The sequence below is a fragment of the Euprymna scolopes genome, chromosome 11 (genome assembly GCF_053919585.1).
Source record: "Euprymna scolopes isolate OS-2025 chromosome 11, ASM5391958v1, whole genome shotgun sequence".
NCBI lineage: Eukaryota > Metazoa > Mollusca > Cephalopoda > Sepiida > Sepiolidae > Euprymna > Euprymna scolopes.
This window is the reverse complement of record NC_136492.1, coordinates 77,575,951-77,720,129: the sequence shown is the minus strand read 5'-3', so window position 1 is coordinate 77,720,129 and position 144,179 is coordinate 77,575,951. Positions and strand designations below refer to the sequence as shown.

At 34.1% G+C, this 144,179-nt stretch overlaps 3 protein-coding genes and 1 non-coding gene across 5 annotated transcripts in view; 3 read left to right on the top strand and 1 right to left on the bottom strand.

The window, feature by feature from the left end:
- Positions 1-46,401: 46,401 nt before the first annotated feature.
- Positions 46,402-77,379, top strand: LOC145287921 (solute carrier family 66 member 3-like). The gene is made up of 6 exons (XM_080135870.1): positions 46,402-47,759; positions 53,781-53,863; positions 61,572-61,644; positions 66,713-66,779; positions 67,524-67,644; positions 72,263-77,379. The coding sequence occupies exons 1-6, from the start codon at positions 47,605-47,607 to the stop codon at positions 72,394-72,396; spliced, it is 633 nt and encodes a 210-aa protein (XP_079991996.1). The 5' UTR covers positions 46,402-47,604; the 3' UTR covers positions 72,397-77,379.
- Positions 77,380-78,515: 1,136 nt separating this feature from the next.
- Positions 78,516-124,804, bottom strand: LOC145287922 (transmembrane protein 216-like). Of its 2 annotated transcripts, XM_080135871.1 has the most exons (6): positions 124,661-124,804; positions 89,098-89,114; positions 85,790-85,883; positions 84,834-84,926; positions 83,657-83,858; positions 78,516-78,760 (listed from the first exon to the last, which is right to left on the bottom strand). In XM_080135871.1, exons 1-6 carry the CDS (start codon positions 124,707-124,709, stop codon positions 78,745-78,747), a joined length of 471 nt encoding a protein of 156 aa, XP_079991997.1. In that variant the 5' UTR covers positions 124,710-124,804; the 3' UTR covers positions 78,516-78,744. The 2 variants fall into 2 exon arrangements, with proteins under 2 accessions (XP_079991997.1, XP_079991998.1); XM_080135872.1 differs by lacking the exons at positions 85,790-85,883; positions 89,098-89,114.
- On the top strand, positions 111,171-111,243 carry Trnah-aug (transfer RNA histidin (anticodon AUG)). Its single transcript has one exon. It is a non-coding gene; the product is annotated as a tRNA-His (tRNA).
- A 17,400-nt stretch (positions 124,805-142,204) lies between the features above and the next one.
- Positions 142,205-144,179, top strand: part of LOC145287919 (staphylococcal nuclease domain-containing protein 1-like) — an 86,254-nt gene continuing 84,279 nt past the window's right edge. Inside the window, exon 1 of the mRNA XM_080135869.1 lies at positions 142,205-142,428. Coding sequence (XP_079991995.1) covers positions 142,381-142,428 — 48 coding nt within the window. The 5' untranslated portion in view covers positions 142,205-142,380. The remainder of the gene's footprint in view (positions 142,429-144,179) is intronic.

Here is a 144,179-nt window from a genome sequence, read left to right as displayed (position 1 = left end):
CTTCGACATAAAGGGATACTATTTGGGACGATGTCTACTGCGGACTATGTGAGGAGATGAGTGAGACGTCTATTCACATTACATTTAAACCTGTAGGTTAGTACAGCCAGAGAAGAAGGAGCAGGAAGGAAATGCCAAAGTCTAGCAGTTTGAGGGAGGGGGGGGCTGTTAGAATAGAAGGCTTTCCAGCATCTAAGTGTAACGTTAAAAGGGTCATCGTCTACTGATAACAGGAAGTATCCATGGAGTTATCTCTCCTGAGACAGGAAAAAAACAGGTAGTGATCTCCCCTGATAGCTATATATAGAGAACAGATGGGGGCAGCTATTTGCTTTTTATGTAGATCTTAGCAACGAGCTAGAGGATGCATTTTCCCACTTTACATGGTGGTACAAACAGGATAAACATTGTAAAGCATGGAAATTTGTAAACACTAAAGTGGACATTGAACGTACTCACCACCAAACACCATGGAGCAAGAAAGAAATAGAGCTTCAGAAAGAAAACATTGAGCTAAGAAAAGAGATGCTTCGCAATCGTCCCAACATGTCATAAGTTCAAAAACCAAAAGATCAACTCTCCATTTTGATGAACCAACACATCCACTTGACAGGTTGAACCAAGAACAGCACAACAAGGAGACCAAGGACCCTTTAGCCCCAACCGTTGCAATGGATGCAGAAAGACATACCCTAGAGGGTCGATGATTCAAAAGGATTGTCCAGCAGTTGGACTTAAATGCCACATTTGCAGAGTGGTGGAGCACCTAAAAAAAAGTATGCTATAAATTTGAGGGGTTCAGAATAGAAGCCACAAGCAAAGTATCAAGAAGTGGGGAGTCATTCATATTTACCCCAGATAATTTTCCTAATTGCAAGCAAAACAAACTACAGCCGACGCACATGCCTGGAATGGAGAACAATTTAAGATGTGCACGCCAGCGCTATCCTCCACAGTGACAGTGGAGATAACCATGATGCCTGAAACTAATGCAAGATTTGACAGGTACTGAAAAAACAGTGAGCTAGTGTAGTCATCGCATCCCTACTTTTGCAGACATAGGAATATAGATGTGGTTGAGTGGGCCCAAAATTCAGAAACTTCTTAGATACCCAGAGGGGTACCTTGTATTAACTACCCATTGGATATGAGGCATAATAGACTGCCATTTACACATCAGAAGCGTCTTGTTTCTACGCATGAAAGTGGGAACAAAAGATCCACGATGGGCCGAATATGAGTTAGAAAACACCTCTGAATTTTATTCGTCACAAACAGCTTTGAAGGAGCTGCACACTTCCTCCAAATTATTGAACTAGCACTGGGGATAATATAGATGGTAGACACACATACTACTTAGTGTTCAAGAATCCTTCCTTGAGTTTCCATTCACCATAATACCACAAACATACTGGGGGTTGTGGAGATGGTCACCGGAAGCTCATTCTGTCTGGATCCCATTTTACAAATGACATAGAATCACGATACACACCAGTGAAAGGAGAAACCACGGCTTCCACACTCTCTTCAGCATCTCTTGGTATTTCGTTTACTTTTTGTTAAATGTCGGATTTTTCTTGCAACACCCCATATAATATTAGAATTAAAAGAAAAAAATTATTAATCAAGTCCAATTGACTGCTATGAAACATTATTGAATAATCAAGTAAAAATAAAATCAATAAGGGGATAATTCATTTTAAATTGAAGTACGTAATAGGAGTTGGCTACTGTAAGTTTTAAAATGTCCAAACAAATATAACGACCATTATTTGATCCCTTTTCAATAATTCAAAACAAAAGACTATTTTTAAATCATTTCCAATTTGTGTTTCTGAATTTTTGAGATGAGGATTGATAATTAGTATTATTTGGATTATTTTTAAATCATTTCCAATTTGTGTTTCTGAATTTTTGAGATGAGGATTGATAATTAGTATTATTTGGATTATTTGGTCTACTGTTCTCATCTTGAGTGTTATTTTCACAACATTTTGGTCGAATGTAACCTCCAGCCTTCTTCAGGTATATCTTGTTGAATTATGGAATCTTTCTGTTGAACTTGAGAGTCTGCATGGAATTTTGAACGAGACACTTTATTTAATCCACGCTCTTATTCCTTCAGCCATGATCGAGTAGAAGTCCTAAGTAATTTGCAATTGTATTCTAACTATCACTTGTACTGAGGATTGAACCCTCAGCCTCCAGAAGAGTGTAATTTTAAAACTGAATTTCACCAAGTATTTTATCCATTACACCACCGGTTCTTGCACACGGATTAAATAAAGAGGTCCATTCGAAATTCTGTGCAGATTCTCGCCTTCAACAGAAAGATTCCCGAATTCAACAAAATACAGATGAAAAAGGTTAGAGGTTACATCGGCCAAAACGTTTGGAAAAATAGCACTCAATTTAACAACAATAGTCTGAATAATTCAAATAACATCCATTCCTAATTTGACGAATAAAAAGTATAAACTATAAAATTCAAAAACAATTAAAATTCCTGCAGCCATCGCCCGTGGATCATGAATATTGCTTTACTTTGTGCTCATAATTTTTAGATTTCAATAGAAATGTGAAGCATTCTGTAAGCAAACTTTGTGCAAATTTATGCAGTCATTAAAAATAGGTTAAATATTTGTTTCTGGAGATGTATCTGTTTTGTTGCCAACAAAATTAGTTTTCAATGATTGCGTTGCTTTTGTCTACTCGTTTCGTGTTTGAGTTATCCTCATTGCACCCTTCCCCAAACCAACTTCACTGGTTTCGTATATCGTAAAAATATAAAAATTATCAAAAAGTGCCTCGGTTTTTGTTTTGATGTGTCAACACTACAGATAAAAATGAACTCTTCCACATATGGAGACTGAGAGAATAAGTCTCTTAGCCTTGGTACACAAGTTTTTTGGGGGACCTAGATCATTTATTGACTGATATATATATATATATATATATATATATATATATATATATATATATATATATATATATATATATATATATATATATTGATATGTCATGTATAACGCTAAGCAAGCGTTCAACAACCACCTGTTTTAGTTGGTGTCGATTTATAAATATGAGCTATCTGCTCATATGTAAATTATACTTAACTTGCATATCACTACATCTCCCTACAATGGAGGGGCTTTATGCCGCGAATACTTCTTGTACTCCTTCTCGTGCCCTCCTGAACATCTTCCTTTATCTCTCTCCTTTTCCTTGGAGATCTAGATATATCATGTCTTTCCCCATAATCGCAGTGTTCCTCCTGCATATTCTGATCTACCTCTTCTGCCTTGTCCCATTCTACTTCTTCCTCTTCTAACTCGTCCCTCTCTACTTCTTCGCCCGCAGTCTCATTCTGCAGTAACTCTTCTGTTACGTCAATAATGGCCAGCTCTGAAGGTATTTCCTCATCCGATTGTTCTCCTTGGGATCTTATTTGGTCAGCATGAGCTAGAACACTGTTCCCATTTTCTTCATTTAATATTGCAGTATTATGTCCTTTCTGCATAATAAATTCTGCTGTCTCGGTTTCTGTATTCCTATTTCTTTTGTACCACATCTTTTGATTTGTGGCTTATGACATAGTCAAAGGGGACCTTAATTGTCTGCCCATTAAGGCAGATGGACTCTCTGGCCTGCCTGCATGCGGAATTGTTCTGTAATTTACTTATAATCTTGGTAGGAAAGCATCAATTTTTTCCTTCTTGTTGCACGCATGCTTTTATGCCCTTCTTTACCGTCTGGACCATCCTTTCCACTATCCTGTTACTTTGAGGGTGGTAGGGAGGGGTCTTGTAAGGTCTGCATCCTATTTTTCTTAACCATTCATGCAAATCATAATCTGCAAATTCTGGTGCGTTATCCATCACCAATATTCTCGGTATCCCATTTCTCAAAAATATTACTCTTAATATTTGTTTTACGGTGGTACTTTTTTATCAGGTATTTTCACCACTTCAGGCCAACCTGAATATGCGTCTACTAATATTAATAATAGTCCTATCTCATTGACATAGGCATGATCCATGTGTACTCTGTTCCACGGTTCTGCCTCCCGGGGCCACACATGTATTTTCTTTTGCTTGAAATTCCTGAGTTCTGTGCATCTTTTTACGTAGTCCTCTACATCTCTTGAGTATGCCAGACACCATACTTCCAATTTTAATCTTCTTTGTGTAGCTGCTACTCCACAATGTACGTCATCATGTACACTTTTTATGAACTGTTTCTGGGGGAACTACCAAGTCTCCATTACATATTACCCCGTTTTCTATATTCAGTCTTTGAATAGTCTTTCAGCCATTGAACAATTTCCCCAGCGATTCTCTTTTATCTTCAACACTATTCTGTTTAACACTGGGTTATTTGTAGTTTCAGTAGCCATTTTATCTACAGATATTAAATCAGTTTCTACAAGGTGCAGGAATGTGTCTTCAAATTCCTTGTCATTTTTGTCCTTATCCTCGCTATAAAACCTCAATCTAGATAAAGCATCAACATGCGGTATCGTATTCCCTTTAACATACTCAATGTCAAAGTCGAATGCCATCAGTCTGATCGCCCAACATAATATTCTGGACGTTGTAACTTTCGGTAGTTATTTTATTGGGTTGGAAATAAATTCCAGTTGTCTGTGATCACTTTTCAACAAGAATTTTTCCCCCATAAAGAACTGTCTTGCTCTGTCCGTTGTCCACACTATTGCTAGTGCCTCTCTTTCTATATTAGAATAATTGTGTTTGGTTGTTGTTAATCTCCTCGATGAGTACATTACAAGATGACCATCTTGTGACAAAATACTGGATACGGAATGCTCACTAGCGTCAGTAGTTAGAGTTATGTCCTTCTTAGGGTCAAAAATTTGTACTATTGGCTTTTTCACCAGAATCTGTTTTAAGTTTTCAAAGGCTTTCTGTTTGTGTTCTAACCAAATGAATTCCGCATTTTTTTTTTTCCTTAACTTCGCAAATGGTTCTGTCAACTCATTATATTTTGGTATATATTTTCTAAAAAAATTTACCAAACCCCAAAAAACTTCAACTCTTTTTTTATTTTTTGGTGTAGGCACTTTTAGAACTGTCTCTTTTAGCGCTTCATCTGGAGAGATCCGTTCCTTTGATATTGAGTAACCCAAAAATGATATTTCATTACTGTTGGTTACACACTTTTTTGTATTTACTGTCATGCCAGCGTCTCTTAGCCGGTTCAGTATATTTTCAGTTTTTTTCTTGAAATCATCTTCATTTTAATCTCCAACACATATATCGTCTTGATAACAGATAGTATTTTCAACATTTCCTATTACTTTTTCAATAGCTTTTTGAAAAATTGCTATTGCCATTTTTATGCCATACGGCATCCTTTTTCACCTTAACAAGCCTATAGGTGTGTTTATCGTCGTCACTTCTTTAAAATTTTCATCTATGGGAGTTTGGTGCTAAGCTGATTTTAGGTCTATTTTCAAAAATACTTTCATTGCGGCAAGTTTATGTAAAGCTACTTCCACATTCGGAATAGGGTACGAGTCGGCACAAACTTTATGGCTTATCCCATATTTTATAATCTCCACAAATTCTCAAGTCACCATATTTTTTTTTTAATACCACAATGGGTGATGCCCATTTACTTCCTCCTGAAGGGGCAGGTTCTAATAAATCTTCCTTTATTAACTTTCACAACTTAGCTATTACTAATGGTAATAAATACACTGGTACTTTTCTCGCTTCATAGTAAGAGGGGGGAACATTTTCTTTTAATTTCAGGCTAGCTTCATAATTTTTTAATTTTACTGTTTTTTCCATTTCTATCTCAGTAATCAACTATGTTAAATTTATTTTTAATACATTATTCCCCAATAGTCCATGCATTTTTCTGCAATTTGTAACTATAATGGGTACTACTTCATATTTTTCTTTTAGTTCTATTGAACCTTCAAAGTAATCCATAATTGCTATAACTGAGCCATCAAGCTGACGTAATTGTACGTTGCTTTTGTTAAAAACGGTTTTCCCATTTTTTCCCACATATTTCTGTGTATTATAGTTACTTCACTGCCAGTATCTATTTGCATTTCAACAACACAATTGTTGATTTTCATTTTTGCTGGTTGATCCGACATTTTTGCTGGTTGATCCGACATCCGACGATTAACCGAAGATAATTATGAGACATTGGATATAAAATAAAATAAATTTTTGTGTCTCGATCTGATTGCCAATCAATTCGGTCATCCATTAACCGGGTCGTGACACACGTGAGAAGCCAAAATAGCAATAATTTTGTAAAAGTCACTGTAAATAAATCTAGATGCGACCTGCGTTCCCAAATCCTAGATATTATTATCTAGGGGGTATATGAACACTTCTAAACGATACTACCGGCCCTGGGACCGTCGACGAAAAAAGCCTTTTCAAGACATACAAAAATGCGTGTGCCGCATTTGTCTTTTATATTTATAGAAGGTATGAACTACATAAAATAGATTGTGAAAAACTAAAAAATGTTTGCCTATTACTCTGAAAATTAAGGATCACTGATGCTAACAAGTTTGTGGACTATATTTTACCCCGAAAAACAATCAACTTGACTTCTGCTAAATCTGCTAAGCTTCTAATAGAACCATTTAGCCATAAAACTTTCCTATTCCACTACAATTTCTCTTATGCCACCATACTTTTAACTGTTATCAACACCTATTATGAATCCAAAACATTGGAGAATGCTTGATAAAGAAGATCATTTTTGCATTCATTCTTTTTGTGGGCTGTTATCCTCATCTTCATGTTTTTGTTTCACCACGTTTCAGTTAACTCATAACAAAATACCAAGGTCTTATGTACGACATGAAAAGAAAGTGAAATCTTAGAAAGATTTCTCTCATTCCAGTAATTATCGAAGCAACAGGATTCATGAAAAAGAATTTCAAAAACTACCTGGAAAATATACCCATGAACCAAGTGTAAAAGAGACTCAAACAATTGCACTTAAAGGGATGGTTAGAATATCAAAAAGATCTCCTGGTTAGAATATATGAGATAGTGGGTGAATGTCTAACATCTGATAGAATGCTCCATCTCCAGCTTGAACAAAATGATAAGAAAGTAAAAAAAAAAAAAAAATGTACTCAAAATCAATGAAAGAAAAGCAAACGTAGTTTAACCGAGTCAAAATCCACTTGATAAAATAATTTAGATGACTGAAATAGGAATTAACTTGTAATGTTTAAGTTGTAAAAATGAATAATAAAATTCCCCATGTATGAAAAGATTAAATATTTGGAAAGTTATTTACGCTGCAAAATTGTATAAACATTATGTTATCAACAATAAGTTAAGTATTTAAAGCAAGATGATGTCATAGTTGGTAAACACGTTAGTTTATAAGATCATGTGACGATGACAAAGATTTATTTTATCACTGGAAACAGTTTTAATAAATATTCTGCAATCTATCTATCTATCTATCTATCTATCTATCTATCTATCTATCTATCTATAAAAGTGAACGTGTCTGTGTGTTTGTCTGTGTACATTTCCCTACGCAATAACTCTGTCAATTTTAAGTCTACAGGCTCGAAATATGATATACAAGGTACTGAGATTTGGGGAAATCTATGTGATCGGTTTTCGGCAAGAAATTTGGCTGTTAAGCGGTCAAAGTTCAACGATTTGACCTTTGAGAACTCTACCAAACTCCTCCGACAATTTTGGGTGTAAACACTTGAAATTTTAGATATAGGTTCCTTGGACATTGATCTAACTTAATAACTTGATTTGAGGCCAAAACAATAAATGTTAAGGGGTCATAATAGGGGTCAAAGTTAAAAAAAAATTTGACCTCCGCAGTTTCTACCAAATTACTCACAAAATTTCTAGTCTAAACATTTGAAATTTTACATAAATGGTATTCAGAGATAGGGCAAGCTTTTTCATCAGTTTGGGTCGAAGATTTAAGTTACCAATATATAAATGTATGTATGTATGTATGTATGTATGTATGTATGTATGTATGTATGTATGTATGTCTAAAACTTTCGACAGAGGCGACGGATTTTCACAAGATCAGTATCATTTTGAAGTTCAACCTTTCAGACGAAAAAATATTGAAAAATTGCTAAAAACATTAATTTCTTCACCTTTAACTGGGCACTTTTCTACAGGGGTAGGGGGCACTTTTTTCGCCGATATTTTCGAAAGTCATTCTCTCCTTTCGATTGTCTAGCCTTAATTAAAACGTACATCACTTCCGGTTTGGCAATGGTCGTAACAGCAAAGACGTCAGGTTTTTTTCCCGTTCTTTTCCTCCTTTGCGGTGCGGGTTCAAGCTTGCCTTCTTATTACCACTTTTTTTTTCTTTTTCTTTGCTTAACATACACCTCCAAACACCCGGGCAACACCGGGCACCCATGCTAGTTTGGAATAATAACTCATTTTCTAAGGGGGTTAACTCTATTTTCATACAAATTGTGAGAAAAAAAATGATTTTGTTTTTTTTTTCAGTTTCTTCATTTAATGTAACAAAGTTTTATAAAATTAATAAAAACAAAAAAAAATGTAAAATTCAACGGTATTGTAATTTTTTTAAAACATAACATTTCAGTAATTATAAGAAATTTTGTTTTAGTAAAATACACTTATCTCTCTTAGAACAACGAGTTGTTATTCCGAACTGCCAAATATTCGTCTATATTAAAAGAAAACTAAAAAAAAAAAAAAGGCGAATGAAATAAACGCCTATTTTATAAAAGTATGCTAAACAAACGTAAAAAAACTTTAAAAGGAAAATTTCATTGTCTGTTGATCAGTTAGTAAACATAAATATAAGGAATCATCTAAAGTTGTCACAGCCATTTTCTATAAAGAATGAGCGAAATTTATTTTTTAATTTAAGAAAAAAGCTAACTATTTTCCATGAGAAAGCTATAAAAATTGCCACCCCTTCTTTATGTCTGTGTGATGTTTGAGTGTTTCCTTATGAAAGAAAGGATAGCAAATCTACATAAAATTTAAGTGCGTATCCTTGTGTAATAGGGAAGACAATAAAAGTGTTCTAAAATCTCTAAATGCACCCCTAACAGAGCTGTGAGGATAACCTCCTAAAAACTTTAAATATATCCTAATTTTATGAAATTCAAATCATATGTATAAAACTTTATGGGAAAGGTAATGGAAATCTCTGCATAACACTCTCATATGCTGAATGTCTATGTACTCCATCTCTAAGTGACCCGTGAGGACAGAATCCTCATAAAACTTCAAATATTTTGTGTACAGAAAGTTGTTAGTTGAGACAAATCATTGGTACCGTCGGTTTCAAGCCCGATAATAAGGCCCGTTTAAGGTATCCTTATCAAGCTCTCTTCAGCCAACATTGGCTGAAGAGAGCTTGATAAGGATACCTTAAACAGGCCTTATTATCGGGCTTGAAACCGACGGTACCAATGATTTGTCTCAACTAACAACTTTCTGTACACAAAATATAAATACGCTCTTACAATTTGGATTTTCCTTTTAATTGAGCACTCTGCTGGAATTCTTTTTCCAAAAAAACTAATCATATATATATATATATATATATATATATATATATATATATATATACTAGCAAAAGTACCCGTCGTTGACTGGGTTCAAAAACAGCCTACAGAAAATGGACTCTGATTTATGAAAGTATGATAGGTTATGAAAAGAAGGGTTGTAATAATCCTTGTTCAAGGAACCTATATCTAAAATTTCAAGTGTTTAGGCCCAAAATTGTTGAACAAATTTCTGGCCAAAAACCGATCACATCGATTTTCCCAAATCTCAGTACCCTGTATATCAAATTTTGAGTCTGCAGACTAAAAATTGACAGAGTTATTGCGTAGGGAAATGTACACACACAGACAGACAGACACTTTCACTTATATATATATATATATATATATATATATATATATATATATATATATATATATATATATATATCCAATTTTAATGAAATTTAAACGATATGCATTAGACACTTCGATTTTGGGGGGTATGAGAACCAAAGCAAAATATGATGAAAGTAAAAATAAAATAGATAAACCCCATAATTTATTATACCATACCTGTTCACACTGAAACACATATCACAATATTCTGTTGATCTATATTAAAAAACCTTGTTAAACTCTGTGACATATTTCCATTCTATGGAGGTCAGGCGTGAACGAACACCCCATAATTTTATTATACCATATTTCTTCAAACTGAAACATAATTATCAAAGTATACTTACGCAGATAGATATGAAAAGTCTTTATTAAAGTTTGTGCCTATTTCCATTCTATGGAGGCCAGTCGCAAACGCAGGCCTCACAATTTTATTATACCATCCCTATTTAAGTTAAAACATACTTATCAAAGTATTATTATGTACATCTATATCAAAAACACTTGTAAACTTTTTTTTTATTTTTAAATTTTTTGTTTCCATACTTTGTGGACCAGGTGCGTACGCAGACCCCACATTTTTTTTTTTTTTTTCAAAGTGGTCACCACTTATCAAGGCCCGGAAGCCACTCAGGGATAAAGATTATTGTAAGTACAGTACGTTAGTGTGGATATTTAGAGTGTCTACTTAAGGGGGCGGTTCATCAGGAATTTGTTTACGTTGGACTTGAAGACATCCAAGTTGTAGTCAGGAGGGAAGCAGGCATAACGGAACAGAGTTCCACAGGCGTGCAGTTCTAAGAAAGAAGCTTTGTTCATGGAATCTACGTTTTGATTTAGGCATAGATAAAGAGTGGGGAAAGGATTCAGCGAGACAGGTTTTTTTTGTAAAAGATTGGTGAGGGGGGACCAGAGATTGGAGTTCAGACGAGCACCTGCCATGGAAATAACGATAAAACAAGGATAGGCTTGCAACGTCTCTTCTGTGGGAGAGAGGTTGCAGGGAAGAGAAAAGGGAATCCCCCACTAAGCCACGAAGCCTATTTTGTACTTTGTCAAGGCAGGATAGGCTGTTTTTAGCAGCTCCTGCCCAGATATGACAGTAGTATTCCATCCTTGGATGTACTTGGCTTTTATATAGATAGAACATTGCATCAGTAGTGAGATATCTTCTTTTCCAGCGACCTTGGCAACAGACTTGATGTACGTGTTCCATTTCAGGTCAGGAGTGAAGGTCAAGCCCAGAAGCTTGTCAAAACATGGGGCTTCTCCGAGACGAGAGCCATCCATTTCAATTGATGCCAGATGGGGATCAGAGCGTTGATGATGATTTTAATGAATCATCATTATGCTAGATCAAACATACCCATTCCTGTGTCTCGATACATCGTCTATCATTGTATGTAATTAGTTTTCTATAATAGTCAACCATATAGGAGCCTATTCATGACCAGAAGTTCAGCTTTATATTATATATATATATATATATACTAGCATGGGTGCCCGGCATTTCCCGGGTATTTGGAGGTGTATGCTGAGCAAAAAAAAAAAAAGAAGTGGTCAATTTTTTTAACTTTGACCCTTATTATGACCCCTTAAAATTTATTGTTTTTGGCTCAAATCCAGTTATTAAGTTAGATCCATGTCCAAAGAACCTATATCTAAAATTTCAAGTGTTTAGGCCCAAAATTGTTGAACAAATTTCTGGCCAAAAACCGATCACATCGATTTTCCCAAATCTCAGTACCCTGTATATCATATTTTGAGTCTGCTGACTAAAAATTGACAGAGTTATTGCGTAGGGAAATGTAAACACAGACACACACACAGACAGACACTTTCACACACATATATATATATATATATATATATATATATATATATATATATATATATATATATATATATATCCAATTTTAATGAAATTTGAACGATATGCATTAGACACTAATTCAGAGAATTTTCCAACATTTCATTTTTTTCCAACTATATTAGGAAGCGAAACAAGAGAAGAGAGTTGGGTGGGGGTAGTAAAAACATAGCAAAAGGTAAATTGTAGTAATCCTCATTCAGTTTCGAGCAACGCCAATTCTTTCTGCTATTATATAACTTCATAAAACATTCCAATGTTACAGAGCTATTCACTTAATTCACATTCATATTGTTTTATTATTGTATCTTACACATGTTTCATTGGATGGCATGAATATACCAAACAAATCATCAGAGACTTGTATTAGTTCCTCGAGAAAGAATATACAGTTTTTTTGTCTTTTTTCTTGGAAAGTTATATATGTTAATCCGAGTTAAAACTGTTGAGTTATCTCCCCTTGTCTATCGATAAAAGAAAGTATGTTTGGAGTAATATTCTCATGGCTGTTGTTGTTGTTGCTGTTGTTGTTGTTGTTGTAATTTCTTTTGACCAGATGGCGATTAAGTTGAGACTGACTGTTTGAGGAAGAAGTATATTAACAATATATGTTCTGAAAGTGTAAATCTATTTTGGCAGACGTCTACGAAATTCCCCCCTCCACGTCTAAATTCCACGATTTACACTTTTTTTATATTCACTGGTGACGTCAGAAAGTCGCCATTTTTTCTCGATAATAGCCAGAAAGTGGGTATTCAATTTAGTAGAATTTTATGATTGAAAACTGATCCCCAATGATTGAAATCATAAAAAAAAATTTTCCCATATTTTTTTAATTTTAAAGTTAAGTCTCTAATCGATGAGATTAACTGGAAAAAAAAAATTAAAAAAGAAAATGTCAATTGTGGAATTTAAAGGTGGAGGGGGGCAATTTCGTAGACGCCCACCTCCATTTATTTTGAGCTTAATTCATTGTGGCAATTTTGAATAACTTCATTAAATATATATATTATAAGCATATATTTGGTAATATATATATATATATATATATTGTTTTTGTGTATTTTTGTACTAATGAGTTGCCTCAGGCCACTTGAGGATAAGGTTTGGTTTGTCAAATGGACAGTGTGATATCACCGTGAAAATCAATAACCATGGTTGTAAATGGGCAGAATTTGATTATTCAATAGGATGGCTCAACCAGAATTTGTAAACATTGAACTTGAAAACGACCATGTTGTAATAATCTGAGAAACAACTAGGAAAAAAAGTTTTGCTCATGGAAGTTCTGTCTACTTTTAAGTACACAGAGGGTGAAAGAGAAATTATTGACAGTGGTTGTAGTTAGAGGAGTTTTGTTGCGAATGTTTTGCAATGGAGGGGGAGTAAGCCATATAGATTGGAGCTCTGTCGAGTATTTATCATGAAAATAATGATAGAGTAGAGAAAGACTAGAAATATTTATTCAGTGAAAAAGAGGCTGCAAGGAAAGAGAAGAAGATATCTCCCACTAGATTTTGAAGTCGGTTCTATATCCTGCCAAGGCAGAAAAGGGTGCTTTAAGCAGCATCTCTCCAGATGTAGCAAAAGTACTCCATCTTAGGATGTACTCATGCAAGTAGAGGATTGTGTCAGGAGTGAGTTACCTTCTGGAGCAGTAGAATGATCCAATCATTTTTCTAGCAATCTTGGCAATGGATTTGATGTATGCATTGTGAGTATCGGCTTTTGGGGACTGGCTTAAAGTTTCTGGTTTACACTTATATGCAGTGCTCAATGCTTTCTTTGAGATTAAAAAAGATGAACCAAGACCCTTGCTCTAAGGAGGTCAGGGGACTGGTTTGAGCTTCTGGCTGCAATCAGTGAGCAAGCATTATTGCACACAAACTTCATAAATATTTCACCGCCAATGATTCAAGACAACACAAGAAGAAATATTGGTTAGGGCATATATTTAAAATATTTTTATTCTGCTTTCTTATTAATATGTATTCTAGACCAATTGAAGTTCAGAATATATTTTTTTATCTCTTTCCATTTGATTACTTTCCTTCTTTGGTGGAATTTCTTTTACTTCTAGTTTTGAAAATGAATATAGTCAGAGAACCCATTCCATCAAAAGTGTGTGTGTGTGTGTGTGTGTGTGTGTGTTTTACACATGCATCAAGGCCTTGAGGCCACTCGAGAATAAGGTTAAAGAGTGTACAGTAGAAATTGGATAATATAGTAATCGTTAGTAATGAAAATTTGGTAAATTTGTTAACTTGTGTGTGTGTGTGTGAGAGAGAGAGAGAGAGAGAGAGAGAGAGAGAGAGAGAGAGAGAGAGAGAGAGAGAGAGAGAGAGAAATGCTGTATATTTTTGGAGTTACAGTTATGGAAGAAATAGACAAAATTTTTATATTGCAATTTCTTTTTTCCATTCAAGTAAATAGGTCATTGCTTGAATATAACTAACTTTTATTTTTAATGCAAAATGCTATATATATTTTAACGCTTTACTGATTTCTACAAAAATAGAAAATTCCACTTTATCATCATAGTCATAAAAATTTGATTCATCACAATGACTTATTGTTGCTATTTTACATTAAATGAACATAAAACATTTTGACACATTTAAAACACATGCTGTGATATATGGCCCTCTTGGTTGGTTATTGTGGAATTATGTGTGTGTATATATATATATATATATATATATATATATATATATATATATATATATATATATATATATAAATTTGTTGTATATATGTATATATATATATATATATATATATATATATATATATATATATATATATTTATATAAAATGGGCTAAGAAATTCCAACGAAAGAAAGAAGTATATTTAAATAAGGGAGTAGTCACCAACAATGTGTATTTTTTAACATTAGTTTATTATTCCGTGTCTTAGTTTTTCATTGGGAATTATGTTTGGATCATTGTAATAATGTTTTTAAGTCATTGAAATAGTTTTTACGCGCGTTTCAGACGTTCTGTGATGCGTCCTCGTCAGAAATTATTTTCAAATGTGTTGGAGATGTAAAAATGGCGATTTTCGTAGTTAATTTGAAGTTTTTCCAAGGGGTGGAGGCTTATAAGTGTTTATTATTCATTGGCATGCTCAATTTTTATTACTCTTTTATTGCTCTTTTATTAGGCTTGTCAAGGGAGACCACTGACCTGGCTATCTCTTTCTGCTAATGTTTTTTCTTTTCCTTTAGGGTGGGGTAGGGTAGGGTGTGTGTGTGTGTGTGTGTGTGTGTGTGTGTGTGTGTGTGTGTGTGTGTGCTTTTGTTGGTTTGGGAATGTGTATATTGTTTTATAGTATTTGGGGGTTATTTGCTTCCTTAGGAAGGCGACTGTGGTCCGAGGTGAGGTCGTTACTAATGTGTATGTGTGAGGAGGGGGAACTAGCTCTTCTGAAATAAGGGTAGGGGTGCTTTCATTCTATTTTGATATTTATTTTTTGGATTCTTGGATTTTAGTATTGTGATTTTTCGTTTTAGTCTTTTGGGTATTCCTTATATTATGTTTGTTTAGAAAGAGGGGTGTATTTAAAATATGTATAGGGGATTTTTTAATGTTTCTATTTATTTGTCTCCCCATGTGGGTATGGCCAGACCCAGGATCGGTTCCTAGTGTGGGGGACATTTTGTTCCCCAGAGGGGGGGGCATTGGAGGGGGTATAGGTATGGGAGGGGGATGATAGAAGGGATGATAGTTGTTTCAGTCATGAGGGGGTTCTCCTCCACTGACTGAGGAGGGAGCGAGGTGTTGGAACAGATATTATACTATGGTTCTAGGTGTTTCCTAGTGTTGTTGGTTTCGAGGTTAAGTAGGGTTGGTATTGTTCAGTGTGTTGTATTAGAGATAGGGGTGTTATGTCTGTGTGTGGTTGTATGCGCACACGTGTGTGTGTTTTAATGTGTCGGTTCTGATTTATGTGTGGGTGTGTATATGTGTATGTGTATGGATGTGCATGCGAGTGTACCTTGCATTTCATGTTTTTGTGTGATGATATTAGGCTCTGTTCAGTTCAGGAGTGAATCTGGTGATGAATGTTTTTTCCTGTGTAAGTAAATAAAAATAATTGTCTGTTTGGAAGATTGGCATTATTTTGAAGCTGTTTTCACTGCATGTGTGTACGTGTTTTGAAACATAGAAGTGTCTGTTATCTGCAATTTTGATGTTGCTCTTATGTAAGGCCACTCTATTGCTGAAAGTTTTGGTGGCGCCTATGTAGGATTTGTTGCATATTGTGCATCTTAGTGCATATACTACATTTCTGGAGGTGCAATTTAGATCCTTTTTTATTTTGAATGTTTGTGCTTGGTTTTTGAATGTGTATGTGTTACCTTCTATTATTATGTCACATACTCCACATCGCGGTTTGTTGCATTTTGTAACTCCTTTTGTAGTATGTGGGACGAGTTTTGAGGAAGTTAGGATGTGTTTTAAGTTTTTGGGTTGGCGTTGGCTTTTTATTATTTTTGTTGTTTTAAGTGTGTTGTTTAGTTTGTCGTTCTGATTGAGGAGGATAAGGTTTTTTGTTATCTGTGTGAATAGTTCTGGGTTGTTTGTGTTGTGTGTAGAGACGTATGCTAGAATTTGTTTTTTGTTGTGTTCTTTTGGGGTTCTTAGTTGGTCTATTGGAATTTTTTCAGCCAGTTCAATACCTTTCTGTATTAGTGGTAGTGAGTATCCTCTTTTCCGCGGTGTTATTTGTAGTTCGTTCAGTCTAGTTGAACGGAGGTGTCTGTCTGTTACTATGGTGCAGACTCTACGTGCTAGGGAGTAGGGTATTGATTTTAGACAGTTTTTAGGATGGTGGCTTTTGAAGTGGAGGTATTGTTGAGTGTCTGTGGGTTTGTGGTAGATGTCTGTGATTATGTTGTTGTTTTTTATTGTTACTAGGATGTCTAGGAAAGGTAGTTCTGTGGGGCTTTGTTCTAGTGTGAAGTTTATTTTTGGGTGTAGATTTTGTAGTAAAGTGTGGAGTTCTTTGATATCCCCCCATGAGGTTCTCCAGAGGATAAAGCAGTCGTCTAGGTATTTTTTCCAAGATTTTATGAAGAGTGTTTTTATATTGTGCCCTTACTTTTTCTCTATCCTTTCATAAAGGGTCTCTTCTAGGAAGGCGAATGTAAGGGTGGCATATGTCGGTGCCATTTTGGTACCCATTGCTGTGTCTAGTATTTGGATGTAGTTGTCTTTATTGAATTGGAAGGAGTTGTTATTGAGGATTTTGTCGATGCTATCAATCACAAATTGTTTATTGAATCTGGGGTGTAAAGTCTGTGTATGTTTGTCAATCCAATATGCGATAGCTTCTTTTCCTAGATTGTGTGGGATATTGCTATATAGGCTGCTAACATCGAATGTAGCTAGTATATTCCCATCGTCTACTGTTTGTGGTAGGGAGCTAAGGGAGAACCCCCAAATACTATAAAACAATATACACATTCCCAAACCAACAAAAGCAAACACACACACGCACACACACGCGTGCACACACACACACACACACACACACACACACACACACACACACACACACACACCCTACCCTACCCCACCCTAAAGGAAAAGAAAAAACATTAGCAGAAAGAGATAGCCAGGTCAGTGGTCTCCCTTGACAAGCCTAATAAAAGAGCAATAAAAGAGTAATAAAAATTGAACATGCCAATGAATAATAAACACTTACAAGCCTCCACCCCTTGGAAAAACTTCAAATTAACTACGAAAATCGCCATTTTTACATCTCCAACACATTTGAAAATAATTTCTGACGAGGACGCATCACAGAACGTCTGAAACGCGCGTAAAAACTATTTCAATGACTTAAAAACATTATTACAATGATCCAAACATAATTCCCAATGAAAAACCAATACACAGAATAATAAAATAATGTTAAAAAATACACATTGTTGGTGACTACTCCCTTATTTAAATATATATATATATATATATATATATATATATATATGTATGTATATATATAAATTATATGATGTATCTCTTTGGTGTAACAATTGTTTCATAACCATTCAGACAAGCTTCAACTGTATCTCATTAAAAGATATTCCAAAATGGCTAATCTTCAGACACAAAATACAAATGTAATACATATATAAAAGCGTACCATGTGTTAATATACATGCTCGATTATCATTTCTGATAATCGTTGAGCTTAATTAACTGTGTCAATTAATATTGACTCTGGTTTAATTTGTATATGAACAATACCGGAATTTATTAAGTAAATTCTTTGTATATATATATATATATATATATATATATATATATATATATATATATATATATATATATATATATATATATATATATACTAGCAGGGAGATCCGACATTGTCCGGGATTGAATCAACAAATGTTCCACCATTTCATACTTTTATTCTCATTGAAATTGATGAAATTGCCCATTTTTCAACCCTATCGATTGATTGCCTGCTATAGTTGGGGACCCCCCCCGTTCTGCAGTTTACCAAGAGGAAACTTGACATGCCTCCACCACAGTGACTTATCCACAATACATTGTAGTCTACATTGCACTGTATAGCACCGTCTGTTGATTTTATAAAATTGTCTTTAAATAATGGCTTGATTTAAAGTTTAAAATGCAAACATAAATGGTTCAACTGTGTTCTAAACAGAAGCATTCATTTTGTACGTGCCCATGTCATATTAAAGAACCTACTGTTGATTTTATATGCCGGGTCTTTCTGCTTGTGGGGTAATAAAATTTCTCACATGCACTTGTGATGTTAGGCTGTATGAGATCTTATTTTGGTCAAAATCAGACTTTCTTTCTTGAATCGGATTGTTTCAATTATTTTTTATACTAATTGGAAGCATTCCAATAGAAAACCTATATAAAAACACTCTCAGATACATCAAGTATAGTTGTGTGAAATTTCGAGTTCATAGGGAATCAACTCATGCACGCACATACACATGCATGAAGTTTCTTTTCCGATGGATTACCGATACATTTTTATCAAATGCACCTTGGATTTTTCCTGTTCTGGAATTTACCGTCTTCCCAATTGGACTTTTACCATATCCCTTTTCTCCCTTTTTCCTGTTTCTTGCTGTACCATTCAAACTTCATATTAATTGCTTCTTTTAATGCATTAACCTACAAAATTTATTGTATATTTTGCGAATCTCTTCCCTCTGATAAGAAGATATGCATTCTTTGAAACTCCATGGAATAAGGGTTTTTGTTGTTTTATAATTGTCGAATAATTAAAATTTTGTATACCTTCCTTACAGGTTTAAAAGGTTTTTTGAAAATTTGCAAAAAACTTTTTTAACATCGAGATTTTTATTTTATATATATATATATATATATATATATATATATATATATATATATATATATATATATATATATAGTTCAGAGTTTACATAAAAATATGTTTATATCACCTATCTCATTATTATATAATAAAATGACTGCAGAAATTCCCCTCATGAACCAAAGTATCATAGGTTTGCAACATCAGATGCCAAATTTATTATTTATTTATTTTTTCTTAAGTATACATTACTTCTAGCTAAAGTTAATACAAAACCCTAAAGGTGTTACTTCCTAACCAGCGTTTTAAACGAGTTAAAAATAACCAGACTTTTTCAATTTGATAAAAGTTCCATTATAGCATATTTATTATGGGGTGGTCGAACATTCTGGCATTAGATAGATAATTCAATGTTGAATCTAAAAGAAATAAACAAAAATACAAAACTCACCAAGACCCCCCCTCCCCCTCTCACCGCCACCCAACATACCCTTTAAATATCGGCATAAAAGCAGACTGACCGATCGGCAGGCACTCGTCCTCTTTAAGCTATCGCCTCCAAGCCAAGTCGAATGCTATGGTTCCCAAAAGCTAAGAAACTTTTCTGTTCGTAACTTTTGCAGCCTATTAATCTAAAAACACATGTCTAGTTTTTTTTTTATTTTTCCTTATTACAGGTTTGACTCTAATCCGGAATATTTGTCTTGTTTTCTTATCTTCCTCCTAAATTTTTTTGTCAAAAATACCATTATTAACCAATATTTTTTTCTTATATTTAAAACGAAAAAAAAAAAGGTCTCCTATGGAACTGAACATTTCCCAAATTATATTTGCATATTATCTGAACTCAAAAACACGCGGCTTTCTTGTATTTTCTTTTATTTATTTATTTTTTCTTAAGTATACATTACTTCTAGCTAAAGTTAATACAAAACCCTAAAGGTATTACTTCCTAGCCAGCATTTTAAACGAGTTAAAAATAACCAGACTTTTTCAATTTGATAAAAGTTCCATTATAGCATATTTATTATGGGGTGGTCGAACATTCTGGCATCAGATAGATAATTCAATGTTGAATTTAAACGAAATAAATAAAAATACAAAACTCACCAAGACCCCCCCCTCTCCCCCTCTCACCGCCACCCAACATACCCTTTATAAAAGCAGACTGACCGATCGGCAGGCACTCGTCCTCTTTAAGCCACATACAAAGTCAATATGTCTAGGCTATTAGCCACTATCTTATGTAACGTACGAACATCATTTTAGACACATTAATTCGTTATAATAAAATGCTACATTGCATCCTGGGAGCAACACTATCACAATCCCAACGTCTTTAGAGGAAGGAGTTCCTATTTTTCCCTGTAAATATTTAATCTTCCCACCACCACCAGAAGGAAATCTACACTTTCCACTTATTCAAGGCTTACACCACCCTTAACTGACTCATACAAACACAGATATAGCTTTAACTTTCCCGTATTAGAATCGAAAAATAATAAAGTCTCCCTCAGGAAAACCCAATTCCTCTAATTGGTTGCCTGCTAATTCTCTTATTCCGGAATTACCCCATTCTAAACAAATATATCAAAACAATACATTATGGCTGTATTTATTTGCTTCCCCACGAGAGCAAATTGGCACAAGGCCGTTTTTTTTTTTTTTTTGCCAACTCTTTTTCTTTTTTTTTTAAATATTTTTTCTTTGCTTTAGCAAAGACATATTTTTGGTTTTGTTTGTGTATGAAAAGTTAGTTTGCTATTTTTTTAAAGCTGTATCACGGTGTTGTTTAACCACTAACAACAAATGATAATCTGCTTTTTTTTCCTTTTTTCTTTTTTTGGGGTGGGGGTGCTTATTACGTTTAAAGTATAACCCAGCATAGTATAAACACCCTCACCTCTCTATGTTAAGAATGGCTTCTGAGATTGGGTCGTTTATTCCGACAACCGTTTTTCTACATTAGTCTTTCTTTATTTCAGTTCATCAAAACTTCTTTCCTTCTTTTTTTTCTTCTTCCAATTTTTGCCCGTCTGCTCATTAGCGTCTCTTTGCTCACTGTACAAAACATATATGCTGCAGTGTGATGAATAATGTTCACTTATTTTTTTATTTACAGATTCATACTTTTCCTCTTTGGACATTCATTATATTCTTTTTTGACTTATGCATTTACTGAAGTGCAATGAATTAATCATTTGATTATTTAGAAACCCATTACAAACGTGAAGAGGGGATATTGTTTTGCAACTATATCATACTTTCACATAACAAATTAATAACAAATACTGCAAAAAAAAAAAATAAATAAACACTTCTCTACATGATACAATAGTGCTAAAAACATATAAAAATATATTAATCATTCAAAAACAAAAATTTAACGGTTAAAACTTTCAAAAATAGAAATTTAACACCTAAAACTTTAAAATTATCCTAATGTTTCATAAATACTGGCAACTTAGTTTGAACAATTCAGCATATTAACATACATGCATAAGTAAAACAAATTATACATAATGTTTTTAAAGTTTTGATAATCGCTCAAAATACTGGAACCCTAACAATTTTGCTATGGTGAGCTCTAACAAAAGGTTTAGGAATTATTGGCATTTTAACATTGCTCTTGTGCACACAGAACTAACATAAAATGTAATCAAACACCTATGGCTCTTTCCTTGCGTACATGGAACACTCTCAAAATGTAAACAGAGCATTGGTTTGAGAATGTAAATATGCACAAAATACCGACATGCCACTACTCCCACCCCAAAACGGCCATAAAAAATTTTCTTTTACAGGTATCAATATTTGATTTTCAATTATGGAGCAAATATCAAAACTTTACTGATGCTATATTTTTTTTTTTTGCATGTTTTTTCTCCTGTTGATGATTAAATTTCATTTTATATTCTTGACCGATTACCTAGGTTATAAACTGTGATTTATCATGTCGACACTTTCTTTTTAGAACTGATTAAGCACTGCAAATAAGTCAGAACAGATAGTTTGCAATGTATATTTTATTGGCTACGGAAGTACTTATTTATTATATATTTGTTTTCTTACCGCTGTTACTTTCTGTGGAGTATTTTATTAATTAGAAAATGTGCTAGAGCTACTTTTAGAAAAAAAATTGCAGTATACTGAGAAGAAAAACGCTGGCCGACTTAAAAGAGTCTGTCATCAGTAGAAGGCAGTTATCTATCTCTGTTTTTGCTCAATCTAAAGAGTTATTAAATGCTTTCTTCATAATCAGCCAGTTCTTGCAGGTTATCACCTCAAACTAACACTAATCGCCAGTATGCCCGACAGTGGAAGCCAAATTATTTCTTTGGGGCCATGGCTGCCAATGTCTGCTAATTTCCAGGGACGGCAGTGGCCACCTACAACAACTGTAGTTTAATTTGTTTTCGAGGAGGGGGAGTCCTTTAACGATTCCGTTCTAGATCTGTCATGTTTCCACTGGGCAATGCCGGTTAACGGGTCCTGCTAGTTATATATATTTCAGAGTTTATATAAGTTTATATAAAAATGTATATTTTAATCTTATAATATTGTCCAAATTGTTTAAAAATAAGCTCAATGAAGTTATATTCCCAGTTTAAGAGAGTATATACTAGCTAGTTACATCTGTCGCAGTTTCAAAATCACCACGTCCATTTTTTCTTTCTTTCTTCGCTTTTGCTGTTCTCTTCACCTTTCCTTACCTTAAATAAAGGACGCGATTGGCTAACATGAGCAAACATATGAACAATATCTGGGTTCAGTGAATTCATTCACCTTCCTTTTCTCTTTTCATCATCGATTTCGCTGCGCACATCGGAATTCAAATGTAAAAACAGCAACAAAACAGGCGATTGACTTTTTACCTTTTAGATGAAATTAATTCAAATGGAAGCAACAAACTCCCAAGCTACTTTTGATAGCATGAATTTCGTTCTAGAATTAATTAGAGTCGTTAGTTTGTCTTATTAGGAGCGACACCACTAACATCACGCTGGCCAAATTAATACAGACCATATGTGGGGGAAACCCCCACATATAAGACCTTGGTCAATGTAGGGGCAACCCTTCATACCAATCGTCACTATCCAGCTCCCATTTTCCCACCCATCGGGAGCTGGTCCCCTTTTCCCTCCCCACTCCCTCTCTCTCCACATTAAAAAACGGCCTTGTGCCTAATTTGCTCAGTGGGGAAGCAAATAAATACCAACCCCACATATAAGACTTTGGTCAATGTAGGGGCCGCCCTTCATACCAATTGTCACTATCCAGTTTCCCTACTCCCCGGGGAGTTGGTCCCTATTTCCCCTTCACTTCTCACATTAAAAATCGGCTTTGTGCCTAATTTGCTCGGTGGGGGAGCAAATAAATACCAACTCGCCCGGCCCCCCTGTGGGGCTGGACACCAAAGTTCAAGCAAAGACCATATGTGGGGAAAACCCCACATATAAGACCTTGGTCAATGTAGGGGAAACCCTTCATACCAATTGTAACTATCCAGCTCCCCTACTCCCTGGGGAGTTTGTCCCCATTTCCCCAATCTTACCACATTACAAAAACGGCCTTGTGCCTAATTTGCTTAGTGGGGAAGCAAATAAATCCAGCAACTCGGGTGGCTTGAGCCCTATGGGGCCTGGGCAACAAAGTACAAGCAGACAATATGTGGGGCCAACCCCACATATAAGACCATTGCTTTTGTAGCAATCCAATCAGTTATTGGTCAATGTAGGAGAAACCCTTCATACCAATTGTCACTATCCAGCTCCTCTACTCCCCAGTGAGCTGGTCCCCATTTCCCCAATCTCTCCACATTAAAAAACGGCCTTTTGCCTAATTTGTTCAGTGGGGGAGCAAATAAATTTGGCAACTTGGCCAGGGAGTAGAAGGAGGCTCCCGAAGTGACGACTGACGATAACCAGTCACAGTGACCAAATCCACCAGCGCCAAAGTATAGCAGCAGCAACAGCAGCCGTCTCAGCAGTAGTTCAAATAGCATTTACCAGGCTAAACAACTAGCCCTTATCAGGGCTAATAAGTTTTTTCACTAATGCAATTCACTACTACTTGCCTCCTGAGACCCACCAGCAGCGAACTTCACTCCGAATCTCCAGCGCTTCCAGTTCACTCCAGTGGCTTCCTGCTCATTCCCGCAGCCTTCCAGCCCTTGGTGCCTCCAGCTTACTCCACCACCTTCAGCTTCCTCCTGCAGCTTTCCTGCAACCTCGCCTGCACCTCGCCTGCACCTCGCTCCTCTGTGTCGTCCGTTCCTTAACACTGACCCCTACTGACTCAGTGTCCACTATCCGTTCCAGATTGCCCTGACGTCCAGCTGATTGTTCCAGACCCAGCAAGCAACCCTGAACCACGCTACATCTAGAGTACTTGTTCCAGACCTTAGCCACTGGTGACATGCGACCTTCCGGACAACCAGCTTCTAAATCATATGATTTTTCGCTTCCTTTAACCAAACAACCTGTGTCTGTCATTCTTCTTTGCCTTTTTTGCTGTTTACTCTTTGCCCGTGTCTACCTTGTTAGTTGTTGGGTTGATTGTCCCTGGACGACCGGCCCTGCAACACATCTTAATGCCCAAAGAAAGAATCATACAACAATCATAATATTTTATTTATGTTTAAAATTTTTATTTTGGCAAATGCCTATATTTTTTCCTTTCCACTGTATGCATGTTTTGCAATCCTTAATGAAAATATTATCTTTGGCTTTATGGATTGCTTTTCAATGACGATCATTTAATCATGAAAAAAATAAACAGGCACTCTATTTTAAAATAAAACAAAAGGGAAGAAAGGAGGCAGGAAAGATGAGAATAGTGGCATCTCAAAAACATGAAAAACTCTCTTTAAATATGGCAATCAGAGAAAAATAACAAACATCTGACATAATATTAAAAGATTTTCGAGCTGCCATCTATCGCCATTTATTTATCTTTTAGAACCCTCAATAAATACGACAAACTCCTTTTAACATTAAACATTTGCAAGTATTTATTCAACGGGATAATAGTGGTGGAGCTCGAAGTTATTGAGTCAGGTCCAAGTCGGACTGTCGGTGCTGGGTGAGGAGAAAAGGAAGGTGTGTCTTCGCTCGCGGCTCTGTGCTGGCTGTTGGATGTCCCCTGCACTCTTTTTGGGGACAGTAGGATCAATGCGCCCTGCCTGTCGATTGGCCAGTTTATGGCCGAAGAACTTACAGGGAAGCATTGATCCGCCAGTGAGTATAGTTCATTAGGGGGGGGGTTGCTATAAGGGAATATGGTGAAGAAAAAGGTGATTACACATGAATGGATAGTCTGGTGGAAGATAAATAATCCAGTGACGGTAAAATCCAAATATATAACTTCAAGAAAATTAATTGAATCCACATAGTCCCTCTGCTTCACTTTTTTTGTTTTCAAGTAAGATCTTTGACTTGCTTGTTGTTTCATCAAATACTTTTGCATGCAAAATCCGATCCCGCATTTTGCTAATTCCTACCCTCTGATGAGAAGGAAAGTATTTCTTCGAAACTCTACGGATTAAGGACTATCCACTTATCTAGTGTTTCCTTTTCAGATTAAATATGTTTTTCACTCATTTCAAAGTGTTTTTTAACATGCTTTATTAACTGTTTGCTCGTATTATAAGCTCTATCTCCTATTTGGTTTTATCGAGCTTTTACATCTGGCTGAGATAACTTTATAAATATTAATTCTGTAATATTTATAATATACTTTTATTTTACCATCTTGGATCATTTTGGTAAATTTAATTGTAATTTTTATTTCATTTTATATATATATATATATATATATATATATATATATATATATGTATTAGGTACGGGCAAAATGTATGCCGACGCTCAAAATAAATAAACATTTTGACCCCTCCCTTTACTTAAAAATTCACCAAAAATCATGAAATAAACCAATTTTAATAAAATTTTCAGTATTTATCCAATAATGATCGCGAAATATAATGAACTAATTATTTTTATTTAAATCTTAGTGGAAATGTATTATTTTGTTTAAACAAAAAATACCTTTACTAAAGTTATGGTTTTCAGTAGTAAATAAAAAACGCAAGAATTTATTTTTGTTTTTTTATATAAATAAAGCATCGTAATTTGTAACAATAAAAATAGAATAAAATAATTTTTACAGAAACATTACGAAAAAAAAGCCCCTAAAGTCCGTATTAATGAATTCGATATGACTTGAAGAAAAATGAATTTCTTCAACTACCGATATTACCATTGAATTAAGCATTCGTTATTTAATATTTTCACACAAAAAAATTATAATAGCAAAAATATTTCTACATTTTTTTAAATTAGAGATTTCGCATAATTTTTATATGCAAGATTTTAATAATTTCCTTGCTCGCAAGAATGTGAAGCTTTTGGCGTAACATAATTTTTATATAATATTGGCCAATAATTAAAAAAAAATTAATGTAAAAGCAGAGATATAGAAAAATAATTAAATTAAAAAATGATAAAATTTATACAAATATTTACAATAGAAATGTACGGATGCCCATCTGGGAAAAAAAAAAAAAAAAAAGAAATCCAGCACCCCTCCTTCCTTTAAATTATATGACGTCATTCTCAGACAGCTTTTCGACTGTCTCAGATTTTGGGCCTCGGTATATTCCGTATTTCCAAAAGTATTGTTTGTTGTGGCTTTGTGAGCGGCAAAAACACTCGGTTTTGTGTCAATTCAGCTATATTTTGTGCAAACAAGATGTCTTTTTTAAAAAAATTTTTTTTTAATTCAGTATCTGTTATATTCCTAAATACTTAGGAAATAAAGACTAACGTGAGTTACACCGAGTGGTATGTGTAATGGGGTTTATTTATAATACAGAAACGTAAGGCTGCTCGCCTAAGGTAAATAGAAGTACATAGTAACAAGTATGGGGAAGAAAGTCTGATAATCAACACGTAAGACTATCCGTCTTACTGCGACTGCTTGTCTGCCGCTGTCTGCCGCTGTCTGCCAAACAGTCCAATATATATATACAGTTTGTAACCGGTGTATAGCCAGTTATGTTCCTTCACAACACCTCCCCCTGAAGCTGAAATCTTCCTGATTTTAGCTTAAATACCTCTTCCTTTTAGAGTCAGGGCTTAATCTCCTGGTAACTTTTCTCTTTCTTGCGCTTTTCCTTCTGGTCAGCGTTACCCGGGGTAAAGGTTTCTGTCCAGCCCGTATGGTCGGTTCAGGCGAAATATTCATTGTTTGCGGTACACACGCTGGTTTTGGTATATCAAAAATATCGCACAATGTTTCCATTGGTGTCTCTTCCACATTTGGAGACAGTCTGGGACGTATTTGATTTCTGTGTCTTTTGCAGACAAAACTTAATCGTTGGATGGTATAGACCATGCTCCCAATCCTTTTTTTGATAATACCTTCAACCCACTGATTTCGTCCATTTTGAAAATTTTTGAAATATACATTTTCACCTGGGGAGAAGCACTTGGTATTAAGGTTTTCTTTTTTGAAAACTTTCTTTTTCTCTGGTAGCAGCCTATCGAAGACAGATCTTATCTTTCTTGCAAACATTAGCTCAGCCGGGGAAGAATTGACATTATTATTAGGATTTGGTGTCACCCTGTAAATTGCTAAAAATGTTTGAATACATTGTTCGTCTGTGTCCGTAGTAAGATTTTTCTTAAGTGCCCTTTTAAACGTATCTACAAATTTTTCGGCCAACCCATTCGATCGTGGATGGTACACAGGTGTTGTCATATGTAGAATATTTAGTGAGTCACAGAATTCTTTGAATTCATGAGCAGTAAATGCTGTTCCATTATCGCTCACTAAGGTTTTTGGCACTCCAAAACGGCTAAAAATTTCATTAAGCGCACTCACAGTGTTTTTTGCTGTTGGATGTCTAAACTTAAATATTTCTGGCCATTTTGAAAAAGAATCTACAATAATCAAGTAAAAATAACCATTTATAGGTCCCGCATAATCAATATGCAGACGTGACCAGGGTAGGTCCGTCTTTGGCCATGGCGTCGTTTTTACTGGAGGATCTCGAGCTGCTAATTGACATCCTCTGCATGTCTTGACACATTTTTCAACTTCCTTGTCCATACCAGGCCAGTACACATATCCTCTCATAAGGGATTTCATTCTCGAAATGCCCGGATGACCTGTATGAAATTCCTTCAGAATTTTCCTCTGTAACGTTAGTGGAATTACGATCCTCTCACCATACATGAGCACATCTTCACAGATGGAAAAAGGCGTTGTTTGATCTACCTTTTTATTTTTTTTTATCCATCCCAATTGATTTTTCATTTTCTTAATGAAAATGTCATTTACTGCCTCTTTTTTTATTTTTTCGAAAGTTACCGGAAGTTCACGTATCATATTACACATTGAACTTGTACATTCGCTTTCGTCTTTAAGCGCAGCAATTACCGTTTCTTCGAAACTTTCGCTTCTTTTAGGGATCAACCGTGATAATGCATCTGCGTGTCCTAACTTTTTTGAGGATACATGTTCCATCTTAAACTGATAGTTTAAGAGGGTTACAGCCCATCGCTGTAATCGATTCGCAGTATGTGTGGGAATGCCTTTCTTTGATCCAAATATGGTAAGTAGGGGTTTATGGTCGGTTTGCAAAATAAAAGATCGTCCATGGAGAAATCGATTGTACTTTGTAATTCCAAATATTATCGACAGCGCCTCTTTTTCAATTTGGCTGTAATTTTTCTCCGCTGCAACCAACGTTCTTGAAGCATGGGCGATAGCTTTTGTCCTACCATCCTCATACTTGTGAAGTAATACAGCGCCAACACCGTAATCACTGGCGTCCGTTGCTAGTATTAGTTCCTTTTCTGGATTGAAATGTGCCAATGCTAAGTCTGACAGTAGACATCTTTTGATATTTTGGAAAGCAGATTCACATTCCTTATTCCAGTTCCATTTAACACCCTTTTTCAGTAACTCGTTAAGAGGAGCTCTTAAATTATGTATGTTAGGGATGTAAATTGCATAGTATTGAACTAATCCCAAAAACGATTTTAATTTTGTCACTGAATCTGGAGCAGGCATCTTTTCAATTGCTTCAGTCCTTTGTGGATCCGGTCTTCGACCCTCTTTGTCGATTATTTGACCTAGATATTTAATTTTTTTCATAAAAAAATCGCATTTTTCTGGGCTCAATTTAAAACCAAATTCCTGTATTCTTTTGAATACTTCTTTTACATGCTTCTTATGATCTTGCAAATTTTCACTTTTAATTAGGATATCGTCAAGGTAGGCCATTGAAAATTCCAACCCTGCCAGCATCGTGTCCATAATTTGCTGGAAAATAGCAGGAGCAACCTTTAATCCAAAAGGAAGCCTCTTTAGCTTAAAAATGCCCTTATGAGTATTTATGCCTAAGTATTTGGAGCATTCATCGCTGATCTTAATTTGCAAGTAAGCATCTGAGAGGTCTATCTTAGAAAAAATTTTTCCTCCGTTAAGCTTAGAGAACAGATCTTCTGCGGACGGAAGGGGATAATTATGGTCCAATAGACAGTCATTTAAACCCGTTGAAAAATCTCCACAGACTCTTATTCTGTTATTTTTTTTCTTTACATACACGGTTGGACTTGCCCAATCTGTGTGGTTAACTTTTTCAATGACTTCCAGTTGTTGAAGTCTATCCAACTCTTTTTCGATTGCGTCCATCGCTGAAAAAGGCACATTCCTTTTAGGTTTGAATACTGGAGTGGCATTTTTCTTTAATTCAAATTTTGCCTCTGTCTTAATACAGAGTCCTAGTCCTTCGGCAAAAACATTGGGAAATTCAGTTTTCAAATCCTTCAGGAAGTCTTCCCTTTGGTTTGCTTTTTCTGCAGTTAAAACGTTACAAAACGAATTTATGGGTTTCTCCCATAAATTAAACAGGACAATCCAATCTACCCCAAACAGGCATGTATTCTTTCCTGGTACGACGTACACTTTGGATTTATGAGTCTGGTTAGCGAATGTCACTTTGCATTTTAATTCTCCCTTGAACTCTAATCTTTTGCCGCACACACTTCTCGCCGTCTTTCTGGTTTTCGTTAATTCAGGTCGACCTATCCTTTTCCATATATCTTCATTTATAATACTAATATCTGCACCGCTATCCAGAAGCAATGTAACCAGATGTCCATTTATCCGAACATCAACATATTTCCGTCTTTCGCAGCTTTTTTCTTTATTCATGCGAAGCGTATTTACATTATCGGTCCCTTGTCTTTTCTTCTGGGCACAGTATGTTCCCTTGTGACCTCTGAGACCACATTCATAACATATTTTGTTCCTAAACCAGCAGGTCTTATTGTTGTGTCTTAAACTACCACAACATTTACACTTTAGCTTTGGGTCTTTGTATCCTTTAAGGATCCTGTGTTCTTGGAACCTGGACTTTCTTGTGGTCCCTTGCCTTTTTACTTGCTGCACCTTAAAAATATTTTTCTCTTCAATGCGAGTGTTGTCTTTCTTTATGTTAATCAGACGTTGACACTCTTCAGTGACTTTTTGCAATGTTATGTTAGGATCCGCCTCCATAATTGTTAGGATCCGTGAACGTATATCTTTGTCCCTTGGTGCTGTGAGACCTTGTACAAAGATTAAACATTTAAATTGGTCTGCGGAAATTTCATTCAATTTAAATGATTCGCATAAACAGTTCACAGTGCAAGCATATTCTAGATAGTCTTCAGCTTCTGCCTTCTGAATGTTCAAACATTTGTATCTAGAGTGAAATAGGCTATCCCTTTTATCAAATATTTTCGACAAGGTACTAATTGTTTCCTCGAACGAAACCTCCTCCGGTTTTTTTGGTAGAATTAGATTTGCATACTTGGTGTTTTCATCAGTATCCAGTTTTTGTAGTAGCAGGGTAACTTTTTCCTCATCGGTCCAGTCTAAACATCTTTTCGTAAAAATTGTTTCGTATCTTCTGTAGTATGCAGGGAAAGTAACACCAGTATCCGGGGAGTAACGAAATTCCGTTAGTGAATTTGAAATACCCTCGGCAGAAAAATTAGTCTTCTTCCCGGTCGACGTTAGAATTAGCTTTTCTAAATTCTTTTGCTGTGTCGACATTTGTCGTTGTAGTATGTTTGTTTGTTCTTGTTGTGCCTCTAAAGTTTTTTGTGTTCTTTCTTGTTGTTGTTGCAGCTGTTGCTGTAGCTGTTGTTGTTGAATTTGTTGTTGTTGTTGTTGTTGCGCTAAAAATTGTTGAGTCATTTTTGTCTGTTCCTGGATGCTAAGGGCTAGAGCCTTAGTTAACTCTGCTAATTGTTCCATGTTAGCTTCTAGTACAAAAATGTCTTTTCGAATTCTACACAATAATTCCAAAGAAAAATCGTAAATTTACGTATATCGTAAATTAGTAGCAATATGCAGACACAACACGTTTCAACAAAGTTCATCCATAGTAATTCAACAGGCTTTGTAAAATAATTCTTTTTTTTTTTTTTTTTTTTTTTTTTTCAACAACGTAAGTTCATACACAAAATATTTCTTACTTCCCACGACAAATAGTTCCAATTATTTATATAAAGGCAATAACAAACAATTAATTTTCCAAAAAAAAAATATATGGCTGCCGTTCCCACGTGGCATAAAATGGTACAATAGTCGTTGTATTTATATTTTTTCTTTCGAAACTCGTAATCCTTTAGTGTAGTTTCGAATTCAACTTGCGACCATTTTTTTTTTTTTTTTTACTTGTCAAAATAAATATAAATTCCACTTTACCTTGAACATGTTTCTATAATTTCTTGTGAGTTCTTTACAAAGAAAAATCCGTACTTTTCGCTACTTTAGGTAGGAAAATTTTTTAAATTCATTGACGCACGTGGTCAAAAATCCTTGTGTAGTTTGTTTTTTTCGTAAAACAAAAAATCCTTGCATTGTACACAGTCCTTGGTACGGTAATTTATCTCTGTTAAGAGAAAGAACATCCTTTCGTCGCCATTGTTATATTCCTAAATACTTAGGAAATAAAGACAAACGTGAGTTACACCGAGTGGTATGTGTAATGGGGTTTATTTATAATACAGAAACGTAAGGCTGCTCGCCTAAGGTAAATAGAAGTACATAGTAACAAGTATGGGGAAGAAAGTCTGATAATCAACACGTAAGACTATCCGTCTTACTGCGACTGCTTGTCTGCCGCTGTCTGCCGCTGTCTGCCAAACAGTCCAATATATATATACAGTTTGTAACCGGTGTATAGCCAGTTATGTTCCTTCACAACAGTATCCTAGGATTTTACTTTACTAATTATCTTTGAAATAGACCCAGAAAACTAATATTTATCTCTAAAAGGATTTTACAATGAATTTATTTAACTTCAAAATTCAGCTGAATTGGTTAGCTCGCCGTGAAAACATTTTTCATAACTATTTTTTTTTTTGCTTGTACAAATATTTTATTTTGGGGGGGGGGACATTAAGTTTAGTCCTTAATCTTTCAAATACAATAAAAAAGTATTCGGAAACCTCCAAAAAAATTATGATAAATCGGCTTTCAAAATTAGGTCCCCCTATCCTTATTCGTTTATTTTTGCCCATACCTAATATATATATATATATATATATATATATATATATATATATATATATATATATATATATATATATATATATAAAAGTAATAGACATCACGATATTGTAGTATTAAATTAACAATATTTTATTCAAAACAAGGAATATAAGAAAAAGTGAGAAAAATTCAATATTCCATGGAATTTCACAGATAGACTCTTCTCCTCAGAAGAAAAAACGTTAGCAAAAGGAATATATAGATAAAAATCTACTTTTTCTGGTGAGCACAATTTTTGAAAACTGTAGTTATAAAAGTTTTTGAAGGAAAGTAAAAGTTTATAGGAAAATAAACAATTAAAAAAATACTCAGTTAGAGTAGAAATCCAAGATATTCAATAAGGTGTTCTTTGGAGTCTCTTTAAAAATATCAGGGGATGAAGAAAAAAAATGACATATTCATTTAATTAATACACACACATTATATATATATATATATATATATATATATATATATATATATATATATATATATATATATATATATATATATATATATATATATATATTCTTCAGAATAAAGTTATTTAACAATCAGCTGGTATGGAAACCTGTGATTATAAGATTTACAAAATATTACTGGAAGTAATAATCTATAAGTATTATCCCATTTATATATATATATATATATATATATATATATATATATATATATATATATATATATATATATATATAAAATAAAAAATTACAGTTAAATTTACCAAAATGATCCAAGATGGTAAAACTAAAATATATTAAAGAATTAAATATTTATAAAGTAATCTCAACCAGATGTAAAAGCTCGATAAATCCAAATAGGAGATAGAGCTTATATGTCCTTGGATTTTACTTGTGCGAATGGAAAATTAAATTAACTTTTTTGGACTTACATTTTTTGATTTTACCGTCATTGGATGCTTTTCCTTTCACCTGGCTGTCCATTCATGTGAAATCACCTTTTTCTTCACCATGTTCCCTCCGTTTCACATTTTGTTATTAAGTAAGATCTTTGACTTACTTGCAGTTTCATCAGATACTTTTGTATGTAAAATCCGATCCCGCATTTTGCTAATTCCTACCCTCTGATGAGAAGGAAAGTATTTCTTCGAAACTCCGCGGATTAAGGACTATCCACTTATTTAATGTTTCCTTTTCAAATTAAATATGTTTTTAACTTTTTCAAAGTGTTTTTTAACATGTTTTATTTACTATTTGCTCTTTTATATATATATATATATATATATATATATATATATATATATATATATATATATATATATATATACTAGCAAAATACCCGTCGTTGACTGGGTTCAAAAACAGCCTACAGAAAATGGACTCTGATTTATGAAAGTATGATAGGTTATGAAAAGGAAGGGTTGTAAATTTGGGGGTAATTTGGGGGTATCAAAACCAAAGCAAAATATGATGAAAGTAAAAATAAAATAGATAAACCCCATAATTTATTATACCATACCTGTTCACACTGAAACATTTATCACAGTATTATGTGTATCTATATTAAAAAAACCTTGTTAAACTTTGTGACATATTTCCATTCTATGGAGGTCAGGTGAAAACGAACACCCCATAATTTTATTATACCATATTTCTTCAAACTGAAACATAATTATCAAAGTATGCTTACGCAGATAGATATGAAAAGTCTTTATTAAAGTTTGTGCCTATTTCCATTCTACGGAGGCCAGGCGCGAACGCAGACCCCACAATTTTATTATACCATCCCTATTTAAGTTAAAACATACTTATCAAAGTATTCTTATGTACATCTATATCAAAAACACTTGTAAACGTTTTTCTTTAAATTTTTAAATTTTTTATTTCCATACTTTGTGGACCAGGCGCGAACACAGACCCCACAATTTTAATGAACCACCATTCTGCCAGATCAAACATACCCATTCCTGTGTCTCGATACATCTTCTATCTATATATGTAATCAGCTTTTTAAAATATTCAACCATATAGGAGCCTATTCGTGACCACACACACACACACACACACACACACACACACACACACACACACACATTCAGCTTTATATTATATGTGAGATAGGGCAATAATATAAATGAATTAAATTATGGAGAATTATAACAAAATTTATTTTTGACAAAAGAGTAAAATAATGATGAACATTTAATAATTACTTGTACTCCTTTGTGTTATTTATTTATTTTTTTTATTACATTTTCACCCCAAACAAGGCACATTGCCACTTTGATGTAGGGTCTACTATCAGGGACATAATCTACAGGGGTACTATGTGGGAAAAGTTGGGCAGCAAGATGTCAGTTCATGTTACACTTGAACTTCTGCATGTCAGTACAGTTAAAGAAGCAGGAACCCGGAAGGAAATTCCAAAGTCTAGCGGTTCTGGGGAAGAAACTATTGGGGTAGAAGGATTCCTTACACCTAGGGATCTCTACTGTGTAGGGGTGGATTTGGCTGCTTGTCGGGTTTGTCGGGGGTATTTACATCAAGGAGGTACAAGTGCTTGCAGTTCATCAGATCATTTACCGTTAAAGTACTTGTAGAACAGGCAGAGGGATGCAACATTTCATCAATGGGACAGAGGCTGAAGCTTAGATGACAGTTCAGGACCTATCAGATTGGTGACTCTCTTTTGGATCTTGTCTATGAGTGAGAGACTAGTAGCAGATGCACCAGCCCAAATATGACAACAATACTCCATACATGGGCGAATGGTGGCCTTATAGAGGTACAGGATACTTTCGGGCGTTAGTAGCTTTCTAGGTAGAGAGAACCTACCTTTTTCGCAGTGGTCCTGGCAATGCTCCCAATGTAATTGTTCCAACACATGTTTCCTGTGAACGTTAGGTCGAGGAGTTTAAAAGATGCACTTTCAGATAAAGAGTCTTTGGCCATTGCTATTGGTGGTAAAGAAGGTTTCTTGTAGTTATTGAAGGAAACAAGTTTAGTCTTGGCAGCATTGAATGTGACCATCCATTTTTCCCCCATTCCACTGCAGATTGGAGGTCATCCTCTAGTGTTTCTGCTATTGCTTTAGATATGTGTTCATTTGTTTTCCTGTCGTGTCTGTTATAGAGCATGGTGTCATCAGCATATATACTCATCTCACAGACAATTTTGTCAGGGAGGTCATTTATGAATATTTGGAACAATAGACGCCCAAGGATAGACCCTGAGGCACTCCCGCATTTATATCATATTGTTTAGATGTACGACCATCGAGGACAACCTGGATTTTTCTCTTATCTAAGAAGCGTTTAATTATGTTAAGTATTCTTCCAGTGATACCGTATGATCTGATTTTCCTGAGAAGACCCTCATGCCATACCCTGTCAAAAGCTTTAGATATATCTAGCTACCGCTCTACCCTCCCCTGCTTTGTCCAGTGAATGATATATATGCTTAGAGATTACAGTTAGGATGTCTGCTGTGGAACGGGCTTACCTAAATCCATATTGTTGGTCGGTCAGAAGTTTACCATCTGTAAGGTGATGGACTAGAGCTTGATTAATTATGGACTCAAATATTTTGGCGAAAAGTAAGAGGCTAATGGGGCGGTAATTTACTGGGTCAGTTCTTTTGTCAGAATTCTTGAAAATTGATACGACAGAAGCAGTTTTCCAGCAGGCAGGAAAGCTCGATTCATTAAGGCATTTGTTGTAAAGTTTGGAGAGAACTGGAGCTACTTCGGTGGAGCATGTTTTTAATAGCACAGCCAGGATGAGATCAGGTTCACATGCTTTTGCAGTATCAAGATTTTTTTATGATAGCATGCACCTGAGAAGGGGTGATTTTCAGATCTTCTAGTGTGGCGTCTGTCCGCAAAAGAAAGTCAGGGAGGGGGTGGTTAGCAGGGTCCAGTGTGGAGTTGGAGGCAAACTGACTGGCAAGCGTGTTAGCCTTCTCGGTTGCTGAGCAAACAACCTCATGATTGTTGGATAGTGGGGGAATTGTCGATGGCCCATTATTTACTACACTGTTGTGAATTTTTCAGAAGTCACGGGTTCCTAATTTCTGTGCTTCTTCATCAAACAATAAATGTTGTAATTCTACATAATTTTATTCAGAATTTATATATTTCAAAAACAAGGAATACAACATACAAAAAATTATGGAACAAGGAAATAATATTTTGTATGTTGCATTCCAATAATCTCAGAAGGCAGACGGTAGTGGAGAATGAAGTGAGTATTGCATTAAGGTAGTGTGTTGAAAGTTAGCCCTGAAAAGGGCTGTTTGAATCACAATTATAGTTTGTGTAGTTAGCCCTGAAAAGGACTGTTTGAACTACTGCTGCTGAATCTTGTCAACTGCCGGATTCAGCAGCAGTAGTTCAGAAATTATATTACTTAACTGAATTCATTCATTTGTTTATAGGTTTTATGCTGATAACTCAACTCTTGTTACATAAGAGTATTGCGTTATGCTAAGTAGAAACTGCCATTTCTTTCACCAGAGTGCTCAACTCATAGAGGAGCGTATTTATATATCTATGAAATATAGTCACTCATGGACAATCGTAAACTGAAAGTTTGGCAATGAGATTTCTTTAAAAAAAAAACAGTTTCGGCCAACCTTCCTTTTTCAATCCTTCTTAACGACCACATTTAAATTTTACAGAATAGAGTTTGAGTAGAGATGAGGATGGTCAATTACTTTTCAGTTCACTTTCACTTTGAAACAACCTCGTGCAGCTCACCAGTTCCAGGCTTTAGTTGTTTTGTGTCTGTTGTCATAGTAACACTTGCTGCATTCCATACTATCCTCCTTCTCCTTCATCTCCTTCTCCTCATCCAACGCTTTCTCTGATTCATCATTCCACTGTGTATGCACGATTGTTGAACAGTGTGTGTGTGTGTGTGTGTGTGTGTGTGTGTGTGTGTGTGTGTGTGTGTGTGTGTGTGTGTGTATTGAGATAAAGTAGGGATGCTGCAGCAGTAATAGCAGTGGTAGCAGCAACTAACGAGGTGTCATCTAGGTAATCAGCATCACTATCTCTCTCTCTCTCTCTCTCTCTCTCTCTCTTTGTATATATATACAATAAAATAAGAATTACAGTTGTTTACCAAAATGATCCAAGATGGCAAAACTAAAGTAATACACTCTATCGCATTATTACACTCCACTATAGATGCACATTACATATGTGTGTGTTTATGTGCATGTATGCATGTGTGTGTGTGTGTGTGTGTGTGTGTGTGTGTGTGTGTGTGTGTGTGTGTGTGTGTGTATTAATCTTCATCCTTCATCTGGTTTGGTATTTCGGGTGCTGCGAGTGTCACAGACTCCAGTGGGTAACATCATACAATATCGCCATTCGATCCAATGCAGTTATATCACTTCTTATGCACCTTTCCTAGGTTTTCCTCACTCTACCATGTTCTTTAGTGCCTGGGATATGCTGATATGTTATGCAATTTATGCAAGAGGCGGCACACAATACATTGCCGAACCACCTGAGATAATGAGCGCATAAGGCATCTGTAAAATACACATTATATATATATATGGGCGTGGCTTCCTAGATATTAATCCAATGAAACTCCAGTGTTTATGAAATAGTGCTCAATAACAAGTAGATCTGTATTGTTGTTTAATTTTCTATATTTATATAAATATCATTGGCTACATATGTGCATACATGTTTCAGCTGTGATTTCTTTTGAAATCCAGCATCATCAGGCCACTAGTCTGAATTGATTTCAAATGTGAATTCTTTTTTCAAATTTTTTTTCAAGATGTAACACTATTTCTAATTCCAGGTGGCATCAAGCTACCTTGCTGGGTAGCCCGATGAGTCTGATGTGGTTGACACTTGGTAAGAATTCCCAAATTTCTGCATATCAGAAAAACATAAATCTCAATAAGGTAGAACTGACAGTTGGGGACAAAATGTGTGACTAATGTCTTGTGGGAATCACAGTAATAATTTATTTATCTTATGTTGAAAAAGAATTTAAAAACAAAGTCTAGTTTTGGTAATGGGTTAAGAAAGCAAACAAAAAGGACAATTGTCATATCTGTTTTGAGTAAAGCGAGGGGGTAGAGCATACCACTCAAATAGCTGATAAGGGGTATTTTTGTATTATTTGGAATCTTCGGGTTACTGTTCTCATCTTCAGTGCCATTTTCACAATCATACATTCAAAGAATATGTAATCCATATGGCATCAAAACAATATTCAGAATTGATTCAACTCTCCGGAAACAGCTTGTGTGGGAAAAAAATCATGGTTAAGACCTGTGTGTATGGAAAACTATACAAAGTTGAAAGATGACCACTAAAAGTATTGTTAGAAGAACACCAAAAAGCCGTAATATGTGGAGAGATTGAAAAGTCGGGTATAGATGATCATATCTGGAGGGAAAAGGGAAACTATCTACCATTATGGAACGAATTAAAAATGATTGACACAGAAGAATGGTGGAGCATAAGATGACTCAAAGAAACAGCACATATGCTGGGGAATAATCAATTACTAAGTAGACCTAGTATAGAATTTAACATGATATGAGAACCGTTAATTATAAATAATAGATAATAGATACATGATAAGTAAACAATTAAAATAATTAATACATATATATATATATATATATATATATATATATATATATATATATATATATATATATATATATATATAGTAATGTACAAGTAAACAATTAAAATAATTAATACATATATATATATATATATATATATATATATATATATATATATATATATATATATATATAGTAATGTACAGTAATAATAATTAGTAATAAATAGTGATATTTACAATTAGAAATAAAATAGATTTAAGGCTCCCAAAATTCATACTAGAACTGTTTGCAAAGACTCTTGATGCAGTGGTTTGAGTACTTGGAAAAATCAGTCGTAAAAGTGATATTCTCCTGAAAGTTGAAGGTTACATTCTCAGTTTGGGCGACTGAAAATACAATTGCAAATTACTTAGGACCTATATCCATTCATGGCTGATGGAATGAGAACATATTACCCCGTGAAGTAAATAAAGGGTTCTGTTTGAAATCCATCCAAATTCTCAAGTTTGACAGATACATTCCCAAGTTCAACAAGATACACTTGAAAAAGGTTGGAGATTACATCGACATTGTGAAAATAGCACTCAAGGTGAGAACACTAGTCCAAAAATTTCAAATAATACAAATGACTAATCCTCATCTCAAAAATTCAGAAACATAAGGGATAATTTGTTAAGAAAACAAAAAGAGCTTTTAGAAGAAGAGGAGAGAGAGATAAAGATATCGGAAGAGGACAAGAAAGAAAAAGAGAACAAAGGAAAATGGTAATCTCATGTGAGGGAGAGAAATCATGAATTCATAAAAACCATGTATTTTAGCAAATAGGAGAGGCTTCGCTTGCCGTTTCGAAACAGCACACATCAGCTTTGGGCTGTCTCCTCCTAGATATCCTTGAAAGAGCAAAGTTGAAAGGAAGATTCTTACTATGACCAGCTGAGTAGATAGACAAAAACATAAGCCTTGTCTTGAACTTGCAGTGAAATCAAATTAAGTTGGAAAGTCTGCATCCAAAAACATTAGTTTGTTGGTCCCCTGACAAAAAGAGGGTGGACCTGTAAATTCACCCTTGTCCGTTTGTCCGTTCCTCTGTCTGTACTTTTCTCAATAACTATGCCTTGGAATTTTTAAAAATTTTGCACAAACATTAAACATGATGTGGGTAAAAAAGTAACAGAAGGATTTTCTGGGAAAATTCCAGTTGCCCCAGTGGGAGTTCCTTTCGAGTTAAAATGGTTAAAATTGACACTTTGTGCTTATTAAAAAAACTGATGCCTTGGATTTTTATAAAACTTTCTGAAAAGTTGTAACTAACTGATTTCTATATCATTTTGTTTGTCTATAATTCACGATAACTCTTGGATGTACCTCATGGCTCTTTAGAGCTAATAAAAATACTTCATTTTTGGGACTATTTTACCATATTTGTCCAAAATTTTCTGTGTATGTCTATTTAGCAGTTTTGCATGGTGCTGAACTCAAATTTAAATATGTTAAGGCCTTGGGGACTTTTGGGGCTAAATGGGCGGGGGGCAAATGATGGACTTAGTCATTTCTTTTTTTGTATGGTGCAGAACTCAAATTTACATATGTTAAGGTCTAAAACTGCACCGTTTGTTCATTTTCACCAGGATTTGACGTCCCCTGGAGACTTTTGGGGCTAAATGGGGGGAGGGGGCAAATGATGGACTTAGTCATTTTTTTATGCCTCGTTCATTGTTCACTCACGGGGGACTATGCATGCTTTACTTGTTTTATTTAAAAAATTAAGTTGGAAAGCCTACATCTCAAAGCATTAGTTTGTTCTTCTTAAATCTGAGAGAAAACCTAAATCGTTTAACATTTTTTTGCACAAACTATATCTGAAATTATTTTATGCAAATAATTATTTTTGTTGATAAGAAAATGATCTCTGAGTTTTCATTAACTGCCAATTGCCTGTTGATTTGAAAATATAGGTATTTCCAGCACCAACACCAGCAACCAAAGCTTCATTGCAGTAGAGAGGGGTGGCATATTCACAAAAAAAACAAACCTGTTACAAAGGAAGAATTCAACTACAATGCCTGCCAACGAATGGACAGTCAATGTGTGAAAGGTATTGCCACACAGATTTAGAGTCGTACACATTTTGTGTGCTTTAGACACTAAAGTGGTGATTTCCAGGGACCAGGGAGTGTCTGGTTACATTACTACACCCCGGGCAATAGACAAAGTTAAAAGTGGAACCACTAGAACTTAGGGTTGGTGCATATCTCCTGTGACCTATTTATTAGAGCTTCTGACTATTGACTTTATGGTTATTGATTCAATCTCGGGTTTGGATAGGTGCTGGTCTAGCCACACTAAAGAGCTGTGATACAGCGAAACAGTCTCTCTCTCTCTCTCTCTCTCTATATATATATATATATATATATATATATATATATGTGTGTGTGCGTGTGTTATATGTGAGTCTTTCTCTCTCTATGTGTGTGTGTGTGTGTGTGTGTGTGTGTGTGTGTGTGTGTGTGTGTGTGTGTGCGTGAGGATAAATAATAATAAAATGAAATGCCATAGAAGCAGGAGGTGTGAAAAAAAGAAAAAGGAAAAACAAATTAAAACAGGAAAAATTTATCAAAAACGATAGCTTTGTCGGTTTCATTTCAGTTAACAGATGTCTTCAGGAAAAGTGAAGATTTGAAATTTATTAAAATAACGGCAAATACGCCAGAAAAAAAAACACACACACACAATGGGATGTTTTGGACACGTGTAACTATTTGAAAAATGAAAAAAAAGCTAATGTAGCACGTAATATAGAGACATTAAAATGGGAAAAAGGGGTGAAAGAAAGGAAATGAAAAAGAAAAAAAAACGAAATATGGGTGAAATCATGGCTACCGAAAAGAGTAATATTTTCACCGGGATGAGAGTATTTTTCATGCATTGTTTGAGTATAGTTTTTGTCAGATGTTTGCTTATGGAATAAGACCAAAAACTAAGGGTTAGACTAGCCTGGGTGCCAGGCGTTGCCTGGGTTTTTGGAGGTGTGTGTTGAGCAAAAAAAAAAAAACGGTTAGTAGGCAGGTAGGCTCGAACCCATACCGTGAAGGAGGAAAAGAATGTGAAAAAAAAAACGTGACGTCTTTGCTGTTGCGCTCATCACCAAACTGGAAGTGACATAGGTTTAAATTAAGGCTAGGCAATCGAAAAAAGGCGATGACTTTCGAAAATATCGGCGAAGAAACCGATCCCCTCCCTGTAGAAAAGTGCCCAGTTAAGGGTGGTGGAATAAATGTTTTTGGCTAATTTTTTGATATTTGTCACCCGAAGGTTTGAGCTTCAAAACGATACTGATCTCATGAAAATCCATCGCCTCTGTCGAAAGTTTTAGGTAGACACACTAACATACATATATACAGTTAAACAGACATATGAGATTTGTATTATAGACTAGTGGGGGTGCCTGGCATTGCCCGGGGTGTTTAGAGGTGTGTGTGTGTTAGGGGGGGGGTAGATAAAAACAAAATGGACAAAGTAAAATAAAATAAAAATGTTAAACTTTTTAAAAAATCGGAAAAAACAAACAAAAAAAAAACAATGTTAAGGTGCCTGGTGTCGCTCGTGTGGTAAAAGAAAAAAAAAACAGTTTTGGTAGGTAAGTAGGATTGAACCCGGAACCTTGAGATGAAGGTGGGAAAAAATCCTGACATGTTACCCGTTCACCCACAATGGCAGAACAACAGAAGAGTGTTTTAATTTAACAATTAAAACTTAATTGACAGGTGTGCAAATTTAATGAGGTCAAACATATCCCGCAGTTAACTTTTGCTGCGAGGCAGTTTTTTTGTTTTCTTTCCCCAACTTTGGTTGTTTGTTTCCTCAAGATATTGGGGGGGGGGCCAGATTCCTATAAAAAGGGAGTGTCCAACTGAATAGCAGTTGTCTGATATAAGAGGTTTCCCCAAATTGATCAAAAGCTGGGAACCACACCTTCGCTACAGATTAGTTTCGCTTTTATATGAAAAAGCTGAACACACATGAGGGTAGCTGAAATAGCAAGAATTTTGTAAAAGTCGATGTAAATAAATCTAGATGCAACGCGTATTCGCAAATCTTAGATATTATGATCTAGACGGTATATAAAAAGTTGCAAGAAATAGTAAGCCGGCAGAGAACCCCTCCCCCCCTAAAAAAAAAGCCTGTGCCGGACATGCAAAAAATGTGCACATACATTTTGCCATTTATATATATATAGATGATGATGTGCGAAGGATTACAGCACTTTTGATGCATTTGCGGTGTGGAAGAGAAAAATCAGTTTTGAGGAGAGTTCACTTTGTAAAGCTAAAACTGTGGATAAAGTGTTTCTGTATATGACTAGTGCATAGTGTGTGAGGTTCCGTTTATATTTGTAAGCACATAATTTTATATTTCTGGCTATTTCGTTGATATAGAACATTAAAATAAGGCACATTTTATTTTATAAATACTGGAAACAAACCTAGTTTCCACCTACCTGTAAAATGGGAAAATATGCCCTTCCAGCTCATTGCTAAGACCCAGAGAAAAAGCAAATGGTCACCTCCATGTGTTTGCTATATATATAGCTATCAGGGGAGATATTACTCCCTGATTACTTTCTGTTATCATAGCAGATAACTGCACAGGCTGTTATCAAAAGCAGATAGATCATTTACTTATACACTATCCTCTAAAGACACTTCTCTAGCAACCATTTATGAAATATAATGTACCTCATATCATAAGACAATATCAAAAGTAATGATAGAGTCTATCCATACTTAAATAGATCACCTTTATTTAAATAAAGTGTTGTTTATTCTGTATGCATGCAAACTTTTTTGTTAGTGAAATCGTCAGACTGTGTGTATAAGCAGTAGCTATATTTAACTAATTCATGACTGTATCATATGTTGTTTGCCAAAATGCTAGTAGCCCTGCCCAGATTTAGTTTGCCCACAAGGAGTTTGTGTCGTAACACCATACTGTGACTGACATAGATTCGTATGGCAAATTGGGTTTCTCACTGTTGGCTGTGTTTGAGTTATCATTTATGTAGCCAAAGCTAGTGGGTGCTTGAATCGTTAGAGGTGTTCAGGTTTGAATCAACGGAGTTGTTCAGAATCGTGTTGGGTTGCATGGACAAAATTGTTCCAGAACCATACTGCCATGTGTGATAATTTTTTTTTTTTATCTCTTCCCTAGTGAAGCAACAGGTACAGACACCAAAAAAATACTGCTACTCTATTTTGTTATGTTTTTATTGGGAAAATAAGACAAAACAAATAAGACCAAGATGGCTGACTGCTAGTCTTGTTTTATTGACGTTGAGTAAGAGTTTACATTTTTAAAAGGGAGCCAACTCCCACTGGTGCAGAATATTTGCGAACATACCCCACCCCTCGATGATATTCACCTACTGTTCTAGCTCCCAACGACGTTCTCTACACTACCAGGGATGCTTTAGACTAAGGACCAAGTCTACCAAATAGACTTTTGAATCTCTGCTATGTTTTTGGTATACGGCATGATCACATTGACACACACGTTCCCGTTAAATCACCAAAGTTAAACGATAATGAATCTGGTTAATACTAAAATGGGTGACCATTTGGTAATACCAGAAGGTGTATGTGCTTGGAACCTGGAGAGAGATGGACGCCACCAAGCTATTCTTACCCAAGACATGCTGCATGAAATAATGCAGTATTCTTCCCCCGACGACACCAGAAGGTTAAGGGACTCATCCACCGGTGTCCAAAAGGAAGAGCACTCTGGCCAGCTAAAAATGACTGGGCAGTATTGTTGGTATTCCCCAGTAAGAGTGCCTAAGGTGACCAGCCATAAACTAACCCTTGTTTCAACGAGAGATGGCAAAGCATAGGAGGGTGGACTTCCTAGAACTGCACAAGACCAAAGCCATACCTCAGTCAACAGGGTAAGTTATCTAAACAATGGCCTATACTTTCCGAAATTTTACTTTAAAGATTCTTGTCGCCATCACACAGTGCAAGTGGGGTGGGAGATGGGCTGCCTTGAGCGACTGATTCGCTGGCTTTGTGACTCCCTTCACCTTTTTGCCTGATACACGTATCTAGTAGTCAGCCGTTTAACTGACCTGTGAGTGTGTGCGCTTCTCTCTCGCCCCATCTCCCTCTTTACCTCTCTCTCTCTTTCTCTATCTCTCTCCCAATTTGAAACGACCTGTCTGTTCTTCCTCCTTTTTGCCCTTGGCTATTGGCCAATCACGATCCTTGTGGAACTTCTCGCAACGCCACAGTGCCCCGTTTTATGTGCCCTTTAAAAAAAAAATCAGTTTGGAGGTTGGCCATCTTGGAAGAAGCATCCTTTAGACTCCGTTGCTGACCGTTTTTCGGCAACGTATTTTGTATATTTTTTCTCCTTTTCTGACAGTGGAGTGCTTTTTTTAAAAGGAATGTATTGAAGTGTTTGTAGGCACCTCCCTTTCAAAGAAGAACATTCGATGTGCCGTCGATAAATTTAATTTTATTTAAATGTTGGGTAGAGAGCCCAACTATAAGAACAGTGTCGGAATTTTTGAGTAAACTGCTTACTCCGAAGAAAGGAGGAATAAGGAGAGAGAGAGAGAGAGACACTGAAAACCCTTCATGAAAAGGAGAGTGGACCATTTGTTTGGAACCCTATTTCGGGCGAGAGAGACATTTTAAAAAAACCTTTGAAGGTTGGTTTTATTTGTGAAAAAACACGTCTTAAAGGACTCCCTGTTTTGAAATGTTTATTCTCTTTTTCATTCAGACTTCAAGTAAGCCTTTGATATTAAGAACATTTTATATATTTTGAAAAGTCTCCCTTTTGAGAGACCATTTTAATGTGAATTTTTGCCCAGTTGCCTTTTTTCCCTTTTATATTGAATGCCTTTTGTCTTTGATTTTTTCTCCCTTTTTTTTTCTATTTGTTACTTAGTAAATTTTATTTTACAAGCTTTTGGGAATTCAAAGCAACCAGCCACCTTTTTCTTTAAATAAACATTTATAATTCTAACAATTTACAGGGTTTCAATTAATTACCTTTTATTTCTCTTTGTGTTGTTGCATGACATTATTTTCTCATTTTTTTACCCCAATCGTTTCCCAAAAAGACGAGTTTTGGCGACACCCCCAGAAATTTTCGTCAATACTCTACTAGCTTTGGTGGCAAGGGAAAATCCTCAGCTGGGCTGATGTGAAGCTAAGTCTTTGATTGTACGCCTCAAATACCTGTTCGAACATGTTTTTCTTCACATATACACACCCACACGTACGCATGCACATACGCACACACACACGCATATACACATCCTCATACACACACTCACATTCATGCGCATACACACACACATGCTAACGTGCACACACACACACACACACACCCGAGCTGTGACGTCACTTCCTTTAAAGTGAAAGCCAGACATGCGCAGTCAGAACACTGACCCCAGTATAAAAGTCAACAAAACCTGTGGAGTCGACGAACCGCCCGCGCGCCTTAATGTCACTTTCCCTGCTACTGTAATGTGGGATAAGCGCACGCACACTTTATACGCTTCTCTCTCCATGAACTGGATTGACTTTCTCACTCTCTCCTCTTCGGCTTTGGTCCATCAAAACAGATATGTGTGCGACGCTCTACTGAGCTTAACCCTTTCTTTCTACAGGCCGGCTTGCCACTTTGTGTTTCTCTATTGCATTCCCCTTTCCTTCCACGCGCGTAGTCGTCAACGGCTGAATGAACACGTGTACATCCAAGACTTTCATTTCTCAACAGAAATAAACGACATGTTTATTTTATTCCAGCATTTGAGTTCTTTGTTTCCTTCATTCAATTCGTTTCATTATTTTTTCTTGTAGCGAGTTTAGGGTATTTATATCCTGGTCCACAACATACCCAAGTATAAGTCCTAGTATTGAGAAATATAATGATAAGAGAAGGGAGATAGCTTAAATATGATTGGACTTATACTTGAGTCTTTGGATGCGGCCGACAGTTCCCCACTCTTCACGTTAGTTGCTGGAATGTCCTGTGACTTAATGAAATTAAAAGACGTGGCTGGCTGGTGATTATTGTACAATAAATAAATAAATAAATAAAGATAAAAAAAACAAATACTTAACATTAAAAAATATAATAATATTTATGTATCAATTGACTTTTAAAATTATGCATACATATTTTAAAGTTAGAATCTAAAAGCAAAAATAATCCAATTTGACATTCTGAAATATTCGTAAAAAAAAAAAAACAAAAAAAACCTTTGCTGCGTTTTTAATTTCTGCTAGCTTTGCTGTTTTTGATCAACATGGCGGCAACGTTCGTTCAGGTTTTATGTGATTTTCTCAGTTTGTTTGTCACAGCGATGGGCATGATCATGAAAATGCCGCAGATTTATTCGGTCTTTAAGTCAAAGAAAACTAAAAGCATAAGTCTTAAGTCGTTGATCATTGAAGGATTTGGGTAAGTGGATTTAATCCTATAATCTGTCACCCTGTCGACATCGTTTCTGATGTTGTTTACACAAAACATCAGCTGAGAAGGAAAAACAAACAGCATCATTTTATTTGCCACGATTTGTTTTTGTTCACAATGAAAATTTGTTGCAGCTATTAAAACTTTTTTTGTGTGGGTGAAAATAGGGATTTTGTAAAGATTAAAATATTTGTTTAATAATGGGATACATTGAATTTTGTTTATTTTTCAAATGTATTTATGCTAATTTATAAAATAAAATAATAATAATTAAATAATAATAATATTAAAAAAAACAACAAATTTTTGTTTAAGTTACGATTTGAATCTGAATTTTAATTTTGGTTGCTGCTACGCAGACGGCTACACGGTGTCAAGGCAGACGTTCCCTAATCCACATAAAAAAATTGGTGCGAGTAGTCGCCAGTCGGCAAAACCATTTTTTTAGTATATCGTTCTAAGCAAAAACAATATTACGTACTTAATTGTCATGTCGAAAATAGTAATATTTACAAAATTTACAAAAATAAATCAAATAGAACAACTGTTATTGTGTTTTTAGTAAAAAAAAAAAAAAAAAAAAAAAAAAAAATTAAAAAAGTCTACCATGACACAAGTAATCTAAAATATTCCTTGAATTTGTATGGTAGTGAGATGTGATCAATGACGAAACAGGAAAATGACACAGTCCTGGCTACAGTGCAAATCAGATGGAGAAAATTGCCGGTTACATTGTAAAACTCTCCATAATAAAGTATAGTATGCCACACCATAACGTTTCCACTAGAACATTTTCATCGCCTACCATTAGTCATTCGAAATGCTCTAAAATCTGTTCCACATTAATATCAATGGCCCAAAGCCATATCGTAGGCCACTTCAAATATGGAGAGGATCAGTTGATGACAACCTGATACTGGTAGGCAGCTCGAGCGAAATGGTAGCAGATGGAAAAAGTTGGAAATAAGATGAAAAATAATAATGATAATAATAATAATTGTAGGAAGACTAGCAACAGTCCCAAAGAATTAGGGGGGAAAAAAAATGCTAGAAAAAATAGAACTCAAGGGATAAACTGAGACTTCAACAAACCATAATGCTGAAAACAGCTAAAATCTTAAGGAAAACCTTTGAATGCAGAAACTAACCCACGTAAGTTGCAAATGTTAACTGGCCATATGGAAACTGCAACAGAGGTAAAGCAAAAAGGTAGAGAGGAACGCAACATGGAACCCAGAAAGCTAAAACCACAAAATTGTAAATTAATTACCCCCCCCCCCCCAAAAAAAATAGGTGATGTTGGCATAGACAGGCACCGTAGTAAATAGTTGTGAAGACTCAAGGAGGTTGGAAAGACCGAGGAGAGAAAGCACTAACCAGGTCTCCACTTGGTAAGTGCGAAGAGGACTGAAACCTTGGGGAGGCTTGTTGCCACCGAAATTCCATTGAAGGTCATTACCAGAAAGAAGTCAAAAAGCGGCTAATGTGATAATGCAAAGACATTTACAAAAGTTAGTGAAAGAGAAAAAAGTACTGGCAATATGAGAAGATTTATTGTTAGTGAGTAATCTTTGATAATGGCTTTGTGAGAACTTGCAGTGAGTACAAATAATAATTTTTAATATGGACGGATAGAATGTTAATTTACCTTAACCTCAAGTTTTGGAAAAAGTGAAAAAAATTGTTCCATTTAATGTTGATACTAATTAACTGTTTGGCAATGAATTGGCCATTTCTGTTCTATAAATTGTAATCAGAAACACTCAAGTCAAGTTGGGTTCTTACTGTACCAAAAAGTATCATGGATATATATATATATATATATATATATAAAACAGATACTGTCAAGAATTGTATGTCAACTGAATTAAAGGAATAAATTATAAGATGGTCAACATCACGAATTTTGGAATATAACTTTTTTTCATTTATTCTCTATATTGCTCTGTAATTACATTGAGCTTCTTAAAATATATTTCTACAGAATATATATATAAAAGAAATATGAAAAATAAATGATATAAATAAAATTGAATAAATTACAATATTTATTGATTCATTAAATTCAAACAAGGAATTATATCAATAAATAAAATATATAATAACGAAAAAAAAATCTTTAACCCATAGATTTCAAAGATATGTTCTTTTCATCCAAGAAAATCCATGGATTAACGATTGTTCTTTATTATTATTCCTTATTTGAATTTGATTGATCAATAAATATTGTAATTTATTCAATTTTATTTTTATCATCTATTTTCCCTATTTCTTTAATTGTGCTATCTATTATCTATGCTATTAATAAAATTCTAAATGTTTGTTTATTTATTTATGTGTGTGTGTGTGTATATATACCAATAAAACTTTTGAACGGATGCACTGAATTGAAAAATTATTTTTTTCCCTGAAATGTGTGAGTCTCTAGATTGTCCTTATCTATATATGGTTCGTAACGAACAACGCTGAGTCACACAAAAAGCCAGAAATAAGGGTTTTTGGGCCGTTTCATGCAAATGTTGAAAAAGTTACCTGCCTATGTCAACAGAATTTAGCACTGTCTGTATACAGTCGCGGTAACATCTTTCGGCATACGGACAGGACTAATGCATCTGACTACGGGTCAGACAATTCCAGGTTTGAATCTTGGCAAGTTTGTAATAACTTTAACCATCATTTTATCCAACGTTTATTCATTATCTTTACCCTTAGTTAGGGTATTTTTGTTTTTTTCAGTGATTTTGTTTTGTGCATATGGAAAGTTCCCATACTCTGAGTTAACAAAGTAAGCGTTGATGGTAAGATGATGTTGAGTGTACTCGATTTTGTGTTTGACTCGCCGTTGTGTGTGCCGATGCGGCACAGCTGCTAGTATATAATATATCTATAACACTTTTGGCTACTTTTCATTATTGAAATTAAAGCTTCATAAAAATTGAAATAATGTCCGAAGTTTTTATTTAGATCATGAAAAATTTTCCAGTTGGTGACAATTGGTTTAATGTATATGAGTCGTGATGAGGATTTGTTTTCCACGCTTGGAAACTGTTATACTGAAATATCAAATGAAATTGCTTCTTCTGACTGAATGAAACTAAAAAATGAATCATTGTTGCTTTGAAATTATCCCCAAAATGTTTTTTTTTTTTTAACTAGACAATCTGTTAATTTATCCAGGTCTCATTTAAATCGATTCAACAAAAAGAGGAGAAAAAAGTGAAACAACTGTGGTTTGTTTTAATTATTCCATTTTAAGAACCCATTTTTGCATCACTGCTAGTACTTGCAACAAGCTGCATTCTACATTAATTAGAAAATCTCTTGTCACTTTCATGGGATTCGCACGCCTCTCACTTCTGTTCCCATGGGTTTTTAACCCATCTAACCTTCTGACCTCACCAGACAATCTTTTCCCCTTAGCGTCCTTCAATGTTTTTAAAACACATTCACATGGAAATTAACCGTTATGTTATATATCTTCTTTTATTGATGTTCTTTTTTTTTTTTAATTTTTTTTTTTTTCTTCAATTTCTCAATTTTATAAATGTAAACTGCTTTTATTCAATTACATTACCGTCCATTAATTTTAATAAATTCTTTATATGGCAAGTAATTTCTAAATTTAAGTTGTTTAATTCAAAAATTATATCTTTCAGTTTTCAGTATTTTGGTAATACCTTTTTTATTTATTTTTTTATTTTATTTTAATTTAATTTTTTAAATTCTATTTTCACCCCAAACAAGACACAGTGCCACTTTGAAGTAGGGGGCTACTATCGGGGACATAAGTTGCAGGGATATTATGAAGGGAGATGAGCAGCAAGATGTCTGTTCACATTACACTTTAACTTCTGCATATCAGTACAGTTGGGAAAGAAGAATCCCGGAAGGGAGTTCCAAAGTCTAGCAGTTCTGGGAAAGAAACTATTGGAGTAGAAGGCTTCCTTACACCTAAGGATCTCTACTGTGTAGGGGTGGATTTGGCTGCTTGTCGGGTTTGTCGGGGGTATTTACGTTGAGAGGGTACAAGTGCTTGTAGTTTGTCAGAGCATTTACCATTAAGATATTTGTAGAACAGACAGAGGGATGCAACACTTCATCAATGGGACAGAGGCTGAAGCTTAGATGACAGTTCAAGACCTATCAGGTTGGCAACTCTCTTTTGAATCCTGTCCAGGAGAGACTAGTAGCAGATGCACCAGCCCAAATGTAACAACAGTACTCTATACATGGGCAAATGGTGGCCTTGTAGAGGTACAGGATACTTTCAGGTGTAAGTAGTTTTCTAGCACGATAAAGACAGCCCACCTTCTTCGCAGCAGCCTTGGCAATGCTCTCAATGTATCTGTTCCAACTCATATTCCCTTTGAACATTAGACCGAGGAGTTTAAAAGAAGTACTTTCATATAATGTGTTTTTTGCTATTGGTGGAAGAGAAGGTTTCTTGTAATTATTGAAGGAAACAAGTTTAGTCTTGGCAGCATTGAATGTGACCATCCATTTTTTTTCCCATTCCACTACAGATTATCTTCCTCTCATGTTTCTGCCATTTCCTTAGATATGTGTTTATTTGTTTTCCCCTTGTGCCTGTTATTGAGCATGGTGTCATCAGTAAATATACTCATCTCAGAGAGAATTTTATCAAGGAGGTCATTTATGAATATTAGGAATAATAAAGATTCAAGGATAGACCCCTGAGGTACTCCTGCATTTATATTATATTGTTTAGATGTATGACCATTGAGGACAACCTGCATTCTTCTTTTATTTTAGAAGGATTTACTTAAGTTATGTATACTTCCAGTGATACCATATGATCTGATTTTCCTGAGAAGATCATCGTGTCATACCCTGTCAAAAGCCTTAGATATATCTAGGGCAACCGCTCTACCCTCCCCTGCTTTGTCCAGTGAATGGTATATATGTTCAGAGATTACAGTTAGGATATCTGATGTGGAACGGGCTTGTCTAAATCCATATTGTTGGTTGGTCAGAAGTTTAGCAGTTGTAAGGTGATGGACTCGACCTTGATTAATTATGGACTCAAAAATTTTAACGAAAATCAGAAGGGAGCTAATGGGGCGATAATTTAATGGGTCAGTTCTTTCACCAGAATTCTTGAAAACTGGTACCACAGAAACAGTTTTCCAGCAGTCTTCTACAGATAAATGTTCTTTTAGTGTAAATAAAATAATAACGCCCCCTGCTTCCCCAATCATTTATCGGCAAATTACTGCTTGAAAATAAATACATGATTGACCTTTTCAGACATCATGTTTACTTACTCATGGAAAAAAATAAAGTAACAGTACAGAATAGTTAACAATGCCACTCTCTTCATGTTAAGAATGGATTTCTAAATCTTTATATAACCCCCACCCCCCTTTCTGTGGTAGAGCACTTTAAATTTTATCGCCTGCTGTTTACTTCTACTTACTTTGTGTAATGCAAAGCTCTTTGTAAATAAACAAATGGTACACTTTAAAAGTGGCGGTCAATGTTTATATAAAGACATTTCAGTATGATTTACAAAACACTGATGCCATGGCTTAAAAATAGAACTGCTGACCATCAACTAGATGGTTTTAGATCCGATTCCTGGGTTGGGGTGGGTGCTAGTCTAACTGCACTGAAGAAAAATCCTTAATCCATGGACTTCAAAGATATGCTCTTTTCATTGAAGAAAATCCATGGATTAAGGATTTTTTTTAGTTATAAATCCTTATTTGAATTTGATGGATCATTAAATATTGTAATTTATTCAATTTTATTTTTATCATTTTTTTTATATTTCTTTAATTGCTCTATCTATCACATACATATATATGCACACTATCCATAAAACATTTAGTAATTTTCATTATTGAATTTAAAGCTTCTTAAAGATTTAAATAATGTCCCAATATTTATTTCGATCATGAAAAATTGGTCATCGATTGATGTTATATGTATGACAGATGTTTTCTTCTTATTATTAAAATGTTTTTTCTTCTTTCCTTCTCCTTGAAGGCATACGATTATGTTGACCTACCATTTCTCGCTTGGCTACTCCTTCAGCAGTTATTCTGAATATGCATTCCTTGTGCCACAAGGTGACAACAGACATTTATTTTTCTTCTTCTCCTTTTTGAATATCTTCTCTCTATTCCTCAGACTGATTTTTGTTTTTGTTTTTAATTCTTCAGAATACTATTCATTAAATACCAACATTTCAAGTAGAAAAAATATATAAACAATCACTAATTTCAGGGTCTATTGAATTTTCAGTTTTTTCCCAGAATTCCTCCTGTATTTATTAAAAAGTAAAGTAAAGTATTTGAATTCTTCAGGATATTGTTCTAATCTTGAATGTTATTTTCACAATGTTTTGGTCGATATAACCTTTGACCTTCAAGTTTATCTTACTGAACTCTGAAATCTATTATGAATTTTGAATAGAATCCTTTATTTAATCCATGAGGATAACATGCATTTGTTCTATCAGGAGTAAAAGTCCTAAGTAATTCGCAATTGTATTTTTTTTAGTGTCACTCATACTGAACATTGAACCTTCAGCCTCTAGAAGAATGTAACTTACAAGTGAATTTTACCAAGTACTTTGTCCACTACACCACAGGTCCTTGTGGATTATTTTAGTAAGAATTTTGGACGCAACTCAAAAAATACAATTACGAATTGCTTAGGACTTTTACCCAGTCATGTGAATTAAATAAAGGTTTCCGTTAGAAATTCAGTGCAAATTTCCAAGTTCGACAGAAAGATTCCTGAGTCTGCCAGAAATATTCCTGAATTCAACAAGATACACTTGAAGAATGGCGAAGGTTACATTGCCTAAAATATTTTGAAAATTACACCCGAGAAGGGAACAGGAGTCCGAATAATCAATTCTTATCTAAAAAATCAGAAACATAAAAAAAAATCTGTATGGTATCTGTGACGAAATGAAAATATATTCCAAAAATTGCATAAATTGATTAATTAGTTTTATTTTTATAAAGAAAATTATTTTTAAACAATTGATGGGAATTTGTAGGCATTTCAACATAAATCTAATAAGTATGAATTATCTCCCTTTGTTTAAGCTCTTCAAAATGACGGGCAAGATAATCACTCTTTGACTACTGATAAATTTTTACTTTTTATTAAAAAATAAAACTACTTCATTAATTGATGTGATTTTTGGAGTATGATATTTTTGTTTCATCATGGGTACATTATCCATATATATTGTTTTTTAATCAAGGGGGAATTATAGACAAGAACTGAACTTTCTTGACTAAGTCAATTTAATTTCACTTATTCCATATTTTATATTGTTTTCCCTTACTGATATTAAATCAATTTTGTGTGTGATAATTCTTTCTTTGGCAACAAAACCATCAAGATCAACTTTCTATCAGATATGTGGTGATATAACTGCATTTCACCTTGCCTAATGAATTTTATTTTCAAACCATTCTTTCTCCCTAGTAAATTATCTTTCAAAATATTCCAGTAAATTATTTTTTAAAACATTCATTACAGTTCTTTAACTTAAACCTAACCTTAACTAGCAGACACACGGGCTTATTTTACAAAAATTTTTATTATTCATTATTCACCCCAAACAAGTGGACGTAAGGGGCTACTATTTGCGATCATGTCTACAGAGGTACTATGCAGGGAGTTCAGCAGCAAGATGTCTGTTTACATTACATTTAAATTTCTGCAAATTAATACAGTCAGGGAAGCAGGAGACAGGGAGGGAAACCCAAAGTTTATCAATTCAAAGGAAGAAATTATTTGAGGAAAAGGTTTTCCGACATCTAGGGACCTCTACATTGACGGTGTGAGAGTGGTAAAAAACTTTTGTTAACTGCCCTAAGACCCTAGAACACCTCGGAAATGGGGAATCATTTTATATTAAATTCATATACTGATGTCCTATTCTAAAATGATTGTTTTTTTTTTGGGGGGGGGGGGTTCAACTTCTTTCTTAATAAGTCTTTTAGGGTGTTCATATGTATTCACCTCACAAAATAGTGTACTAAAAACACTTTTCTTATTATGGTTTCATTTTTTAAGGTAAATAAAATAACATAACATAATAGTAATAGACAATACAAAAGCCCAAATTGACCGAAACGAAATTGCTCCAGTCAAGAAAGTTCCAAATACCAAACTTTGAACAGGGGGTTCAGTCGGCTATGTAAATTTAATGTACAATCACCCCCCCCCCATAGTTGATATTTCTATAGGATTTCTACACAACTCAGTAATTTTTTCTTTATTATTGGTTTCAATGAAAATCAAATCCTCAGATTATTGAAAAAAAAAAAAAAAAAAATTAATATAAAATAATCCCACACACTCTGCAAGAAATTCTGAAAAGCCATTTCCATGCTGAATTGTGTTGGTTAAACATTAGTTGAAAAATTAAATAAGAAATTATTTCAAGTTAAACACTTGTATAAAACTGAATACAATTTTCAAAAATACTCTTGAAAGAACTGACCCATAAAATTATTACCCCATCAGTCTCTTCCTGATCTTCACTAAAATCTTGGAATCATTAATCAATTTAGTGATAGCCCACCACCTCGTAAATACAGCATTCTTTTCTGACCATCAATATAAATTCAGGCAAGCCTGTTCTACTATGTATATTCTAACAGTCATCTCTGAATGCATATATCATGCACTGGATAAGGCAGGGGAAGCTAAGGCACAATGCTTGATATATCTAAAACATTTGACAGTTTGGCATAAATGTATTTTAATGAAAATTAATTTATATTGGATTATTGGATAATTATTTAATATAATCATATTCTTCATAGTCAAAAGAAAGATCCAGAAAGACATTTTTTTTTTTTTTTTTACACAGTGATCACCACTTATCAAGGCCTGGAAGCCACTCAGGGATAAGGGTTATTGCAAGTACATTACGTTAGTGTGGAGATTTGATGAAGTGTTTACTTAAGGGGGCGGTTCATTAGGAATTTGTTAACATTAGACTTGAAGACATCCAAGTTGTAGTCCGGAGGGAAGTTCCACAGGCGTGCAGTTCTAAGAAAGAAGCTTTGTTCATGGAATCCGCGTTTTGATTTAGGCACAGATATAGAGTGGGAGAAATTTTTCACAGTGGATTCAGCTAGACGGGTGTTTTTCGTGAAAGATTGGCGAGGGGGGACCAGGGATTGGAGTTCAGACGAGCACCTGCCATGAAAATAACGATAAAACAAGGATAAGCTCGCAACGGGTAGAGAAAAGGGCATCCCCCACTAAACCACGAAGTCTATTTTGTACTCTGTCAAGGCATGATAGGCTGTTTTTGGCAGCTCCTGCCCAGATATGACAACAGTATTCCATCCTTGGACGTACTTGGCTTTTATATAGATAGAGAATTGCATCAGTAGTGAGATATCTTCTGGAGCGGTAGAAGGATCCCACCATCTTTCCAGCGACCTTGGCAACAGACTTGATGTACGTGTTCCATTTCAGATCAGGAGTAAAGGTCAAACCCAGAAGCTTGTCAAAACACGGGGCCTCACCCAGACGAGGGCCATCCATCACAATTGATGCCAGCTGGGGATCAGAGCGTTGATGATGTAAGGATAGGAGTTTGGTTTTGGATGCATTAAAGGTAACTAGCCACATCTTCCCCCACTGAACCACGCGCTCGAGATCAGAGAAGAGAGAATCAGAGAGAACTTTGTCATTTACAGCCTTTGATGTGTTGCCGTAGATGGTCGTGTCATCAGCATAGATGTCAACGAATGATTTAAGTATGTGTTTAGGGAGGTCATTGATGTAGATCAGGAAGAGAGTTGGGCCCAGGATTGACCCCTGAGGGACTCCAGCATTTATATTGCAGGCCTCCGATTTTTGTCCATCTACCACTACTCTTATGAGCCTATCGGAGAGAAATGATTTAATGATTGAGAAAACATTTCCAGTTATACTGTAGCTGGAAATCTTGTGAAGTAGACCCTTATGCCATACCTTGTCGAAGGCCTTTGATATGTCAAGAGCAATTGCCCTAGAAAGAAAGCCTTTGTCAAGAGATTCACTAATCCTGTGGGATATAACCGTCAGCACATCTGCGGTAGATCTTGCAGAGCGGAAACCATATTGTGTGTCACTAAGAAGGTTATTCCTGCTGAGGTGGTTGACTATTTCTCTATTTAATATTAATTCCAGCAACTTACTCATAACACACAGGAGACTTATTGGTCTGTATTGAGAGGGAGATGACTTATCACCTGAATTCTTAAATACAGGGCAAACTGATGAGGTCTTCCAGGGAGTCAGAAAGCACTTCTCCTTAAGGCAGCGCTTAAATAGTTTCGTAAGTATGGGAGCAAGTTCTGGTTGAAGCTTTTTTAACACTATAATTGGGATGCCATCAGGGCCAGTTGCTTTACTGGAATCTAGGTTTTTTATTAGCTCGGCAACCTCATGCACGGATATTTGTATGTTACCTAGCTTGTTCTGTGTTATAGGAGGAAATATGGGGAGTTGATGGCCTTCGTCGCATAGGGTAGAATTAGCTGCAAAGTTCTTTTCAAATAGTTTGGCCTTGTCTGACGCTGACAAGATGACCTCTGGTCCATTGATAATGGTTGGGATAGAACGCACACTTCTGTTCAGGATCCTATTTGTTATTTGCCAAAACTGGTGGGAACCAAGCCGCTGATCAGCTACCTTGGATTTAACAGACTGGGCATATAGATCTCTTGCATTTTTTATTACTCTTTTACAGTGGTTGCTGGCAGTCCTGAAAGCATCTAAAAAAACATGGCTTTAATGCAGCTGTGCTCCCGGGATCAATTCTTGAACATTTATTATTTCTGCTTTTCATAAACGACTTCCCTGATGCAATTGTGTCAAAGATGGGTATATTTGCTGATAACACCATACTCTATTCTTGGCATGTGTGCCAAAACAACTGCGTACATATCTAAGGCAATGTCTGAAACCTTAAAAAATAACCCCCAGTCTGTAGTGGACAAAATGCATGGTTACATTTAATACTGAGACAAAACTCTTTTCTTTTAACAATCATCAGAAACCTTTCCAACCACTGATCGCCATGGCTAATAACACCCTGCCTGAAAGTACAACATTCAAACTCCTCTGCTTAACATTCACAGGTAACATAGATTGGATGTTGCCAAACTTGCTGCAAGGAAAGTAGGCTCCCTCTATCGGACTAGAAAACTTCTCACACCTGCCAGTATCCTATATCTCTACAAAGCCACCATTTACCCATGCATGGAGTATTTTTACAACATCTGGTTTAGTGCACCAACCACTAATATCTCTTTAGACAGCTTCCAAAAAAGAATCTCTAATCTAATAGATCCTACACCGTCTACCAAGCTTCAGCTCCTATCTCAGTACCGTAATGTTGCATACCTGTGCTTGTTTTAGAAATGCTTAAATGTACACTGGCAAATTTGCTGCACTTGTGATCTTCAATGCAAATATCCCCGACCAACACAACAAGCAGCAAACTCTCACCTCTTCACTGTAGAAGGCCCGAGATGCTAGAAATTTTTCTATGCTAACACTTTCTTCCCTTGAACTGCTTGCCTTTGGAATTTCCTCCCTGTACCTGTTTGCTTGACTGTACCAACATGTAGAAATTTAAATGTATTGTGAGCAAATATTTCGCTGCGTGAATCCCCACTTATGATGGCCTTATAAATCTAGCCTTTGATTCGCAGTAACCTCTTATGTCACACTAGCAATACCTCTTGTTAAATAGAAATATATAAAAGAAAAATCTTGAAAATTGAAGAAGTATTTTTGATTCTTATTTAGAATTTAATCTAATTCGAAAAAAAAAAAAAAAGGAAGTCAAACAAAATTACAGAAAAAGAGCCGCTTCTACACTGGGCCAAAATTTTGGAAAGCGTAATACTGAATTTTGCATGTAAACAATGGTATCTACGTATTCCTCGTATTTTTCAGATGATTGTATCTAAAAATTACAAAAATCGATAAGGTGGAAAATTATTTATTAAAGAAAATAAAAAATAGAATTTGATGAGAATGAATGTAAGGCACAGGAGAGTTCAAAAGGGAGGTAATTTTCCGTTTTGATTGAAACAAAAAAATTTTTCACTGACTAACATGATTAAAGTTGTTTTTATTTTAATAATTCAGTAATATTCAAGTAATTTTCATTGCATAATTTGGAAGCTACCATTGTAATATATTAGAATTGACAAAAAAAATCAGTTGAAACCATTGTTTTTTTATGTAAAAACTCCATTTATCAACTACAAAGTCTTGTCCCAATTCTGTAGAAGCATTGAAAAAGTTTTATGATGTATGTACCTGTCAAAGAATAGAAATATCATATTTCAAAAATCACGTAATTGGTCAAGTAGTTTTATTTTTATAAAGAAAATAATTTTTAAGCGAGTAATAGGAACTCGTCGGCTTACTAACCTAAATTATTGTTGAGTTATCTCCCTTTGTTTTTTGACATTGCTTTCAAAATGGCAGGCAAGACAGTTACTTCTCGGATACTCATAAAATTTGATTTCCTTAGTTAAAAATAAAACTACTGAATCAATATACATAAATTTTTGATTCCGTGAATTAATATTTTACTGTATTTTTTGTATTAATTAGGTTGAATTCTAAATACGAACAGTATTTAAAAAAAATGTGTTGTTCAATCCATAGTACTCCTCATTCTACTTCTACTACTACTACTAATAATTTACAGTTGGGTTAAATGTCGTGAATGATGTCTAACATCCTTTTTTTTTCTTACCATTATTGATCAAGTTAATAGTTATTCTCATGAAATCATTATTTTTCTAATGTTTGTATTAATATCACAATGTTATCACAAATTTGGGTACAGAGCAAAATGATTTCAACAAATATTATGCCCATTAAATAAAAAAATTATTGCAACAAGGGGAGCAACTCTAAAAATATCCGTATAACCTCCCTTGGTATGACGTAAAACTCTTTTCATGCAATTAAAAAATGGTTGAAAAGTGCGTAAATAGTTACCTTAACGTCTAAAACTGTATGTTGTCAATAATATTCATTGGCAACGTTAATTTTAATTTGGTAAAAGTCAATTATATCGCCACAGAACCGAACGTCAAATCTGTACAATTGCTAACCATCACTGACTCAACTACTAACTTTAAGTCTAGGGTGGTTATTGTGCTTTATTTAATGAAGGAACCAAATATTATCAAACCCGGACTTGGGATTTAATTGTACAAAACCTGGACTTAGGATCAATGGTTGGATTAAATTGGGAGTATGAATTGTACCAAACCCAGATTTAGAGTTAATGGTTGCGTTAATGAAGGGCACTAATGTTGTTGGTTCTATATCTAGTTTTTCAGTGATATAAAAAAGATTTTTATAAAGTTAATGTTTTTAGAAATAGTTACGACCCTAAAGTAAACATTTACCGAAGAATGAACATCACATTTTTTTATTAATTCCTCATTTACAGTTTTATTTTTCCCAAAATGTTTCACATCTTTTGGGTTTCCTTGTTAACTCGCCAAGAAGAAAGATTTTCGATAATCACACACACACACACACACACACACACACACACACAGCTGGTACATTAGTTTATAACATTTAAAATAATCAAAATCATTGTAATATATTTAGTGTAAAAATTCTTGGTTTTTAATGAACGATTTCATTTTTTTTTGGGGGGGGGAGATTTTGAAAGCAATATATTTCAATAATTATAAAAAATATATTTGTATGGATTATGTTTTATTTTTTTATTTTAATTTTTTGCTTTTTGTTTCTTTTCAGATTTGATTCTCATTTCTCTGCTGCTGTTTCATGATGGCTTATTTGATTTTCAAGTGTCAGCTTATTATTTACTGTATCTTTTGAATCTTGAAAAAATTTGGTGAAAACTGGTTCTTGTCCAGAATCCCCCCATATTAAGAAAAATAAAAAAAAAGTCTGTACGATATATGCATCTGTGACAAATTAATATCATCTTCCAAAAATCACCTAAATTGATCAAGTAGTTTTATTTTTAAATAAGAAAATCAAATTTTATGAGTATCTGAGAAGTGATTGTTTTGCCCGCGATTTTGAAAAGCTTTAAAAAAACAAAGGGAGATAACACAATAATCCAAACTTGCAATATATGCTATAATGCCTACAAATTCCCATTAATTACTTAAAAATGATTTTCTTTATAAGAATAAAACTACTTTATCAATTAATGTAATTTTTGGAATGTGATGTTTTTTTTTTTTTTTTTTTTTTTTTTTTTTTTTTTTTTTTACAAAGGCATCACCACATTATCAAGGCCCAGAGGCCACTCAAGGATAAGGGTTAAAGAGTGTACAGTAGAAATTGGTCAATATAGTAATCATTAGTAATGAAAATTTGGTAAATTTAATAACTTATATGGAACGGCTCATCAAGAACTTATTTACTTTAGACTTGAACACAACCATATTGTAGTCAGCCGGAAAGCAGGAAAACGGAAGACAATTCCACAGGCGTGCAGTTCTAAGAAAGAAGCTTTGTTCATGGAATCTACGTTTAGGTTTAGGCACAGATAAAGAGTGGGGGAAATTATTGATAGTGTTTACAGCTAGACGAGTGTTTCTTGTGAAAGTTTGGCGAGGGGGGACCATAGATTGAAGCTCAGTTGAACACTTTCCATGAAAATAACGATACATCAGAGACAAACTCGCAACATCTCTTCTGTGAGATAGAGGTTGCAAGGAGGAGAAAAGGACATCTCCTACGAGGCTACGAAGTCTATTTTGAACTCTATCAAGGCAGGACAAGTCCTTTCTAGCAGCTCCTGCCCAGATGTGGCAACAGTATTCCATCCTTGGACGTACCTGGCTCTTATATAGGTAGAGAATTGCATCAGCAGTGAGATATCTACTGGATCGATAGAAAGATCCCACCATTTTTCCAGCGGCCTTGGCAACAGATTTGATATACGTGTTCCATTTAAGATCAGGAGTAATGGTCAAGCCCAGAAGCTTGTCAAAACTTGAGGCCTCCTGAAGACGAGAGCCATTCATTTCAATTGATGACAAATGTGAATTAGAATGTGATGATGTAAAGAGAGAAGCTTGGTTTTAGATGCATTAAAAGTAACCAGCCACTCCTTTCCCCATTGTACTACGTGCTCAAGATCAGAGGAGAGAGAATTGGAGAGAACTTGGTCGTTTACTGTCTTAGATGTGCTACCATAAATGGTAGTGTCGTCAGCATAAATGTCTACAAATGATGTAAGGATATGATTTGGAAGATCATTAATGTAGATCAGGAAAAGAGTTGGGCCCAGGATGGATCCCTGAGGGACACCGGCATTAATACTGTGAGCTTCTGATTTTTGCCCCTCAACTACTACTCTTATGAACCTATCAGAAAGAAATGATTTAATAATTGAGAAGACTTTTCCAGCTATACCATAGCTAGCGATCTTATGAAGTAAACCTTTATGCCATACCCTATCAAAGGCTTTAGATATGTCAAGAGCAATTGCCCTAGAAAGATTGCCACCGTCGAGAGATTTGCTGATCCTATGCGATATAACTGTAAGGACATCTGCTGTAGATCTAGCAGAACGGAAACCATATTGAGTGTCACTAAGAAGGTTATTTTTGTTGAGATGTTTGATTACTTCTGTATTTAACACAGATTCTAGCAACTTACTCATGACGCACAGGAGACTTATTGGCCTGTACTGAGAGGGGGATGAGCGATCACCTGAATTCTTAAATACAGGGCATACTGATGAGATTTTCCAGGGAGATGGGAAACTATTCTCCTTAAGACAACATTTAAACAGTTTTGTAAGTATGGGCGCTAATTCAGGTTGAAGTTTTTTGAGTACTATAATTGGAATACCATCAGGGCCAGTTGCTTTACTCGAATCAAGGTTTTTGATTAGCTTCGCAACATCACGTACAGATATACGTATATCACATAGCGTGTTTTCTGATACAGGAGGAAATATTGGAGGTTGGCGGTCTTGGTCGCAAAGGGTAGAATTAGCTGCAAAGTTCTTGACAAAGAGTTTGGCTTTGTCTGATGCTGACGAGATTACCTCAGGTCCATTGATAATAGTTGGGATGGAGCACACGCTTCTATTCAGGATTCTGTTTGCTATTTGCCAAAACTGGTGGGAACCAAGCCTCTGCTCAGCTACTTTGGACTTAACAGATTGAGCATACAACACTCTTGCGTTCCTTATTACTTTCTTACAATGGTTGCTGGCAGTCCTGAAAACGGCTTTAGTTTCCATACATCTATTACGTTTGAAGCAGTGGAAAAAGTGATTTCTGTGCGCAATGGCAGCAGCACATTCTGGAGAGAACCATGGCTGGCTGTTAGGTTTTTGCTGAAACTTTTTAGAGGGTATGAAATGGTCAATACCTACAATTAACCATTCAGTAAGGTCTAATACTATAGAGGACACATCCTTTTTAAACATGGAATGCAGAGGTAGATCAGATATAAATGTACGGAAGCTATCCCAGTCAGCCTTAGTGTATCGATATACTGTACGATGAAGAGGTACGTCTGGGGACTTATTACATTTCATTTTTATCTTAATTGATACAACAGAGTGGTCGGAAGATCCAAGAGGCGACAGAACAGAAACTGAACATAGTTCAGGGCAAGTTGTGAGAAAAAGGTCTAGTAGGCTCGCATACTGGCCGTCATTATCGGGCACACGGGTAGGTTCCTGAACAATCTGAGTGAGGTCATAGGCAATGGAGAAATCATGACAGAACCTCCCCTCATCATCGGTCTTGTTTGAGTGGGTCAACCATTCGACGTTGTGAACATTGAAGTCTCCACATACGTGAATGTTAGCTGAAGGATAAGTAGAAAGGACTTGGTCAATTTTCTCAGATATGCTTTGAAAGATAGTAACTCCGCTGTTGTGGGGGCGATAGAGAGTAAATATAAATGCAGTAGTGTGAGCTAAAGCAACCCGGAAGCACATATAGGGTAAGTTAGGATCTTCCCTGGAGATGTCCCTCCCACATGGAAAGCTATCTTTAATATAGGCACATATTCCATGCCCATGGCGATCTTGGGGGTCAGATTTAGAAGTTAAGTTAGAGTATCCTGAAATTGCAAACTCATCTAGGGAAATAGCCTGTCCAATGCCAGTTTCACTTAAAAATAAAAGGTCTGGTTTAGTCTCCTGTAATTGGGTTTCAACCTCTGGAAGGTTAGAACGAAGACCCCTGATGTTGGAGAAGGAGACATGGTAGTAGGGGTCTACGTTGGAAGTTGGAGAACCGGGTTTAATCGTGTATTTTTTCTTGAAACTTGTCATGATGAAATTTTGGAATTTGTGGACTAGGTCGACAGATTTACTTAGAGCAGGACAGAGAGGGGAAATTAAGAGAGAAAAAGAAACGAAGAATTTTTTTTTTTTTTATTTGTAGCTAATGATAAGGTAAAGCCGTAACAATTACCCACTAGTATGGCATCGAGAGGCCCCACCAGAAGCTACTGCATGGTCCAGAATCCATTCACCAAATGGCAATACAGCAGCCCCAGTACTTTGCACCTGCTGATAGGACAGCCTCCTTAGTGGTTAATCCAAGGTTCGGGTCCCTGACTATCAGGCGGATAACGTCAGCCCAGACAAAACGTTTACCTCCAGCACCCTTACTAGTGACATGGCTACAAGGATAGACATAGAAACAGAAAATTTCCGCCATCTCAGCCAACTGTTCGCAAAAATACTGCCAACCTAGATGTTTTCATTTTATGACGAGTATTTACATCTTACATGTATTTTTTTTGTTTTTTAATATAAGGGAAATTCTTGACAAGAGCTAAAACTTTTACCCTAATCTGATTTTTTTTGTTTGGTATCAAATATTTTCTATTGAAGAAATGAAGAAAATAAAAGGATGAGATTAACTTGTGCCTTGTTACTGTGCGCTAAGATTAAGAAAAAAAAAATGTATCTCTCCTCCCCTCTCTCTCTTCTATTGGTGGTGAAATTTGTTGGTGCAAGGTATTAGTTTACTTCTTGTTCTAGTTATTTCCTAGCTGATATCGATCATCATCATAAACCTAAATAAAATATCTTTTTGTTTTTGTTTTGTGATTTAAATTAACAAACAAAAAACTTTTTCATTTGAACTGATGTGCAAAAGGGAAAGGTTTGAGAAACTCAACAGATATGAGTATTTCATATTTTGTAACACAGCTGCTAAGCTTAAAGGTAGGTAATGTGGGCAATATTTAGTTTAATTAAAAATGGAACTAGAAGTCTTTTATCTAGATACCTCTGATTTTGATGAAATTTTGACCAAACGTATAAATTAATAAATATTCCTCAATTTTCAGTTTCTCTAGAGCATTGTCAAAAGTTTTTAGTAAGCACGTCATAATATAGATACAACTTCTTGTAACTGGCAGAATACGCACGTTGGGATTGTGTATACTGCAAGTAACAAAATATGGCATTCATACAAAATTTGTTAGAAGTTTTTAGTGAATTAAATGTTTCTTTTAAATAGTTTTTGTATGTTGACTTTTTATAGAATAAAGCTTTGCTTTTTTTTATAAAAAGAATGAAAGATAATTAATGCAAAAATAAAAGGTGTCTATTTAACTTAGTCTTAAAAAGACCAACGCTGTGGGTAGGAGGAAAACGGTCAGCAACAAGAGAATTCCACAAGCTAGCAGTTTTTGGAAATAAGTTACTGAACCAGGAAGTTCTATTACAACAAGGTAATTGGGAAAATCCATAAACATCACAAAAGTTAGTGAAAAAACGTGATTTATTACAAATTTTAGATTTTTGTAATGTAAAAATTAGTCTTTTTGATTAAAAACTCTGAGCTTTTTCCACAAAAAAGTAAATGTGAACGTTTTTTTTTAACTCTCCCAGCCATTCATTAATTTTGGTCTGTTTTCTTTAACCAGATTTACAGTTATTTTGTTTGCTTCTCCCTTTTAGCATTCAGAATATTACCTTTTGTTATCTTGAAGATGGCAATTGTAAGTTCATACTTTTCTACTTCACTTTAAAAAAATTTTTATTGATGAAAAAAGGATAAAAACCTAACTTTTTTTTTTTTTTTAGTATATTTCCTTGAATAAATTTCATATTAAATTTTAAAATAAATTTGTGCTGATTGAATATGCTTAAGGTGTTCATCACCAGCTGCCAATTTGGACAAAGTGTGTTATCATCTCAGAAAAAAAAAAAAACGCACCTGAGGTTCAATTCATTCAAGAATGATCAAAATAAAAAAATGCTTAAAGAATCAGTTTTTGCTTTTTATGTACGACAAATTAAGGAACGATTCATCCTGCTGATTCTTTATTCATATGATATTTAGGCACATCATTCGAGCAACCTGGGACTCTTATGTCAAGAACAACAAGAAGCAACCAATTTTAATTTAGATGAACTCTCAAGCTGTTTTTTTTGTTTTTTTTGCTAAAAATTTTTATAAAATAAGTAAGTAAAAATGCAATGTACATACATCTGTTTTGTTTTTTATGTGTGAGAAGGCATTAATATATTTACATTGCAATTGAGAACATTTTTCTTATCAAATCTTTATTTTTTAAAAATAATCCTTTACAGTGTTAGAGAATACATTCTAGATATTGTTTTTTTTTATTTAAAGATTACACCAAAACTATGTTTTTATTTTGCAAGATTTTCATAACATAAATTAAACTCTAAATTTTAATAATTTTTTATAATTAAACCTTTTTTTCCTCCATTTTTAGATGTTGTCCATTCCGATTTCTATCCTAAGTAAATTTCTCCAGATCCATGAATTATACGTGACCAAAGATGCTGGCCAACTCAGCCTAACTACTTGGTGTTTGTTAGGCACATCTTCGTTAGGTGAGTAAAAAAACCAAAAAAAAAACAAAACAAAAAAACAAAGTTTTATTACCTCAACTATGGTGGTTATGTTTTCGATTAAGTTTATAACTTTTTGGTTATTGTTCAGAATTCAACTTATTTAAAAAACAAAAATACAGAAAAATACTTATGATGTACCTACCTGTCACGGAACAAAAATGTCATATTCCAAAAATCACTTAAATTGATTAAGTAGTAATTAAGAAAAAAAATTCTGAGTAAGCAAAAAGGACTGTTTCATCTTGCCATCTTTAAAAAAAACACAAGGGCAGATAACTTTAAATCTGGTAATGCTAACGATTTCACATTAATCGCTTAAAATTGTTTAAAAAAATGATTTTCTTTATATAAAAAAATATTTGATCAATTTATGTGGCTTTTTGGATATGACATATTTGTTCCGTGACAGGTGCATACATCATAAAGATTTTACTGCATTTTTAGCTTTTCAATTAGATTTTCTACAGCCTAGTGTTCACATTACTTGACCAATCATCATATTGGTTATGATCTAAGTTTACCTTAGAACTTCTTGATCTTTCTTTCTTATGAAATCTTTCTTGGGGTTTATATATAAGATTCTTTATTCTTCTGCTTCTCATAAAGTCAGTTCTCTCTATCGCTCTAAAAACTGTCTCACACCTGCAAATCACATCTACAAATCTACTCTCATACCATGTATGGAGTACTGTTATGATATTTGATATGGTACAGAAACATATCTGTAATTTGATTGGCTCCCACCTTTTCTTTTTCTCTCACCCCCCCTCTCTCTCTCATAACTCTGATGTTCTTAGTCTCAGTCTTTTTTGTAAATATTATGGCAGCATGTGTTTTTCAGAATTGTCTAATCTATTCTTTGCGGCCTTTGTTCCAACTCATTTGACTTCCCTGTTTTTATACCTCATTGTAATAAAGGTTCTTATTCCAGTAACGTCTTTCCAAGAACTACAAACTTGTGGAACTCTTTTTCTGTTGACTGGTTTTCTCCTGCTCATGCATGTCCGTGCAATGATCATCAATAAGCATCTCCTGTTTTTTTTTTGCGATAATCATCTTTTGTTCTAGTTAGCTCCTTAAATCAAGTGGCTTTACATCTTGTCTGGAGCGATTTCCATGAAAAAAAATTATTCAATTTTGGGATATCTAGTAACAATCACAGAAAAATTAAAAATCACAATTTTGGTGATAACTTCATTTCTGTCATTGTAGATACTGGCTACTTGGCCCATATTGTAGCCAATGAAGTCTGTATCTCACGAGGGGTGTGCAATAAGTAATGCCCCTGACCCACTTCCAGTTGTCTGATCTAGCTGAAATTTTTCATGTGCAATGATTTATATCTCTATGAGTTATGTGGCTCTGAACTAATTGTGGTTTCTGTTTTACAGGTGTTTGAACTGAGTCAGGTGTGAAATGGAGCCTGTTGAATGTCGAGCAGTGATCCGGTTTTTGTATTTGAAAGGACGCACACCACAGGAGACTTTTGATGAAATGAAAGAAACTTATGGTGATAATGCCTCATCATATGACCTTGTAAAACATTGGCATCGTGAATTCAAACATGGCCGGAAGTCTGTGGAAACAGCTCCCAGACTTGGTCACCCCTCTTCTGCTATTGATGAGGCATCTGTTCGTCAAGTTGAGGCTGCCATTTTGGAAGATCGGCGCATTACTATTTGCCAAATACTCAAGATGTCAAGATTAGTACAGGGTCTGTGGAAACTCATTCATGACCATTTGCATATGCATAAGGTGTCTGGCAGATGGATTCCCAGGTTGTTCACACCATTCCAGAAGCGAGAACGCATTGAGTCCTCGAGGATGAATTTGGAGATGTGCCAAGATGAGTCAAAGTTTTTCAAAAGACTGATTACACAGGATGAAACCTGGATCCATCACTATGATCCAGAGACCAAAGCCCAGTCAATGCAGTGGAAGCATTTGGACTCACCACCTCCAAAGAAGGCAAGGGTGCAGCCCTCTGCTGGCAAGGACATACTCACAGTCTTCTGGGACCTGGACGGAGTAGTGATGACAGATTTCCTGGCAAATGGTGCCACAATTACAGGAGCTTATTATGCTTCACTTTTGAGGAAATTAAGGGAAGCTATCAAAATCAAGAGGTGGGGCAAGATCAGCAAAGTTACCCTCCTCCTGCAGGACAACGCTCTGGTCCACAACTCGCATGTGGCCAGATTAGAAGCACGGGCGTGTGGTTATGAAATCCTTCCCCATCCTCCCTACTCTCCTGACCTTGCGCCCTCTGACTTTTACCTCTTCCCAGCCATGAAGTTGTTTTTGAAAGGAAAGCGTTTCCCAGATGATGCAGCCTTGATTTCTGAAGTCATGTCGTGGTTGGAGAACCAACCTGGGGTGTTCTATAAAAACGGTCTCCAGAGCTGCATCAAACGATGGGAAAAATGCATAACTCTGGGTGGTTCTTATGTAGAGAAAGACTAATAACTGTGCTAAGTTTCGTTGCTCTACTGCTATAGGAAGTGGGTCAGGGGCATTACTTATTGCATGCCCCTCGTATATGACCTTTTATCTTTGACATTGATCTTGACAAGTTTGATTAAGATTGACATTTTGACAAGAGTTCAACTTCTGATTTTTCGGATGTAAATCATAAATCTATGACATGCCAAAGCTATAATTATTTTTTCCAGGTAATGTTTCGAGAGATATTCATAAAGAAGTCTAAATAGGTCAGTTACTTGAAAATCTCAAGGTTTTGGTTTTGATTTCTGGTCATTGCATCTGCTTTATTTGTTTGTTAATTTATTTACTATTAAAGCAATATTCTCTATTTCTAAAAGTAGTTAAGATCTGATATTTTGAAATGAGACATGCAATGTATTTATATCTTATGTATTATGATTTATATATATTTAAAAAGATTGTTACTGATGGATAGACAGACACACAGAATCTCTGTTTATATAACATAATATCTGGTCGGATGCTCTTTGATAACAGTAACAACTATGCAACATTTCAGCCTGATTAGATGATAGTTTTTGAGTTATTAATTTTTCTATTGCATAACGTGAGGAATACTTCATACAATGTAAAGAAGTAAGGCCCAGATAAAGCTTTGGCCCAACTTTACGTTATTAGACGAAAGTATGCAGTCACATGATTGATTTATATTTTTGTCTTTTTAAATAATTTTCTTTTCATTCTTATTTCTTTCCCCTCTCTTTTCTTGCTTCCCTTCCAAAATTAGCACAAAATTTGCTTTTTTTTTTTATTACCAAATATGACGGTTTCCCCTAAGTTACTACATTTCTATCCAAGAAAAGCTGTCAATAAAATTGACCTCAAATTTTCAAATTAAATGATATTTATTTTAGCAGACGGGAACACAGTAAGAAAATTGCAATATCTGAACCCACAAAAAAAGGATAGGAATCCTACAGTAGATATTTACTTCCTTGCCACCACAGGAAGATGTGACACAAAATCAGAAGGTGAGGAGAATCAAGCCAGCACCCCTAAAGAAGAGGCATTCTGGCAGAGTAAAAATTGGCCAGGTAACCCTGTCAGTATTCCCCAGTCAGGGCGTCCTAGACAGTAAGCAATGAACTTACTTCTCCCAAAAGCTGTAAGGCAAGGTCTGGGAAAATGGACCTCCTAGGTACTACCCAAGATGAATATTTCAGTCCAACAGTTAAAGGGCCACTAAAATGACCCAGAACCTGTTGGGCTGATTGTCGAAAACAGATCTTTGACTGGTATTACTACCCAAGTTTCCACGCAACACAAACAGTGAGAAGACCAACCCTGATCAAATAGTGAGTATTAAGGAATTCTTCAGTAATAAATAGTAATATACATATATGGATAGGTTGAAGGTTCAAGGCGATAATGATTAACATAAATCAATGTATCTACCTGGTTATGGGAGATGAAATGAGAACAATCTTGCCCTATTAATTAAAGGACTCAATTAAAAATTCAGTACTGAGTTCAAAAAGATTCGTTTAAAGAAGGTCAGAGGTTACATTACTCAAAACTTTGTAGGTATAACAATCAAGATAAGAATAGTAATCTGAATAATCCAAATAAGTATTTTCTGTTCTTGTCCAGAATTCTCCCTATATTAAAAAAAAACAAAAAAAAACCTGTATGATGTAGGCACCCATGATGAAACAAAAATATATTCCAAAAATTACGTAAATTGATCAAGTAGTTTTATTTTTAAATAAGAAAATCAATTTTTATTAGTAACACAAGAGTGGTTGTCTTGTTTGCCATTTTGAAAACAATTTGTAAAAAAAATAACAAATGGCGATAACTCAATTATTAAAATTTGCAAGATTTATGTCATAATGCCTACGATTCCCATGAATTGCTTAAAGATGATTTTCTTTATAAAAATAAAACTACTTGATCAATTAATGTGATTTTTGGAACATATTTTCGTTTGATCACGGGCATGTTCATCATACAGATTTTTTTTTTTTTTTTTTTTAATATAAAGGAAATTCTGATTAAGAACCATATTTTCTTTAAAAACTTTTTTTTCCTCTATCAAAATAATTTTTCTAAATAAATGCAATCTTCAAAAATAATTTTTTTTATTTTTCAGCTCGTTATTTTACAACTTTATTTCTGACTGGGGATTTGGCTGTGCTTCTCAACTTTACTTGCAGTTTTCTCCTCAATTTTCTTGTTGCTGCCATGATCGTCTATTATAGAAAAACGTCCAAGAAAAAACTTTGAGAAGAAAATTCCTTTTTCTTTTCTTTCTCTGTTTTGTTCTTACAACATTGGATATAATTTTGGAAAAATATCTTGCCAAAATTGTTGTAAGCTCTGCCTGAGATAAATTTTAAAAAAAAAAAAAGAAGAAGAAAATTACAGAGCAAGAAAAATGTTGTCACTAACATTTTTTTTCAGGTGCCGAGAGTTATTTTGTGATCCTTTTGATCCAAAGTTTTTTCTTGAAAATGCTTGGTCAAATTAATGGAAATATACATCTACAATAATTCAAACCTATTTGAAAAGTAAAATAAAGTGGTATTTTGTGAATAAGAAACAAATATGAAGAAATAATTTAGATCATCAGTAAAAATTATTTATAATCTAAATACAATTAAAAAAGAATTACTTTGGACGTATTTAAGTGTTCATTGTTGGGCGAACGTTTATTGAATAGTTTCTATTCTCGGCCGATTAAATGTAAGGGCTGTAACTCTGCACAAACTTTTTTTAGGTAAGGGAGACAACTTTTGCATTTCTGTGATACGGAAACTTTTTAGAAATGTTTAATTTTTCTTTTAAATACAAAATATTTAATTATTTTCTGTTATCAACAACAAAAATTTTTCCCTTAAAAGATTAGTTAAAACTAAACTTGACGGTAAAACCTCAAATAATTATGACTGGGTGGCACTAGGAGATGACAGGTTCATATTTTCCTTTAAAAAGGGGGGGGTCATATTTAAATATACTAGTCTTATTTTTAAATGGAAAAATGAACTTAAAATAAAATGCCTTCATTTTTTGTAAAATTTGAAAGCAGTTTTTACAGTGTAAATCTACTTTATTGGAACCAAAAAACATTGACAATCCAAATTTATTCTCTATTCTAAAAATCTGGATCTTGCTTACAATTATCAAGAAAGAAAGGTGTTGTTTAGAATTCTCCCATATTAATAAAACAAAAGTAAAAAATCTGTATGATGTATGTATCCATGGTGGAACAAAAATTTCATATTCCAAAAATCACATAAATTGATCAAGTAATTTTATTTTTAACTAAGAAAATCAAATTTTAGAAGTGAGCGTGGCTGTCTTATGTTGCCATTTTATCGAAATGAAAAGATGTAGCAGTAAGCCAAACTTGGGAGATCAGACATGTAATGCCTACGATTTCCCATTAATTGCCTTAAATCTTTTAAAAATGATTTTCTTTGTAAAAATAAAATTCTTTGATCAATTTACGTAATTTTTAAGATATGATTTCTTTTTGTACTGTCACGGGTATGTACATCATAAAGATCGTTTTGTATTTTGGTTTTTAATATAAGGGGAATTCCAGACACCCACCAAAAGAAATATATTTACTTGGAATCTATATCATAAAAGATGAATGGTAGTTTTCTGTATTTAAAAAATTTTTTTTTTTATTCCATTTTCATGCTAAACAGTTCCACTTTAATGTAGGGGGCTACTATCGGGGCCATAAGTTGCAGGAATACTATGTAGGGAGTTGTGCAGCAAGATGTCTGTTCACATTACATTTGAATTTCTGCTTGTCAATACAGTTGGGAAAGCAGGAAACCGGAAGGAAATTCCAAAGTTTAACAGTTCTGGGGAAGAAACTATTAGAGTAGAAGGCTTTCTTACATCTAGGGATCTCTACTGTGTAGGGGTGGGACTTTGCTGCTTGTTGGGGGTATTTATGTCGAGGAGGTACAAGTGCGTGTACTACGTCGGAGCATCCACCATTAAAATACTTGTAGAACAGGCAGAGGGATGCAACATTTCGTCGATGGGACAGAGGCTGAAGCTTAGATGACAGTTCAGGACCTATCAGTTTGACAACTCTTTTTTGAACCCTGTCCAGAAGTGAGAGACATATAGCAGAGGCACCAGCCCAAATATGACAACAGTACTCCATACATGGGCAAATGGTGGCCTTGTAGAGGTACAGGATATTTTTAAGCGTACATAGTTTTCTAGCATGGTATAGAGAGCCTACCTTCCTCGCAGTGATCCTGGTAATGCTCTCAATGTATCTGTTCCAACTCATGTTCCTTGTGAATGTTAATCTGGGGAGTTTGAAAGAAGTACTTTTAGGTAATGTATCTTTAACCATAGCTATTAGTGGTTGAGAAGGTTTCTTGTAATTATTGAAGGAAACAAGCTTAGTCTTTTATTGGCCGACTTGTACAATGAACACCCCATATATTTTTTTTTTTGGTCTTCTTGCAGAATTTGACCTGGGATTTAACTTGGGATTTTTCGTCAATTATGGTTTAGGCTTGACTGACAGTCACCGGATTAAGTCGATCAAAATAATAGATGCAAACGAATATCAAAACAAACTGAAAAAAAATAGAAATACAATAAATAAAAAATAACAAAAACCTACTGTAAATTTATTGAATATATATATATATATATATATATATATATATATATATATTCCTTAAGAAAAGTTACATTTTGTTTATTTACTTTTATTATTTTTTTTGCAATTTTTTTTATCAACGAAAGTTGAGTTTTTTCCAAGAAAAGATGATTTTTTTATTGCAAATTGTTAGGTGAAAATACAGAAAATTATTTTTTCAAGAGAATTTACAAATTATTTTGTTGCCAACAGATGTTATAAAATAAACAGGAAAAAATACCCGCTATCATCCAAGAAATAATTAAAAATTACATTTTTGTATACAAAAACAAAAAAAAATTGTTGATCTAGTATTTCAACATTTAAACAATGCTCGGCTTTATCTAGTGATTGCCGGTCGAGCCCTAACCATAATTGATGGGAAAATCCCAAAAGGGGTGCTCAGTTTCTAATACAAAGTTCTAGTAAATTGATACCCCTTATTGAAAACACTCAAGGGAAACATGAAACCAAATTTTGCCCATATGGGAGAGGTTCTTTTCGTTTTTTGTTTTTTTTTCAATATTTTCAGTAGATTATTATTGATTTGACACTCAGTTACCAGATTCTGCAATTTTTTTTTTTAAATGCCAAAAATTTAAATTTTAAGATTTTTAGGTGTCGCTCAGTTTCTAATATATAACGTAAGTAGCTGTAGAAGTTTGTGATGGTTTCACAATGAAATTTGTTATAACTTAGTGAATTAATGTTATTTTTTAAGTAAAATAATATTTAGGTTTGGATATAAATTCTTAAACTCATTTCACTCTAAATAATTTAAATGACTGAAATAGGAATCTCATTAGTCACTGAACAAATATATGTCGAATTCCATTTAAAATCTTTTAATTTCCTTAAGAGTAAAAATGATCCACTGCTAATATCCATTTTCAATGAATAATTGACAGGAAAGCGACCACGTGGTTAATTGAAATTAAATTTTAATCGCATAATTACATTTTCAATAATCACGTGATTAAATTTTACCCATGTAAAATTTGTGAAACATTTTTAATATACCCATACTGTAAACAAATTCTGTTTACATTAAGCAAGATACCGATGTTGACCAAAAGTTTCTTCGTCGCGTGACTCGTGAATCACCGGCAGGCGGTGATATTTCTCCAAATAAAAAAAAAAAATGACAACATCATGACAAAGAAAACCACCAAAATTATTAAATAAAAATTAAGTATAATGTTATAATTAAAGAGATATATAAAAACATGAATCAGTACAATGAAAATACTATACCAAAATGTCAAAGAAATCGGACCGGTGGTTATTTAGATTATCGATTATGAACAAACCTACATTTTAGATTTTTATATATGTACTAGACTACCTGTGACCCGTTGGGTCGGTATGTTATATTAGCTATGGAATTCATCTATGAGCGTGACACTTGTGACGTAAAGAAAATAGTTTTTTTTTTACATAACAGAAACGTTTCTATGAAAGTATATTAAAATGAAAAATCACAGACGAATCACTCAAACATGAAAAAAAATCCTTCCCATTCGTGTAAAGTTACCTATTTTTCCAAATAATTGCTCAAAAATCGAAAATTAAGCATGATTTTCCTATGAATCGAACGCCGACGAAAGTCATTTAGCAGCAAAAACGCACATGAACCTACCGATGAGAAATATAAGAATGAAAAACCCATATTGGAATCCTTCAACCAAGATATAGAAACTTAAAATCTAAAAAAAAATTAATATATCTGAAGCAAAAAGATAAAACCTAAATAAATAAAATAAAATAAAACTAATATTGAAGCAGATTAGTAAATGTGTCAACAAATTCACTGTTCTCACACAACTATTTTGTATCTAGAAATGTAAACAAAAAATAAAAACAGAAGGAAGAAAGGAAAAGGGACGGATAGAGAGTAGTAGTGGTAGTAGTAGTCTTGGCTTTACTACAATTGTTCTTATGTTTTTCAACGGGTTAAAGTTGTTTAGTTGTAATAAAGAATAGTTGCAAAACACTCCCACTCTTCCCATGTTAAATAATAATTTCGAAATAACGTTAACATTTCAGTACGCAGGTCAAAATCTGCAAAAGAAGCAATTTGTGTTTATTTGTTTACATTGTTATGGGTTAATGTTTATGCATGCATGTGCAACCGGATGTCGTAAACCAGAAAGTGGGTTACATCACTCGTTACAAGGTCATTTGAATTTTATAATTATATAGATATATGAGAGTGACACATATTTATGTAAACTAACATTGTTGAAAGAAAATGACAACTCATAATGGTTACTTTTGTTTTATCAACTTTTTCAACAATCAAATGGTTTATCTCATGTTTTATATCAATTATATAAAAGACAAATTATCCATCTGTGTGTTTAGCTAAAAGTAAAAAAAAACTACATAATACATACCCATAAAACTAATATTCTATTTCACCATTGCTTTGGACAAAATATGCCCACATTTTTTTTTTTAATATTCATTCTTTTAGGAAGTTAACATTATTTAGCAGATTTTGTTTCAATTTTTTTTTTTTTTTTTTTATGTTATGTAGTAAGTTGCTAATGATTTTCCAGTCGAGAGAAAAGGTTTTAAATGAAATGCTCAATATTTTTGGCATAATATCAAAGTATGATCACAAAGAATCAGATGATTATATTTATAATCAGAGGTGATAAAAACGAATCAATCATACATCAGAATCACTGTATAAAATATATTGAATATATTTATTTATTTATTTTTTTTAAGTAACTTTTCGTTTTGTTATGAGAAGAGACTACCCTCTGCTGATCCTTGCTGAATTAATATTAACATTTTTTTATTTACTTGGAATTCTTTGCAATTCAAAGCTTCTGACTAGATTGATGCTGCTAATTTTGTTTGGGACAACTACATTTAATATTCGCAATTGAATAATTTTCTTTTCTGTTAATATGTGCCACACTGGGTGACCATGCTATTAAAAAATAAAACATTCAAATTTCACAATTTGTGTTAAGTTAAGCCAAACCAAAATCCTCATTATCACCTGTACAAATTCAAGTCACAAATAATTGTTCCAAATATTAATGTAAAATAACACAAAAATAATGTATATTTACTTGTATAACTATGTGACGATGAATTTGCGATATTTTGAGGATTTTTTTTTCAAGAATTAAAAAGTTGATAAAAAAGTTGTTAATTTCCTTCAGAAATGTTTGGTTAAATATTTTTTTGTATTTTAGAAACTGTTGGTAATGAATGTTGAACTCGAAATTTTATCAAGAATAAAAATAATTTTATCATTTTCTTTGCTCAGAAGAGAAATTTAATGCAGACCCCCTCCTCCACACACACCATTTAAAACAGAAATATCCTGATGATTCTTACAATCACATGAAAAAAAAACACCACATTGTTTTAAAAAGACCATTTTTTTCATGTCATACATGAATAGTCAGAAACAGAATATTTTCTTATTAAAAAACAATAAGACACTCATATTATTGGGATTATTATTTTCGTCATGTATGTTATTCTCACAATGTTCAAATAATACAAATTTCAATCCTCATCTAAAAAATTCCCAAACAAATAAGACACTTATGCCTGACTGTAACTCAGTTCCTTAATTTATATATTTTTTTTATGAATATGCAAATGAAATGTACAAAGTATTTCACAATTTTGTTGGCATAAAATGAATGAAAATAAATTTGTACATATTTTTTAATTAATAATAATAAAGATGTGATTTAAGAAAAAAAATGTTTTATTCTCCACAGATTTCAAGTCAATCATTGAATAAAAAGAAATATTTTTGTAATTAGCATTTTTGATTTACAATTTGTTTTTATAATTTTGAATAATAAAAGATTTTTTGTACGAAAAGAATTTTTTTTCTTTATGTAAAAATATAAAAGATTTGTGCAGCAATTAATTCCTTTCGCTTTTTCAGATGTGTTTGTTTCTCTGGAACCAGATTAATATGGTGTGGCTCTGAAAAAAAAAAAAAATTTGAAAAAGATATTTTCTTTGGAATGACAAAAAATATGTTTAATGTTTCTCTAGAAGTGGAGACCTCAGAAACCACATTACATATCTCTATTTTTACTTTACTTTTTAAAAGGGACTTTGCATGTGTGTGTGTGAGGTCATTCCCTATGATCTTAAAAACAGCTTACCCGATTTTCATTAAATTTCACATGAAGGTACTTTATGTGCCTGGCAGTGTTCTTAGATAGGTTTTGTATTGGAATGTCTTCAATAAGTCTCCATAATCAGTATAATCCGATGACAGAAGCAATAGGCGATTTTGACCAAAGTTAACGCCTTATACAGCCTAACATCACAAATGCATTTAAGAAGTTTTATTATCACACAAGTCTAAAGGCTCAATATATAAAATCAACAGTAGGTTCTCTGACATAACGGGCGTTTCAGAAATTAATATTTTTGTTTTGAGTACATGTATGCATTTTAAACTTTAATTTAAGCTATTATATATAAAAAATAATTTAATAAAATCAACAGTACATTCTCTACAGTGCAATGTAGACTACAATATATTGTGGACTCAGTCATTGCAGTGAGTCATGTGAAGTTTCCTCCTGGTGCACCGTGATGGGTCTCCAACTAGAGCTGGTAATCAATTTGATTGAAAAATGGGCGATTTCACCGATTTTGATGACAATAAAAATATGAGTGTGAAATATTCATTGAGAATCATTCAATCCCAGGCAACGTCAGGTCTCCCTGCTAGTGTTATTACAAATATAACTTTTTAAATAATTTCTTAAATAATATTAAAACGTCTGATTACATTCCTTCAGAAGAGATTTGGTAAATATATCTTTATGATCAACATTTTCATCTCTATCTATATAAATTTAGGTATGTTTATTATTTATATATTTTCATGAACTAGATTCATGATCAAACTAATAAACCAATCATTATGAATATTGGAATAAGTATAAGGCGTCCAAATGTAGGCTATATTAGTTTTATGCACAGAAAGCAGAAAACCTTCATGAAAATTCAAATATCTCTGATTTGTGAAAATTTAACACTAGGTATTAGACATCAATTAAACAACCTCCTATTTGAAAATTCAAATATTTCAGATTTGCATTGAATTTGATCCAAAGATTTTAGACACCAATTAAGCCAGATTCCCTGAATTTCAATTTCTTCTTAAGATATTTTATAGAATTAAAATCATGTAATGAATTTTAATCCAAAGTGAAATAGACATTCTAGACATAAGATTTAGTATCATTGTATTTTGATCTATATCTTTGTAAGGGTCACAAATGGTAAAAAAGTGTTCTGTTTTGGGAATTAATGGAAATAAAAATTTACTAGTTGTATTTAGTTTGCTCTTATCAAAATTTGTTCTTTACGAAATTAATGTTTATCTTCAAATAATAGAACTTAAAGAGTTGAATTCAATGAAAATGTCAACAAATTAAAAAAAAATTTTAATGGAAACTTATAGCATTAAACAAAAACAGCTCAGCTTTTAAATTTTATCCCTCCATACTTTGTTTTTGCGCACGAATACACACACGTGAGAATCCCCCCCCCAAAAAAAATTGTTCATTTTTTTTTTTTTTTTGTCAACAAGAAGTACAAAATAACCAATAAATTTGCTTGTTACATAGGTGACTAAATTCAGAATTTTCAATTTCTTTTTCAGTTGAACGAATTTTAAGTTTTTGCAATCAGATCTGCATAAATTTATTTTTATATCTTTTATTAAAAACGTTTATTATTCGGTGCTTATTTAAAATTACATTTATTTAAAAAAAAAAATACAGAAAAATCTTTTATGATGGATGTACTCATCATGAAACAAAGAGGTCATATTCCCAAAATCACATAAATTAATTAAATAGTTTTTCTTTTTTTAACTAAGAAAATAAAAGTTTATGATTTTTAGCGATTTTAAAGATAAATGTATCCATGATAAGGCTGATTTGGATCTTGATAATTCGAATTGAGTTATCTCCCTCCTATTTCTTCAACATGGTCGATCCAAATCCTATGTCTCACTTTGTCATAAAATTTGATTTTCTTTGTTAAAAAAAAATTACTTGATCAATTTATAAGATTTTCATTCCATGGCGTACATTAAAGATTTTTCTGTATTTTTGTTTTTTTAATCTGTAATTTTAAATAAGCACCACTCAATCTTATCACAGATTGCTAAAAATCAAGTACTTAAATTCTATATTAAGAATTACTATCATGGAATTCCTTTTTTAATCTAGAAAAAGTAGTGAATAATCTTGTTACAAGACTTTGTTATAAATAAAGCAAAACATTGTCTTTGCTATTTGTGGATGTCTGGCATGAATACAAAACCCACATTATTGCAAAACCCCTTAACACAAAATTAATACTATTGTTTGATCTTGGTACAGAGTTTTGTTTTCAATTGCATCTCCGGGCAGTATGATACAAGACACCACAATATTTTTGTTTCATTTTACTTCAAAGTCAAAATATTGGCCAACACTTGATCTCTATATGAGATACAAGTACATAGCGATTCGAATAGTTAATTCAAATTCTTTTTTACCTGTCAAACAATGAGTTAGTAAAGAAGTTGAGAACATAATTTCCTTCTCCCCAACTGACCATTTAAATGTTATAGTATACTTTTCTAGTGATCTCCCAATCTTACTGGATTCCAGGATGAGAATACATCTAGTCTGGTGGAATATACAGCTTTGTGTTATTTTGTAAGATAACATGACTTGGAGAAGGTGCATCATTCATTGTAAAAGCCAGTGTGGGTTAGCCATACTGAGGAGATTTTATTTGGGCCACGAATACTATTTGGAATATTTAGTCAAGGTTTATTTGTATGGAAAAGTATCCTTATGCCAGGTGGTCCTGACAAACCTCTGCACAGAGAGCAAATATATATATATATATATATATATATATATATATATATATATTATATATATATATTAAAGGTATTCACTCGGTATTGCCTGTATGGAGATATATTGCTAGCTGGGTGGTTTCTTAGGAAAAATAATTTCAAATATAGTAATGTTTACAATTTGGCTTTGAAAGAAAAGTTAAAATAACATTTCCAATATGAGGTCAAGTAATAAAAAAAATAAAAACTGTCAGCACGGTATTCTTTAAAAAAAAAGATAATAAAATAAAAGTAGTTGTTGACGCTGTATTTCTTCTTAACATTTCTGTAAAATAACCAATTGTAATAAATAATCATTTTAAATGTTAAACATTCATGACTAGGGCTTAGCAGACAGCTCAGGCATAGACAGGAGTTTGTACCAAATGTAGTAGGATTGTGGTAAAGATTGAATTTTATTAATGATTTCATGTGGAATTTTCTATTTTTTGGGGAGGAGGATATGGGGGCATCCTATATATATTCCTCTAAAATGGGTTTCCAGGGCAACTTAAACCTTGTTCCAAAACAGATTTACTTCTAATTTTAATATTCTCCAACATCTCTATTTGGACAGGATTCAAGAAAGAGTCTTGAACTTAATAGATCCTACACTGTCAGCTAAGATCTAGCTCTTGTCCCATTGCCATAATGTTGCATCTCTGTGCTTGTTTTATGAGTACTTCGATGGAATGTGCTCCAACGAATTTGCTGCACATGTGCTCACTCAATATAAATACTCCCAACCTAGTCAATAATCAGTAAAATCACACTCTTTCAATGTAGAGGTCCGAGATGCCAGAAAGGCTTTTTACTTTAAAAGCTTCTTTCCTCAAACTGCTAACTTTTGGAATTCCCTATCTGTTCCTTGTTTCTCTGACTGTACCAACACGCAGAAAAATAACTAATGCATGTAAGTGTCTCGTTACACAACTTCACATTTAGGATGCCCCTATAAATCTGACCTCTAATTCAAAGTGGTCTCTTTTATGTCTCATTGGCAACATTCCTTGTTTGGAGTGGATATAAGAAGAACAAAAAAAATGAAATCTTAAAAATAATTATTAAAATGTTGAAACCTTTTTTTAATTTATATATAAATATATATATATATATATATATATATATATATATATATATATATATATAACTATTTCATTTATTCACATAAATTTACTATACGAAAAAAAAAAAAAAAAAAAAAAAGAAGTAGAACGGCCACCTAAAACCACTAACCTAGCTCTAAAACAGATCCTTTGTTTGATAAAATGCATGCCCATTGGCTGGTAGGAAGGGGCGCGGTGGATACTAGAAAGCTGATTGGCCAACTAGTAATCCTCAACATGTATAAAAACAAGAAGCAACGACAGAATTCGTGCATAAGCCTGACGAATCCTATAGTTGGATTAAACGCAGAATATTCAGTGTAGCTTAATCGCCATATATATTTTATAAATTACTATATATATATATATATATATATATATATATATATATATATATATATATATATATATATACACTATTCACTGAGTTTTGTCCAAGGTTTATTATTTTTTTTAATGAAACAAAGATAATCTATTAAAAAAAAAATGATTTTGTATCTTTCTAATATATTTCAATTATTTTATGGATTTGTCTGATAATTTCCACTAGTGACCTGAGATGGAATCAAAGCAATATTTCGATGGTGTCTTTAGATTCTGTGTAAATTTAATCATTATTGAAACTTATTGGAATGTCCTAACAGTTAATGTATTGATTTTTATAACACACAAACATACATTGACTAAGTCATTTAGTGACTGTTTCATTTTATCACAGCTCTTTAGTATGATGAGACAAAACAAATCTTTTGCAAGAAATAAGATGGCTTTCAGTGAAGATGACTAAATCAACTTTTGTGATGAAAGCAGTCATTATATGACCCATGAATTATCAGGATGCCATTTACTTACCTTGCAAATGTGATTACTGAAAAGATGGCCAAGATAAACTCTAAACCAAGAAAGACAATTTGAACTGATGCGAGGATAAGTTCAATACGAAGAACATAAGTTTGCCAAAACGCTATGTATAAGATGCCCATTAAGGACGGGATGCTTAAAACAATACTGGCGCTCACTCCACCTATCCGCTCTGTCAGGTTACCGCTTTTGCCTAAAAGAGAAAAAAGAAATCAAATTCAATTCGTAATCAAATAAAAACTTGCATTTGTTTGTATTAAAATTACTTTTTCAAAAGTCAAGAAACCTGAAGGAAATCTAAATTTTTATTTCATATCAATTACATGACTATTTTTTAAAGTTATTTCTTAACAAAATTTTTTATGGAAATCGCTCCAGACAAGGCATGAAGCCACTTGATGTAAGGAGTTTAAAAAGTTGTTTTTTTTTTAAATAAGTAGCCAACAATAAGTATTTATTGGGTAGATCTGACCCAAAAAAGGCAATTCTTTGTCATTCACTTATGGAATGTGAGAATTGAAGGGCAAAATAAAGGAAGCAAGAATTTATATTGCAAATTTATATTTCACTTTTTTTCTGGATTTAGATGAAGTGAAAAACAAAATTTGAAAATATTGTATTCATTTTATATAAAAAAAGTGAAAGTTAACAGATGAAAGTTTTGTTGTTCACGATGTGAAAATTTTATTTTAATCAAATGAAAATTTGGTTTGTTTGTTTAACAGCCAATGAACCCTCTTTCATATTGTTTAATCTTGAAACAAAATACCTATTGCAAATTTTGGTTCATATTTGGAATCAAAATTGGAGTTGAAAGAATTAAAAATAACAAAAAAATAAAAATCCAATAAAAACTTTTCAATTTTAGATTTCAAAGTATGTGAAAATATTTTGAAAATTTTATGAACACAATATTTTTTTTTTTATTTATAGTAAATAGAGTTATTTTTTTTAATTACCTTTTGACTAGAAAAAAAAACCCAACTAATTTTGATTTTTTATTGGAAAGAAAAAATGGATTTTCAATAAAGTAGAGTTTTTCAATGAAATAGGTTAAACATTTTTTTTGTTGAGAAAAATAAGGCTAAAATTTTGGTAAAAATTAACATGAAACAAAATGATCAAATTTAGAATCTGTAGAGAAAATCATCCAAAATTTGATTCTTACCAAAAGAGATGCGAAGTAATTCGAGTAGAAGCAAGATAAAAAGTAAAACAATTTCTATCGGAAGAATTTGAGGAGCAAATGGTAACGTTTGGCCTGGTAAAAATAAAAAGAAAATTATATAAGTTGAAATTCATAATTCTTAACTTTTATCTTGAGAATTACAATCAAAATCCACCAAAATATCAGGTAAAGGGCAGACATTTAAAAATAAAATATTCCAGCAATTACAAAATGTGTTTGGTTTGGTTTGGTTTGGTTTGGTTGCTTTGTATTATGGCATATCAACCCATTTCAAGTTATTTAATGCCAAATTCAGTAATTTTTGGAAAAAGTTTTATGTTTCAAGTTCTTTATATCTTCAAATATTTATTTATAGTATTTATTTTAGTCAAAATGTGATTGAAATAACACCATTCTCATGTGATCTGGGCATAGCAATTTGATTTACTACTAATAATAATAATTTTAAAAAGAATGAAATGGTTGGAAGCAGCAGCTCAAGAGTAGTCGTTGTTATTCTCATGGAAATTCTGTTGAAAGAGAGTAAATAGTAAACTAATGTCTTTTTTTTAGGTGTGTGTGTGTGTGTGTGAGAGAGAGAGAGAGAGAGAGAGAGAGAGGATAACAAATGTTCGGAATGGAAAAAAAAAAGAAAAAAAGAGATTATCCAAAGCTTTTGTTTCCTAATCAGTTTAATTCAAAAGTACTTCAATGGTACAAGGAGATCAGAACCTCTTGGCCAGCAGCATTTATTATTTTCAACAAGAAAAACTAATGAGGTATATGTTGGGGCCAGACAGTGGACATTCTGCAAAACTTGTTGATAAGTTTCTCGTTTGAAGCAAAATCAGAGTTTTGCACTAAAGTTTTTTGTTGAAAATTTTGGAAAAAAAAAGAAAAGAAAAAAAAAAACAACATTTTAAAGTTAGAAACAAAAACATGAAATTTATTGTTACCTTTGAAAACAAAGATGAGTATTTCAGCGATAAAAAAGAATACAAAATACCACAGGTTGAGATAAAGTAGGATTTGGTATGGCAAGGATGATCGCTGATGAGAGCTTAAGGAAGAACAACAGATTGTGGTTGTGGTTTAGTGAAACACTAAATCATCTTAAGATTCACAGATAGATGAGGACAATAATGATTATTATGGCAGGTTTTTAACCTGGGCTTTTATAAAAATGAAAATGTTTAGGAAATTTTTTTTGGTAAATAATGATGTTAACTACCAGAAATGAAAGCCTTTAGTTAATAATAAGTCTTTTTTTTTTTGTATGGAAATCGCTTGAGACAAGGCATGAAGCCACTTGATGTAAGAAGCTAACAAGAACGAAAGATGATTATTGTAAAGACAGGAGATGCCTATTGACTTTAGTCTTGAAAAGACCAAGGCTGCAAGTAGAAGGAAAACAGTGAGCAGGAAGAGAGTTCCACAGCCTTGTAGTCCTTGGAAAGAAGCTACTTGAATAGCAAGCCTTATTACAATTCTCTTAGAGAATTTGATGCTTTTCTCAGAGATAAAATATTTGCAAAAGCATTTTTTATTTTAATTATTATTTTTTTTAATGGGATATCAGCTTATAGTTTATATCAAATTATTAAAATTAAAAGGTTTCTATAAAAAAATTAAGCTTAATTCAAAACAAATCGAAATGTTTCTTTATGAAAAGACATTGGCAAATTATTTTTAAACAGGGGAATATCTTTTGTGGGTTGGTAGATTGAATACTTGATGAAACTCCTGAAATTAAAAAAAAATCTGAGCCAAATTTAAAAAAAAAAATTTTCCACTAATAGTCTGTAAGGATCGTTTCAAAAGTAAAGTCTCCTTTTTTTTTGTTTTTACTCAAATGTTGAAGAGTTATGAAGACAGAAGTGATGCCATTAAAACGGGTGACCTTTTGTGCTTCAGAATTTATTTCTCTAGGCACTTTTGCCAATAAAGAATGATGGCTCTGCATGGGTGTCCAGAGCGTGCTTTGTCATACAAGGTTCATTTCAAAAGTAAAGCCTCCTATTTTTGAACTCAAAAGTTATGAAGCTATGAAGACGAGAGTGTTTCCATTGTACCCCAGAATTGGTTTTTCTACATAGTCATCAATGCACTTTTGCCAGGAATTCAAGGACGCATCTCTGCTTCTGACACATGTCCATGACAGGGGTTGCTTTCTTAAGAATTTCACAACATCAATATCTGAAATAGACAGATGAAACTTTTGAATGCATTAGTTCAGTCATCATAACAACGCAATTTACAATCCCCTCTGATTCATTTAGGGGGAATAAAAAATAGGAAGCATTACTTTTGGAATGCACCTCATATTATTATACTAAAACTGAGTTAATCAATGTTTGTTCCCCTCAAGCCTTTTTCTTATACATTTTAATCACACTATATACATGTTAAAATATTCCTTTGTTTTGGGATTGAGTTAGTCCATTATGATTGTTTTAAGTAGCTGTTAATTTACAATTTATTCACCAAGTCAATCATTTCTTACTAAGTAAGTAAGAAGAAATGCCAATCATTTCTTACTAAGTTTCTGTCTATTTCTCTAACCCTCTCTCATTGTATGTTAACTCCACCCCATTCTTATTTTATTGTTTATCATTCTCACTTCTGTAACTCTTTGTCTATTAAGTTAATAAAGCTAACTATTGAACAGGATATTGGAATAAATTAGGAAATATCACCACACCTCATTATTAATAATATTTAACCATAGCTAGAGAGAAATAGCAAATAGAAAGACATATTTTTGTCTTTATTTTTAAAAATTAACTGGCTTTGCAAACGCGCTTTCTCTTGATTCAAACAATCTAACCCAAGCTGAGTGGGTAGCTCAATAGGTCACTTTTCTTTAGTTTTCTAGTAATTTACATATATTGTATATTATTAATAGTATGTTGATTTTAAAGAAGACATCCATATTTTTAAGGCTGAGAATTATTATTTTCCCACTTTATTGAAAACGTTACAACAAACTATGGAATTTTATAAAATTTACAGGAGACAATTGTTTCTAAAAAGTATGCATGAAATCTCTACTCAGCCAATCTTTGATATACTTTTCTCTCTCAAATTTGTCCGCAGGTAGAGGTGCAGGTATACAGATTTCAAGGGAGATAATTACCACATTGCAGGAAGGTTTTATCCACTCCTTACCTCATATGTTACTTGTGAAAACAAAACAAAAAATAAATAAAACATTGTATAACGCTTTAAAAAATATTTCCCGTCATATTCATTTTAGAATATTTTTCTTTGTGAAGCGAACCTTATGATAATTTATCTTTTTATTGAATAAGATTATTGTATTCAAAATGAAAACCATGGGATTCTTTGAAAGTAAAATTATAATTGCTCAAATTCGTTTTGGAGGTAGCGTTTTGTGAGTAAATGATTATCGCTTGTATTTATTTATTCATTGGACCTTCACATCCTTACACGTATTACAAAAAATTGTCTAAGATTAATAAAAATGATATCTAATAAAATTTTTTTTTTTTCTTCATATGTGGAAACAAGTTTATTTCTGTACGGTTACTTTTTTTCGTTTAATATGAGCAGCGATAGCATGTTGCTGATAGTGGTCACAAACACTGCTTGCTATTGTGTTCCATGGAAAAGATTCAGGAAGCTGCTGCCAATCCTTAAATCTAGGCACATTTCTTTGAAGATTCAGAACAAAGTCTTTTCAGTCTCTGTTCATTTTTCCATGTCGTATGCCAGTAAGGCATAAGCCCTCAAGCACTTCTGATTTACAACAGATTCGGCATAATGCTCATGTCATGATGAGTTGAACATGTAGCTGTAAATTAGACAAAAGGATCCAATCAATTGTGTTACAAGTGGGATTACAGATGTCTTATGTGTTTGACGTTTAAGGTGATTTAGCGATGTACAGCATGCCACCTCTTGCATCAACTTCATAATGCACCTGCACATCCGAGGCACTAGTAAGTATAACACAACAGGGAATACCTGGTTTAAATTCATAAGAAATGATATGACTGCATGCAACTTGACTGATATCTACCCTTTGGTTAGAACTGCATGAAGAGCATGCATGAAATGTTGCCTTGATGTTACACATCCTGGCGTCTGGGACATTGGCAGCACACTAAATATCAAAACCAAATGAAGAAGATTAATGAAAACAAAAATCTCTAGAAAAACTACTACTTGATTTAATATGTCTCTTAAAGTGGGACCGACTTACTAGCAAAGACAGGGAGATGTCCACACCTAAAAAGGATACAACAATTTGAACTGGACCTGAAAAAAAAAAAAGAAAGAAAAAAACATAAAAAAATCACAACAAAAAATGAAAATATTTGAAAGAATTTCAGTCAATGTTTATCATTAAAAAATTTATATAGCATTTAAAATGGAGAGAATTTGTTAAAAACATTTGTATTTAATAAAGCCTGCATGTGTCTTTTTTACAGAATGAAGAAATATGGGCCATTAAAATATTTACAAAATTTCTTCACAAAAAGTGAGAAACTGTTTTCTGAATTGAAAGCTAATATATAAAATTCTTTTATGGATTTATGTGGGTCTCTGATGAGTTGTTTGGCCTACCAACACCATTCAATCAAACACGTGTAAGATGTACCATACATCAAATAACATGATATGAATGTGATTTAAATATATTTGTGGTATTTGAATTGTTTACAAATAATATATATATATATATATATATATATATATGAACATTTAAATATATATATATATATATATATGAACATTTAAATTAAAATGTTTAAAATTCAACGCTATTTCACATGATTAATGGTAGCCGAATGGATACGGCCTCCGCTAATCGAGCCAGAGATGTCTCGTGTCGCGGGGTTCGAATCGTTCGACTGGTAGTAATCGTGACACCCTGCACTGAAGAATCCCGAAAGGATGAAACACTAGTGTCTGTAGGTATTTAATTATTATAGTAAAAAAATAATTATGACAGCCCCTTTAAGAAATATGTTTCTTATCGTTGAGCACTTTCTGTTGAATTAAAAAGTCGGTCAATTTAGCTCTTATGCGTAGATCATCGTATAACGATTTGATCACTGTCTGTCTGACGTAATGAACATTTAAATTAAAATGTTTAAAATTCAACGCTATTTCACATGATTAATGGTAGCCGAATGGATACGGCCTCCGCTAATCGAGCCAGAGATGTCTCGTGTCGCGGGGTTCGAATCGTTCGACTGGTAGTAATCGTGACACCCTGCACTGAAGAATCCCGAAAGGATGAAACACTAGTGTCTGTAGGTATTTAATTATTATAGTAAAAAAATAATTATGACAGCCCCTTTAAGAAATATGTTTCTTATCGTTGAGCACTTTCTGTTGAATTAAAAAGTCGGTCAATTTAGCTCTTATGCGTAGATCATCGTATAACGATTTGATCACTGTCTGTCTGACGTAATGAACATTTAAATTAAAATGTTTAAAATTCAACGCTATTTCACATGATTAATGGTAGCCGAATGGATACGGCCTCCGCTAATCGAGCCAGAGATGTCTCGTGTCGCGGGGTTCGAATCGTTCGACTGGTAGTAATCGTGACACCCTGCACTGAAGAATCCCGAAAGGATGAAACACTAGTGTCTGTAGGTATTTAATTATTATAGTAAAAAAATAATTATGACAGCCCCTTTAAGAAATATGTTTCTTATCGTTGAGCACTTTCTGTTGAATTAAAAAGTCGGTCAATTTAGCTCTTATGCGTAGATCATCGTATAACGATTTGATCACTGTCTGTCTGACGTAATGAACATTTAAATTAAAATGTTTAAAATTCAACGCTATTTCACATGATTAATGGTAGCCGAATGGATACGGCCTCCGCTAATCGAGCCAGAGATGTCTCGTGTCGCGGGGTTCGAATCGTTCGACTGGTAGTAATCGTGACACCCTGCACTGAAGAATCCCGAAAGGATGAAACACTAGTGTCTGTAGGTATTTAATTATTATAGTAAAAAAATAATTATGACAGCCCCTTTAAGAAATATGTTTCTTATCGTTGAGCACTTTCTGTTGAATTAAAAAGTCGGTCAATTTAGCTCTTATGCGTAGATCATCGTATAACGATTTGATCACTGTCTGTCTGACGTAATGAACATTTAAATTAAAATGTTTAAAATTCAACGCTATTTCACATGATTAATGGTAGCCGAATGGATACGGCCTCCGCTAATCGAGCCAGAGATGTCTCGTGTCGCGGGGTTCGAATCGTTCGACTGGTAGTAATCGTGACACCCTGCACTGAAGAATCCCGAAAGGATGAAACACTAGTGTCTGTAGGTATTTAATTATTATAGTAAAAAAATAATTATGACAGCCCCTTTAAGAAATATGTTTCTTATCGTTGAGCACTTTCTGTTGAATTAAAAAGTCGGTCAATTTAGCTCTTATGCGTAGATCATCGTATAACGATTTGATCACTGTCTGTCTGACGTAATGAACATTTAAATTAAAATGTTTAAAATTCAACGCTATTTCACATGATTAATGGTAGCCGAATGGATACGGCCTCCGCTAATCGAGCCAGAGATGTCTCGTGTCGCGGGGTTCGAATCGTTCGACTGGTAGTAATCGTGACACCCTGCACTGAAGAATCCCGAAAGGATGAAACACTAGTGTCTGTAGGTATTTAATTATTATAGTAAAAAAATAATTATGACAGCCCCTTTAAGAAATATGTTTCTTATCGTTGAGCACTTTCTGTTGAATTAAAAAGTCGGTCAATTTAGCTCTTATGCGTAGATCATCGTATAACGATTTGATCACTGTCTGTCTGACGTAATGAACATTTAAATTAAAATGTTTAAAATTCAACGCTATTTCACATGATTAATGGTAGCCGAATGGATACGGCCTCCGCTAATCGAGCCAGAGATGTCTCGTGTCGCGGGGTTCGAATCGTTCGACTGGTAGTAATCGTGACACCCTGCACTGAAGAATCCCGAAAGGATGAAACACTAGTGTCTGTAGGTATTTAATTATTATAGTAAAAAAATAAATATATATATATATATATATATATATTAGTGGTGGGATGATTAATCAGAATCAGAAATCATAAAAATTGTAATGGAGGAGGGGGTATCAGAAAAATTTGTGTCTATTTTCCGATGTCACAAACGATTCTTTTAATTTGTTTATTTTTTGTTTGTTTTTGTTTAAAACTTAATTTTCCATTGGTGGTAGTAATGAAAAATAAATGATTATTTTAAACTGTCAATAAAATTTAAATCTATACATCACCTCATAAGTGCATGTTTTACATTTGCAAAATACATGCATTTTTTTATGGTAATCTGACCCCCCCCCCCCCGCAAAAAAAAAAAAACGACAACTCTACAGCTAAATATTTAAAAGAATTAGAATCAAAATTGGTAATTGTAAGGAAATTTAACGGAATCTATAATTGTATCAAAATGTGTGTGTGTGTGTGTGTGTGTGTGTGTGTGTGTGTGTGTGTGTGTGTACAGGGTGGTGCATAAATCACTTTGCCTAGCAAACAGTTTGTGTTTGCAAAGCTGGAAATGGAAGCCATTTACATGACATTTTTTTTTATACATAAATCCACATAAAATTCCAATCTTAAACTATGTAATAAAAACCGAATTAATAAAGTACACTCATTTATAATAAAAAATACTTCATTTTAAAATGATAGTGATTTATGAGCCACCCTGTATGTGGGTGTTTATATACATACATACATATAACTACTTCATTTACTCACATAAAATTAATATACGAAATATATGTATATACATATATATATACATATGTATATATATATATATATATATATATATATATATATATATATATATATATATAAAAAGGCACTACGTCTGTGTGTGCATGTGTGTGAGTTTATTCCTTATGGACTCCAAAACAGCTAAGCCAATGTTTTTGACATTTCACACAAATATACTTTATATGTCTGGGAGTGTTCTTAGATAGATTTTTCTATCAAAATGCCTCTGATCAGTATTGAAAATCGATTATTGAAAAAATCCGATTAAAGAAGGAACAACCCGATTTTGACAATCACACAATTTCATTTGAGAATTTTTATCACCACACGAGCAGAAGGGCCTGGCATATGAACTCAATAGAAGGTTCTTTGATGAAATAGAGGCACATTCGAAATCAATGTTTCTGTTTAGAGCACAATTGAACCATAATAATTGGCTTTTGTATCTTAAACTTAAATTTGTTTATTAAATTTGATTTTATAAAAATAATTTTATAAAATCAATGGTAGTTTCTATACAGTGCAATGTAGACTACAAGGTGTTGTCAGCTAAGTCACTGCGGGGAGACATGTAAAGTTTCCTCACAGTGCACTGTGGTGGATCCCCTGACTAGACCAGGCAATCAATCAATTTGATTGGAAAGTGAGCAATTTCACTGATTTCGATGATAATAAAAGTATTGGAAGTGTGGAACATTTGTTGATCCTCATTCAATCACGGGCAACGTCGGATCACCCTGCTTTATATATATATATATATATATATATATATATATATATATATATATATATATATTTCTGTAGAAATATATTTTTTTATTATATATCAATTCTTATATAAGAAGCTTAATGTGATTACAGAGCAATATATAGAATAAATGACAAAAATTTATATTCCAAAATTCATGATGTTGACAATCTTATAGTTTATTCCTTTATATCAGTTGATTTATACAATTCTTGAATATATGTTTCGTAGCGCAAAATCAATCACTTAATTATTATATCAATTAGTGAATCTATTAGTATAATAATGAAGTGATTGATTTTGCGCTACGAAACAGATACTGTCAAGAATTGTATAAATCAACTGATTTAAAGGAATAAGCTATAAGATTGTCAACAGCATGAATTTTGGAATATAAATTTTTGTCATTTATTCTATATATATATATATATATATATATATATATATATATATATATATATATATATATATATATATACTCGTTGGTTGCATCCAAATGACCAAAGAAAAGAATCACTTCACAATCATAATTTTTTATTTTATTTTGGTGAATACCTATAGATTTTTTTTTATTATCTTATGCGTGTTTTGCAATCCGTAAGACAGTAAAGAAAAAAATGTATGCATTTGCCTAAATAAAAAAGAAATTATGATTGTAGATTGATTCTTTCCTTTGCCCATTTCGATGCAACCAATCAGTATTTATAGGCTGAAGCCGGAAACATAATTTCATTGAGCTTGTTATTATAGGTTATGTAAAAAATATATATATTAGATATTATAAGTGATGTAAAAAAAAAAAAAATATATTTTATATATAAACTCAGAAGTGTGTGTAGAAATATATTTACTTATAATATATACCAATCCTTATTTAAGAAGCTCAATGTAATTACAGATCAATTTATTTATTCACTCTCTCTCTCTCTAATAAAACGTCTACTGTTTATATATACTGACAAACAGAAGCAGATATTAGTAATAACAATAAAGGTGGCACAAATCTCTAAGCAAAAGTCCGGGGTTGTACACTAACAAAAAGCAAATTCGTAAATCTACAGTTAAGTGTCTGAAGGCACAAATCAAATTTAAAAAAAAAAAAAAAAAACTGGAAAGAAAGAAAAATGCATTCTCAGATATCAAAAAACTCCAATTTGTAATGACACCGCCCTTGTTTTTAGTATTATAAGGCGATAACATCTTTTCATTGGACATCAGCAAAATTTCATACCTAATGCGTTTTATTTGTCAGTAAATTTTTAAAACAATTATATGGAAAGAGAATAAAATTATCATTTCAATTTCAATTGCCTTTATACTTCAAGTTAAAAATGAAAAATGCACTCAAAACTGATCATCAAGAAAGGGAAACTGTTTTTTATAGTCCATACCTTATATTTTAATTAAAATCGCAGAGTTAGATTTGATTGGATATTTTTGAGATTTCATGGGCTGTTTAAATCTAGACGACCAGTTTCTAGTGTCATATGATGTGAGATTTTAGTAGTACTAGAACTGAAGATACAATCGATCAAAGTAAACTGATAATATTTCAAAATTAATAAGGTATATAGATGAATATCATTAATTTTTATATAGATAATAATTTTAGAATTATTTTTTAAGTATATGTAAATATTTGATATTTTTTAATGGTGCAGTAATTTCTTTAAAATCTTATGGTTTGTTGAATTCAACAAATCGCTAGTAGAATAGTGATTCAGCTCCTCCTAAAAAGAACAATCTGGATTGGAACAAAAATAAAAATTGCTTCAGTCTAGAATCTATTTTTCACTGACCGAGAATAGAAAAAAATGAAGTGCATTATCAGAACAAATACTACTGTTTACTCCAAGCCAAAAATACAAGTACAGCTTTAGAAGGTAAGTCAGTGTGTAAAAAATAGAAGGTTAATGAGCATTGTAATGTTGAAACGAATAATTCTATCTAAAAATCTTACTGAAAATTTTATGGAATTGACAGCATCTGATGATAATGAAATTCCTCTTTTAGGAAAATGTTTGGAAAAAAGAAATCATCCGATTATTTGTAGAAACAAATAAAATTCTCAAACTGTTTGAGGAATGTGAGTGAAAAATGAAACGTATTAAAGCATCATGACTGTGTGTGTTCCTTTCCATGTCAATGTGGAAAAATATACAAAGGTGTAAGGTTAAAAGAATGTTGGAAAGCCGTAATACATAGAGATATTAATAAGCACATCTTGCAATACTTTTGATATACTAAAAGAGGGCAGGATTAAAAAAAAAAAAATTGTAAGGTTCTATTTATAGATACTGGTAATAGGAATTGACCAATCAACTGGAGCCATGCTTTGCTAGCAACCAATCAAAAACAAGAATCACTCCATAAAAATATTGGATCTTTTAGAATTCCTGCATATACTTTTTCATCTTCGCGCAAGAAGGAACTCTATTCTTTGTCTCAGGACTTATACAGATTGGCTACTCGTCAGAAACTCTTCTAAAATTAAAAACGGCTTTCAATTAGGGGAAAAGGGAAACCATCTACATGGTGAGACAAAGCAAAAATTATAGAGAAGAGAAGAATGGTAGAGAGTGTCAAAGGTCAGCATTGTTAATGTAGACATTGGTTACCTCCCTTGCTTCAGTTACATGGTTACCTCCCTTGCTTGTGGTGATATAAATAGGAGTCGGCCATCTTGATTTAGTCAGTTCGTTCGTACAGTTTAGACAGACTACAAGTGTCTCAACAAATGGTAGCAGAGATATCCCTCTGTGTGCGACAAAAAACAAAAAAAAAAAAAAAAAAATTTTTTTTTTTTTTGTACAGCTTGTCTGTAGCACTAGACAGATCGGATATCGGATATGGCAACTTCGAACAAACAACCTCCATTGTTGGAGGGGGAGGATGTTTACGAGAACTGGAAACAAGACGTTGAAATGTGGTCGTTGTTCACGGATCTTTCTGAGGAAAAAAAAGGGCCAGCAGTGTTTTTGACGCTACCACCGAATATTAGGGAATGTGTCCGTGAATTGCCAACAAGTGACATCGGCGGACGAGATGGCTTGAAGATCTTAATAAAGAAACTGGATGACATGTATTTAAAGGATGAACACACGCGCGCTTACATGACTTTTAAGGAATTTTACACTTATAAAAGATCGTCAGGTACCAGTATAAATGACTTTCTTGTTCGTTATGAGTTTTTGTACCAAAGATTAAAAAAATTCTACATTATTCTACCGGAAGGAGTGCAAGCTTTTCTTGTTTTGAACGCGGTTAACATATCGGAAGAGAACGAAAAATTAGCGCGGACAACGTGTTCTGTTTTGACGTATCAAAACATGAAGGAATCGATAAAGAAAGTATTTGGTGACATTTATCGTGATGAAAATGTACCGGCAGTGAAATCAGAGCCCGAAATCGTCAACTATAATTATTCTAAACCGGGTAACAACAAAAGGCGTTTTCGTCGAGGACAATCTAATCCATGTGACCGAAGTGGAAACGTGTTGTTGTGTTACAAATGTCAGTCTCCGAACCATCTAATTAGAGAGTGTCCTAGAAATACGCCCAGGTTTACGGAAGCGACAGAACAAATACACATTACGTTGTTCATTCAAGAAAATATTTATTTGAACAGTACAAATGAAAAAATCTCAAATCTTGTAAAGGAAACATTTGGAATGGCAGTCTTGGATTCTGCTTGTACTCGCACACTGGCTGGCGAAGTGTGGCTTGATGTTTATTTAGATACTTTAAATGAAAGTGACCTGCAACTAGTGAAGTATACGAACTCAGACCAGAGTTTTTGTTTTGGTGATGGAGTGGCTGTCACAGCAATTAAAGTTGCTAAATTTCCGGTTACACTCGGAGGTATAAGAGTTTATATCGAAGCAGATATTGTGAAAAACGACTTGCCTCTTCTATTAAGTCACAAATCAATGAAGACAGCAGGAATAGTGCTAGATTTCCGGAAAGATATGTGCTGGATTTTTGATAAATGTATTGAACTAAAGACCACAACTTCAGGGCACTATTGTCTCCCCTTAACAAATAAGTTGTTGGATCATAGTGGTACTAAGAACATTGTATTACATGTTCAGAATTTTGGTCAGTGTTCTTTCACAGAAAAAAAAAAAAAAGCAGAAAAACTTCATCGACAGTTTGCTCATGCCTCGAAGGAAAAACTTGTTTCCTTGGTTAAAAAAAGTGGCAAATTCAATGACAAGGAATTTATAAAGGCGATTGAGGAGGTTTGTGAAAACTGTCAAATTTGCCTTAGATTTAAAAAAACTCCACTGCGACCGGTTGTGGGATTGCCTCTTGGCAATAGATTTAATCACACAGTTTGCATGGATTTGAAAGAGTTCATCCACAATGAGGTGTGGATACTACATCTCATTGATGCCGCTACCAGGTATTCAGCGGCAACATTGATCAAAACAAAGAAGAAGGAGGAGATCATCAAAAACATCTTTATGATGTGGATTACCTATTTCGGATCTCCTGTTCGTTTTCTGAGTGATAATGGGGGTGAATTCAACAACGAACACTATAGACAGATGAATGAAAAACTCAACATAGAGACCTGTACTACTGCCGCAGAAAGTCCATTCAGCAACGGTACTGTAGAACGTCATAATTTGATAGTTGCTGAGGCAATGAAAAAAACAATTGACGATGAGAAGTGTGAACCTGAAATTGCCTTGGCATGGGCTATTTGTGCAAAAAATGCCCTCCTCAATTACTCTGGACACAGTCCAAATGAACTTGTATTCGGTTTCAATGTAAATACACCCTCAATTCTGACAGACCAGTTACCTGCTATGGAGTCCTCTACTACAAGTGACATGGTGAGAAAAAATTTAAATGCTCTCCATAGTGCAAGGAGAAACTTTTTGGAAGCTGAGTCCAGTGAGAGAATTAGGAGAGCTCTCAGGTCTAATGTCAGAACTTATGCTGATGAAGATTATGCTACCGGAGACCAAATCTATTATCGGAGGCAGGGTTTTAAAGGATGGCGTGGTCCAGCAAAAGTGTTAGGCAGAGAAGGCCAGTTTGTCTTAATCAGACATGGCGGAGCATTTTATAGGATGCATCCGTGCCAATTGATGAAAGTGAATAAAAACAACGAAAAAAGAACAAAAAAAGCTGAAATGCTGGGAAACACTACAGAAGGGAAGAATGAATACCTTTCAGTTGAGGAGGAGGAGTTGCAGAATCAAGTGGTAGAAAGTGAAGATATAGACAGAGAAGAAGTTGTTGATAGTTCTACCAGTTTAAGAGATAAGACTGAAAAACCTGGCCGAAATAAGACCATAACTTATAAAATAAATGGAAGTGGGGAGTGGAAGAAAGGAAAGGTTATGTCAGTACAGCCTAAATCAACTGGCAAATATAGTCATTGGATCAATATAGAACCTGAGGATGAAAACGAGGATCAAGTTTGTATCAACTGGAATCATATTGATCATTGGAGAGAAGTGCCCCAATATACTGAACAGGAAAATGTAGTCCTGCTCACCGCTGAACAAGAGCAGTCGAAAGCTGTAATGGATGCCAAGCATAAAGAAATAAAAAACATGAACACCTATGAAGTATTTGAATGTGTGCCATACACAGGTCAAAAAACAATATCCACAAGATGGGTGATTACTGAAAAATTCAAGGATAATCAGAAAACAATGAAAGCTCGCCTTGTAGCACGAGGCTATGAAGAAAATAGTAATCTGAAAACGGACTCCCCAACATGTAGCCGTGAAGCTATGCGAATGGTCATGCTAACCGCATCAATAAAGAATTGGATGCTGCAGACCATAGATTTTACCTCAGCCTTTTTGCAAGGTGGTATTTTAGAGAGAGATGTGTACCTGAGGCCACCATCTGATGTTTGTCCTAAATCTCAAGTGTGGAAATTAAAAAGATGCATCTATGGATTGAATGATGCTCCACGGGCATGGTACAAGAGAGTTACTCAGGCTTTGATTGAATTAAAAGGAGTAGCAAGTGCTTATGATAATGCATTGTTTTTGTGGCATGATATTAAAGGAAATTTGACTGGAATTCTTGCTATGCACGTGGATGATTTTGTTTTCTGTGGAAACACAGAGTTTGAAAGGGATGTGATTGCAACATTGAAAGAAAAATTTAAGGTGGGATCTCATGAAAGTGGAACATTCAAATATGTTGGACTGAATGTTAATCAACAGGAAAATGGGATCACTGTAGAACAAGATCTATATGTATCTTCCATATCTCCAATAGAAATAAGCAAAGGGAGGATACTGAGGAAAAATGATGAACTGAATGAAGAAGAAAAGCATGAGTTGAAGAGACTTGCAGGTCAGATGATGTGGGTTTCAACTCAAACACGCCCTGATATAGCTTTTGATGTGTGTAAAATGAGCAACACTGGAAAGCATCCCAAAGTAAAAGCCTTATTTGAGGCGAATAAAGCCTTATCAAAATTGAAATCCAAGAAGGGTTCTATAACATTTCCAAAATTGGGAAAGCCCTCAGATTTACACATTTTGATGCCTCTTATGCCAGTCTGGAAGATGGATCTTCACAGGGTGGTTTTGTTGTCTTTATTGGAGGAAGTACTGACAAAATGGCCCCCATGTGTTGGGCGTCAAAGAAATTGGACAGAGTGACAAAAAGCCCATTGGCCTCAGAGACTCTTGCTCTGAATGAGGGAGCTGATGCTGGTGTTTTGACTGCGGTTATGATACAAGAGGTATTTCAGTTATCTAAATTGCCAGACGTTCTCTGCAAGACAGATAATGCATCACTTGTGGAGACATTGAATTCCAACAATCTGGTAAGCGATCGACGATTGAGAATAGATGTAGCAAGGCTGAAGGAAATGAAGAGTAGAGGAGAGATACAGATAGAATGGATCAGGGGTTGTGATCAGGTGTCTGATTGTTTGACCAAGGCAGGAGCTTCGTCTGAGCTTCTAAGGGACTTGTTAAATCAGAAATAAATTATTCACTTGAGGACAGCAGCAATGTTAATGTAGACATTGGTTACCTCCCTTGCTTCAGTTACATGGTTACCTCCCTTGCTTGTGGTGATATAAATAGGAGTCGGCCATCTTGATTTAGTCAGTTCGTTCGTACAGTTTAGACAGACTACAAGTGTCTCAACAAGCATATATGTTAAGTAACAGTGACCTCCAAAGTAGTAGACTTATAGAATTGAACCATTAATTACAAATAGTAGATTAGAACAATAGCAAGAAAAAAATATTTATGTTTATATATATATATGTATATATAAAAGGCACTACGTCTATATATAAAAATATTTCTGTTTATGTATATATAACATAACAGATATAAAAAAAATTATGTTTAACGTTCTCAAAATCCATACTAGAATTGTCCCCATGAACATGTAGCATAACACAAGGTCATAATATTGGTTAAAAATCAGTTGTAAGTAATAGTCATCTGAAAGTTGAAGGTCGAATCTTACTACAGGTGATTATAATCAAGAATAATATAAAGTTATTAGTTCTACCTGTCATGGCTGACAGAATGAGAAAATTTACTTTGGTGTATTAGGTAAAAAGTTCGGACAAAAGTCTGTCAAGATTACCAAGTTCAACTATTAAGTTCCAGAGTTAAAAAAGATGCGTCTCAAGAAGGTAAAAAATAACATTGGTGGAAAAATTATGAATATAACAATCAAGATGAGAATAGTTATCCAAATAATCCAAATTATAATCCTTGCTAGAGCAAAAAGAGCAAGCTCAATGTTGTTGAAATAAAATCTTTAAAAACTATACTTGGTGTAAATTTGTGAGATAGACGAAGAAAAGCAGATACCAGAAAGAGGCTTAAACATTAACAGATGCATCAGCAACATCATTCGAAGGGAAAGAGATTAACATGGTTTGGAAATGTTTCCCGGCTATCATACTTCAGCTACATAAAGGAATCATATCAAGAAGATTTAATTAAAGAAAGAACAAGAAGATGATTATCAAAGAGTTGCACTCATCAGATAAGGATTGAGACTGGTTCCGGAGTGTAAAAATTTGTTTTCAAGCATGTGACAAAGCTCTCTGGACTATGTAAATAAGTCAAGTGTTGCAATACTTTTGCCCTATAATGGGGTATTATCCCTCACAGCTAGGAGATTCTATTTATAAACGCTGCTGCTAGGAACTGACGAATCGAATTAATTCACGTTCTGCTACCAATCAATCAGAAACCAGAATTGCTCTATAAATATTAAACCTTTCTGTAGCAATTTCGCATATGTTTTCTTTGTGTCAACATGGGAAGAATCTTTTGCACTGGATTCCAACTCGAGAACTGTCTACAGAGAACCAGTCACCTCCAGGACTTGTGTAGAACAACTAACCATTGGAAACTGTTCTGTCTACTGAGAACCAGTCACTCCCAGGACTTGTGTAGAACAACTAACCATCAGAAACTGTTCTGAAACTAAATGTGGCTTACAGTTCTAGATCAAGTCATTTAAAAAGTTTGAAATATGAAACAACAGATATTCATAAAATGCATCCATTCAATCTGTTTAGCAATGAAAATACAATTTCAAACACAAAGACTGGCAAATACTTTTATTGATATGCGAAAACACATCTTAAAAGAATAAAATTGAATTTAAAATAATATAAATCTCACCTGTCTGTTTAAATGTATGTATGTATGTATGTATGTTTACCTAAAACTATCCCCTCTTTTCGAATGACTAGCATTAATTTGAACATTCCTCACTTCTGGTTTGGCGATGGATGCAACAGCAAAGATGTCACTTTCTTTTTCACATTCTTTTCCTCCTTCGCGGTATGGGTTCGAGCCTGCCTGCCTACCCACTTTTTTTTTTTTGTGCTCAACACACACCTCCAAACACCCGGGCAACGCCGGGCACTCAGACTAGTTTAAAATAAATTATTTAAATTAAATATATATTTTTTATAATTATTTTGAACTGATTAGCTGGCAAAGTTTATATCAATTAGTTAATTCTGATTTTCCAAGGCAAATTAATTCAACATATTAATCTGTTGTCTAAGTTTTGCAGATCTTGTTTTTTTACAAATACTGTTTGATTTTATTATTTGTTTCTTAAAAAACAAAACATACCCTCTTAACCCTACAAATAACCCTAAGTCAGGTTGGCAATAATTACAATTTATAATTAACATTGATTTTGTTATTTGTTAATTAATATTTGCAAAATAAAACTGAAAAATAAAAATCAGAAAACAATTATTATTATCTATAAAAATATAAGCTAATCCACAAAAATCAAATTAGTATTTTTAAAATAATCCACAAAATCAGACAACAAATGAATACGATGGATTTATTTTCCCTGTCTCTGCTAAGAAAATCAGATAAAATCAGTTGATAAAATTTGGCAACTATCTGGGAAGCTAACTGCAACAATATAACCAATTTTTATTTGTGATTTTGCAAAAACACATTTCAATTTATTTAAATTCAGATTGAAATCAATAATAAATTATGGAAAAATCAAACCAAATCTAAAGGATTATAATGTTCTCATTTCAGTAAAATTGGAACAATCTCCCTAGTGACTCCTTAAAAAACATTCGTAATACATAAAACTAATTATTCACAAACGATTAGAATGGTCACACACACACACACACAAAAAAAAATAATAGTTTTGGAAAAATAAAAAATAAAGAAATTTTTTCAGCTAGTCTTTTATCAAAGAAATGGCTAATTTATTAAACATTGTCGAAAAGTCCAAAACAAAAATTTGTGGCTAATTTTATTTTCTTTCATCTTCTTCCATTTAAAATGTCTCTCTTATGAAATACAAAGGAAAATCAAGTATATAGATATATTTTTTTAATTACATTTTCACCCCAAACAAGACAGATTGCCACTTTGATGTAGGGGCTACTATCAGGGACTTAAGTTGCAGGGATACTATGTAGACAGTTGAGCAGCAAAATGTCTGTTCACATTACACTTAAACTTATGCATGTTAGTACAGTTGGGGAAGCAGGAAACCGGAAGGTAATTCCAAAGTCTAGCAGTTCTGGGGAAGAAACTATTAGTAGAAGTAGTAGAAGGCTTTCTTACATCTAGGGATTTCTACTGTGTAGGGGTGGGACTTTGTTGCCTGTTGGGTTAGTTGGGGGTACAAGGGCTAGTAGTTCATCGGAGCATCCACTATTAAAATACTTGTAAAAAGACAGACAAAAAGAGGGATGCAACATTTCATCGATGGGACAGAGGTTGAAGCTTAAATGACAGTTCAGGACCTATCAGGTTGGTGACTCTTTTGAATCCAGGAGTGAGAGACTAGTAGCAGATGCACCAGCCCAAATATAACAACAATACTCCATACATGGGTGAATGGTGGCCTTGTAGAGGTACAGGATACTTTCAGGCATAAGTAGCTTTCTAGCATGGTAGAGAAAGAGCTCACCTTCTTCGCAGCAGTCTTGGCAATGCTCTCGATGTATCTGTTCTAACTCATGTTCCCTGTGAACGTTAAGCTGAGGAGTTTGAAACAAGTACTTTCAAGTAATGTATCTTTAGCCATAGCTATTAGCGGTTTAGAAGGTTTCTTGCAATTATTGAAGGAAACAAGCTTAGTCTTGGCAGTATTGAATGTGACCGTCCATTTTTTCCCGATTTCACTACAAATTGGATGTCTTCCTCTTCCTTAGATATGTGTTCATTTGTTTTCCCCTCGTGCCTTTTATAGAGCATGGTGTCATCAGCATATATACCCATCTCAAAGAAAATTTTATCAGGGAGGTCATTTAGGAATATCAGAAATAATAAAGGTCCAAGGATTGATCTGTAAGGTACACCCACATTTATATTGTTAAGATGTACGACCATTGAGGACAACCTGGATTCTTCTCTTATTTAAAAAGGATTTAATTATGTTAAGTATTCGTCCAGTGATACCCGTATGACTATCATGCCGTATCCTGTCAAAAGCCTTAAATATATCTAGGGCTACTACTCTACCCTCCCCTGCTTTGTCCAGTATATGGTATATATGTTAAGAGATTACAGTTAGGATATCTGCTGTAGAACGGGCTTACCTAAATCCATATTATTGGTCGGTCAGAAGTTTAGCAACTGTAAGGTGATGAACTAGAGCTTGATTAATTATGGACTCAAATATTTTGGAGAAAAGAGAGAGGAGGCTAATGGGGTGATAATTTAATTAATAACTTTCGCCAGAATTCTTGTAAACTGGTATCACAAAAGCAGTTTTCCAGCAGTTAGGAAAGCAAGATTCGTTAAGGCATTTGTTGTGAAATTTGGAAAGGACTGGAGCAACCTCAGTGGAGCATTTTTTTAATAGTACAGCCAGGATAAGACCAGGTCCACATGCTTTTGAGGTGTCTAGTTTTTTATGATATCATGCACCTGAGAAGGAGTAATTTTCAGATCATCTAGTGTGGTGTCAGTCTACAAAGGAAAATCAGGGAGGAAGTAGTTTGCTGGGTCCAATGTAGAGTTTGAAGCAAACCGACTGGCAATCATGTTAACCTCATGATTGTTGGATAGTGGGGGAATTGTTGATTGCCCATTATTTACTACAATGTTTAAAAATAAAATAAGGAAAAACCAGAAGAAAACGAGTTTTAAAATGCTATAATTTGGTTTTACAACTACTAAAGCTTCTTTTCAAATGAGTAGATCAACACAAATAAATTGAAATGTATTTTTCATTTGGCTTGGTTGTTTTGTTTTATGGTATGTCAACCCTTTTTGGGTTATTTAATGTTGAATCTAGTCATTTTGGTAAAAGTTTTTATGCTTAAAGTTCCTTGTATCTTCAAATATTTATTCATAGTGTTTGGTTTGATTGGGTTGTTTTGTAGAGGAGAATTGTTTATTTATTCATTTTTGTTTGAGGCTTAACATCAATGTTTGATGCATTTTAGGTCAGGAAGCTATTATCTTTAGACAGCTTAATCTAGTAGCACTAGTTGTATTTTTTAAAAATTACAAATAAACCACAAAGTGAAAGTTTTGTGCCTGAACCATCAAAATATCAATGCTTGTGATTCATCTAAAATTCAAACTCTGAAACAATGATTCATTGAAATCATTTTCCAAATATAAAGTCTAAATCTTGCAATCCACCTAAAACTCAATGCTCAAAAAGCTTGCAATCCAACCAAATTGGTTGGCTTAATTAGCAAAGAGAGTCAATTGTACATTGATTGAAGATCTCTGTCAAACTTTTGGATTAAACGAAGTAACTAATTAAATGTTATGACACAAAGTGTTTCACTTTTTATGGCCAATAGAATTAACACTTGTCAATTGTTTTCTCTGGTGGCGATACCAATTACAAAATTGATTCTCTGCCACACACAAATTACAAAACAATTCAAGATAGAAAATTGCAGCAGTCACATGTTTTGATGTACTATTTTCTCTTGGTTTAAACAGACAAGCATGTGCTGAGTAATTGGTCTCGCAATCAATAGAATTGGATTGGCTCATGAATACAGTTTGTTGGGCTAGTTCTTTGAAGTGTATCCACTCAACTACTTTTCCCACCTCCAAACAGAGTCATGATGCATAAAGAAGCAAATTACTAATGCTGGCCCCATTCAATTCACCAACCTAGAATTGGAATCTGCTAGGACTTTTGCTATGGGGCATAAATTTGCTCAATTTTTTAAGGGGAGGAGACAGGAATTTTCTATGTGAAAAAGTCAGTAAAAACAAAAAAGAAATTACTTACTCTACCATTAACCCTAGGTTCAAGTTCCCTAATAAAAAAGACAAAACTTTCTTTAATCCTATCATTAATCTCAAGTCCGAGTGACAAGCCTGTAAAGAAAAACTTTTTTAAAACTATACAGAATCATCTTAAAAAAAAAAAGAAAGTAGACCCTCCTCAAAATGCACAGAATTTATTTCCCATAGCTAAAAAATTTTATTAAGTTGGTTAACTGCCCTAAAACGATAAAATGTCCATAAATGGGGGATCATTTTACATTAAATTCATATATAAAACTGATCTCTCACTCTAAATTTTAAGATAATTATTTCTTTTTTCTTTTTCTTCATGTTTTTTAGAGAATTCACACCTGATAGGCTAAAAAAAAGTAGAATCTCATTTTGGAGGGAGGATTTAGCAAATGGTATTATCTCCAATATATTGTCTTGTTCATATTGAAAGTATCAACTGATATGTTTTAACTCCAATTTTGCTTTGAAATTTGTTAAATTGTTAAAATTATCTTTTGTATAAAAAGGCTGTTCCAAGTTTTTTTTTTTTGGCATTAAAACATTAATATATTTGGTCCAAGAAATAAATAAGAAATAGAAAAGAGAAAGACCTCCAAGTGCTTATGTGGGTATGTGTGCATGTGTGTGTGTGGTGAGGGGGAGGGGTGAGCAACAGTAAGTAATTCTTTGATAAAACAAATGTCTTCTACCTTCCTTCCTTTTTCCCATACTAATCGCTTGAAGTGTGGAAAAATTAATATTTCCAGAGAGAAAGAAAAATAAGACAACATAGAAACAGTAAGAGGAAGAGAGAAAAAAAAAAACAGGAAGGAAGAGAAAGATAAATAAAATCAAGGAAGGGTAAAAATTAAGCTTTTCTTTTTATTCAATTTAAGGAGAATCTCGCATTTTCTGAATTACAAAAAAAACAAAAACTTCCATTTAAAAAGTGGAGATCTCACATTCTGATGTTTTTAATTCCTTTCCAGTCCTGGCAAAAAAATAAAAAACAGTATTTTCTATTAAACAACAATCTTGTTGTATATGCTTTCTTCTGTGAATTAGAGGGACAATTTATTTAGCTGTTTCAAACATGGAATCAGGGAGACTATTGACCATAACTACCACCTTAGATAATGGTTCTCCCTTACTCCCACCCCTATAAAACATTCACAACAAACACTCATCTAACTTCAAAACATTGTCAATAAATTTTCTTCCATGTACCTAGAACTAAACGTAACTTCCATAAGCAAAGTTTCTTCTCTCGAACTTCATATCCATGGAACACAATACCACGGGGCTGCTTCCTGGCTGATTATAACATTGCGAAGTCAAATTGAAACAAATTCTTTTTGAGTTGACTTTTTAAATAGTCAATTTCTGACCAATTACAACCAGCGTTACTAACCCCTCAGTGTTTCACCATCTACCTATTAAAATCAAATACCTTTATCCTCAAGTGGCCCATGGGCCTTGATAAATGGTGACCATTTTGTAAAAACAAAAACGAACTTCATTACCTCAACCTCATCCAGTGAACTGACCATTATAACAGTTTATTTCTTTTATACTAATAAGTCACCACTTAATCTGGTGCTACCAGATCAGGCTGTCTGAAGATACTGGCTTCCTGACCTAAAATGCATCGAACATTGATGTTATCAATTTTTCCTTTTGCAAAACTCAATGATGATCTGCAAAACTAAAACAAAAACAATTTTCCTCACCAAAATAACAAACACCATGAATAAATATTTGAAGATATAAAGAACTTGAAACATAAAAACTTTTATCAAAATGAATGGATTTGATATAAAATAACCCTAAAAGGATTAATATAACGTAAAACAAAACAACCAAAGCAAACACCATGAATAGATAACTGCCCGAAAAGTGACACACTGGATTGAGCAAAAAAATAAAAATTATCTCAGTCTAAAAAGATTTCTCATTAACTTACCAAGAACAAAAAAAAGAGATTGTATCAAAACAGATACTACACTTTAATCCTAAGCAAAATACATTGGATATACAAATAAAAATACCATTTTTTTTTTTACAAGGTTTGCTACCATCGTAAACATCAAATGCACAAAAAATGGTTAAATTATCAGAAATAAAGCAAAATATTGTAAGATATACCCTATTGTCTAGCCTTCTTCTTTTTCCCAATTATATTTCTTTCTCTTAATTATTGCTAATTTTCTCTCTTACTGTGCTAAAAGCAAAAAAAAAAACAAAAAAAAAACATCACTTTCCTTGAGTTTTATACTCTCTCTTTTCTTTCCATAATTCATCACTTCCCCAAACCATTTCCATCTACCTTAATAGATTCTTCATAATAAAAGACTGTTTTCATCATGACATTTTTTCAATGCGTTAAGTTTAAGTCAATGTTCTTATTTTATTTATATTTTATGTTTATCTTATGTTTTATAGTATTCTATAATGTTTTTGTAGTTGATTTTTAGTTATTTTGAAAAGAAATCTAGTTCGTGTATTTTTTCCAATATATTTTAACACTAACTATTTTACAAACGTTTATTTTATATTTATTTATTTTTTTATTTTTTAGCCAGAATACAAACTATCATGACAATTGCTTTCTATCTTTGCTATGGCCATATTTTAGTCTCTCTCTCTATTTGTTTTTTTTTTGGATGATTGTACAGAAAAGGCTAAATTTGTACTTTTCCACATCCTAATTTGATCAGTTGTGTAAACATAATAAAAAAAGAATACAAGTTACATGCAAAAAGCATAAAAAATATTTTTCTAATTGATTAAAAATAAAAAAGTGGTCTGGTATTCACAATTTCAAAATAAACAATAGTAGAAGTATTAAAGTCAGTAATTGACCAACTCGTACTTCCAAAGCACCCACCTATATGTAACACAATGTAACTTTAAATTAATATATAATTTTTGAACCATTCTAAAAGAAACTTAAATAAAAACTAGCAATAATTAAAAAAAAAAAGTTTTTTCAGCATACAAAAATAATGAAAATGTGATACTAATATTATGTTTACATTATTGAAATCATAAAACAACATTCCTATGTATATGCTATTTCTGATGTGTCCATATACTCATGTTTAATAAATCTAGCAAAAATAAAATACTGGTAGATTTTCATGAAATTTTCGATACTTATACACTTTTTAATTAATCTTTTATATTTATAATGCAGTTTTTGTAAAATATATGAGGGGAAATATTTTTGGTACATGTCCCCACCCACATTTCATTTTACGAAATCTGAATAAAATATATTAAAATTGGGCAAAATTTCAACATTTAATAAAGTTGAATAGTTAAAAAAAATTTTTTGAATATTTCTTTTTATATATAAATAACATTTTTTTATGTATCTTGAGAGTTTGTGAATAGAAAATGGAAATAAATTCAATATTATGCTGTTTTTTTTTATTACAGTATTTCTTAATAATCTATACTACTAATAAAATTCTAAATGTTTATTTATTTATGTGCTTGTATGAGGGGCGTGCAATAAGTAATACCTCTGACCTACTTCCAGTTGTCTGATCTAGCTGAAATTATGCATGTGCAATAATTTATATCTCTACAGGTTATGTGGCAAATTACAGCTCTGAATTAATTATGGTTTCTGTTTTACAGGTGTTTGAACTGAGTCAGGTGTGAAATGGAGCCTGTTGAATGTCGAGCAGTGATCCAGTTTTTGTATTTGAAAGGACGCACACCACAGGAGACTTTTGATGAAATGAAAGAAACTCATGGTGATAATGCCCCATCATATGACCTTGTAAAACGCTGGCATCGTGAATTCAAACACGCCCGGAAGTCTGTGGAAACAGCTCCCAGACCTGGTTGCCCCCCCCCCTTCTGCCATTGATGAGGCATCTGTCCGTCAAGTTGAGGCTGCCATTTTGGAAGATCGGCGCATTACTATTCATTAAATAGCCCAAGACGTCAAGATTAGTACAGGGTTGGTGGAAACTATCATTCATGACCATTTGCATATGCGTAAGGTGTCTGCCAAATGGATTCCCAGGTTGCTCACACCATTCCAGAAGCAAGAACGCGTCAAGTGCTCGAGGATGAATTTAGAGATGTGCCAAAAAGATGAGTCAAAGTTTTTCAAAAGACTGATTACACAGGATGAAACCTGGATCCATCACTATGATCCAGAGGCCAAAGACCAGTCAATGCAGTGGAAGCATTTGGACTCATCACCTCCAAAGAAGGTAAGGGTACAGCCCTCCGCTGGCAAGGTCATGCTCACAGTCTTCTGGGACCAGGACGGAGTAGTGATGACAGATTTCCTGGCAAAGGATACCACAATTACAGGAGCCTATTATGCTTCACTTTTGAGGAAATTAAGGGAAGCTATCAAAATCAAGAGGTGGGGCAAGATCAGCAAAGGTACCCTCCTCCTGCAGGACAACGCTCTGGTTCACAACTCGCATGTCGCCAGATCAGAAGCACAGCCATGTGGTTATGAAATCCTCCCCATCCTCCCTACTCTTCTGACCTTGCACCCTCTGACTTTCACCTCTTCCCAGCCATGAAGTTGTTTTTGAAAGGAAAGCGTTTCCCAGATGATGCAGCCTTGATTTCTGAAGTCATGTTGTGGTTGGAGGATCAACCTGGGGTGTTCTACAAAAACGATCTCCAGAGCTGCATCAAACGATGGGAGAAATGTATAACTCTGGGTGGTTCCTATGTAGAGAAAGACTAATAACTGTGCTAAGTTTCGTTGCTCTACTGCTATAGGAAGTGGGTCAGGGGCATTACTTATTGCATGCCCCCTGTATGTATATATATATATATATATATATATATATATATATATATATATACACCAATAAAACTTTTGAATGGATGCACCGAATTAAAAAATTCTTTTTTTTTCCCTGAAAGGTGTGAGTTCCTAGATTGTTCTTATCTATATATGGTTTGTAACGAAAAATGCTGAGTCACACAAAAAAGCCCGAAATAAGGGTTTTTGGGCCATTTCGTGACTTTGTCGAAAAAGTTACCTGCCCATGTCAACGGAATTTGGCACTGTCACGGTAACATCTTTCAGGATACGGACAGAACTTGTGGTGCAATGGATAACGCGTCTGACTATGAATCAGAAGATTCCAGGTTCGAATCCTGGCAAGTTTGTAATAATTTTAACCATCATTTTATCCAACGTTAACTCATTATCCTTACCCTTAGTTAGGGTATTTTTGTTTTTTCAGTGATTGTGTTTTGTGCATATGGAAATTTCCCATACTGCGAGTTCACAGGGTAAGCGTTGATGGTAAGACGATGCTGATTGTACTTGATGTTGAGTGTACTCGATTTTGTGTTTAACTTGGCATTGTGTGTGCCGATGCAGTGCAGCCGCTAGTATATAATACAATCAGTTAAATTGCAAAGAAAAAAAACATTCTCAAAATAATTAATTCTTAAATGATTTAAATTCAACAATTCTGAAAAGGTAAATTTTAAACACACAAAGCAGAGTAGAGTTTTACAATATTTTAAAAACATATTTTAATATAATATAAAAATGACTGTTAGCAATTTTAAAATAATAAATTCAACACCAATTTAAAAATATTTAATTATAAATACATTTGTTAATTATTGTTGTGGGTCAAAATTATTTTTACACTTTTATTCCAAGAAATCTATGGAAACTATCAATTATCAAAATTTACACAGTTGCCACTTCAATTGTAAGAGAATTTTCATCAGCAGCAAATGTTAGTATTGTTGAATAGTGGGGGGGGGGTGTACATCTCGGGGAGGACATTTATAACAGAGGATGAGACATTTATATAACAGCATATACAGCAACGACGGTGATATGACAATTACTTGTTGAGTTCATTTTATTATTAGGAGAGATATGAATGTGATAAGATGTGAAATAAACAGTTGTTTTAAACACAGGGGGAGATACATTATTGATGATGGGGACAGACAGTTAACACTTTTAAAAAGGGTTTACACAAACTTCAGTATTCAAGATGAGGGGACAGTGTGATGTTGTATAATAACAGAAAACACACATTACCTTGTTGAAATAACGATGAAGACAAAAGCTTACAAATAACATGAAGACATTTATTCCAGCTGGCGATGAGAATGGTCAGGTATTCGATGCCTTTTAGGTTTCTACATTGTCTTGTCTGCTTTTCTACCTTGCTTCCGAAAGGGGCCTAGCTAACTCAACTCTCCCAACTCTAACTGTCACCTCCAAACTCTTCTGATTGACTTAACTAAATATATTATTACCTATCTTTCTTTATGACGTCAGATCGTGCTCAAACATGTGAATGTCTCCTCACATGGATTCTACATATTATCTAGGTCTCCAACACATTTTTGGCAACACAAAGAACGTTCCTAAATTGATTGTTCATTCTACTTCTCTGACTTAACTAGTTGTATAGTTATTTCTAATATAATGGACTATTCTCCACATTTCTAGAATTGCATCTAAATTGCAATATGTATTTTTTTTAACTTTGGATTACTGAGTTCGATTCTAGCATACTCCTTTAATAAATATTATTTTCAATCCTATGTACTTTGTTTTTCTAATTACTGGGATCTGTCCCCTTCAATATGCAACAATATTAATTCACTGTTTTTCAGTGTACCATAAAAAGAAACTTGTGACTGAGGAAATTGTTACTGTCAACATATTTTATAAAGAAACACTGTGAATGAAAGTATCCCAGGAAGGACAGATTTTTGCGAGGAAAAATGTTCGTTTTTTTTTTTTTTGTTGCTTGCGTGAGCTTCATTGGTAAAGGATTGAGTAATTTATCCGTTGCGGTTTGAATTTGGTATTCTTGGTGGTGCAGTTTTTACGCCCTTGGACAGAGTCTGACGCGAGCAACAATTACGGGCAGCGGTGATGATGACTTGCGGAAATGCTGTCTAGACTGGTTTGTTTTGTGGTGTGTCAGTGCTTTTATATGGGCTTTCTTGAATGTTCCAACCCGTTCACTGTCTACATACGTGAATAGACAAAAATATAGTCCCATGGATTTGTGTGTAAAAGGAACGTATTGCAGCTATGTTTCTACACGCTGACAGAATTGCATGGGTGACCGGTGAAATGAATAAATTCTGTTCAAATAGATTCTTCTGATTATGTAATGAGCGACTTGATTTAGTTGATAACTACACCCCACCCCCACCCCATATCAATTGTTACCACATTGAAATAATAACGTTATCATTTAGAAAGTCATTCTAAACATCGAGAGGAGAGGGAATTTTCTAATTATTCTGTATTTTCATCTAATAATTTAATAGACAAAAATATTGTAAAAATCGAATTTAACTTGAAAATACTATTTAAAAATTGTGCAGTAACATAAGCGGATAAGCACCAAAAAATGCTGTGTTGTGTTTTAGAAAGAAAACTATGAAAAATAATCTATATATATAAAAGCGAAAATGTATGTATGTATGTGTGTGTGTGTATGTCTGCTAAAAACTTTCGACAGACAGAACAAAAATTCACAAATTTGGTCTCATATGAAAGCCCCATCCTTCACCCGACAAATATCAAAAAATTGGCCAAAAAACGTTAATTTTGTCACCCTGAAATCATCACTTTTCTACGGGGAGGTAGGGAAAGGGTCAGCAAAAACCTCCTCTCATGACGATGTCGCTTCTACACATGCGTCATACGACATCGTAACCTGATTTAGTTTAAAGATTTAAAAAAATGACCTAATTTTGTGTACGTCGTCTTAGGTCAGTTGGTTAGAGCGCTGGGTCATTATCTAAAGGTTTTGGGTTCGAATCGTGGTGTGAGATGTCTTCTTTTTTTTTTTTTTTTCGCTTTTTTTAAATTTTAATATTGAAGCAGGGTTATTTAAGCCATTTTTCACGTAACGTTCGTTTTTCTGTTTTTTTTTTTTTAATTCACTTATTCTTAGGTTTTCATTAACATCCCCCCAACCCCGACCGCCACACACACCCAAAAACATGCGGGCAACGCCGGGTACCCACCAATTTTTAAAATTTTAATATTGAAACAGGCTTATTTAAGCCATTTTTCACGTTTTTTTTTGTTTTTATTTTTCAGATTTTTTAAAGAAGTTTTAACGTTCGTTTTTTCTGTTTTCTTTTTTGTTTTTGCTTTTCGGATTTTTACATTTAACATCGTTCATTAGTTTTTTTGTGTTTTTTTTTCGATTTTTTTAAGTTTTAACTTTTTTTTATATAATATTTAATTTTTATTTAATATTTAAAAATATTTACTTTGCATATTATATTTTGATTACCCCCACCCCCACCGCCCGAGCACACACACCTCTAAACACCCGGGCAACGCCGGGTACACCCCCCCCCCCTAGTACAAAATAATAAATGTAATATTAAATAGAGAATTGGTTCTGTAATAATATGAAATCTGCATGAATTAAAATATATTTAAGCATATTTTAAGATCGGGGAAAATTGAATGCGCGCATGCGAAAACAACCATGGCCACTTGTGAAAGCAATACAGAATACATTGGATAATTAAAGGTTTTAATATAAAAACTACTTGGGTTCTTATGCACTTATTGAACCATGCTATTTTTAAATAGTATTTTCAAGTTAAATTAGTTTTACGATATCTTTTTTTTTTATTAAATTGTTAGGTGAAATTACAGAATAGTTACAAAACACCCTCCTCTCCCCATGTTAAGAATGGCTTTCTAAATAATAAAGTTATTATTTCAGCACGGTTCAATAAGTGCACAAGTACTACTACTTGTTGAAGACAATTTTGAATGTGATGTTCGTTCAAAAAAGACCGAATACCACTAAAAATTAACTTTTTACAGGTAAGTCTTTAGTTGGTACTCTAGCGCACATTGACCAATAAAAATTACGGAACATGTCATTTTATTTCTTCTATCTATTCATCTTCCATTATATAAAGGAAGTACAGCACAATCACATTGAAACACTGATTCGCGTCAGATCACCGAAGTTAACCTACGTTGAGCCTGCCCAGTATAAGATGGGTGACCATTTGGGAAGGCTAAGCACTGTATGTACCTTCTGGGAAGGTTAGGTGTGAGGCCTGTACCTTCATCCCAAAAAAAGAACTTCTCGCTATAAAAGCATCTACAAAGTTGTGGATGGCCTATACTCCTCCAGGGGCTCAAGGCTATGGATGAGATGGATATAAAAGGAACTGTGTGTGTGTGTGTGTGTGTGTGTGTGTGTGTGTGTGTGTGTGAGAGAGAAAGAGAGAGAAAACGGCCGATTCTTATGAAAATTCAGTGTTCTTAGATAGGTTTTGTATCGGAATGCCTTTGATAAGTAGCAGTAATTGATAATCGAAATAATCCAATGAAAGAAGAAACAAGTGATTTTGACCAAAGGTAACACCATACATAGCCTAACATCATAAGTGAATTTAAGAAATTTATTACCACACAGACGAAAGGCTCGACATGTAACAGTAGGTTCTTTGATATGACAGTGGTGTGTTCAAAATGAATGTTTCTGTTTAAAGCACAACTAGGTAATGTTGACCAAGTTGTTACCATGGATGTGATTCGGCCCAAGGAAATAGTTCGCTTCGAATTCAAATTAAGACAGCAAAACACTGAACCAAAAATGAAAATATGAAATGAGACAAAACATTTAGTATTATATTTTTTTCATTTTTCTCAGTTATTTATTATCGAAATGAAATAAAACAGCTTTATTTTTTTTTTTTTTTATTTGTTTGTTTATTATTATTATCGAAATGAAATGAAATGGCTGTATTTGTTTTTCTTTTTTTTTGTTTTCATCTTATTTGCTTTCTTTTTAGGTCAAGGTGCAGTATCTTTCCATCCTCAAAAATCCTTTAAAATTATTACTATTAAAGGTTTTCAGGGGCATTAAAAGCGAAAATAACGTTTAAAATTCCAGGAAACAAATAGTTTCAAAGATATGAAGAAATTATAGTTTAAAAAAGTGGGGTATTACTTTTCTATATTAATTCAGCATAAAATGAGCACCTACTTTATAGCCACCTTTTTGGGGGAGGGGGGGTCTGGTAATTCTTGGGGGGGGGGGGTTATTTTGTAATTGTGACCTGGTAGACAACACAAAACCTATCTTAAAAAACTTGTTTCCAAGAAGGTTTCAGATGTGCTGAAAATGAATACCGCACTTAAATTTTCTGTAGTGTTCCAGATATTAAGCAATGCAATTCTTTGTTATCAGTGATGGTAATTGTTCTATCCGCAAGCGTGCATATTTTTGCCATTGTTGTTTTCAAATATTTTGTAGCACTTATTTTTAACTAGCTTGGGTGCCTGGCGTTGCCTGGGTGTTTGGGGGTGTGTGTTGAACAAAAAAAAAAGTGGTAGTAGGCAGGTAGGCTTGAAACGGTGACGCGAAGGCGGAAAAGAAAGCGAAATACATCAAATCTGTTGCCAAGGCCACTGGAAAAATGGTGGGATCCTTCTATCGATCCAGTAGATATCTTATGGTATTATTACCATACATTAACAGGGGTACTAATTAGAGGTCACCATTTCGGTAGGCTCCCACTTCGGGGCGCCTCTGATAACAGGGAGAACTGGAGCGCTGAAATTAGTGGTGGGACGATTAATCGGAATCGGAATCGTTAATCGTAAGAATCGTGTATTTTGGGAGGTATCGGAATCGGAATCGCATCGTTAAAAAATACCTTAATTTTCCGATTCCTTCATTACGATTCTTTTAGTCTGATGTTGAAAAAAAGAAAAAAATTTCCTGATATTTCTAACCGCAAGAGAGAAATGTAGCATGTTATAAAAAGAAACCAAAGAAATTCATTATTAACAGGGCAATGCTTAGTGCCCCTCCCTTACAAGGTTCATTCATTCAAATCTATTGTAATCAAAACTACAAAAGAGTTAACTTGAAAAGAAGTATGCAGGGTTCTACATTGCGAGTAAAAATAAAAAAAACGCTTATCTTTTTGGCGATTGTTTTTTTTTTACTGACAAATCTTCTAATACTGAATGAAAATGCTTTTTCAACTTATATTTTCTTAAAATAAAACGAGCAAAGTCAAATTATTTAAACAGTAAACGGTTTAATAGAACAGTGTACTTTTTTTTCTTTTTTTAAAAGAAGGCTTTTGAACGAAATATCTCTAAAATGAAATTGATCACGTTGTATTATTTCGCAAAGTTTTGACAGTTGTCGGCTTCTTTTGATGTTTCCAAAAAATTGACCCCATACCTATCTCTTCCAAACCTAAAGTTATTAAATAACCCCTTCGTTAATTCAAGGGTAATTAATTCAATTCAGTCAAGTTTTTTTTTTAATTTCATTGAAATAAAATTCATTGTTTAAATTTTTTTCTCCAGAAAGATAAAACCCTGAATTTGATTATATTAAAAGCAGAATAATATAATCTTTTTTTCTAGAATTTTAAATTGAAAATTAAAAGTGTTTTGCGCAGTTTTTTGCCGAACGAAAAAGAAATTAATATATATATTTTTAAAAGGTTTTGTAATCAATTAATTTTTATGTCTAAATAATATTTACGATTAATTAAATGATTTCATTTTAAAAAGTATTTATGAATAGAATTTTACTTAAGACTTATAGTTTAGCAATATTGAACCGCATCAACCATGTGTGAATTGAACACAGTCAACCAAAAAAAAAAAAAATTCAAAAGAAAATGCATATTTGCATTTCATTATGTAAACTTTTATACATTGGTTTCAAAAATTAAATTCTATAAGTTTTTTTGTTAACTACCGGTTGGTACAATTTACCGCCCCATTCCTTTATATTTTTTTCTTTTTGTCTTTTTTAGCGGATTTTTTTTTTTTTTTTTACACAGTGATCACCACTTATCAAGGCCCGGAAGCCACTCAGGGATAAGGGTTATTGCAAGTACATTACGTTAGTGTGGAGATTTGATGAAGTGTTTTATGAGGGGGGCGGTTCATTAGGAATTTGTTAACATTGGACTTGAAGACATCCAAGTTGTAGTCCGGAGGGAAGCAGGCAGACAGAACAGAGTTCCACAGGTGTGCAGTTCTAAGAAAGAAGCTTTGTTCATGGAATCCGCGTTTTGATTTAGGCACAGATATAGAGTGGGGGAAATTTTTCACAGTGGATTCAGCTAGACGGGTGTTTTTCGTGAAAGATTGGCGAGGGGGGACCAGGGATTGGAGTTCAGACGAGCACCTGCCATGAAAATAATGATCAAACAAGGATAGGCTCGCAACGTCTCTTCTGTGGGAGAGAGGTTGCAGGGTAGAGAAAAGAGCATCCCCCACTAAACCACGAAGACTATTTTGTACTCTGTCAAGGCATGATAGGCTATTTTTGGCAGCTCCTGCCCAGATATGGCAATAGTATTCCATCCTTGGACGTACTTGGCTTTTATATAGATAGAGAATTGCATCAGTAGTGAGATATCTTCTGGAGCGGTAGAAGGATCCCACCATCTTTCCAGTGACCTTGGCAACAGACTTGATGTACGTGTTCCATTTCAGATCAGAAGTAAAGGTCAAACCCAGAAGCTTGTCAAAACACGGGGCCTCACCCAGACGAGAGCCATCCATCACAATTGATGCCAGCTGGGGATCAGAGCGTTGATGATGTAAGGATAGGAGTTTGGTTTTGGATGCATTAAAGGTAACCAGCCACATCTTCCCCCACTGAACCACGCGCTCAAGATCAGAGGAGAGAGAATCCGAAAGAACTTTGTCATTTACAGCCTTTGATGTGTTGCCGTAGATGGTCGTGTCATCAGCATAGATGTCAACGAATGATTTAAGTATGTGTTTAGGGAGGTCATTGATGTAGATCAGGAAGAGGGTTGGGCCCAGGATTGACCCCTGAGGGACTCCAGCATTTATATTGCAGGCCTCCGATTTTTGTCCATCTACCACTACTCTTATGAGCCTATCGGAGAGAAATGATTTAATGATAGAGAACACATTTCCAGTTATACCGTAGCTGGAAATCTTGTGAAGTAGACCCTTATGCCATACCTTGTCGAAGGCCTTTGATATGTCAAGAGCAATTGCCCTAGAAAGGAAGCCTTTGTCAAGAGATTCACTAATCCTGTGGGATATAACCGTCAGCACATCTGCGGTAGATCTTGCAGAGCGGAAACCATATTGTGTGTCACTAAGAAGGTTATTCCTGCTAAGGTGGTTGACTATTTCTCTATTTAATATGGATTCCAGCAACTTACTCATAACACACAGGAGACCTATTGTTCTGTACTGAGAGGGAGAGGACTTATTACCTGAATTCTTAAACACAGGGCAAACTGATGAGGTCTTCCAGGGGGTCGGAAAGCACTTCTCCTTAAGGCAGCGCTTAAATAGTTTCGTAAGTATGGGAGCAAGTTCTGGTTGAAGCTTTTTTAACACTATAATTGGGATGCCATCAGGGCCAGTTGCCTTACTAGAATCTAGGTTCTTGATTAGCTTGGCGACCTCATGCACGGATATTTGTATGTTACCTAGCTTGTTCTGTGTTGTAGGAGGAAATATGAGGAGTTGATGGCCTTCGTCGCATAGGGTAGAATTAGCTGCAAAGTTCTTTGCAAATAGTTTGGCCCTGTCTGACGCTGACTAGATGACCTCTGGTCCATTGATAATGGTTGGGATAGAACGCACAACGCCAAAGTCCAAAAAAAGTCTTCCATGGAAACTTTTTGAAGTTGATGAAGATGATGAGTTGAAAGCCATTTGCAAAGTCTGTCAAATTAAAATATCGCGAGGAATAAAACCATCTAACATGACCAAAACCAACATGTTAAAACATTTAACTATGATGCATCCAAATAAATTGGAGGAGCAAAATAAAAAAGAAAAGGAACAAAAAATTACCAACTAGTCACTCAGAGCAGTTTTATTAGTGAGGGTCGAAATCGCAGTGTCTTTTTTTTTTTTTTTTTGCCTACGTCACCATCTAGGTGTCACCAATTTTTTTTTAACCTTCCTTAACTTCAAAGAGTAAATACAATATATACAACTAAAAAAATAATTTTTAAAAATGCTGATTCTATTCATGAAAAATTCTTTTAACTAGAAATTAAAACTTAGGTAAAGATAGCTGACTGACAGCAACAGGAGCACTGGTTAACTACTGAACCGCGTGGAAAGGTGTGGGGGGAGGAAAAAAAGGAAATTAAATGATGATAATAAATTATGATAACCGTCTTTGAAAGGCACTAAACTCCTAAAATTTACTTCTTTAAAATTTTAGGCGGCACTCCCCGGCGCTTTTAAAGCACTCTCTCTCTCTCAAAAAAAAAAAAAAAAAAAAAAAAAAAAAAAGATTTAATTTTTAAGTTTGGGAAAGATATATTTATTATAACCGAATTCTTGTATGAAGACTGGATCTACTTTATTGGACGTTAATTTGTGATATAAGTAATTTTTCAATGTTTAATATGTTTTTAAAGTTTCAATTATCAATTAAATTTTTTTAATTGCGTTTATTTTTCAATTTATTTAAAAAAACAGGGTTTTAAATGTATTTTTCAAGGTAACAAGCTTCGAAAGAAGTCTAATAAAAAAAATCACTTAATTTTTAATTTCGACAACCCTGAGAATTTAATTATTAAAAAAATATTGAAATGTGACATTTTTTTATTTAACATTTCTATTAGTTCAATTAATTTTCTTTCAATAATTCCTTTCACTCAACAAATTTCACCATTTTTTTTTTATCGTTTTCTGTAATTTTGGTAATTATGTTTGCTCAATTTTATCTAGTATTTCATTTGTTTTTTATAGTGGTATCATTTTTATATGTGTTCCTTTGATATACCCTATTTCCAAATTAGTTTGGCTAAACTTATTCTTCACGTTAGAAACAACGTGTAAAAGCAATGAAAAAGTAAGAAAAAATAATAGGTGTTAACTACTCCTTGCGAATTATGGAGGTCTGAAGAACTGCCGTCACAAATACAACTATCAATAGCCAAACAAAAAATCATTTTTGAAATTCCTTTAATTGTAACTTTTCGCTATATCTACCTTTTTGGTATAAAACACAAAAACTTTCGATTAATGGTATTTCTCATATATGGTCGTTAACTTTGGAAAGGTTATTTTGTATCTACGGCGCCATGTCACATGGTATATTGTTTTTTTTTTTTTCATTACGCACGTTCATTTATAAATTATTAAATTAAATATTTATCTTTTTTATATTTAATTAGTATATATTTTCTTTCTCTTCCGCTATATTTTTTTTATTTAATTCATTAAATCTTTTAATTATGAGGACCAAAATAATGAATCGTGTGTATTTATTCTCTAATTTTCTCGTTTTTGTTCTGTTATATAAATTCTATTTTATTTGTTTTTTCTCTGAAGGATAAATTCTATTTTCTTTGAGTTTTTTTTTCTGTATTCCAATTAAGTAAAATAAATTTTCTCTAAAATAAATTTTGCTAAGTTTTCCGTTTAGTTTATTATATAATAATTTTATTTAAACCAAAACACGACGGTGTACTGGTGTAGACATAAAATATCTCTTCCAAAGTTAGGGAACATATTTGGGAACTACCGACCATAAGTATAAAACTACCTGGTATATTTCAAAACAATAATTCCCTAGGAATCGGAATCAGAATCGTACTTGGTATCGGAATCGTTAATTAATATTTTCCTGGAATCGGAATCGGAATCGGAATCGTATAAAAATTAGGAATCGTCCCAACACTAGCTGAAATAGAAAGAAATACTGGTAAAAGAAGACATTGTCTTCTTATAAAAATGAGGACGTGTAACGCGACTTTGTTATGAATTCATGAAGTTTTATATATCCAATATATATGTGTGTTTTCCCGAAACTCGGGTTACCAAGAAAGACAGTGCATTTTGTAAAGTCTGTATTAATGTTCAATGCTCCTCTTGGCTACCTAACGGGAGCTGAGGAGTGAGGCGTGTGTTCTGTCTCCAGTCGCCGTGGAAGTAAGGACGTTTCCTTCATTCCAATGTCCCACGTAAACCGTTCTCGCTTTTCATTGGCTGGAACCTCTGATGACGTATAAGAAGAAAGGAAGGAAAAGAGAAAAGAGTAGGGAGAAAGAGAGAACTAAGGTGAGAATACAGCCTAGTCTCGTAGTAGTAGCAGCTTGCTACAATCTCACTGCTGATGCAATTCTCTATCTATATAAGAGCCAGGAATACTGTTGCCACATCTGGACAGGAGCTGCGAGAAAGGACTTGTCCTGCCTTGATAGAGTTCAAAATAGACTTCGTAGCCTCGTAGAAGATGTCCTTTTCTCTTCCCTGCAACCTCTATCTCACAGAAGAGATGTTGCGAGTTTGTCTCTGATGTATCGTTATTTTCATGGAAAGTGTTCGACTGAGCTTCAGTCAATGGTCCCCCCTCGCCAAACTTTTGCAAGAAACACTCGTTTAGTTGAAAACATTATTAATAATTCCCCCCAGTCTTTATCTGTGCCTAAACCTAAACGTAGATTCCATGAACAAAGCTTCTTTCTTAGAACTGCACGCCTGTGGAATTGTCTTCCGTTTTCCTGCTTTCCAGTTGACTACAATATGGTTGTCTTCAAGTCTAACGTAAACAAGTTCTTGATGTGCTGTTCCACTTGTTAACAAATTTACTGAATTTTCATTTACTAACGATTACTATATTGTCCAATTTCTACTGTACACTGTTTAACTCGTGGCCTCTTGGCCTTGATAAGTGGTGATGCCTATGTAAAAAAAAAAATAAAGTCTGATGCTTTACTGCTACTCCATGATGTGACCAGAAGTTCGGAACGTTAAAATTAGGCAAAATCAATCATACCGATACGATGACTTGCAAAAATGGCCCACAAAAAATCGACCCCTCTTTGTAAAAAATTGCCCAGTTGAGGGTAAACGAAATCATGTTTTTGGCCAATATTTCGATATTTGTCGTCCGAGACGTCAAACTTCAAAATGATACCGATCTCGTGAAAATTCGTTGTCTCTGTCAAAAGTTTTAGGCAGACATACATACATTTAAACAGATAGGTGAGATTTATATTGTAGAAGACTAGCCTGGGTGCCCGGCGTTGCTCGGGTGTTTGGAGGTGTGTGTTGAGCAAAAAAAAAAAAGAAAATGGGGCAGTAGGCAGGCAGGCAGGCTCAAACCCATAGTGTGAAGGAGGAAAAGAACGTGAAAATAAAAAAAGTGACATGTTGCGCCCATCACCAAACTGGAAGTGACGTAGGTTTAAAATAAGGCTAGACAATCGAAAAGAGGGGGATGACTTTTGAAAATATCGGTGAAAAAAGCGACCCCTCCCTGTAGAGAAGTGCCCAGTTGAAGGTGAAGGAATTAATGTTTTTAGCAAATTTTCCGATATTTGTCGTCCAAAGGATCGAGCTTCAAATCTCGTGAAAATCCGTTGCCTCTGTCGAAAGTTTTTGCGAGACATACAAACATGCATACATTTAAAGAAACAGGTGAGATTTATATTATAGATTATTTAATTCTAGGACGTGTGAGGTTTGAAATTTACATATAGTAACACAATTATTATTCAAGAAAGCGGAGATTTCTATTAAAAAAACAAAAATGAAGGTTTGTTTCATTTCTTTAAAGAAGGATTACATGTTTTCGTTCAAGAATCAACTTCTGCTCATAAACACAACTTTGGTACAAACTATTTTACATCTTGGAGCCGGATAACAACTCGGTCAACATTACCCACAACTAACTACACCATGATACTTGACTTTTTCATTTTAAACTTAAATTGAAGCCATTATCATCGCACAAGCAGTAAAACCAGGCATATAAAATCGATATTATGTTTTTTGATATGACAGGGACGCATTAATCAATCGCTTTGATTGAAAATGGGCGATTTAATGCACTTATTTTGTTGAGCAAAAAAAAAAAAAAAAAAAAAAAGTGGTAGTAGGCAGGCAGGCTCGAACCCATACCGCGAAGAAGGAAAAGAACGTGAAAAAATAAAACTGATGTTTGCTGTTCTCCCATCGCCAAACCGAAAGTTTGCTGAAATAATAACGCTAATTATTTAGAAAGCCGTTCTTAACCTGGGGAGGGGAGAGTGTTTTGTAACTATTCTGTACTTTAACCATACAAATTTAATAAAAACAGTTATCATAAAACTTTAATTAAACTTGAAAATACTATTTAAAAATAGCGTGGATCATTGGATCAATAAGTCCACTCACTAGCACCACACGGGCGCACGGCGCACCGCTAGCAGTATCAGAATTTTGGGGATATTACCGCACCGCACCGGCGATTTCACAGATTTCGATGACAATAAAAATATGTATGTGAAACATTCGTTGATCCATCATTCAATCCCGTGCAACATCGGATCTCCCTGCTAGTTAACTCTAAAACTAATGTCTATTTTCATATCAATAAAATTATTTTGTATTTCTTTAATAATCTGTTATTTTCTACTTGTATTTTTGTGGTTTTATGTTTAGAAAACGTAGTTTGGTTTGCTTGACAACCGTTGTAAACAACTCGTTTTTTTTTTTTTTTCTGCTGAAATGCCCCTCAGTAATCGGCAAAAGACAACAAAATAATAAAATAAACCTTTTTCTTTCTTTTACCTCGTGTAAAACCGTCTGCCAACGCCGAGGCTGGTTGCCTAATAGCCATTGAGAAACTTTTAAATCTAAATCAGCGTTGAAAATGAAAGAATCCGTGATTTCATATTTCGCTGCTAACGGCAACGATAGCAATAATCCCGCAGAAAACGACTTTCCGGTTCTGTTATGTTTTTTTTTTTTTTTTTTTTTTTTTTGCTAGGGGAAAAAATTGCAAGATTGAAAAGAAAAACAAAATCATTTGTTCTAAAAATATAGAAAATTATTTTAATATTATTTCAAAGTTAAAAGTTAAAACAAAAAAAAACTTTAAAATATTTTTTTTATACAATGCCCATGCGTAACAATTACTTCACAACTGCGTAACTTAGGCCACATCAGCACTGAAAGTTTTCTTTAAAAAATTTAATGTATTTTATTGAAAAGTGTTTAAATTAACCGAAAATTCCCCACTTCTCCATACCTGAAGTGAGCTGCATATATTTTAATAATTAATGAAAACTATATCGATTATAAATATGTGTTACAATTAATTTACTTCATTATATTGTGTTTTACTTCTGTTAATGAGTTCTTCTTCTTTCCCGGTCATTAAAATACGCTAAAATATGATATTTTAATTCTTGCAAATTAAGTATTTATTATTATAGAGATAATTCTCTATCGATTATTATATTAACCCTAATATATAATAGTGAAATCAAAAGTAAGAAATAAAAATGTATATGACGGCTGCTATCAGCTAGAATCGAAACCAAAACATAAAACTCTCCACCCTCATTCTTTAGCCTCTGAGTCACGCCCATTATATATATATATATATATATATATATATATATATATATATATATATATATATATATATATATATATATATATATATATATATATATATATATATATATATATATATATATATATATATATATATATATACACACACATATATATATATACACACATATATATACATATATATATATAATATATATATATATATATATATATATATATATATATATAAAAACAGCAAAAAAAAAAAGCAGGATGAAAAGTCGATTGCTGAAAACATTACTTACAATATATATATATATATATATATATATATATATACACTGCATATATTTTTCTTTCCTTGGAAGGGGAGTATTGCGCGAGCCTTTGCTAGTCTCACACAAAAACATGTTCACATTTCAAGCTATATTACTTGTCATATACATACGCGCACACAAACATACGCTACCATGTCCACACACGTACATATATTCATGTTCGCGTACATACACTCACATTCACGTGTATATACACACACGCTAACGTACACACATGTACTCACACACGCGCACACGTACACATACAAGGACGACGTCACTTCCCCTTTCAATGGAAATCCACACTTGTGCAAAAGACACACCGGAAACACATATAAAAGGAAAAGACAGGCTGTTTCCAGCCCTTTTCGGACCAGCTCTCGAACTGAGAGGTTGGGCTAACCAGCCGCCTCCCTTTTGGGAGGCACACACTCGCGCGCGTCATGTCCCCTGCGACTATGTATGGGGCACGAGCTAACAGACCTAATGTACACCTTCTCACTCTTTCTCTCTCTATCTACTACTTGTTCCTGAGAACACCACCGCGTAGCTGACTTTTAACATGGCGCACAGTTTAACTGATGTCAACTCTCTATCCTCTTCTTTGTCTACATGCTGGACTATCATTCCAATTTCCACTATATCACTCACTTCTCTTCCCATGCGCGAACAAACGATAGTGACCTGAACTTGAGATGAACACACATTTCCTTATCTTTCTACAACACCAGTCCCGCAACAAACGATGGTTACATCCGCATGGACATGAACACATGTTATATCTAAAACATTCATTCTTTCAACAGTAAATAAACGACGCTTATCTTATCCATCAATTGAGTTTTTGTTTCCTTCAATTCCATTCGTTTCATTATTTTCTTGTGGCGAGTTAGGGTATATTATATCCTGGTCCGCAGCAAGTTTAAAAACAGAATCATTTATTATTAACTTGTTGTTCCTATGTGGTGTTGCTCAGGAATATTTTTTTTTTTTTTTACATAGGCGTCACCTATAGGCCACTCAAGGATAAGGGTTAAAGAGTGTAGAGTAGTCAAAAGGACAATATAGTAATCGATAGTAATGGAAGTTCGGTAAATTTGTTAATCGATAGTAATGGAAGTTCGGTAAATTTGTTAACTTAAGTGGAATGGCTCATCAGAAACTTGTTCACGTTGGACTTGAAGACAACCATATTATAGACAGCTGGAAAGCAGGAAAACGGAAGACAATTCCACAGGCGTGCAGTTCTCAGAAAGAAGCTTTGATCATGGAATCTATGTTTAGGTTTAGGCACAGATAAAGAGTGGGCAAAATTATTGATAATGTTTTCAGCTAGTCTAGTGTTTCTTGTGAATGTTTGGCGAGGGGGGACCATAGACTGAAGCTCAGTCGAACACTTTCCATGAAAATAACCATAAAGCAGACACAAACTCGCAACATCTCTTCTGTGAGATAGAGGTTGCAGCGAAGAGAAAAGGACATCTCCCACCAGGCCACGAAGTCTATTTTTAACCCTATCAAGGCAGGACAAGTCTTTTCTAGCAGCTCCTGCCCATATGTGGCAACAGTATTCCATCCTTGGACGTATCTGGCTCTTATATAGATAGATCCATTTTTTTTCTCCCGTTGTTTTAAAACTATCCCTTTTTTATTTTTATAGTATTGATGTTTGTCCAGAATTCCACCCCTATGAAAACATAAAAACAAAGAAAAATTTGTATGATTTATGTACTCATAAGGCTACGTAAATATCATACACCAAAGTTACGTTAGCTGATCAAGTAGTTTTATTTTTATATAAGAAGATCAAATTTCATAGCTACGAGCGACGATTTCATGACACTATCTAGAAAACAAGCTAAATAAACAAGGGAGATAACTCCGAATAGAGATTTTAGAAAGTCATCATTAACATAGGTAGGGACATCAGGAAAACTGAAATTCGCGTAAAAATTATTTTCTTTGAATGAAGATACTTGATCAGTTTATATGAATTTTTTTTTTTTGTGTACGATATTTTCTTTCTGTCACAGGTACATACATTATACAGATTTTTCTTTATTTTTCTAATATATATCCACCTAATAAAATTCCCTAAAATGCATTTTCTTTTTTTTTTTTTTTTACATAGGCATCACCACTTATCAAGGCCAAGAGGCCACTCGAGGATAAGGGTTAAAGAGTGTAGAGTAGATATTGGACAATATAGTAATCGTTAGTAATGGAAATTCGGTAAATTTGTTAACAAGTGGGACAGCACATCAAGAACTTGTTTACGTTAGACTTGAAGACAACCATATTGTAGTCAGCTGAAAAGCAGGAAAACGGAAGACAATTCCATAGGCGTGCAGTTCTAAGAAAGAAGCTTTGTTCATGGAATCTACATTTAGGTTTAGGTACAGATAAAGACTGGGGGGAATTATTGATAGTGTTTTCAGCTAAACGAGTGTTTCTTGTGAAAATTTGGCGAGGGGGGACCATACACTGAAACTCAGTCGAACACTTTCCATGAAAATAACGATACAGCAGAGATAGAAAATAACGATACAGCTGTGAGATAGAGGTTGCAGGGAAGAGAAAAGGACATCTTCTATGAGGCTACGAAGTCTATTTTGAACTCTATCAAGGCAGGACAAGTCCTTTCTAGCAGCTCCTGTCCAGATGTGACAACAGTATTCCATTCTTGGATGTACCTGGCTCTTATATAGATAGAGAATTGCATCAACAGTGAGATATCTACTGAATCGATAGAAGGATCCCACCATTTTTCCAGTGGCTCTGGCAACAGATTTGATGTATGTGTTCTATTTAAGATCAGGAGTAAAGGTCAAGCCCAAAAGCTTGTCAAAACTTGAGGCCTCCTGAAGACGAGAGCCATTCATTTCAATTGATGCCAGATGAGGATTAGAATGTTGATGATGTAAAGAAAGAACCTTGGTTTTACATGCATTAAAAGTAACCAGCCACTCCTTTCCCCATTGTACCACGTGGTCAAGAGCAGAGGAGAGAGAATCGGAGGGAACTTGGTCATTTACTGTCTTAGATGCGCTACCATAGATGGTAGTGTCGTCAGCATAAATGTCTACAAATGATGTAAGGATGTGATTTTGAAGATCATTAATGTAGATCAGGAAAAGAGTTGACCTGTCAGGGCCGGTTGCTTTACTGGAATCAAGGTTTTTGATTAGTATGGCAACATCACATACAAATATATGTACATCACATAGCGTGTTTTTTAATACAGGAGGAAATATTGGGGGTTGGCGGCCTTGGTTGCAAAGTGTAGAATTAGCTGCAAAATTCTTGGCAAAGAGTTTGCCTTTGTCTGATGCTGACGAGATTACCTCAGGTCGGTTGATGATAGTTGGGATAGAGCACACGCTTCTGGTCAGGATTCTGTTTGCTATTTGCCAAAACTGGTGGGAACCAAGCCGCTGCTCAGCTACTTTGGACTTGATGGACTGAGCATACAACTCTCTTGCATTCTTTATTACTTTCTTACAATGGTTGCTGGCAATCCTGAAAGCGGCTTTAGTTTCCATACATCTATTACGTTGGAAGCAGTGGAAAAAGTGATTTCTGTGCGCAATGGTAGCAGCACATTCTGGAGAGAACCATGGCTGGCTGTTAGGTTTTTGCTGGAACTTTTTCGAGGGTATGAAACAGTCTATACCTACAGTTAACCATTCCGTCAGGTCTGATACTATAGAGGATACATCCTTTTTAAACATGGAATGTAGATGTAGATCCGATATAAATGTATGGAAGCTATCCCAGTCAGCCATAGTGTATCAATATACTGTACGATGGAGAGGTACTTCTGGGGACTTATTACATTTCATTTTTATCTTAATTGATACAACAGAGTGGTAGGAAAATCCAAGAGGAGACAGAAAAGGAACTGAACATAGTTTAGGGCAAGTTGTAAGAAAAAGGTAGCACACAAGCAGGTCGTAACATTCCTACTTTGTTACTGAGCATCTTCCATCCTCTTCTGAGGAGAAGCATTAGGCTTCAAAATGCCTTGCATAAGGAGCTTTCATAACATCTACACCCTTGATTGTATTACCTTATTTTAAATTGATGAAATAATCTGTTTGCAGCATCATATATTTTTCTATTGTCAATATCTTTTAATCTTTTATCTAAGCGCCACCTATGTGTTGAGCTTTATATTATACAAATAAGTTTCCATTTAAAAAATCTTACTATACTTCTTTAATCCTCTTATATATATATATATATATATATATATATATATATATATATATATATATATATATATATATATATACTAGCAGTTCAGCCTGGCTTTGCTCAGGCCCTATGTATTGTTCATAACTTGTCCTACGTGTGAATACCCTTTATGTACGATTTCAAATGTTTAGACCCAAAATTGGCTGAGAATGTTTGCTAGACACCGCAAAGGTAAAATCTTTCGAACTTTGACTCCTTGGCAGCTTTCAAGACTTCAAGATTTCAAACCAAAATTTCAAATGTTTAGACCAGAAATTAGCTGAATAATTTGGTAGAGACCGCAGAGGTCAAATTTTTAAAACTTTTACCCCAATTTTGACCCCTGAACATTTATTGTTTTGAGCTCAAATCAAATTAAAAAATTTGATCCATGTCCAAGTAACCTACATTTAAATTTTCAAGTGTTTAGACCAAAATTGTTGGAGAAGTTTGATAGAGTTTTCAAAGGTCAAATTGTTGAAATTTGACCGCTTGACAGCCAAATTTCTGGCCAAAAACTGATTAAAAAGATTTTTCAAAATTTCAATATTCCTTATGTCAAATCTCGAGTCTCTAGACCGAAAATTGACAGTTATTTGGTAGGGAAATGTACACAGACACACACAGACAGACATTTTCACTTTTATAGATATATAGATATAGTCATTCACACACAGTACTGCTTCATTGTATAATGACTCATCAGTGCGGCGAGACTATCACATTTCTCTAGCCAGAGATTGAACCAAAAACCATCATATTGATAGTTGGATGTTCTATGTGTGTGTGTATATATATATATATATATATATATATATATATATATATATATATATATAATATTATATTATATTATATCATTGTAGTTTCCTAAATGTAGATCCATCGAAATCCAGTATTTATCAAAAAGTGCTCTATCACAAGCAGAACGTAATTATACTCTATTTATTTATCCAGACATTATTGATTATATCTGTGCATGCATGTATGCATGGCAAATGACAATATAAAGATATATACTAAGGCATTCATTCAATCGAGAGGTTATATCAATTAGGGGTATGGGATGTATTCCAATTTCTGCTGTAGCTGTTCATTTAAACCTAAAATCATAAAAATTGGTCAGACATCTCATATAGCAATAATATACTGAATTTTCAGGTGTCTACAACAATTTTAATGCCTGTATAAAAAGTCTGGAAACTTATTTAAGGCACTTTGTGTGTGTGTGCATATATATATATATATATATATATATATATATATATATATATATATATATATATATACTAGCAAAAATACCCGTCGTTGACTGGGTTCAAAAACAGCCTACAGAAAATGAACTCTGATTTATGAAAGTATGATTGGTTATGAAAAGGAAGGGTCGTAAAGAGATAGCTTCGAATTTGGGGCTATCAAAACCAAAGCAAAATATGATGAAAGTAAAAATAAAATAGATAAACCCCATAATTTATTATACCATACCTGTTCACACTGAAACACTTATCACAATATTCTGTGGATCTATTTTAAAAAACTTTATTAAACTTTGTGACATATTTACATTCTATGAAGGTCAGGCGCGAACGAACACCCCATAATTTTATTATACCATATTTCTTCAAACTGAAACATAATTATCAAAGTATACTTACGCAAATAGATATGAAAAGTCTTTGTTAAATTTGTGCCATATTTCCATGGAGTACAGGCGCGAATGCATACCCCACAATTTTATTATACCATCCCTACTTAAGTTGAAACATACTTATCAAAGTATTCTTATGTACATCTATATCAAAAACCCTTGTAAACGTTTTTTTTTCCATACTTTGGGGGACAGTCGTGAACGCAGACCCCACAATTTTTATGAACCACCGTTCTGCCAGATGAAACATACCCATTCCTGATCCACGATACATCTATCATTATATGTAATCAGTTTTTTAAAATAGTCAACCATATAAGAGCCTATTTGTGACCCCCCCCACACACACACGTTCAGCTTTATATTATATATATATATATATATATATATATATATATATATATATATACAGGGTATCCCAATAAAATGTATACACTCTTTAAATTATCTCCAGTTGCTACACAAATATACTATGCCATGTTCCCAAGAGATGTTTAGGAATAAAGAATGGCACTTCCAGCAGAATGGAGCACTTCCCCACTATCATCATGACGTAAGAGCATATCTTGATAGTCACCTTCGAAACAGATAGTTAAGACAAAGAGGAAGTATCGAGTACTGTCTACCTCCACCGGATTTGACTGCCCATGGATTTTTCTGTTTTTTTTAGTGCAGGGTAGGCATGCTAAACACAAGGTTCACACCACAAAGCGAGCTACAATGAATGAGTTGAAAGCAGCCATTGAAAGATGTGTCAACATACCAATTGAACTGATTAGGAATGTTTTTGGTTCAATCAGTAAGCGTTGTCAACTGTTCATGAACCACAATGGCCAATAATTTGAACACTTTCGATAATTAGCTGGTTTCTATATTTGTTCACAGTATTTTGATTTATGAAACTTTTATTTCTTATAATAAATGTTGGTTTTATGATATATATATATATATATATATATATATATATATATATATATATATATATATATATATATATATATATATATATATATATATATATATATATATATATATATATATATATATATATATATATATATATATAATAGTAGGAATTTGAATAGACCATTAAATTATCAATTAAACCAAAACTAAAATCTACAATTAATTTTATTAAGGTAATGTTATGATGCTTTAATCTCTATTTCTAAAATGATTGGATGTAAATAACTTCTAAAACTGAACTTTTTCAACACGCAGCAATTTGCTAAGAATTATTATTTAAAAGTTTCCAAATTCCTATCAAATTTAGAATGGTCACACTAATGTACCTAACGCTTCTCTTCAGAAAAAGATGGAAGATGGTAGGTAACAAAGCAGGAATGGTACGGCTAGCAATATGCATTTTAGGGAATCTTGTTTAGAGGATATATATTAGAGGGGTGTGTGAGAGGTATCAAGTGAATGGTCACAGAATAATTCATTTTTCTTTTTAAATGTTAAAAAAATTAACTTGTTTATAAATAAACGAAATGGTGGATTTAAGTTATTAAATTATTATATTTTAAAATAGGATTCTTTTAAAAGTTTATTTTAGTAGTTTACGTTTAGTAGTTTGTTTTAGTAGTTTACGTCTACGTTGCAATAAATGTCAATAAATAATTTGCTGCTTTTATGGTAATTATCCATCAATTGTTTTGATATTTTTATGGACTCTGTGTGTGTGTGTGTGTGTGTGTGTGTGTGTGTGTGTGTGTGTGTGTGTGTGTGTGCGCATGCATGTGCGTGTGTGCGTATATATGTATGTATGTATGTTTATCTGTGTGTGAGTGTGTACAATTACCTATTATGTTACTAGAGAATTCAGTTTTTTTAATTTTTATTTTTTACCCAATATTTTCGATTTTAGAGCAGAGTATCACTTTCCTATATAAATTTAACATAAAATGATTAGTGTTGCAAAGGATTGGAAAGTGTAAAGGTACCAATCGACCGTACAACTAATAAAGTAGTCACAAGGCAAAGAGATAATGGCATTAGCAAAGAAAGATGACAGACATTGATGATTGTTTAAAAAAAAGGTAAAATGAATGACATTGAGCGTCAAGATCTGCCGGAGCAAGACTGACCATCTTGTGGGGTTGCGATTTTTGTGTCCCTGAGGTAAGATGATGTGGCTCGGGTTAATCCAAATTGTATAAATGGGATTTGATTCTGAAAATTTGTAGCCAGACATAAATGTGTTATTTGGGACTGGTAGCTAGATTCCTCGTTCCAATGAAATGGCAGAGCCGTGTAACACCAGGATGAGCTAATCGAATATGCAAATCACAAAGGTCTTGCAGGGTATGAATGAGAGCGGAAATGTGAGAGAATGTGTCAGCAGCTGCATTTTCTGTTCCTGGATGGTAGACAATACTGAATTTAACCTGTGGCAGTTCAATGTACCAACGACATATTTTATAATTTTTAATTTTAGATTTTCTATTGCTGTCAAACAAAACTGATGCTCTTTTGATCCGTAATGACTTTGAAATGTCTACCAAGTAGGAAGTGGCACCACTTTCGAAGAGCTTCCTTTTCAACAGCATGATGTTTAATTTCGTTTGAGTTCAGCATCTGTAAAAAGAATGCAATGGGTTGACCTTGTTAATTTAGTGTAGCAGCTATGTAGCAATTACTTGCATCTGCCTCTACTTCAAATTCTTTATCAAGGTCAACCATTATTAGGTTAGCATTTTTTAAGTCATTTTTCAATGTCTGAAAAGAGTTTAAGACAGATGGAGTCAATGGAAATTCCTTGTTGTGGTTGAATAATAGTAATAAGAAGTTTTGAATAAATTTGTTATAAATTTATTTATTGCGAATTATTATCCTCATCTTTCTTAGTTGTTGTTTCATGACATTTCGGCTAACTATTCCTCTGGCCTTCATCAAGTGGTAACTGTGATGGGATAGGAATTCTGAATCTCCTAAATGCATTCTCAGCAATTACTGCCATCCATAGATGTTTTGGGCCAAGTAAGCCTCTGGCCAGCTTTGGGTAGGATTGAAACTGCTATCTTCAGACAATTCTCACCTTGAACCGTAGAGATTCAATGTCTCTATCCATTGTGCCACGGGCCCCGAAGGGCGATCAAGGTTGGATTTTTTTAAGAATTGTCTGAAGATAGCAGTTTCAATCCTACCCAAAGCTGGCCAGAGGCTTACTTGGCCAAAAACGTGGTGAGACAACAACAACTATGGATAGCAGTAATTGCTGAGAATGCAGTTAGGAGATTCGGAGTTCCTATCCCGTCACGGTTACTACCTGATGAAGGCCAGAGGAATAGTTGCCCGAAACGTCATGAAACAACAACTAAGAAATATGAGGATAATAGTCCGCAATAAATAAATTAATACTCATCTCAATAATGAATTCCAATTAAATAATAAATAAATTTGCTATTGTACCAAAACATTCCGACTACTCATTTTTGAGACGCGAGATTTAGAGGTGGTGGTATTTGGAGAAGTGGTCTCAGTCTTTAGTAGTTGGGAGCAATTTGTTTATCTTGTATGGTATATCCAAGTAGAGTGATTGAAGTAACCGAAATGATGCTCTTGCTTTCATTCAATGTGATGCTATATCTTTTCATTACCTCGTAGAATCTTTGAAGATCATGGTCATGCTCTTTTTGATTTCTTCACATATTGTGATGTTGTTTACATAGACAAAAGTACCCGTTAAGTTTTTCTTATCTATGACGCCATCAATACATCTTTGGAACACACTTACTCCATTATAGTGGGTCAGATTGCTGAAACAATCTTTCACTTGGTGACACAATCACCAAAATTGAAATTCGTCAGGTTTGCTTTTGCAGCCATTTTGAAAACTGGCAGCCATCTTGAATTTTCTAATGGCTAACGTTCTTTTCTTAAAATGCATTTTCTGAACTTCATTTGTGCCAATTTTGGTGCTTATATGACTAAGTAAAAGATTCTTATGGAATACTGAGATAACCTGCCTCACTATTAGTAATGCCAAAGTGAATTGGTAAAGTTCATCACTTACTTTGAAGGTTATGTATTTCTGATCAGTGTGACCTATTGGTATTTGCTGATAGGCGGACTTCAGATCAAGTGTTGTAAAGATACTATACCACACTATGCTGTCAATCATTTTATTGATGTTAGGCATAGGATAGGCATCCAGTTCCATAAATCTATTTATGGTATCACTGTAGTAAACAACAATTTCTTTTTTGTGATTTTCGTTGGAGGTCACCAGAACATGAGCTTGCTATGGAGATAAAGAGGGCTCTATTATGCCATCTCTCAATATCCTAGCAGTTATGAGATTGTTGTCAGTGATTGTCTGACAGCGTGATTTGGTGGCAGTAGAAGTTGTACGTGGGAAAAAGTGAGAAAAGAGAGGCGGAGGAAGAATGTTTATAGATAGAAAAGAGTTATTTTTGTTGATAGTTCCAATAACAAATTCATCTCCAGGACCATTGAATTTCAGAGTCATTCTTTTGTACTTTTTTAGGATGTCTTTTCCAATTGTTATGTTCGAACATGTTTTCCCATACATATACACACCCACATGTATGCACGCACGCACACACACACACACGCACGCACGCATATACACAGTCTCATACACACACTCACAATCATGCGCATACACACACCTGAGCTGTGACGTCACTTCCTTTAAAGTGAAAACCAGACATGCGCACCCAGAACACTAACTCCAGTATAAAAGTCAACAAAACCTGTCAACTTCCCTTTTTCTTCCGGACCAGCGTTCGACCTGTTGAGTCGACGAACCGACCGCACACTCTAACGTCACTTTCCCTGCTACTGTAACGTGAATAAGTGCACGCACACTTTATACGCTTTCTCTCTCCATGAACTGGATTGACTTTCTCACTCTATCTCCCCTTCAGCTTTGGTCCATCAAAATAGACATGTGCGCGACTCTCTACTAAGCTTAACCCTCTCTTTCTACAGGCCGGCTTGCCACTTCGTGTTTCTCTATTGCATTCCCCTTTCTTTCCACGCGTGTAGCCGTCAACGACCAAATGAACATGTGTACACCCAAGACTTTCATTTCTCAACAGAAAATAAACGACATGTTTATTTTATTCCAGCATTTGAGTTCTTTGTTTCCTTCATTCAATTCATTTCATTATTTTTTCTTGTAGCGAGTTAGGGTATTTATATCCTGGTCCGCAACATGAAATGGTGACCCCTTTATTTAAAATGAAATGAATGAGAGTGAACGAAGCACGCGGTGTAAGCTAAACCCTTCCACACAAATTCACGGCATGCACGAAAAATAATTTTTCTCTAACAAACAAGCAAACTTGTAGACCACAAGGAGGAACAATTTCAAACCGTGCACACGAAATTGAAATATGAAAATTTCAAAACAAAATGGAACTACAACAGATGGACTTCTACAACGAAACCATGGCATTAAACATTCGGCAACCTGACCAAAACCGAGACGAGGAATTAGCAGAATTAAAGTCAGCGGTTGAAAAGCTTTTGAAGCAGCTAGCCGACGTACTTCAAATGCGTCAACAGTATCCCGTAAACAACAATAACATGCGGTGAAGTTACAGGCGAAGAAGTTCAAGCAGGAACCAGTCCACATCACGAGATAAACAAGATGTTTGTTTCTACCACAAGAGATTCGGCGTCGACGCGAGAAGATGCACTATACTCTGCGCGTTCAAAAAACCGGCTCAGGGAAATGAACCTTCCAGCCAGTAACGACGACGACTGTAGCTGGAGCACACAAAAAAGGTCGTTTATTTTATATCCAAGACAAAATTCACGGATATAACTTTTTAATAGACACCGGAGCGGAAATCAGCGTCATACCGACACCGCATGGCCACCCAACAGGGACCCAATTTTTCAACTTAAAAGCCGCCAACGGTAAAAAAATACCCACTTTTGGCGAAAAAACTTTAAATTTGAACCTTGGAATGCGGAGGGATTTTTTATGGAATTTCACCATAGCCAGCGTGACTACTCCAATTTTGGGGGCGGACTTTTTAGCCCATTTCAACCTGTCTGTCGACATGACTCATCACACATTAACAGACAACGAAACAAAGATTTCAGTGAGAGGAACTACCTCGAAATTTTTAACCACTGAGATCAGCACTGCCTTACCCGAAGATTTACACGCCCGCCGGTTACTCCAAAAATTTCCTCAGCTTTCCCAGCTGTTTAAAAACATGGACCCCATCAAACACAGCGCTAAGCACTATATTAAGACAACAGGACTGCCCGTCTATTCAAGCCCCAGACGCTTGAAACCGGATAAATACAAATTGGCAAAATCCGAGTTTCAAAACCTACTCCACATGGGAATAATATGGTCCGCGAAAAGTGCTTGGTCATCACCACTCCACATGGTACAGAAAGCTGGCAATACCACATGGCGCCCGTGCGGAGATTTTAGACGTTTAAACGCAAAAACTGTTCCAAATAGATATCCTATTCCCCATATCAATGACTTCGCCAATGGACTCCAAGGCGCCACAATTTTTTCCAAACTGGACCTCGTTAAGGCATATTTTCAAATTCCAGTCGCAGAAGAAGGCATTCATAAAACTGCACTGACTACACCATTTGGCCTTTACGATTTCCTAAGGATGCCTTTCGGGCTGAGAAATGCCTGTCAAAGTTTGATTGACGAAGTTTTCAGAGGTCTGCCGTTCATATTCGCTTATGTGGACAACGTTTTAATCACCAGCAGAAACCTCAAAGAACACCGGCTACACCTGGAACAAACTTTTGAAAGACTGTCACATTTCGGTCTTAAACTAAACACGATAAATGTGTTTTTGGCCACCTGGAAGTTCAATTTCTCGGTCATTTAATTGACAAGGATGGAATCTCCCCTTTGCCTGAAAAAGTAAGTGCTATTTCAAATTTCCCTTTACCGACATCTATCAGACAAGTACGCCGTTTTGTAGGCACAATTAACTATTACCGACGTTTTTTGCCTAACTGTTCCACATTATTCGCACCTTTAATGGACTTATTAAAAAAACGAACCAAAAACCAACAGTTAGTTTTGGAAGGACCTGCACTACAGGCCTTCGAACAATCGAACACTGCTTTGGCAAACGTCACCAAACTCACTTATATCCAAGATAGCTATACAACGAAACTTACGCTTACAACGGACGCATCGGAAATAGCAGTAGAAGCTGTCATTCACCAAATTTCTGACAACAAAGTGACCCCTATTTCATTCTTCTCTGCCAAGTTAAGCAAAGCGCAGACTAAATATAGCACTTTCTCGAGAGAGTTACTTGCAATTTACCTTGCAATTAAGCACTTTAAACATCTCCTCGAGGGCAGAAAATTTTCCATTTATACGGATCATAAACCTCTAACATTTGCTCTACACACACATGTTGACAAATATGGTCCACGAGAAATTCGATACCTGGACTTTATAGCCCAATATTCCACCGATATACGGTATGTAAAAGGACAAGAAAATGTTGTAGCTGACGCTTTATCTCATGCAACAATTGCTTTTGTAAATTCCACTCCACTAGGTATGGAATTAATAGCACAAGAGCAATTAACTGATACCACGCTCCCAGCTATAATGGACAAAACTTCACTGAAGCTGAAAGAAATACCGATACCATTCGGAACAACAAATTTCTATTGCGATGTTTCACAAAAACACCCTCGCCCATATATTTCACCCGGCCTCAGACGACAAGTTTTCCAGCACTTCCATAATTTGTGCCACCTAGGAAAACGTGCCAACGTGAAATTAATAGCGGAACGTTTTGTTTGGCCAAATTTGAATACGGACATCCGTAGTTGGACTAAAACTTGCATTCCTTGCCAAAAAACAAAGTTCACAGGCACACAAAATCACCTTCAGGAACTTTCAGTGTACCAGACGCTAGGTTTACTCATGTTCATATCGACTTGGTTGGACCCTTGCCCACTTCAAAAGGACATACCCACATCCTTACTATAGTCGATAGATTCAGCAGATGGCCGAGAGCAATACCAGTGAAAGACATATCAGCTGCAACAATAGCCAGAGCAATTTTACAAGATTGGATAGCGATTTTTGGAGTGCCTTCCGTAATCACAACGAACTGGGACTCACAGTTCCAATCAACTCGTTTCACTGAATTCAAGGATTTGTTGAGAACAAAGCACATTAAGACTACTGCCTATCTTCCTTGCGCAAACGGTATGGTGGAACGATTGCATAGACAATTAAAAGCATCTTTGGCTATGAACAAAAACAAATCGGACTGGTCAGACAACTTGCCACTCATTCTCCTAGCAATTCGCAACACTGTGAAGGAAGATTTGCAGAGCACATCTGCAGAATTAGTTTTCGGATCAACACTGATTTTACCAGGACAATTCTGCGAAAACAATACAGACATTTCCCCAACAACAACTTTTGTGACGGACTTAAAACATAAAATGTCACGATTAAAATTTACTCCGACGAAAAGCCAGACACGAACATTTTCGTCCCAAGCGATATTCACACATGTAAATACGTTTTTATCAGGAACGACGCAGTAAAAAAAACACTCTGTCCCAATTATTCCGAACCTTATTTAGTTCTCGACAGGAGTAAAAAGTATTTTACGATATTAAAAAGAGAAAAAAAAAGACACTATAGCAATAGACAGACTTAAACCTGCATTCATAGACAAACAATTACACGTTTCTCCTACTCCAATGCAAGAACATACACACTCAGAAGCGGACAAAGAAATTACAAAAAACAACACACCACAAACAACAACAAAAACTGGTCGAAAAGTTCATTGGGCAAAACATTTCAAACAATATATAACTTATTAAAAGAAAAAAAAAATATACATAAAAACAAAAACGAAATACATTTCTCTTCTATATATATATATTTTTTTTCTCCCCAGGAGGGGGAGTCTTGTTCGAACATGTTTTCCCACACATATACACACCCACATGTACGCACGCACGTACGCACACACATGCACACGCATATACATAGCCTCATAAACACACTCACATTCATGCGCATACACACACCCGAGCTGTGACATCACTTCCTTTAAAGTGAAAACCAGACATGCGCACCCAGAACACTAACTCCAGTATAAAAGTCAACAAAACCTGTCAACTTCCCTTTTTCTTCTGGACCAGCGTTCGACCTGTTGAGTCGACAAACCGACCGCGCACTCTAACGTCACTTTCCCTGCTACTGTAATGTGAATAAGTGCACGCACACTTTATACGCTTTCTCTCTCCATGAACTGGATTGACTTTCTCGCTCTATTTCCCCTTCGGCTTTGGTCCATCAAAACAGACATGTGCACGACTCTCTATTAAGCTTAACCCTCTCTTTCTACAGGCCGGCTTGCCACATCGCGTTTCTCTATTGCATTCCCCTTTCTTTCCACGCGCGTAGCCGTCAATGACCAAATGAACATGTGTACACCCAAGACTTTCATTTCTCAACAGAAAATAAACGACATGTTTATTTTATTCCAGCATTTGAGTTCTTTGTTTCCTTCATTCAATTCATTTCATTATTTTTTCTTGTAGCGAGTTAGGGTATTTATATCCTGGTCCGCAACAGTTATGTCAATAAAGAGATCCTTAATCACTTCTACTGCCATGTCAAGATGGATCTTATTTTTTAGAGCAATGTCTACAACAATAATTTTGGCATGTTGGTTAGGGTCTGCTAGAGCTATAGTTTTTTTTTTTTTTTTTTTTTAGGTATAGTAACTAGCTTCAGTTTAAAATATCTTTTATTTCAAATAAAAAAAATGGGGAAATAAATGGGAAAGAAGCAGAATATTTTAATTTTGTCGCAGAAGAAAAAAACCGTAGTAATTGTATGTCAAATATAAAGATTAACAAATTAAGATAAAGTGAAAAAACAAAACTAAACAAAATAAACAACAAGTAATGAATTTCATTTAATAGAGATAGTGAATTTTCAATTGTTGCACAAATATTTTATTGAAAAAGAAATCCATGAAGTTTTTTTTTTTTTTAAATTCACTTTTTAGCGGTTGGTAGTATATGCAAAAACTTTCAGATTTTTATTTTTTTTAATAATAATCTATGAATTACATGAATAAAATGTTTTCTTGTCAATCAAAGTTTTTAACTATTACCTCTGAAGACTTTCTGGAAAAGTTATTTATGTTACATCAGCAGGTTCTTGTTTTGCTTGGGAAAATGGAACTTCCTAAAGTTTCCATTTTTCAAAAAACAACTTAATGGAGAAAAATCGTATAATTTTCAAGCTTGTCTGATACATTGATTAAACAAAATAGGATATGCTGATTAAATTCAAATTCATGAATTTTATTTGAAAATCAAAGAAAAGGGATTCTTTTTAAGAAGAAAAAGTTAATAAATAAACTCTGGAAGTCCAATAAAACTATTATACTTAAATGGAAAAAATTTAAAAACTTAAATAATTTAAATTTATCTTGATAAATTTGAATAATGAATGAAATATGACTATTTTAGTTATTTATTAATATTTTTTGTGTATTAATTATATTTTATGAATAATGTGAGATAAGTTTCTGAAACCTCTGCAGTTAAACACAATAATCTGGATTGAGCGAACTTGGCCGAAAGCAGTCACGTGACCCTCCCACTTCGTCTGTTTAATATTGTCGTTCCACTCCCCCTTCGCTCTTCAACCAAAAAGTCTCCGTTTCCTGACATATCTACGATCGACAACTACGACGACGACTTTTAAACCAGCCAGCATGACTTCTTCTCAACCTCCAGTTCTTCATTCGGGAATTGTTAAACAGGTACCATTGGACCAACCCTTATTATTATTATTATTATTTTTTAAAGTCTACTCCTCGAAACATTTAATAATTTCGTGCAGAGATCCCTAGTTTGTAATAGTGAGTTTCTTTTTTGTAGGGGGAGGGGAGTTGAATGATGGTCGTTATATTTTTAATTTGTCTACCAAGGCGTCTTTCCCTTTCTCACTGGCCTTCTTCTTTCCCTCTTTAGTGGCGATTTTTGTTCCCGATAGCAAATAAAAAAAAAAAAAAGGCAAAAAGAGGCTTCTGAAATAGAAGGCATCTTTTCCACATATGTTTTAATTTAATTTTTTATTTATCTTTCTCTCTTCTTAGTAGCAGTTTTGTTCACATCCTTTCTCCAATAATGATACCCTATTCTCTTTCTTTTCTATCTAATAATATCCCCCATTCTTCTTTACAAGTATCATAGAGTTGAAAACGTTAAAAGAATAATCGAGATCTTCCCTAACCCAACAAACTTATAGAAATACATGAAAACTACTACCCCTTTTTTATAGGGTAACATCCTTGCAAATAAAAAAAGGGAGGGGCTTAAAAAAAATAAACTAAACGTGTTCTTTTTAGGGGCGGACAGACAAACTGTTTATTTACCTGCCCCTAACTGCAGCAAGTTAAGACACAAGGTCAATTTGTAATAGAGGGGATCATCCCGCCTCTCCTCCCTCTCTCACACACAAAAATAAACAGAGGGCACTGAATGTATAAATTGCCATGATCGGACCTCGTCGGTATTCCCTGGTGGGGGCGCTTCAAGCAACAGACAATAACACTCCCTCGTAGAAAGAGGAGATAATACTTGGGAAGGTGGCCTCCTTAGGCCGAATAGAACAATATTCCTCTTTGATAAAAGCCCGAATTCGCCCCCTTCTCTGTCAAGTATGACGCGCTATTTGTAGTCCAACAGTGTTGCTCCAACACGTTTCAAAAAATTTTAATTTTTACCTTCGACTAAACATCGTTTTTTTTTTTTTTTTTTTTTTTTCCGGTTTAGCTGAATTTTTGAATTTTAAGATCATGTAATGACTGTTCCCTCGTATTGTATTCTTTTATTAAAGCTAAAACCTTCAGTACTTATATAGATCGATCCCTATGGCTGCTGGAGTGCTGTCTGTGCTGCCCATATTGGTTCTGTTTAAGTCCGGTAAACTTTGAATTTCAAATTTGTTGATTGTCCACGTTTGTCAATGATAAATAAAAAAAAAAAAACATCAAAAAACAAAAACTTGTACTATATTTTATTTCTTAATCATTCCTTTTACTATTTTTTTCGTTTTCTAACCCTATTTTAATCCCCCCCTTCTAAAAATAGAATTTTTCAAATTTTTAATTAAAAAAAAAAAATACTCCTGTTTTATCTTTAAACACTTTATACTTTATTTTTATTTTTTTTTTTGTGTGAAGCAAGCGGGTATAATCGCTCTTAAAATCTTCAACTAACGTTCTCTCATTTTTAAGCTAAATTTTTAATTCTTTGTGGATTGGAAATTTCTTTAAATAAATCCACTCCTTTGTTTTATGTTTTAAATTAAAAAGAATTGCCGTTTTAAAGATTTATCTCGTTTTTAATGAAATGGTTTTCTTTTTTTTTAAAAAAAAAGTAGAAATTCGTGATCTATGAATCGAAATGTAGATTAATTTCTAAAGTTTAACTTCATTAACGAAAAGTTTTACCATTTTAAGAAATATTCTTCAAAATGTTGATTATTAAGGTTCAATAATTTTGTGGC

What these genes read in the sequence shown, in the direction of transcription:
- LOC145287921 (XM_080135870.1), top strand. Translation starts at nt 47,605, where the DNA reads ATGGCGGCAACGTTCGTTCAGGTTTTATGTGATTTTCTCAGTTTGTTT. An exon ending in TTGATCATTGAAGGATTTGG is followed by an intron (nt 47,760 to 53,780) that starts GTAAGTGGATTT and finishes TTCTCCTTGAAG; the next exon opens with GCATACGATTATGTTGACCT. An exon ending in GTTAGGCACATCTTCGTTAG is followed by an intron (nt 67,645 to 72,262) that starts GTGAGTAAAAAA and finishes TTTATTTTTCAG; the next exon opens with CTCGTTATTTTACAACTTTA.
- LOC145287922 (XM_080135871.1), bottom strand. Translation starts at nt 124,709, where the DNA reads ATGGCTATTAGGCAACCAGCCTCGGCGTTGGCAGACGGTTTTACACGA. An exon ending in ACTCATCTTTGTTTTCAAAG is followed by an intron (nt 84,927 to 85,789) that starts GTAACAATAAAT and finishes TATTTTTACCAG; the next exon opens with GCCAAACGTTACCATTTGCT. An exon ending in ATTACTTCGCATCTCTTTTG is followed by an intron (nt 83,859 to 84,833) that starts GTAAGAATCAAA and finishes TTTCTCTTTTAG; the next exon opens with GCAAAAGCGGTAACCTGACA.